Source organism: Nycticebus coucang, chromosome 7 (genome assembly GCF_027406575.1).
Source record: "Nycticebus coucang isolate mNycCou1 chromosome 7, mNycCou1.pri, whole genome shotgun sequence".
Classification (NCBI taxonomy): Eukaryota; Metazoa; Chordata; class Mammalia; order Primates; family Lorisidae; genus Nycticebus; species Nycticebus coucang.
This window is the reverse complement of record NC_069786.1, coordinates 70144133-70288311: the sequence shown is the minus strand read 5'-3', so window position 1 is coordinate 70288311 and position 144179 is coordinate 70144133. Positions and strand designations below refer to the sequence as shown.

At 40.6% G+C, this 144179-nt stretch overlaps 1 protein-coding gene and 1 pseudogene across 3 annotated transcripts; one reads left to right on the top strand and one right to left on the bottom strand.

Annotated features, from left to right (window-relative positions):
• Positions 1 to 54630: 54630 nt before the first annotated feature.
• On the top strand, positions 54631 to 131229 carry SP3 (Sp3 transcription factor). 3 transcript variants are annotated; one of them, XM_053597184.1, is made up of 7 exons: positions 54631 to 54766; positions 55379 to 55521; positions 56011 to 56133; positions 67067 to 68426; positions 119368 to 119560; positions 125892 to 126088; positions 129492 to 131229. In XM_053597184.1, exons 1-7 carry the CDS (start codon positions 54760 to 54762, stop codon positions 129806 to 129808), a joined length of 2340 nt encoding a protein of 779 aa, XP_053453159.1. In that variant the 5' UTR covers positions 54631 to 54759; the 3' UTR covers positions 129809 to 131229. The 3 variants fall into 3 exon arrangements, with proteins under 3 accessions (XP_053453159.1, XP_053453160.1, XP_053453161.1); XM_053597185.1 differs by lacking the exon at positions 56011 to 56133; XM_053597186.1 differs by lacking the exons at positions 125892 to 126088; positions 129492 to 131229 and adding an exon at positions 124181 to 124395.
• Positions 109191 to 110383, bottom strand: LOC128590077 (dnaJ homolog subfamily A member 1-like; annotated as a pseudogene).
• Positions 131230 to 144179: the final 12950 nt, after the last annotated feature.

Sequence of the window (144179 nt, the reverse complement as noted above, 5' to 3'; positions counted from 1 at the left end):
GATTTATGATTTCCAGCTTTTGTTTTTCGATAGTGAAGAGAAAGCGTAAAGATACTTGTAAAACATTATCAGTGTAGACTTCTTTTAGGGTTTATAAGTTATTTTCCTAGTCTTTTACAGTTTTCTAGTTCATAACTAATTTGACAAGATTTTCTGTTGTTTTTGTTTTAGTAATTAGCCTTATAGAGTTTTGAAAGAAACATTCGGCTTCATTTTCATAATTTGGTTTGTGTTTCATGGTCATCTTTTTTTGCACTCATATTTCATTGCACTGTATAATAGGCATAAAGAAATTTTAGAATTGGGCGGCGCCTGTGGCTCAGTGAGTAGGGCACCGGCCCCATATACCGAGGGTGGTGGGTTCAAGCCCTGCCCCGGCCAAACTGCAACAAAAAAATAGCCAGGTGTTGTGGCGGGCGCCTGTAGTCCTAGCTGCTTGGGAGGCTGAGGCAGGAGAATCGCCTAAGCCCAGGAGTTGGAGGTTGCTGTGAGCTGTGTGACGCCTACCGAGGGCAGTAAAGTTAGACTCTGTCTCTACAAAAAAAAAAAGAAAGAAAGAAATTTTAGAATAAATAATTGATTCTAAACATACAACTCAATTGTACCGTCTCATTTAAAAAATGCTGGTTGTGACCCAATGGATTTATTTCATCCCAGTAAATTGGTATGAAAACCTGAAGTTTGCAAAATACTATGTCAAAGAGTAGTCCCCTAGTTCTGTGCCCATGGGCCTCAGTGGCTGTGAGAGCTGGACAGAGAGTCAGTTAATCCGGTGAGTTGGTTAAGCAGTGTTCCATTAAGAGAGCTTTTACAGTATTAAAATTTTCATGGATTGGGTGGCACCTGTGGCTCAGTGAGTAGGGCGCTGGCCACATATACCGAGGGTGGCGGGTTCGAACCCAGCCCCGGCCAAACTGCAACAAAAAAGTAGCCGGGTGTTGTGGCAGGCACCTGTAGTCCCAGCTACTCGGGAGGCTGAGGCCAGAAAATTGCCTAAGCCCAAGAGTGGAGGTTGCTGTGAGCTGTCGGTACTTAACGGCACTCTACCGAGGGTGACAAAATGAGACTCTGTCTCTAAAAAAAAAAAAAAAAAATTTTCTTGGATTAAAATTCTGAACCAACAGGGCGGCCTGTGGCTCAAAGGAATAGGGCACTGGCCCCATATGCTGGAGGTGATGGTTTCAAACCCAGCCCTGGCCAAAAACTGCAAAAAAAATTCTGGACCAACCACTAGGGTTTGGAAATCTCATTGTATTCAAGTTTTGGCTGTTATGGTTTGAGTTTTAAAGATACCTAGCCTGGATCAAGAGTTAATCTTAAGGGTAGAGTCAATGCTAATTGCCCACTAAGTTTACATTACTTACATATATACATATATACTGTACCTATTATATTGCATATATACGTATATATTTTTTTTTAGGCAGAGTCTCACTTTGTCACCCTCAGTAGAGTACTATGGCATCACAGCTCACAGCAACCTTAAATTCTCGGGCTCAAGTGATTTTCTTTCCTCAGCCTCCTGAGTAGCTAGGACTACAGGTACCTGCCACAACACCTGGCTATTTTTAGAGATGTGGTCTTGCTCTTGCTCAGGCTGGTCTCGAACTCCTGAGCTTAAGCAATGTGCCCACCTTGGCCTCCCAGAGTACAAGGATTATAGGCATGAGCCACCACGCCTGGCCATATTACGTATTTAACTAACCATTGCTGAGTGAAGACTCATGAGTGAACAGAATGCCAGTTTACAGTGGGGACATTCATTTCTAGTGGTCAAAAGACTCATATATGTTTTCTAGGACCCTCACTGCTAAGTCCTGAGTACCTGGGGAACCATACTAGTAAGCGGAAAGTTGTTCCTTTAACTTAAAATCACAAAGGAGAAATGGATGCTGTTTTGGGCTAAATTACATCTTTCCCAATTTTGTATGTCAAAGTCCTAACCCTTAGTAACTCAGACTACAACCTTGTTTGGAAATAAAGTCATTGCAGCTATAATTACAGTTGACCCTTAAACAATGCGAGGGTTTGGGTGCCGAACCTGAGAACTTGAAAATCTTCATACACATACAGATACCTATATAACTTTTTTTTAAATTTATTTATTTTTATTGTTAAGTCATAGCTGTGTACATTAGTGCAATCAAGGGGTACAATGTGCAGGTTTCATATACAATCTGAAATATTCTCATCAAACTGTTCAACGTAGCCTTCATGGCATTTTCTTAGTTACTGTATGTAGACATTTGTATTCTGCATTTAGTAAGTTTCACCTGTACCCATTCTAAACTCCTCCAAAATTTAGCTATCGTTAACTGGAAGCCTTATTGATAGCGTAGTCAATTAACATATTCTGTATGTTTTGTGTATTATACATTGTGATCTTAAAGTAAGCAAGAGAAAAGAAAGAGACCATGTTATTAAAATCATAAGGAAAATATATTTACAGTACTGTATTGTTGTTACTGTAGGTTTACAACATCTATCTACAAGATCAGTTGTCTGAATGGTGGGCAGCTGCTTTTTCTAATAATGTCATGATTTTTCTTTGCTTCTTGGGAGCACTTCCAGCATTGGTTAGAATCAGTGCTGTATTTGGCAGAGCAGAATGACAGAAAGAAACTGGTCCTGAGGACAGTGCTTAGCCACTAGAGGAATGCCTGAAGCCTGTTCTACCTCTGCACTTTCCGCTATGTGAACCCACCCATGCATTCCCTTTGTTATTTTCTGTTACGTGTATCCAAAAGCATGCTTACTGCTTCTCTGATCCAGACTCTGCAAAGTCTCTCATCTAAGATGCACTGTTTGCCTAAAGAAACTTTGTTACAAGGCTTAACTTTTTTTTTTTTTTTTTTTTGTAGAGACAGAGTCTCACTTTATGGCCCTCGGTAGAGTGCTGTGGCCTCACACAGCTCACAGCAACCTCCAACTCCTGGGCTTAAGCGATTCTCTTGCCTCAGCCTCCCGAGTAGCTGGGACTACAGGTGCCCGCCACAATGCCCGGCTATTTTTTGGTTGCAGTTTGGCCGGGGCCGGGTTTGAACCCGCCCCCCTCGGTATATGGGGCCGGCGCCTTACCGACTGAGCCACAGGCGCCGCCCTACAAAGCTTAACTTTTTAGAGCATTTTTAGGTTTGCAGCAAAATTAAGAGATTTTTCCATATATTGCCTTTCCCACACATCATAACCTCCTCCAGTATCAACATCCCCCATCAGCGTGGTACCTTCATACAATTCATAAACCTATGTTGACATATCATTATCACCCGAAGTGCATAGTTTACATTATAGTACATTCTAGCAGTCTGGACAAATCCTCCCACCTCAGACTCCCAAAGTGCTAGGATTATAGGCTCCAGCCACTGTACCAACTTTCTTTAACTTATTAATATGCATTTAAAGTTCCTACATGTCTTAATAGCTCATTTCTTTTTAGTGCTGAATAATATCCCATTGTCTAAATGTACCATAGTTTATTATATTTATATTTTTATCTTTTTGAGACAGAATCTCACTATGTTGCCCTTGGTAGAATGCTGTGATGTCACAGCTAACAGTAACCTCAAACTCTTGTGCTTAAGCGATCCTCTTGCCTCAGCCTCCTAAGTATCAAAGACTACAGGTGCCTGCCACAACACCTGGCTATTTTTTTGTTATACTTGTTACATTGTTGTTTAGCAGGCCCTGGAGGGATTTGAACACACTAGCCTAGGTGTATGTGGCTGGCGCTCTAACCACTGAGCTATGGGTGCCAAGCCACCATAGTTTATTTATCCATTTAAGATGTCTTCACCTATTGAAGATGACATCTTTGGTCACTTCCAAGTTTTGGCAGGCAGTATGAATAAGGCTGCTATAAAAATCTGTGTAAAGCCTGTAATCCCAGCACTCTGGGAGGCTGAGCTGGGTAGATTGCTTGAGCTCATGGAGTGAGACCCCATGCATTGTGACCCGCACCTGTAGTTCAAGCTACTCAGGAGGCTGAGACAAGAGAATCTCTTAAGCCCAAGAGTTTGAGGTTGCTGTGAGCTATGACGCCACAGCACTTTACCGAGGACAATAAAGTGAGACTCTGTTTAAAAAAAAAAAAAAATCTATGCAAAGGTTTTTGTGTGGACATGAGTTGCCAATTCCCTTGGATGGATACGAAGAAGTGCATTTCCTGGATCATATAAAAATATGTTTATTTTTGTAAGAAACCGCCAAACTGTCTTTTAAAATAGCCGTACCACTTTGCACTTCTTCCAGAAAGCAATGTGTGAGAATTCCTGTTGCTCCAAATCCTTACTAGGATTTGATATTTTCTTTCTTTTTTTTTTTTTAAGAATAAACATTTTATTTTTATTTTTATTTTATTTTATTTATTTATTTATTTTTTTTGTAGAGACAGAGTCTCACTTTATGGCCCTCTGTAGAGTGCTGTGGCATCACACAGCTCACAGCAACCTCCAACTCCTGGGCTTAACCGATTCTCTTGCCTCAGCCTCCCGAGCAGCTGGGACTACAGGCGCCCGCCACAACGCCTGGCTATTTTTTGGTTGCAGTTTGGCCGGGGCCGGGTTTGAACCCGCCACCCTCGGTATATGGGGCCGGTGCCCTACCAACTGAGCCACAGGCGCCGCCCGGATTTGATATTTTCAGTGTTCTGGGTTTTGGCCATTCAAGTAGGTATATAGCGATATCTCTATTGCTTTAATTTGTATTTCCCTGATGACATATGTGGAACATATTTTCTTTCTTTCTTTCTTTCCTTTTTTTTTTTTTTTTTTTTTTGAGATAGAGCCTCAAGCTATTGCCCTAGGTAGAGTGCCCTGACATCACAGCTCACAGTAACCTCCAACTCCTGGGCTCAAGTGACTCTCCTGCCTCTGCCTCCCAAGTAGCTGGGACTACAGGTGCCTGCCACAATGCCCAGCTATGTGTTTTGGTTGCAGCCGTCATTGTTGTTTGGTGGGCCTGGGCTGGATTCAAACCTGTTAGCTCAAGTGTATGTGGCTGGTGCCTTAGCCGCTTGAGCCCCAGGCACTGAGCCTGGAACATATTTTCATGTGCTTATTTGCCATCTGTGTGTTCTTTGGTGGGTGTCTGTTAAGGTCCAGGCTAGAGTACAGTGGCCATTTATAGGTGCATTTCTATTACGGGTCAGCACAGGAGTTTTGATTTGCTCTACTTCTCACCTGAGCTGGTGGTGGTTCTCCATTCCCAGGAGGTCACCATATATGGATGCCAGACTTAGAGCAGACACTTGATTGGCATAGCACACTATAGCCGGAAACTCCAGCAATCCTCCTACTGGGACTACAAGGTTGTTTTCTTCTTGTTGAATTTTAAGACCTCTTTATATATTTTAGATAACAGTCCTTTTACAGATACGTCTTTTGTAGATATTTCTCTTCTAGCCCATGGGTTATTTTCTCATTCTTTTGATAGTAGCTTTCATAGAGGTTTTCTCCTATATGATCTTCTAGGAATTCTATAGGTTTGCATTTTACATTTATGTGTATGATGAATATTAAATTAATTTTGAGGAATATAAGGTCAATGTCTAGATTCATTTTTTTGCATGTAAATGTACAGTTGATTCCAGAACCATCCAGCACCAAACTCGTCACAGTTCCACTAGAGCTAGACTATAGACCCCAGGGACAACTTTCCCCAAACATTCTTTCTCATGCCTCTCCCATCTCATTGAATTGGTCTCTTGGCAAATTGTAAACTCCTTAGAACACTGTGTTAGGAGCAGAGCCAGGCCAGTTCAGTGTGGCAGAAAGCCTGAAATTATTAGCATTAACATCCCATGTGATAGGTATAGTTTATTGCCTGTAGTCAACAAAGTTGAGAGTAGAGATTAAGGGACTTACCCACTTACCAGAATCAGAAAAGTCTTCTGTTTCAAATCTAAGATTAGTCTGTCGGGTTAATTACAATCCATTTGTCACATGGAAGAGAGTAGGACTTTTTAGGAGGATACTGGCTGGCTGAATACTTCACTGATTGTTAATGTGTTGGTACAGATACCACAGATCTGTTGGTCAGCTTTACAAATCCAGTAACTACTGGGCCCTTTACTCAAGGTGATTAAGAAGAAAAGGATCAGTTTATGCAGTTTTGGTCAGGGCCGGGCTTGAACCCACCACCCCCGGTATATGGGGCCGGCGCCCTACTCCTTGAGCCACAGGCACCACCCAGTATCAATTTATGATAGCCGAATTTATAAGAGAATGATGTGTAATTCAGTTTGTCAGAGTATTATTATAGGAATCATTTCTCACAATTAAGAACCTATAGACTCTTGAATATACCCCAGTTTGAGAAACCAAACTTCTATAATTAGACATTTTGGAGATCACTTGATCAAAACAGTCATAAATCCAAATCTGGTCTGGGCATTGGCATCCTGAGTCAGTACTCTGTAGAAAGGTACTGAGCAAGGTTATGCTTGTTAAAAAATTTTAATATAGGGTGGCACCTGTGGCTCAGTCGGTAAGGCGCCAGCCCCATATGCCGAGGGTGGCGGGTTCAAACCTGGCCTTGGCCAAACTGCAACAAAAAAAATAGCCGCGTGTTGTGGCGGGCGCCTGCAGTCCCAGCTACTCGGGAGGCTGAGGCAAGAGAATCGCTTAAGCCCAGGAGTTGGAGGTTGCTGTGAGCTGTGTGATGCCACGGCACTCTACCGAGGGCCATAAAGTGAAACTCTGTCTCTACAAAAAAAAAAAAAATTTAATATAATCTATTTTTTTTTTTTTGAGACAAAGTCTTAAGCTGTCGCTCTGGGTAGAGTGCTGTGGCATTGTAGCTCATAGCAACCTCCAACTCAGGCTCAAGTGATCCTCTTGCGTCAGTTTTTCTATTTTTAGTAGAGATGGGTTTCACTTTTGCCCAGGCTGGTCTGGAACTTCTGAGCTCAAGCAATCCATCCACCTCAGCCCCCCAGAGTGCTAGGATTACAGGCATGAGCCACCACACCCGGCCTAAAATTTTTATATAATCTTTAAAACAAAAATACAAAGTTTAAAAATTCTTCTAAAGAATTTATGACAAACTAAAACCACTTTGAAATCATCTAACTCCAGTAGGATTAAGCCCACATAACAAAATCTCCAAACTACAGATGTTGGTGTGGATGCAGACAGAAGGGAACACTTCTACACTCCTGGTGGGATTGCAAGCTAATACCACCTTTTTGGAAAGAAGTTTGGAGACTATTCAAGGAACTAAAAGTAGACCTACCATTCTATCCTGCAATTCCTCTACTAGGTATATACCCAGGTAATCAAAAATCATTTTGCAACAGAGACATTTGTACCAGAACATTTATTGCAGCCCAATTCATAATTGCCAAGACACGGAAACAGCCCAAGTGCCCATTGACCAACAAATGGACTAACAAATCGTGGTATATGTACATGATGGAATACTATAAAACGATAAATAGATGGAGACTTCATATCTTTTTTGTTTACCTGGATGGGGCTGGAACATATTATTCTTAGTAAAGTATCTCAAGAATGGGTGGCGCCTGTGGCTCAGTGAGTAGGGCGCCGGCCCCATATACCGAGGGTGGCGGGTTCCAACCTGGCCTTGGCCGAACTGCAACCAAAAAATAGCCCGGTGTTGTGGCAGGCGCCTGTAGTCCCAGCTGCTCGGGAAAGAGAATCGCATAAGCCCAAAAGCTGGAGGTTGCTGTGAGCCATGTGACGTCATGGCACTCTACGCGCGGCAAAGTGAGACTCTGTCTCTACAAAAAAAATAAAGAATGGAAAAAAGTATCCAATGACTCAATACTGCTATGAAATCAATATATAATCACCAACACATTCATATGAACGGCAACACATAACTATAGTCCAGAAAATAGAAGGGAAGAGGAGAGAGGCGAGGTTGGGAGGAGGCAGGGCATTTGGGGCAACCTCTCCTAATGTGCATAACGCAATGATACATTTCAAAACTATTAAGAAAAGAGTATAATTGTCTTACCACGAATAAGTAAGCGAGGTGATGGATGTGTGAATCAGTTCAATGTAAGCATTTCACATGGTATATCAAATCAGTACACTGACCCCCATAAATGCATCAGTGTATAGTTATGATTTAATAGAAAAAATTAAAGTAAAAGTGTTTATGGGGCGGCGCCTGTGGCTCAGTCGGTGGGGCACTGGCCCCATATACCGAGGGTGGCAGGTTCAAACCCGGCCCCGAACAAACTGCAATCAAAAAATAGCCGGGCGTTGTGGCAGGCGCCTGTAGTCCCAGCTACTCGGGAGGCTGAGGCAAGAGAATCGCTTAAGCCCAGGAGTTGGAGGTTGCTGTGAGCTGTGTGACGCCATGGCACTCTACTGAGGGCCATAAAGTGAGGCTCTGTCTCTACAAAAAAAAAAAAGAAAAAGTGTTTATGGACTTCTAAAAATATGATTTCAGAGTTCAATCTGAAAAACAATGAAATAGGAGAAAGGTTTTGTTTGAAAATTGGGGCCTTTTATGTATACAGGATACTCTATAGCAAGTCTGCTCAGCAAGTTGTATTGCAGATTAGAAGGCAGATTGCTGAGTGTAGAAAAAGAACAGAGGAAGGTGGTTATTCTCTGGGAATATGGCACTCAGCTAGTTATCTTGTCTGTATTTGCTCCCCAAATATTTCTGTTTATGACTGTACCAGTCATGGAGAACAGAGAACCATCTTGCTCGGATTGTGGTAGAGAAGCAGGGACAAATTACTACTCACTAACTTCCCTTTTCCCAGACTTCATTTTGAAGCCATGAACCCTCCTTGCCAATGCAACATTTCTAGATAAATAGGATGTACTTTCTACTTGACAAGAGAATGGGACCCGACTGGGAGAACTCCAGAGCCCCTTGCAAGTTTCTCTCATTGAACTAAAATTATGAGGGGCCCATATATTCTATCGGAGATGGTAAAAGCAACCAATTATTTCTTTCCGAATTTTGTCTACAGCAGTCTGAGAATCACTTATTCTTCTCAAATGACTGTTCCCAATGTTCTTTACTAACCCCCTTTTAACATCTGCCTTTGACCAACGCGCCCCTTCTCCCACCTCCAGCCTCCACTGATTCAGTGCTAGGAGCTGGGGAGCACTGACCTACCACCACCATGTACTCCCTCCTGGACTAAAGCCAGACTTTGTGCTGGGCGCCCTCCAAGCAGCCTGAAAAAAAGCCTGCTGTTCCCAGGCAGCGATTCCGGCCAGCATTCAATCGCCAATTCTTCCCTGGCCCCTCAGAGCCCGGAAAGGGCATGTAATCCCTTGCAGCGCTTGGCAAATGCCTGCTTGCTCCCCAGCACAGTCAGAGCCGGGGAGAAGGGTACCTGCCAGTCCTAGAAGTGACAGGGCTCCCAGAGAGCGCGCCCTGAACCCCAGGGAGAGCTAGTGGAGGGTTGTGGTCGGCGGTGACCCCCCTCGCCTTCCTCCGTCGCCTCCCCCACAGCCACGCCCCTGCCCCTTCACTCGTCTGCAGCACCTACTGAGTGCTGACGCCTGCGCATGCGCCACCAGTGACCTTCGGCACCTTCAGGCCCGCCCGGCAGGCAGGGCCGCTGCAGTCGCCCTCATTTTCCTTCCTGTTTCCTACCTCTGCGCACAGTGTATTTTCTTCCCGCAGCCCAGACTGCTCCTCCCTTAAAGCGCCTCCCCAACCTTCCAGAACCACAGCTGCAGTGAGCCCCCCAGGAAGGCTTCTATGATCCACAACTGGAAAACCCCCCTCCTTTTTCTCTTTTCTTCTAACTGCTATTCCCCCTTTCCTGGATTTGTCTTCAAATACAAACAATTCCACAACTTTCTGGCTTCGATAACAGCAGTTGAAACATTTCTTATCTATTCTTCCAGGTAATAAAGTAGGACATACGGGTGTGTCTGATTGACTTTGTTTTTCCTATAAGGTTCTGTACATTGTAGGTACTTAATATTTGTTGGATGACTCTTAAATCAGAAATATTCTATTTTTTTTTTTTTTTGTAGAGACAGAGTCTCACTTTATGGCCCTCGGTAGAGTGCTGTGGCCTCACACAGCTCACAGCAACCTCCAACTCCTGGGCTTAAGCAATTCTCTTGTTTCAGCCTCCCAAGTACCTGGGACTACAGGCGCCCGCCACAACGCCCAGCTATTTTTTTTTTTGGTTGCAGTTTGGCCGGGGCTGGGTTTGAACCCGCCACCCTCGGTATATGGGGCCCGAGCCTTACAGACTGAGCCACAGGCGCTGCCCTTTTTTTTTTTTTTTTTTTTTTTTGAGACAGAGCCTCAAGCTGTGGCCCTAGGTAGAGTGCATCACAGCTCACAGCAACCTCAAACTCTTGGGCTTAAGCGATTCTCTTGCTTCAGCCTCTCGAGTAGCTGGGACTAATGAGCTCAGCTATTTTTTGGTTGTAGTTGTCCTTGTTTGGCAGCCGGGGCTGGATTTGAATCCAGCCAGCTCTGGTGTATGTGGCTGGCGCCTTAGCCGCTTGAGCTATAGGCATCAAGCCTTACAGGCACCGAGCCTAAATCAGAAATATCCTATACAGAGTACACAAATTAAAGAAGACTGGACCCTTCACAGCTTCCCTGACACCCACGCTGGCTACCAACATACCTGCAGCGGCGGCCTATGGGGAAAGGGAGCCTTCAGCTCCTTGTTCCAGTGGTAATCCAGGTAAGCCAGCACCCCTTCCAACTGGGCCTAGTCTGGGCCACTCCAGTTATGAAATACTGTGACCAGATGACACAGGAGAGACACTGGATACAAATGCCTGCCATAGCAGTACGACGTTCTGATTGAAGAGAGCAAGGGAAGTCGGGGAATCTGGATGTTGTCAGAAGCTGAAAAGCAAGGGAAATCATTTCACCTTTTGTTAATTATTTGTATAATTTTGGGCAAAAGAGCACTTGCGTGGAGTCAGGAGATCTGAGTTCTAGTTCTGGTACTTTGGACTGCTGGCAAGTTACTTCATGACTTGTCATAGTTTTTTTTTTTTCAGTTTTTGGCCGGGGCTGGGTTTGAACCCACCATCTTTAACATATGGGGCCAGCGCCCTACTCCTTAGAGCCACAAGGCGCCGCCTTTTTTTTTTTTTTTTTTTAAGAAAGAGTTTCACTTTGTAGACCTTGGTAAAGTGCCATGCTGTCACAGCTCATAGCAACCTCAAATTCTTGGGCTTAAGCAATTCTCATGCCTCAGCCTCCTAAGTAGCTGTGACTATAGGCATGCACCACAATGCCCAGATTTTTTTTTGTAGAGACAGAGTCTCACTTTATGGCCCTGGGTAGAGTGCCGTGGCATCACACAGCTCACAGCAACCTCCAACTCCTGGGCTTAGGCGATTCTCCTGCCTCAGCCTCCCGAGTAGCTGGGACTACAGGCACCCGCCACGACGCCCGGCTATTTTTTTGTTGCAGTTTGGCCGGGTCTGGGTTTGAACCCGCCACCCTCGGCATATGGGGCCGGCGCCCTACTCACTGAGCCACAGGCGCTGCCCCCCAGATTTTTTTTAGAGAGGAGGTCTTACTCCAGCTCAGGCTGGTCTTGGACCTGTTAGCTCAGACAATCTACCCACCTCCGCCTCCCAGAGTGCTAGGATGACAGGTGTGAGCCACCTTACCCAGCTTTGTCACATTTAATTTATCTACACACAGTTGGTTCAGCGCCCGTCACTCAGTGGTTAGGGCCCCAGCCACCTATACTGGGGCTGGAGGGTTTGAACCCAGCCTGAGGCTGCTAAACAATTACAACAACAAAAAAATAGGCAGGCATTGTGCCAGGCGCCTGTAGCTACTTAGGAGTCTGAGGCAAGAGAATCGCTTAAATCCAAGAGTTTGAGGTTGCTGTGAGCTGTGACGCCACAGCACTCTACCGAGAGTGAGACTCTGTCAAAAAAAAAAGTATCTACACAATAAGGGGGGGATGGTCAAAGTTATAGTGAGATACAGTGGATACTTCTCATTGGATCTAGACAGTCATGAATGAAGCCTTGAGAATAGATAGGTCAAAGGAAATGTGTTTATATGTTGAGCCTTTCTGTAAAACAAAGTATCCTTTTTTTTTTTTTTTTGAGACAGAGTCTTACTTTGTTGCCCTTGGTAGAGTGCCGTGGGGTCACAGTGCCACAGGGTCATAGCTCACAGCAACTGCAAACTCTTGGGCTCAAGTGATCCTCTTGCCTCAGCCTCCCAAGTAGCTGGGACTACAGATGTTGCCACAATACCTGGCTATTTTTAGTGACAGGGTCTTGCTCTGGCTCAGGCTGGTCTTGAACCTGTGAGCTCAGGTGATCCACCTGCCTAGACCTCCTAGAGTGCTAGGATGGCAGGCATGAGCCATAGCACCTGACCCGGTTTTTTTTTTTTCTTTTGCTGTGTTTCAACACAATATATTGGCTCTAGACCAGGCATCCTCAAACTGCGGCCTGCAGCCCACATGAAGCTGTGTGAATTGTATTTGTTCCTGTTTTGTTTTTTACTTCAGAATAAGATATGTGCAGTGTGCATAAGAATTTGTTCATAGTTTTTTTTTATAGTCCGGCCCTCCAACGGTCTGAGAGATGGTGAATTGGCCCCCTGTTGAAAAAGTTTGAGGACACCTGCTCTAGACTAAGCCTTGAAATTGAGCTTATGGCAAAAGATGGAGAAACTAAACAGTATGTAACATTAGCTTGATATTTCAATATATAATATGCCCAGTGGTCCAAAGTATAGTAGAACATCTGTAAGTTGACCACCCAAGGGTTATTTGACTGTAACAAACTGATCAACATATGGAGGTGCCCAGCAGAAGGAACTAGGCCTACTGTCCTGATATGTACAGATGATCCATGTCTGATCTATAAAAATTAGGTCAACTTAAGAAGATAGTCAATGTAGGGAGGTGGTCAACTATGGAGGTTCTACTGTATATTTGCTTGAAACAGGAAGTATTTCTCATCAGTTCAAATCACAATTAAACCACGCAATTTTTCTTTGTGAAGACAGCTTCTTTTTTTTCTTTTGAGACAGAGTCTCAAGCTGTCACCCTGGGTAGAGTGCTGTGGCGTCACAGCTCACAGCAACCTCATACTCTTGGGCTTAAGCGATTCTCTTGCCTCAGCCTCCTAAATAGCTGGGACTACAGGTACCCACCACAACATCCGGCTATTTATTGATTGTAGTTGTCATTGTTATTTGGCAGGCCCAGGCTGGATTCAAACCTGCCAGCTCTTGTGTATGTGGCTGGCGCCCTAGCTGCTTGAGCTACAAGCCCCAAGCCAAAGACAGCTTTTAAACATTTAAGTTTTTTATTATTTCTCCTCTTAAAGGGCTCACAATACCTTGCCAAATATACCCAGTGACCACAGAGTGGGTTATGTAAAAGGCTGACATAATTTAGTTTATTGTCATTAGCTTTTACCATATGGTTAAAAAAAAATCACTTGTTGACTATATTTTGTGCAAATAGAATTGCTTGACAGAAGAGAAGGAAATAAAGCAACTGTCAGTAAGTTACCCAAAAGCAGAAGTTGAGTTCCTTTCACATGCATATTCAAGTGTGTCTGGCAGCTTGTGACTGGGGAAGGCCAGAGCTGTGCAGAGCAAAGCTGGTATGAGCAGCCAGAGGGCTGCAGGCAGGAGGGAGACTGGGGAGGGGTGCTGGGGATGGCTCTTTGAGCAAAGCCACTTAGTAGCAATGAATACCAACCCCTCTAAACCCGCCTATAATCCGTGCAATAGAATCTCACTGTGGACTTTCCAATTTCTCAGACACGTGTTGTATATATTTCAGGAATCCTGAAACCTCTCTATGGGAACTTTCTCAACATTGGTTCTGTTCAAGATCAAATCCTTGACCCTTAAGATAATTTTCTATGGGGGCAGCGCTTGTGGCTCAGTGAGTAGGGCGCCGGCCCCATATGCCGAGGGTGGCGGGTTCAAACCCAGCCCCGGTCAAACTGCAACAAAAAAATAGCCGGGCGTTGTGGCGGGCGCCTGTAGTCCCAGCTGCTCGGGAGGCTGAGGCAAGAGAATCGCTTAAGCCCGGGAGTTGGAGGTTGCTGTGAGCTGTGTGATGCCATGGCACTCTACCCAGGGCCATAAAGTGAGACTCTGTCTCTACAAAAAAAAAAAAAAAAGATAATTTTCTACATTTGAGAGACATTTGAAATATGAAAGTCCTAAAAATAGGTATATCATACTAGCTTAGAATCTGGAACAGAGGTTTTTAGTTTTTTTTTTTGAAGACAGAGTCTCACTCAGTTGCCTTGGGTAGAGTGCTGTGGCATCATCGTAGCTCTTAGCAACCTCAAACTCTTGGGCTTAAGCAATCGTCTTGCCTCAGCCACTTGAGTAGTTGGGATTACAGGTGTAAGCCACAACCCCCAGATAATTTTTCTATTTTTAGTAGAAACAGGGTCTCACTCTTGCTCAGGTTGGTCTCTTAACTCCTAAGCTCAAGTAATCTACCTACCTCGGCTTCACAGAGTACTATGATTACAGGCATGAGCCATCATGCCTGGCCTGGAGGTTTACAATTTTAATAAGCACTGAAACTTGAATTGTTATCATTGGATAGACATACCAAATTTATCCCAGTCATAATTCCCAGCCTCTTTTTTCTTTTTTTTTTTAATTTTTTTTTTTTTTGTAGAGACAGAGTCTCACTTTACCACCCTCGGTAGAGTGCCATGATGTCATAGGACTCACAGCAACCTCTAGCTCTTGGGCTTCCGCGATTCTCCTGCCTCAGCCTCCCGAGTAGCTGGGACTACAGGCGCCCGCCACAACGCCTGGCTATTTTTTGGTTGCAGTTCAGCCGGGGCTGAATTTTGAACCCACCACCCTCGGTATATGGGGCCGGCGCCCTACTCACTGAGCCACAGGCGCCACCCCCCAGCCTCTTCTTTCTATTTAGAAGCCATAAATCCAGTACCAAGGTGGGAAACAAAGCTAACAGGTAAGCAGTGGACAGCTGATTGTTTTTCCAGCAAAGGGAATTTTTATAATTTGTTCATATACCATTGGATTAATGCTAAGACTGGCTATTGGCTAGTAATTACCTTCTAACAAAAATTTGGTTTCGGTGGTGCCTGTGGCTCAAAGGAGTAAGGCGCCAGCCCCATATGCTGGAGGTGGTGGGTTCAAACCTAGCCCCTGCCAAAAACTGCAAAAAAAAAAAAAAAATTTTGGTTTCTGGACTCCGCGCCTGTAGCACAGTGGTTATGGCGCCAGCCACATACACGGAGGGTGGCAAGTTTGAACCTGGCCCTGGCCAGCTAAAAAAAAAAGAATGTAGTTATTGCGGTCTTCAGAGTACCTGAAAGAGCGTGGCACCAATAGGTAGGAGAAGAGTTGTTTTTTTTTTTGAGACAGAGTCTTACTATGTCGCCTTCAGTAGAGTGCCATGGCATCATAGCTCATAGCAACCTCTGACTCTTGGACTTAAGCGATTCTCTTGCCTCAACCTCCCGAGTAGCTGGAACTACAGGCACCCACCATAACGCCCGGCTATTTTTTATTGCAGTTTGGCCAGGGCCAGGTGTGAACCTGCCACCCTTGGTATATGGGGCCAGCACCCTACTCACTGAGCCACAGGCGCCGCCTAGCTAATGTTTTTTATTTTTAGCAGAAATAGGGTCTTGGCTCGGTGCCCATAGCTTAGTGAGTAGGGCACCAGCCACATACACCGAGGCTGGCAGATTTGAACCCGGCCGGGGCCTGCTAAAACAACAATGACAACTGCAACCAAAAAATAGCCAGGTGTTGTGGCGGGCACCTATAGTCCCAGTTATTTAGGAGGCTGAGGCAAGAGAATTGGGCTTGAGCCCAAGATTTGGAGGTTGCTGGAGCTGTGATGCCACTACACTGTACTGAGGGCAACATAATGAGACTTGGTCTCAAAAAAAAAAGAAAAAGAAAGAAAAGAAAAGAAAAGAAAAAGGAAATAGGGTCTTGCACTTGCTCAGCTGACCTCAGGCAATCCTCCTCCCTTGGCCTCCCAGACAGTTAGGATTATAGATGTGAGCCACCCCTCTTGGCCTCATAGATCTATTTTTAGTTCCATGAACAGTACCTTGTTATGGTGGTTACACAGTAAATATATATATATTTTTTATTAATTAATTTATTTTTATTGTTAAATCATAGCTGTGTACATTAGTGCAATCAAGGGGTACAATGTGCTGGTTTCATATACAATCTGAAATATTCTCATCAAACTGTTCAATGTAGCCTTCATGGCATGTCTTAGTTACTGTATGTAGGCATTTGTATTCTGCATTTAGTAAGTTTCGCCTGTACCCATTCAAAGATGCACCGTAGGTGTGGCCCCACCCATCACCCTCCCTTCACCATTACCTCCCCCCTCCCTCCCCTTTCCCCATAGTCTTGTGCTATAGTTGGGTTATAGCCTTCATGTGAAAGCTATAATTTAGCTTCATAGTAGAGCTTGAGTACATTGGATACTTTTTCTTCCATTCCTGAGATACTTTGCTAAGAAGAATATGTTCCATGTAAACATGAAAGAGGTAAAGTCTCCATCTTTCTTTAAGGCTGCATAATATTCCATGGTATACATATGCCACAATCTGCTAGCAAATATTTGTTGAATAATTGAATAGACATGTACATCTGTTCTTTCAAATCCTCTTCTGTCCTTTTTTTTGGTCAGGCCAATGAAGAATAGAATACTATCAACATTGGGCTCCTTGCCTGTAGCTCGGCAGCTAGGGCGCCAGCCACATACACTGGAGCTGGTGAGTTTGAATCCAGCCCAGGCCTGCCAAACAACAATGACAACTACAACCAAAAAATAGCTGGGCGTTATGGTGGGCACCTGTAGTTCCAGCTACTTGGGAGGCTGAGGCAAGAGAATCACTTAAGCCCAAGAGTCGGAGGTTGCTCTGAGCTGTAAAATAGGCTCAGCGTCTGTAGCTCAAGTGGCTAAGGCACCAGCCATGTACACCAGAGCTAGCAGGTTTGAATCCAGCCCAGGCCTGACAAACAGCAATGAAAACTACAACAAAAAAATACCGGGCATTGTGGCAGGCGCCTGTAGTCCCAGCTACTTGGGAGGCTGAGTCAAGAGAATCACTTAAGCCCGAGAGTTAGAGGTTGCTGTGACTGTAATACCATGGCACTCTACTGAGGGTGACATAGTGAGACTCTGTCTCAAAAAAAAGGTGGGGGAGGCGCCTGTAGCTCAAGGGGTAGGGTGCCAGCCCCATATACCAGAGGTGGCGGGTTCAAAACCGGCCCCGGCCAAAAACTGCAACAAAAAAAAGAATACTATTAACATCAAACAACCTAAGGCACATTTCTTTTTTCTTTCTTTCTTTTTTTTTTTTCAGAGACAGAGTCTCACTTTATCACCCTCAGTAGAGTGCCATGACATCATAGCTCATAGCAACCTCCAACTCCTGGGTTTAGGTGATTCTCTTGCCTCAGCCTCTGGAGTAGCTGGGACTACAGGTGCCCGCCACAACGCCCGGCTATTTTTTTTTGTTGCAGTTTGGCTGGGGCTGGGTTTGAACCCACCACCCTTGGTATATGGGGCCGGCGCCCTACTTACTGAGCGACAGGAGCTGCCCCTACAGCACATTTCTTAAAGGCAAAACCCCTGTGGGTCTGTATCAGTGTTTTTCAACCTTTTTTTATCCCACAGTACACTTAAATTATGTTGATCCAAAAAAAGAGGGGGAAAAAAAAGAATTTATTTACTGTGCTTTGAAGTTTTTTTTTTTTTTTTTGAGACAGATCTCATTTTGTTGCCCCCGTTAGAGTGCCTTGAGTGTCACAGCTCACAGCAACCTCCAACTCCTGGGCTTAAGCGGTTCTCTTGCCTCAGCCTCCCAAGTAGCTGGGACCATAGGCGCCCACCACAATACCCTGCCAGTTTTTTGGTTGCAGTTGTCATTGTTGTTTGGTGGACTGGGGCTGGATTAAAACCTGCTTGCCAGCTCCAGTGTATGTGGCTGGCGCCCTAGCCGCTTGAGCAACAGGCACTGAACCTTGAACTTCTTTCAAAAAAATTTAACGATCTTTGAAAATTTTCATGTCACACCTAAGATCCTCTCCTAGCAACCCACACTGGTCTATATGATCAAAGGATAGTCAGAAAACTGATGTTTGGAGTTCCAGTCATTCTTTGAACACTTATTAGAAGCATCACATTGCCAATTTTGTTTAAGACATAATGAGAAAGTTGTCTCCGTTAGTAGTAGGTAAAGTCAGCACTCATTTCTGTGTGCCTAGTGCTGAACCCAATGTGGGACTCCCCCAAAAGGAAAAGGCCATCTGGTGGGGAAGTTTCTTTCTTTCCCTTTTTTTTTGAGACAGAGTCTCAAGCTGCCACCCTCAAGTGATTCTCTTGCCTCAGCCTCCCAAGTAGTGGGGACTATAGTCGCCCACCACAATGCCTGGCTATTTTTTGTTGCAGTTGTCATTGTTGCTTAGCTGGCCCAGGCCCAGTTCAAACTTGCCAACTTTGGTGTATGTGGCTGTGTATGTGTGTGTGTGTGTGGCACCACTGTGCTACGGGTGCCGAGCCTGGCGGGGAAGTTTCTATAGGAATAGCAGCCTTATGCATCCTGACTTTTTTTTTTTTTTGTAGAGACAGAGTCTCACTGTACCGCCCTCCGTAGAGTGCCACGATGTCACACAGCTCACAGCAACCTCCAGCTCTTGGGCTTCAGCGATTCTCCTCCATCATTCATTCATCAACTGGATATTGAGCTTCTACCATGTACTAGGCAGTGTTTTGGGCCACCAGGATATAAACTCAGCAATTTGGATTATACACTCTCCCCTTCTCCCTTAGCCCCAGGCAATCCCCAAGATATGACTGCCCTTGAGAGCCAATCAAACCTCATCTTCCCAATGGTTCCCCAACTCTGGAAGGCAGCCAAGTTTAGAGCAAAGACTAAAGAATCAGGTAAATCTGGCTTAGAATTTTGCTTTGAATAATACCTATTGAATAATATTGGGCAAGTTACTCAATCTTTCTAAATCTCCCATTACCTCATCCATAATATGGGGATCATAAGTACCTCATGGGTTTATGGTGAGAATAAAAAGAGGTAATAATCAATAGTGATGTTGTTGTGATTATCTTTTACTTCTCTGAAAACTTCCAGCAGCATAAACAATGCTGGTTCACTTAAGAATTACTTGTAATGGTTTGGCACCTGTGGCTCAAGCGGCTAAGGAGCCAGCCACATACACCTGAGCTAGTGGGTTCGAATCCAGCCCAGGCTGCCAAACAACAATGATGACTGCAACCAAAAAATAGCCGGGCATTGTGGCAGGCACCTGTAGTCCCAGCTACTAGGGAGGCAGAGGCAGGAGAATTGCTTGAGCCCAGGAGTTGGAGGTTGCTGTGAGATGTGATGCCACAGCACTCTACCTGGGGCAACAGCTTGAGGCTCTGTCTCAAAAAAAAAAAAAGGAATTTCTTGTAATGTGTCTGTGTGTCTCACGAAATCCTTCCCTGCTCAGCAGTATGTAGCAGGTGCATGGTGAGTGTGTGCACAGAAACAGGGCACTTGACCGTCCCATCTCTTTCCCTGGGATGCCACCCTCTGCTTTCCTTTCTATACCCTCTCCTGGTCAAGACGAGCCCTTTCTGTGGATTGAAAGCCCTCGAGATAGAACTGGAGATGCCTCTATCTGATCTGATGTTAATAGAAGAGGAAAATTTATACGAACTGGAGGGTGCCTAAATTTCCAGCTAGTCTTAAGTGGCCATAGCAAACCCATGGCTTCAATTTGGTCTGTCAAAGATGGAATTAAAAGTAAATTTGAAGTTTCACAACATAGTTCTCTCTATTATGGGCACTGCTGTGCATTGACGTCGTCTGTGTGAGGCTCATTGGGATGGACAGAGATTCAATCATCCTACAAATAGCTTAAGGAAATGGGGTGGTGAAAATTAGGGTCATCTCTCCCAATTGGGGCACGAAGAAGCACTCAGAAATGTGTTTTTCAGGCTTGACGTCTTGCCAGCTGGAGCTGGAGGGCAATGTTTTCTGAACTCATTGAGCAGTCTACTCACATCATAGAGATAGCTGCATTCTAGATGAGACTAGATGTGATTTTTATACAGTCTGGTTAAAGAATTGCATCACCCACTTGGAGTTGTGTAGAGTACTCCTTAGGGACTTTTGAAACTATAGCACATGGCTAGGTAGAAGTCCACCTTAGCAAACACCTTGGCAACTGGTCCTATATGCAATGAAGCTATTTGTAGATCCCCATTTACAGTCTGGAATAGTACGAGGGCAGTATGATATGGCAGGCACAGCTACCAAACCCTGCATCATGAGTCATCAGTCGATAACTGAGATATTGTCTACTGGGTGTAATATTTCCTTGTAGCATCTGTTTCAGAATTTGGTGTTAAGGAGTCTTAATAAGAATGAATAGTCTGTAGCTGGGCGTTGTGGTGGGCGCCTGTAGTCCCAGCTACTCGGGAGGCTGAGGCAAGAGAATCGCTTAAGCCCAAGAGTTGGAGGTTGCTGTGAGCTGTGTGAGGCCACGGCACTCTACCAAGGGCCATAAAGTGAGACTCTGTCTCTACAAAAAAAAAAAAAAAAAAAAGAATGAATATTCTGGGTGGCGCCTGTGGCTCAGTGAGTAGGGCGCTGGCCCCATATACCGAGGGTGGCGGGTTCAAACCCAGCCCCCAGCTGAACTGCAACTAAAAAATAGCCGGGCGTTGTGGCGGGCACCTGTAGTCCCAGCTGCTCGGGAGGCTGAGGCAAGAGAATCACAGAAGCCCAAGAGCTGGAGGTTGCTGTGAGTCCTGTGACATCATGGCACTCTACCGAGGGCGGTAAAGTGAGACTCTGTTTCTACAAAAAAAAGAATGAATACTCTAAATAAGTTACAGATCAACTTTATATTTTCAAAAGAACTTTTATATGGTCTCTTTTGTATGATCTCTGATTCTTTTATTTTAAAGAGTGTCTCACTGTGTCACGCAGGCTGGAGTCCAGTGGCATTATCATTGCTCACTGAAACCTCAAATTTCTGGGCTCAAGTGAGCCTCTTGCCTCAGCTAAGACTACAGGTGCACACCACCAAACTTGGCTCATTTTTTCATTTTTTCAAGCCCAGACTATGTTGCCCAGGCTGGTTTCCAGCTCCTGTGCCCATGCCACACTGGCCTCGTGATGATCGTTACGTTGACTCCATGACATAACTTCTCTGATGTTCCTGCCCTGCTACTTCAGCCTACCCTGGGCTGAGAAGGAGGGTGTCTCTGACTAGGTGCTTGGCTTTTGCAAGGGCAGGTAGGGGCTAGAAGCCTGGCCTGGGCCTCCTGGTTTATTTTCTAGATTTTCTTGGAACCAGGCCTGAGGGGATGTTTAGAACTGGAGCCCTGGGCCAGGCATGGGGGCTCACACCTGTAATCTTAGCACTCTGGGAGCCCGAGGTGGGTGGATTGCTTGGGCTCAGGAGTTCAAGACCAGCCTGAGCAAAAGTGAGACTCTGTCTCTACTAAAAATAGAAAAACTGAAGCAAGAAGATAGCTTGAGCCCAAGAGTTGGAGGTTGCTGTGAGTTATGATGTCACAGCACTCTACCCAGAGCAACAGCTTGAGACTCGAAAATGGCAAAAAAAAAAAAACCCTTGTAGCAGGAGTATTTGTTCCAGGCACGGTGTTTCCTGCCAGTCTCCTCCACTAGAAGGATCTGCCTTTTGCTCAGACACCTTTTAAAGTTGTATCAGATTTAGCATTTCAGGCGTGTCCTGGTCTGACTAATGGGTTAGAGTGCAATGGATCCATTTCATTAAAACAACAACAACAACAAACTATTCTTAAACTAAGGAGGTGCACATGCTTGCCAATTTTATGCTAAAGCTTTAAGAAGGGCCCTTCCCAGCCCTAGAGGGTTGGGCTGGCTGGCTTGAGTACAGGAAGGAGCAGTGGTGACCAGCACAGGCTGACACATGCTGGTTTGGAGGTGGGGAAGCATCTGGCAGGAGCCCTGGCAGTTCATTATCTGAGATCACTCACCCATATTTGGTCTTTGCTTGGATTTCTTCTGGAAAATAAAAGGAGAAACACACCCTAAATTCCAGGTAACGGCACTTCATTAAGTTGAAGATGCCAAGTTTGCATGAATGAAGAAGATTTTCATTGCTCAAGAAAATACCCTCTTCCTCCATAGCTGGAACTCATCCATATTGCACATCTGCAAGAATCCTGCTGCTAATGGTTGTTCTGAGGGCCAGGACCTGAGTTTTGGGTGCTCTCAAATCAGAGCACGGTGCCAGGGGAAATCCAGAGCCATTTAGAAACTCTGCCCAGAGAACACAAAATAGCTACGTCCTTGGGTCAGCCCCTTTACACGCTGCCTAGACATGGTAGACTCCAGAGGCTGCAGGGGAGGCATGCCTTGGAAAGCCTGTAACAGACTGTTACAGAACACGCTTTCCCACATAAACTCTATGATATCCGAGGAGAAAGAGGGATGATCGAAGGAGAAGGGGTGGAGGCAGGGAGACTTTCTCTGGATAGGAAGAGCCAAGAGCGCAACAGCAGCTGTGAACGTGCCAGAGGCAGGCAGGCAGGTAGCCAAGAATCTCTAGCAAAAGCTGAGAAGCAGGGCAGCCCCTTCTCCCAGCAGAGTTGCTGGCCTGGAAGTGTTGGATGGAGCCCACCAGTTGCCTAAGCAACCAGGAGGAGTTTAGAGTCCCCAGCGGTTCCTTTCTGCTCTGGTCTGGACTCCCAAGTGGGGGCTTCCTTATCCTTTCCTAACTTCATGGAGAGCATGTGAAAGGTCTGAGGGGCATCATGGTGGTTTGGGGCTTTCCCTGGCCAGCAGAGTCCCTGACCCTTCTGGACTGTGTCACAGCGGCAGCTGTGTGCCTCTCAAGCTGAGATCTGCATATAAAATTTATTTGTTACTGTATCCTAACCCTTTCTGGCATGGATGTGACTTAATTCTTAAATTGACCTTTGCTGGCTGGGGATCGTGTTCTTCTCCCTAGAGTCTCTGCATCATAATTCTGGAGCCTCCACCATCCTCCAGCACTTATGTTTTCTCCTCTCCCGCCCCAGCAGGAAAGAAACTGAGCATCAGGAAATTTAAAGTATCTCAGCCCCAATCCTGGGAGGCTCAGCCCTCAGGAGAGGAGGTGGCCTCATGCACACCAGCTGTGTGCAGCCCACATCCAGGGAGGAGTGTAGGGAGAGCCACCCCGGGGCCTCACTGGGTGCCTCTTTTTTCAGCCCTCTTCCTTTCTGAGCCTAACTGCATTGCCTAAGCCGCCTTACTTATTTCCTGGCTCCCAGAAATCTTTAGTGTGAGAACAGGCAGAGGAATCTCCTGGGGTGTATTTGGAAGGAAGGGAGTAAGCTTGGGGTTGGATAACTTCCATGAGCAGAATCTAAAGCAGTGGTTCTTTAGCCCTGCTGCATAATAGAATCATCTGGGAGCTGTTAAAAAAATTGCAACACCCAGGCGCAGAGATTCAGTTCAGTGGGTCTAAATAAAGATTTTTGTTTGGTTAAAAAAATTTTTTTTAGAAAATATTTTTATAAACAATTCCCAGTTGACTCTGAGATGAGAACCACTGATCTGAAGGTGAGTAGCCTGGGCACTAGCACAGAAAAGGTTCTTGTGAGTTACAAAATGGTTCTGAGGCTTAAGTATCTGCCGGAAGCCTCTTGGTTTGAGCCAGCCAAACAGGTGTGCTTTTTGGCAGAGACAGCTTTCTTCTTCTCTTTATCTATCAGATACACCCTCTAACTTGGTCTAAACTTGAAGGAGGTGGTCTTGGGTAAAAAGTTCTGTGGACCATTGCAGGAAAGAAGCCATGGGGCAGTGGCCAGAGGAGAAATACAGCCTCAGAGCACTGAGGAGGTGGGAAGGGGATAGTGGACTTGTTTTGATACATCTAAAATAAAACCCAGAGGAGTCTCGAGACAAAGACAAAGGGAGGAGCGAAACAGTAAGTGAAACAGCAGATAGAATCATGAACGAAAATGAGAGCAGCCAGAAAGATGAAAAACTCTCGCACACCTGTTCTTTGAACATCTCAGAAAGTCGATCTTTTGACTCGAACAATTAAAATTACAAGCGGCCTTCCTTGGAAATCTGTCTCCAATCTCTGAATAGCTATAGCTCTGGCAGCTGCATTGGGACAGTTATTTCAGTGTCCCAGAGGAAAGATATTTTGGGGTTTAGTCCTTGCCAGAAATAAGAAGCCAAGAGAAAAGGAGAAACATTACAGAATTTCCAAAAATATTTTGATAGCAATGCAAAACTTTGTAGAGGCTTAACGAAAAATTAGAGTACATTCTTATTTTAAGGAAGCTTAGTGGACCGACTCTGTATTTTGGCCAGGAGATAAATTATGTTTCCCTGTGTTATCAGATCTGCGGAAGGGCCTGTAAGTTCATGGAATACATGTGTGAGTGTATGTGTATACTTGTGTATGTGTCTGTATGTATGTGTGCAAGTGTTTGTAATACATTTTTCAGTTACTTTTCTTATTTGAGAAAATGAGGGCAATTCAGGGGAAGGCTTCAGCTGGGCGAGATGGCTTACAGTGCTGTAATCCTAGCACTCTGGGAGGCCGAGGCAGGTGGATTGCTGCAGCTCATGAGTTTGAGACCAGCTTGAGCAAGAGACCCTGTCTCTACTAAAAATACAAAAACTGAGGCAAGAGGATTGCTTGAGAACAAAAGCTAGAGGTTGCTGTGAACTATGATGGCGCCATAGCACTCTACCAAGGGGCGACAGCTTGTCTCAAAAAACAACAAAAACCAAACAAACAAAGAAAAAAAAAAAAACAGGGGAGGCTTCAGTTAGCAATTTAATGTTGGACTATACAACTTAAGAATCAAATATGACCTCACCCATCTGTGGTCATCAAGGCAGTATTGGCTCATTTACCATATTCAGGAACTTTCTGTGGAGCCAGCTGGGAAATAATTTGCTCCTAATAAAGCTTGCTCTTTTCTTCCAGACCTTCTCTTTACCAACTCCTGTGTCATCCCTTGAACTGCTTAGGAAAAGCCTTTCTTTCTTTTTTAGTTTTTTAGAGACGAGGTCTTTCTGAGTTGCTTAGGCTGGAGTGCAGTGGCCACTCACAGGTGCAATTACAGGGCACTACAGTTGCTAACTTCTGGGCTCAAAGATCTTCCTGCCTCAGCCTCCCAGTGCTCACAACACACTGACTTGGAAAACACTCTTGCTAATGTGTCCTAACCCTAGTGGTTAAAGGACTTCGCTCCTCCCCAGAAGAAGCAATAAGACTATCTTATGGGTTCTTATTCTTAATTGGCGTTAACTATTAGTCCCTGCTCTATAATATTTTGTTTATTATAATGTCCTCATTTTCTCTATGAACAACCAATGACAGAATTGCACAGGTTATAATTTTTAAAATGAAATAAAAATGTGGATTGTGTCCTAGAGTTTGGCAGATGTGAGTCTAAGAAGTGTTTCACTATAAGGGTGTCTCTCAGTCCTGTGCATGTTAGCAAACATCTGCCTATCAGTCAACTTGTCTGGGCAGCCAAATCTGTAAAATCAGTTTAGGGTCAAAACTATCAAAAGTGGCAAAGCTTTGCTTATCTCAGCAAAGAAGGTTTTCATGCAGTTTGAGATGGAAGAATAGATATTTCCATGGTTGAAAATAAAAGTACAGGAGCTGAAGGAACAGATTTTCCCCATCATCAAAGTGTGAGCCCTTCTGAAATATGGGCAGTTAGCACAGAGCAGAATTCAGACTGGAGTTCTGCTCTAGGGCTCAGCCACTGAGTAAATAAGATGTTATCTGTTCCATAAAAAGTATAAAGAAAAACTCAACCCAATGCCTTTTTTTTTTTTTTAACTTTCTCTGTGATGATGAGAGAAAGAAATTGTATGTTTATTAAAGGCAGAAAAGGAGGGCTGGGCATGGTGGCTCTTGCCTAGCACTCTGGGAGGCAGAGGCGGGTGGATTGCTTGAGCTCAGGAGTTCAGACCAGCCTGCACAAAATCGAGACCCCATTACTATAAAAACATAGCCAGGTGGCTCAGCACCTGTAGTATAGTGGTTACAGCGTCAGCCACATACACTGAGGCTGGTGGGTTCGAACCCAGCCAGAGCCAGCTAAATAACAATGACAACAGCAACAAAAAATAGCCAGGCGTTGTGGTGGGCGCCTGTAGTCCCATCTACTAGGGGAACTGAGGCAAGAGAATCGCTTAAGCCCAGGAGTTGGAGGTTGCTGTGAGCTGCAACGCCACAGCACACTACTGAAGGGGACATAGTGAGACTCTGTCTTTAAAAAAAAAAAAATAATAGGGGTGGCGCCTGTGGCTCAGAGGAGTAGGCGCCAGCCCCGGCCAAAAACTACAAAAAAAAATAATAATAATAAATTACAAAAAAATATATATATATAGCCAGGTTTTGTGGCGGGCGCCTGTAGTCCCAGATACTTGGGAGGCTGAGGCAAGAGAATCACTTGAGCCCAAGAGTATGAGGTTGCTTTGAGTTATGATACCATAGCACTCTACTTAGGGCACCAAAGTGAGACTCTGTCTCAAAATAAATAAATGAAAGGAAGGAAGGGAGGGAGAAAAGGAGGGGGAGAAAGAAAAGGAGAAAGATAAAAGACTCCTGTTATTCACATGATTATACACAAATTTGTTTTGTTTTCTTGAATTTTAAAACATAGACATTGGTAACATGTAAACCCCCCAAAGCAGAGTTTTAAGTTCATATTGTTATTGAATTTAAGATTGTGCTCAATTAAGAAAGTTTTAAAGTGGAATGCTAATTGATAATGATAATTAAAATTTTACAGTGCATTACAGTTTATAAAAAGTGTTCATATGCTTGCTCATTTAATTTTCACAATCTAGAGAGGGAGATCAGGGAGGTTTCATTATCTCCACTTTATGTGTAGAGAACCCAAGTCTCAGGGAAGTTAAGGAGCTTGCCCCAAGACATAAAACTGGTGCTTGAAAAAATTAAATCTGACACCAAACCCACACTATTGTTTAACTGCTAATTGATTAGTTGGTAAGGACTGTTAAAAGCTAATGAATTATGTATAGGGTGTCCTGGATCATATGGTTTCTTATTAAAGTTCTGAGTTTTGTTAGAGTTCTTTAAGAGAAAAATCTCAGATGGAAAGCAAGAGCAAGCTTCCCATGGTTTCACTTCTCTCTGTTTCCTAGTACTGTTGGCTCAGGCAGCTACTTTCCTGGTCCCAATATTGAATGAGATCTAGAAAAATTCTTTCCTTGCGGCACCCGTAGCTCAGCGCCGGTAATCCCAGTGGCTTCTGGAGGCCTGAGTCTGAGGTTGCAGTAAGCTACCATGCACTGCACTCTGCTCAGGGGCATAGCGTGGGACTCTGTCTCAACAACAACAACAAAAAAAATTGGCTTATCTGGGTGGTGCCTGTGGCTCAGTGGGTAGGGTGTTGGCCCCATACACCAAGGGTGGCCTGTTTGAACCCAGCCCAGGCCAAAATGCAACAAAAAATAGCCAGGCATTGTGGCGGGTGCCTGTAGTCACAGCTACTCAGGAGGCTGAGGCAAGAGAATCACCTAAGCCCAGGAGTTGGCGGTTGCTGTGAGCTGTGACGCCACAGCACTCTACTGAGGGCGACAAAGTGAGACTCTGTCTCTTTAAAAAAAAAAAATTGCCTTATCAAGCCAGACACAGTGGCTCACGCCTGTAATCCTAGCTCTCTGGGAGGCCTAAGAGGGTGGATCACCTGAGCTCAGGAGTTGGAGACCAGCCTGAGCAAGAGCGAGACCCATTCTCTAAAAATAGTCAGGTGCTGTGGCAGGCATCTGCAGTCCCAGCTACTTGGGAGACTGAGGCAAGAGAATCACTTGAGCCCAAGCGTTTGAGGTTGCTGTGAGCTATGATGTCACAGCACTCTACCGAGGGTGACAAAGTAAGACTAAGACTTTGTCTCAAAAAATAAAGCAAGACAAAATTGTCTTATCCTATTAAACTGAGAAAACAATTATAAAGACCTATAAATGTATTAGTTTATGGAACACAAATTTTATTCTAAATTAACTACAGCCTGGCCACGGAAACTTTCGGGATGCCATACACCTCCTATGCCTCACTTTAATCCTGTTTTGGTGATACAGAAGATGTGATACCAAGGTACTCAAGATTTCCAGTCTAATACGAGATTAGTCCTCTCAACATGAGCTCTCTCTAACCATGTGCCCTGCTATACCTCTGATCTGTAGGGTCTAACAGGCCAAAAGAGCCTGGGAGGAAGGGACCATGGGTCAGGGACACATTCGAGTCTCTCTTTGTGACACTGGCAAGTCGCTTTGCTTTTGTCTTCAGTTTTGTCATTTGGGAAGTAAATGGATTCAACTGTTCCCACATCTTTTTTCTTAGCCCCTGTCCTAGAAGTCTGTCTGGGTAGGCAGAGATTTTCAGGGCCTAAGAAATCCCCAGCTGAGGTGGTCAGAAAACTAGAAAAATGTCCTCTTTAGCCATTGCATACATGGGAGAGAATGGGGTTGAACCTGGGACCCAGAAATGCAGAGACCTTACTTCTCTAAAGACCCACACTGCTGAAAACAAGCCCATCTTGGGCCCAGAGATGTGAATACTAGGGACAAACAAGGTCATAACCTCTAGGAATGGAGACCTAGAGAAAATGCCACACTACCACAAGGATTGAGAGGTGATATCCAGGCGGAACTCATTTCTGTTATTACAGAATGGGAACTTCATTCTAACCAGGATTTTTGTTCTGTTTAATGACAGATCCCACACATAGGCATTCAATATATGCTTGTTGATGACAAATGCTTTAAACTTGTGATAAGCTCAAAGAGCAATGTGAGATTATCTAATTTATCTAACAGCGTTCACCCCAAAACACCCTTGGGTCTTAGGGCTGGGCTCTGGGTAGTAGCAGTGTATTTAGAATCACTAGCTAAGCTACTGTCCAAGTAGCCACCAAATGGTGTGTCCTTTCTTTCCAACTTGCATTGACTCTTGTCTGTGGAATGTTGGTTTAATTTATGACTCTGCCCATTCTCAGTTAATCGATATCCTCAGAATAGTCATACTGTAACACAATTCAGTCACTAAGTGGAAATGGTCAGTAAAGTCCCACTGTTCCTTGGGGATTCTGACTGTCTGGAACTGAGGGTACACTGACACGTGGATGGATATGAAAGTAAATAGTAAACTGAGACAAAAAGCAGAAAAAGAGGAGAAAGCCACCAGATCTTTGTGCCTCCATTGTTCGGAACGTGCTCATATCAGTTTAAAAATACTCTGCCTGAGTGCTACTTTGTAAACGGGCTACGTAAAATGATTTTATTAACACCATTTTACATATTATAACTTACATATTGGGTTTTTCACCACAAGAAAAGCCTGACACAAAAATGGAACATACCAAATAGAGTAATATGGTTAAAAAGAACCTGGCAGGTCTTGGGAAACCTGCACGGGGCCAATTCCAAAGCTACCCTGCTGAGGCCAGGCCACTGCTTGTTGGCTCTCTCTAGACAGGTTCAGGCTTCTCTCTCTCCAGTTTATCTCCTCTTTAGAATTCAATTCCATAATGTGATGATGGTTTCTTTTGCTTAATTCCTAGATTAATAGTAGTTGCTTTTTTCCCCCCTACTAACCTCTGTTCTGTGTGTCATATGGAACAATTCCTCTGGCGTATCTGTGCTGTGCCCTGTGTGTTCTTCCCAAGAAGCATTTAGGCTTTCAGAGTTTGGGTTATATGTCATCCTTGCCCTCCAAGCAGGTTACAGCCAAGCAAACAGAAAAGGCAGGCAATTATTGGATGACATGTAAATAAGGACAATATAAGTTACAAAGAATATATATATAATGCATAATTTATAAAGAAATAAGTTTAGCTGGGCAGCGCCTGTGGCTCAGTGAGTAGGGCGCCGGCCCCATATACTGAGGGTGGCGGGTTCAAACCCAGCCCCGGCCAAACTGCAACCAAAAAATAGCCGGACATTGTGGCGGGCACCTGTAGTCCCAGCTGCTCGGGAGGCCGAGGCAGGAGAATCACGGAAGCCCAAGAGTTAGAGGTTGCTGTGAGCTGTGTGACGTCATGGCACTCTACCCGAGGGCGGTACAGTGAGACTCTGTCTCTACAAAAAAAAAAAAGAAAAGAAATAGTTCGTTGTTTTTAGTAGAGAGAGTGAAAAATTCTGGCATGTAGGATAGATTTACGATTTGTTCATTTCCTCACCCAGGGCAGTAGTTCTTAATCTTTTGAGGATTACACTTTTTTTCTTAGACAGAGTCTCACTTTGTTGCCCTCAGCAGAGTGCTGTGGCATCACAGCTCACAGCAACCTCAAACTCTCTGGGCTCAAGAGATTCTCTTGCCTCAACCTCCCAAGTAGCTGGACTACAGGCACCGCCACACCAGGCTATTTTTTGTTGCAGTTGTGATTGTTGTTTAGCTGGCCCGGGCTTGGTTCAAACCCGCCAGCCTCAGTGTATGTGGCCAATGCCATAACCACTGTGCTACGGGCGCTGAACAGATTACACTGAAAATTTGATAAAACTTTGATAGAACCTCTTTCTAGCAAAATAAACATACACCTACTCAGTGGCATGCAGTTTTCAGGAGTTCCTGGACCCCTGCAGCCCACTCTTGGACTCCAGGGTTGGTGGTTTCTAGTTTAAGAATTCCTGCTGCAGGCAGTACCTGAAGTGCTGTAGCTATTGGTGTTCAGAGCAGCATAGCAGGGTCACACTGCCAGAGCCTTGGGAACTCTTATGTACAGAAGCAACATTGTTTTCTCTGAAACTTTCAGTGCCTTGGGTGCAGGCTGATCAGCATAATTTTGAGGGCCAATTTTGGTGCTAAGGCAGGGCCCAGTGTGAGTGTGCACCCACATGCACGCACACACACACACACACACAAATCAAAGTGAAAGATGTGTTTGTTCAGGGAATGCTTTTTTAAAGCTTTCCCAGTGATCCCAACATCTGTGGTGTGTCCCCCTACACCTACTGCCTCGAGATGTTATTTGCTGTGAGCTCCTCAATCCCTTGTGCTGGAGACTCCTGGCAAACCCATCAGACATGCCCAAACGAATCTGCGTCCTGGCTCGGAGCCCAGCTTCAGCTCAGACCAGGACATCCCTCCCACTCCCCTTCCACGCTGCATTAACATTGAAACTGGATGGCAAAATAAGGTCACTGACAAGGAAACTCTAGAATAAAGGCAGTTTACAAGTGTTAAAAAAATATGTTTCTATAACACAGCTCCATTGAACAAGACACGGGTTGGAGCCTTTTGGAATCAGGGATGTGACCTGGGGTTGCTGGCTGAATGTTGAGTTGCTCTGATTTGTAGCTTTAGAATTGGGCCAGCTTCTTCCAGGAGTGAGTAGACTGGGCTGTAAACCATGTCCTTTTTACTATTTTAATATCAGCTTGGTAGCTCCCTGAGGGCCAAAGCTGGATTACCCAGCAGGCAGGGTAAGCACACACTTGAGGCACCAGCAGCACCCCCAGGGGCTGTTCCCCCTTAATCAGGGCCCTTTGAGCTCTTTTCTCCATCAAGACCCCCTTTCTCAAGTGGCAAAGAGCAAGCAGGGCCAAACTACAGGCACCCCTTTGTTTCTAGAGGGCAATCTGCATCTCTGAAGACTCAAGGACCTGGTTCATAGACCTCAGCCGTCTCAAGATTCTTACATTTCTATATATATATATATTTTTTTTTTTTTGAGTTTTACATTTCTTTTTTTTTTTTTTTGCAGTTTTTGACCAGGGCTGGGTTTGAACCCGCCACCTCTGGCATATGGGGCGCCCTACTCCTTTGAGCCACAGGAGCTGCCCTTACATTTCTAACAGTTCCTCAAACATACTCTACTCTATCTAGGTGTTAGGTCAGACACTTCAGAAACAAACCACTTACAGAGAGTTTATGGCAGGGAGATATTTTTGGGAACATATGAGGAAGAGAACTTCTTGAGGTTCCTTGATTCTCAACAGAAACCATGCTCATACCTGTCAGAATGGCTATTATCAAAAAGATGAGGCAGGTACAATGGCTCACACCTGTCAATCTAGCACTTTGGGAGGTTGAGGTGGGAGAATCACTTGAGATCAGGAGTTTGAGACCAGCCTGGGCAACATAGCAACACCCTGTCTCTAAAATAATTTAAAAAAATTAGCTAGGTATGACGGCACATGCCTGTAGTCCCAATTACTCGGAAGGCTGAGATGGGAGCATCACTTGAGCCTAGGAGTTGGAGGCCATAGTGAGCTGCGATTGTGCCACTGCACTCCAGCCCAGACGACATAGTGAGACCCTAGCTCCGAAATTAAATAAATAATTAATAACCAGAGATAACTAGTGTTGATGAGCATATGGAGAAAAGAGAACCCTCGTACACTATTAGTGGAAATAGAAATTAATGCAGCCATTATGGAAAACGGTATAGAAGTTCTGCAAAAAAATTAAAAATAGGACTACCATGTGATCCAGCAATTCCACTACTGACTACATAGCTAGTGGAGATAAAAATTAGTAGGCCGAGGGGTGGCACCTGTGGCTCAAAGGAGTAGGGCGCCGGCCCCATATGCTGGAGGTGGCGGGTTCAAACCCAGCCCCGGCCAAAAACTGCAACAACAACAAAAAATTAGTATGCCGAGAGATATCTGCACTGCCACATTTATTGCAGCACTGTTCACAAGAGCCAAGGTATGAAATCCAGTAAGTGTTTATCAACAGATGAGCGGGGAAAGAAAATGTGGTATATTCTGTGCAATAGATTACTATTTAGCCTTAAAAAGAAGGAAATCCTGCCTATTCACCTTCTACAGTCAACATATCTAGCTCTGTAAGCCTATAACTTGCTCTTCCTCTGTAAACCTACCTTTCTCTTCCTCAATAAATTTCATTTCATGCTTGCCTTAAAAAAATAAAACAAAAAAGAAGGAAATCCTGTTGTTTGCGACAAAATGGGTGAATGTGCAAGACATTAAGTGAAATAAGCCGGATACAGAAGGATAATTACTGCATAAAACTGCATGGTCTCACGTGCGGAATCTAACAAAGTCTATCTTGTAGATCTAGAGTAAAATGGTGGTTACCAGGGGATTGAGTTGGGGAGATGTTAAATAGTACGAAATTTGAGTTAGACTGGAGAAATGAGTTCAAGATATCTATTTCTATATATTATATGTATATGTAACACATATATCTAGATATGATCCATTGGTGACTATATATATATATTTTTTTTTTTTTGTAGAGACAGAGTCTCACTTTATGGCCCTCGGTAGAGTGCCGTGGCCTCACACAGCTCACAGCAACCTCCAACTCCTGGGCTTAAGCGATTCTCTTGCCTCAGCCTCCCGAGTAGCTGGGACTACAGGCGCCCGCCACAACGCCCGGCCATTCATTGGTGACTATATTTAATAACAATGTATGGTATACTTGTACGTTGCTAAGAGAATAGATTTTAAGAGTACTTACTACAAAAAAAAAAGATAAGTATGGGAAGTAGTGCCTATGATAATTAGTTTGATTTAGCCATTCCACAATGTATACATATTTCAAAACATCATGTTTTGTACTTCAAAATAAATAAATAAATAAAACAAAACTGTGTTTACCATCTATGAACTAATCCTTCTTGTCTTGTTTTTTGTTTGTTTGTTTTTATTTTTGTTTTGAGACAGTCTCAAGCTGTCACCCTGGGTAGAGTGCTGTGGTGTCACAGCTCACAGCAACCTTCAGCTTTGGGGCTTAAGCGATTCTCTTGCCTCAGCCTCCCAAGTAGCTGGGACTATAGGCGCCCACCACAGCTCGGGGCTATCTTTTTGTTGCAGTTGTTTAGCTGGCCTGGGCTGGGTTTGAACCCACCACTCTTGGTGTATGTGGCTGGCGCCATAACCACTGTGCTACGGGCACCGAGCCACCTTGTTTTTCTTATTTATTTATTTATTTATTTATTTATTTATTGTAGAGACAGAGTCTCACTTCATGGCCCTTGGTAGAGTGCCGTGTTGTCACACAGCTCACAGCAACCTCTAACTCTTGGGCTTACGCGATTCTCTTGCCTCAGCCTCCCGAGCAGCTGGGACTACAGGCGCCCGCCACAACACCCGGCTATTTTTTGGTTGCAGTTTGGCTATTTTTTGGTTGCAGTTTGGCCGGGGCTGGGTTCGAACCCGCCGCCCTCGGTATATGGGGCCGGCGCCCTACTCACTGAGCCACAGGCGCCACCCTATTTATTTTTTCTTTAATGTAAAGCTTTTTCTGTCTTAAGAGTTTATATGTTAAAAAAAAAAAAAAGGAGGAAGACTTTTTATTTATTTTTTATTTTTATTTTTTTTGTAGAGACAGAGTCTCACTTTATGGCCCTCATTAGAGTGCCGTGGCCTCACACAGCTCACAGCAACCTCCAACTCCTGGGCTTAAGCGATTCTCTTGCCTCAGCCTCCGGAGTAGCTGGGACCACAGGCGCCCGCCACAACGCCCGGCTATTTTTTGGTTGCAGTTTGGCCGAGGCCGGGTTTGAACCCGCCACCCTCAGTATATAGGGCTGGCGCCCTACCGACTGAGCCACAGGCGCCGCCCAGGAGGAAGACTTTTTAATCTTTCTGGTTCTTTCTAATAACTATCAGCCCTGACATTGTGGTAAATTGTCATGGCTTTAAAAATTCTAAAATAGGGCTCCGCATCCATAGCACAGTGGTGAAGGTGCCAGCCACATACACCGGGGCTGGTGGTTTTAATGAGGCCCAGGCCAGCTAAACAACAAGGACAACTGCAACAAAAAAATAGCCGGGCGTTGTGGCGGGCGCCTATAGTCCCAGCTACTCGGGAGGCTGAGGCAAGAGAATCGCGTAAGCCCAAGAGTTTGAGGTTGCTGTGAGCTGTGACCCCACAGCACTCTACCAAGGGTGACATAGTGAGATTCTGTGTCAAGGAAAAAAAAATCCTGGAATACAGTCAAGGAGAAGGAGAAATGAGAAGAGAAATCCCAGCCTCCCAGCTTCTCTGAGCGGGACAAGAAAGGCCAAGCTCCTGCTCCTTGTTCAGAGGCAGCTGAGAGCTGCCGGGGAGGACGTGATGGTGAGCAGGCCCACACACAGTGCACTGGGAACCCTGCTCCTGCTGCACTACAACCACTAACAGACTGTTGTGAGGTTCGGGGGCTGAATTGCGTTAAAAGACGAGCTTTTGTTTTTTCCTGAACGTTATCCTTACCTTTGTAATTTATTTCTTCAGAGGATGATGGTAGCCTTGATTTGACAGCTTTTAGGGCAGTGTGCTTTTGAATTTGTTTTCACTTTTTTTTTTTTTTAATCTCCTGAAGCTTGGGACTGTGAGGAAGCCAGGAGAATTGCCTCACTGGAAAGGACTGCACTGTAATCTGTGAGGGTATTGCCTCACTGTCAGCCGTGCCACAGGCTTGAAGACTCACAGACACGTGAGCTGCCCCGGGACAACCAGGATTAAGAACTGAGCTCCACATTAAAACCGAATCAACACAAAACCAAAAAACAAAAGCAGCTTCCAGAGGCAGAAAACAAGTGAGAATGGTTCACACCGCTTAGGATCAAGACATCATTACGGGTGCAATAGCGCACACCTGTAGTCCTAGCACTCTGGGAGGCCGAGGCGGGTGGATTGCTTAAGCTCAAGAGTTTCAGACCAGCTTGAGCAAGAGCAAGAACAAGAGCAGTCTCTTCTAAAAATAGAAAAACTAGCTGGGTGTTGTGGCCAGCTCTTGTAGTCCCAGCTACTGAGGAGCCTGAGGCAGGAAGATCACTTGACCCCCAAGAGTTTGAGGTTGCTGTGAGTTATGTTGCCACAGCACTCTACCAAGGGCAACAAAGTGAAACTTTGCCTCAAGCAAACAAACAAAAAGACATCATTAAAAGGCGAATGAAAAACTGGAAAAAAAATATTTGAAACACTGAGAGAAAAAGCTTAGTGGCATTGCTACGCATTTTCAAATTGGTAAGAAAATGAGTGCCTTAATAGAAAATGGATAGAAGATATAAACGAGAAATTCATAGTACAATGTAAATGGCTCTGACCATATAAAAATGCTTGCTTTTACTAGTAATCAAAGAACTTAAAACAAAAGAGTCAGGTTTTTGATGATCAATTTGGCAAGGATTAAAAATATAATAGCCGGGCGTTGTGGCGGGCGCCTGTAGTCCCAGATACTCGGGAGGCTGAGGCAAGAGAATTGCTGAAGCCCAGGAGTTGGAGGTTGCTGTGAGCTGTGTGATGCCACAGCACTCTACCGAGGGCTATAAAGTGAGACTCTGTCTCTACCAAAAAAAAAAAAATATATATATATATATGTATATATATAAACAGTGTTGGGGCAGCTCCTGTGGCTCAGTGAGTAGGACGCAGCCCCATGTACTGAGAGTGGCGGGTTCAAACCTGGACCCGGCCAAATTGCAACAAAAAAATAGCCGGGCATTGTGGCGAGCACCTGTAGTCCCAGCTACTCAGGAGGCTGAGGCAGGAGAATCACGTAAGCTCAAGAGCAGGAGGTTGCCGTGAGCTGTGACGCCATGGCATTGTACTGAGGGCGACAAGGTGAGACCCTGTCTCTTAAAAAAAAAAGAAAATAATATATAAACAGTGTGTGGAGAAACAGTACTTTTATACATTGCTTGTGAGCAGATAAATTGGTAAATTTATACACTTTGGAGGATAATTTGGCAGGGCCTATCAAAAGCCTTAAAATTGTGCATACCTTTGATACAGCAAGTCCACTTACAGGAATTCAACCATAGGAAATTATCATGAATCTATGCAAATGTTTAGCTACAAGGAAGTTATGGAATGTGTCCATACTTAGAAATATCATACAGGCATTAAAAACGATACCAGAGGTGTTTAATTTACATAAAAAGATATTCATGATGTATTAAAATGCTTAAAGTTAATTAAAATTAGCATATAACAACATAATCCAATTTTTACAACTGAAAATTTGTATGAATAGAAAAAAGATGAAAAAGATATAAAAACAGTTAACAGTTGGCCAGGCGCAATGGCTCATGCCTATAATTCTAGCACTCTGGGAGGTGAAGACCGGTGGAATGCTTTGAGTTCACTAGTTGAAGACCAGCCTGAGCAAAAGCAAGACCCAACACCCTGTCTTCACTAAAAATAGAAAAACCGAGTGGAGCAGCGCTTGTGGCTCAATGGGTAGGGCACCAGCCTCATGTACTGAGGGTGGTGGGTTCGAACCCAGCCTCAGCCAAACTGCAACAAAAAATAGCTGGGCATTGTGGCAGGTGCCTGTAGTCCCGGCTACTTGGGAGGCTGAGGCAAGAGAATCGCCTAAGCCCGGGAGTTGGAGGTTGCTATGAGCTGTGATGCTACGGACGGCGACAAAGTGAGACTCTGTCTCTAAAAAAAAAAAAAATAGAAAAACTGAGGCAAGAGGATCATCTGAGCCCAAGTTGGGGGTTGCTGGGAGCTATGACGCCATGGCACTGTACCCAGGGCAACAGCTTGAGACTCTGTCTCAAACAAACAAACAGTTAACAGTTATAACCAGTACTTTTTCTAGAGTAGTAGTAGAATTATTGTTCCCTTTAGTTATTTCTTTTTTTTTTTTTTTTTTTGTAGTGTACCGCCCTCGGGTAGAGTGCTGTGGCGTCACACAGCTCACAGCAGCCTCTAACTCTTGGGCTTATGCGATTCTCTTGCCTCAGCCTCCCGAGTAGCTGGGACTACAGGCGCCCGCCACAACGCCCGGCTATTTTTTTGTTGCAGTTTGGCCGGGGCTGGGTTTGAACCCACCACCCTTGGCATATGGGGCCAGCGCCCTACTCACTGAGCCACAGGCGCCGCCCCTTTTAGTTATTTCTTCAAACAATACATTTTCCTTTCATAATTAGAAAAATAAACATTTATAGCTTTGTTTATTAGCCAAATGGTAGTATATTTTTATTCTCTGAGAGTGATACCAGTAAAGAAGTCTCAAAAGTTTAAATAAAAAAAAAAATTTTTTTTTTTTTGAGACGGAGTCTTACTTTGTCATCCTTGGTATACTACCTTGGCGTCATACTGATAGCAACCTCAAACTCTTGGGCTCAAGTAATCCTCTTGCCTCAGTCTCCTGAGTAGCTGTGACTACAGGTGCCCACCACAACGCCCGGCTATTTTTACAGACAGGGTCTCACTCTTGCTCAGGTTGGTCTTGAACTCCTGAGCTCAAGCTGTCTTGAGCTCCCAGAGTGTTAGGATTACAGGCATGAGCCACACCTAGCCTTAAATAAAAAATGTTTTAAAATTTGAAGCAATTTTGGGCCGGGTGCTCACACCTGTACTCCTAGCTCTCTGAGAGGATGAGGTGGGTAGATCACCTGAGCTCATGGGTTCAAGACCAGCCTGAGCCAGAGCGAGACCCTGGCTCTAAAAATAGACAGGTGTTGTGGCAAGTGCCTGTAGATCCAGCTACTGGGAGGCCAAGACAAGAGAATCACTTGAGTCCAAGAGTTTGAAGTTGCTGTGAGCTATGACACTACATCACTTTACTGAGGACAATAAAGTGAGACTCTGTCTCAAAAATATTGAAGCAATTTTGATTTTGCCTTTCGTGGAACAATAATTTGAGAACTACATCTAGAATCAGAAAATTCAGTCTGAATTATTGTATGATCTTGGACAAGTGATTTAATCCCTTTAAATTGTAATCATGTTCTATGGAACTTAAAGTCCACAATAATTAATGTAAACATGAAAAGAAGCACTGACTTTGTAGAGTTGAAAAACAAATTAGGGCTGAACACAATGGTGGGTGGCTGTAGTCCTAGCTACCCAGGAGACTGAGGCAAGAGGATTGCTTCAGGCTGAGAATTTGAGTTTGTTGTGAGCTATGATTGACCCTGTGAATAGCTACTGTACTCTGACCTCGGCAACATAGTGAGACCCCATCTCTATACATACATACATATATACATATCAGGACCTCAACCTCATTAGATACTGGTCTAAACATGAAGAAAACATCAGATAAACCCACATAGAGAGACTTTTCTACAAAATCATTCCCAGTGCCGTAGTCCTTCTTATCCACAGGTTTGCTTTGTGTAGTTTTAGTTACCTGAAGTAAGCCAAGGTCCGGAAATATTAAATGGAGAATTCCATATACGGTTTACATTGTGTGCTGGTCTGAGTATTGTGATGAAATCTTGGGCCATCTCACTCCATTCCACCTTGGATGTGAATTGTCTCTTTTTTCCAGTGTATCCCCACAATCTTTGCTATCTACCTGTTAGTCACCCAGTAGTCCTCTCAGTGATCAAGACGGACGGTCACAGGATCACAGTGCTTGTGTTCAAGTAGCCTTTATTTCACTTAGTCATGGCTCCAAAGCGCAAGACTAGTGATGCTGGCAATTCACATGTGCCAAAGAGAATTTTTTACATATGTAAAAAGGTAAAAGTTCTTAACTTTAATAAGGAAAGAAAAAAATTATATGTTGAAGTTGCTTAGATTTATAGTAAGAATGGATTTTCTAACTATGAAATTGTGATGGAGAAAGACACTTGTGCTAGTTTTGCAGTTGTACCTCAGAAGACAACAGTTATGGCCATAGTATGTGATAAGTGCTTGGTTAAGGCAGAAAGGCAGTAAGTTTGTGGGTGGAAGACATGAACAGAAATGTGTTCCAATTGATGGCAGTTGGGCTCTGTACTATCTGTGGTTCCAGGCAACCAATGGGGGGTCTTGGAACATATCCCTATGGATAAATAGGAATTACTGTACTCCTCAAAAAAGTCAAGGTCATGAGAAGTGAGGAAATACCGAGAAACTGTCACAGGCCAGAGGCCACTAAAACATGATGACTAAATATCCTGAATGAGATCCTGTAATAGAAAAAGGACATTAATGGAAAAACCTGTGAAATCCAAATGAAGTCTGGAGTTAGTGTTAATACACTTGTGTAGGTTTCTGAGTTTTGACAAATGTACCGTGGTAATGCAAGATGTTAATGTTTTAGGGTGATTAACCTTCCCAGTTTGACTGGGAGAGGGGTTTCTTGGGATGGGAATTTCCATTGCTAAAACCAGGACAGTCTAGGCAAACTGGGACAATTGGTCAATCCACATTGGGGGAAACTAGGTTAGAGGTATATGGGAATTCTGTGTTATCTTTGTAATTTTTTAAATGAATCTAAAAGTATTCTAAAATAAAAAAAATTAAAAAATATGGGTGGCACCTGTGCCTCAAAGGAGTAGGGCACCGGCCCCATATGCTGGAGGTGGCGGGTTCAAACCCAGCCCCTGCCAAAAAAAAAAACTGCAAAAAAAAAATAAATAAATAAATAAATGAGATAAATTAAAAAGGAAACCAGTTAGGGACAGCTAATTAATAATGGGACAAGAAGGTTTAAATATCCATCTATTCAAAAAATTGGTTGAAGTTCTGCTATGTGCAGAGATTTCTCTTAGTCTCACTTTCAAGTGCCCAAAACAGGTAAGTGCAAATATAAAACTGCTTTTCTTTCTAGTATCTTGCTGTTTTATTTTCTAGAGATAAATGTGTTTGTGAATAACTCTGGGTTTATTTATTTGTTCTTTCCATGCATTTATTTTAGCATACATTAAATAAACTTTGATTCATACCCTCAAATAAGCCTGAAACAATAGAAAAAAAAAAACTTTGAAAAGTTTCTACTTCTTTCCATTACACTGCATTATCCATAGATTTTACCTACTTCTGAAATATTAATTTCTAAGCCTTTATTCATATACTTTTATCTCCTTCTTAAAAAGGTTTCCACAATTAAATAGTTTATACCCCTCTGGGTATAGTGGCCTGTACCATCCACTATGCTATTCTCATAATTCACTTTCAGTATTCTACTAAGTTGTTTTTTCTTTTCTTTCTTTCTTTTTTTTTTTTTTTTTTTTTAGAGAGAGAGTCTCACTTTGTTGCCCTTGGTAGAGTGCCGTGGGTCACAGCTCACAGCAACCTCCAGCTCTTGGGCTTAGGCGATTCTCTTGCCTCAGCCTCCCGAGTAGCTGGGACTACTGGCGCCCGCCACAATGCCCGGCTATTTTTTTTTGTTGCAGTTTTGCTGGGGCTGGGTTTGAACCCGCCACCCTCGGTATATGGAGCTGGCGCCCTACCCACTGAGCCACAGGCGCTGCCCATAAGTTTTTTTTTTTTTTTTAAGTAAAGGTTCTATTTTTTTCTCACATTAAAAAAAAATTAAAGTCTAATAAAAGTCATGCTTTTTAAGTACACAGTTCTATGAATTCTGGCTATTCTAATAGATTTTTACTATTGTAATTCAAATATTTTTGTCTTGATTGTTAACAGATGCTTGAATTAATAAAGAGAAAGTGACTTGAAATACTTTCTCTCTTTTTTTTCTGGGCTAGAGTGCCATGGCCTCAGCCTAGCTCAAAGTAACCTCAAACTCCTGGGCTCAAGCAATACTCCTGCCTTGGGTTCCTGAGCTGGGCTCACTATTGCTCAGGCTGGTCTCGAACTCCTGATCTTAAGCAATCTTCTTGATTCAGCCTCCCAGGGTGCTGGGATTATAGGTGTGAGCCAACTGCTCATTTTTTTTTTTTTTAAAGACCAGTCAAATTCAGTAGTGGCAAGTGGGGAAGAGTAAAGCAAGTAGTTTGCTCTGTTAATGAGTATGAATGATCAACTAAGATAACTCACTATGTTAAAATTAGCCAAAACACTTTATCTATGACTATGTCTCTGTCAGTTATAAGAAGTAAAACTCTTGGGCGGCACCTATGGCTCAGCAGAGTAAGGCGTCAGCCCCATATGCTGGAGGTGGTGGGTTCAAACCCAGCCCCGGCCAAAAACTGCAAAAAAGGGCGGCGCCTGTGGCTCAGTCCATAGGATGCCAGCCCCATATACCGAGGGTGGCAGGTTCAAACCCGGCCCCGGCCAAACTGCAACCAAAAAATAGCCGGGCGTTGTGGCGGGCGCCTGTAGTCCCAGCTACTGGGGAGGCTGAGGCAAGAGAATCGCTTAAGCCCAGGAGTTGGAGGTTGCTGTGAGCTGTGTGAGGCCACGGCACTCTACCAAGGGCCATAAAATGAGACTCTGTCTCTACAAAAAAAAAAAAAAAAAACTGCAAAAAAAAAAAAAGAAGTAAAACTCTCATTAAATCATTGTTCATTCACCAAATATACCTTTTCTTCTGAGCATGAGATTCAGAAGTATTATATTTAATATATTGAGAAGGCATTGGTAAATTTCAGCACGAATTCACATCTTATCTGCCTCAGTGATGTAAAACAACTTCTCGTTCTAATAACAAATATCAGCCAAAGGAAGCCATGAACCAATTACTTGGAATTTAGGATAAAGTACCATGAAAAGAATACTACACAAATACCTAGTCTAGAATTCAGGTGAGTGTGGTATAGGGATGAGCTACTTAAGTAGATTAAACATTGACTTTGATATCAAAGTGTTGGAATAGTTTGGAATGGATGGATTACAAAGCTTTGGGGATCAACATTAGGACCAATTTCATTCATTTTATATCAATGACTTGGAAGAAGGAGCATGCTGTAAGCTTGTCGTATAAAACTAGAGGGAGGGTCAGTCAATACAAAGAAGGGATGAAATGACTTGAGTAGACTAGGAACATAAGCAGATGAGTGGTTTATTCAATTCAGTGTGCAGAAATATGAAGTAGAAAGATTATCTCACAGTAAAGTGAGATCAGAATGTTCAAAATAGAGTAAAAAAGTCAAAACTCAGGAGATGAGTAAATAAGCATGCTAGAAACAAATTAAATTCCAACACGATGAATAAGACAGGAATGTTGACTATAGAATTTAAAGAAATAACATTTTTGATATATTAGACAAGAAAATAACTTACTGAAATACATATAGTTAGAACAAAAATGAAGTTATTTGTTGTAAAGGGTGATGAAAACTTTAAATTATGGGTATCTATTAGTTCCAGAAATCTCTTAAATTAGGTGACTTCATTTTTCAGTTATTATGTTTTATAATTTACATATACATTGCGTGTATGTGTATATATATATATATATTTTATATATATTTTTTGAAACAGAGTTTCACTTCGTTGTGCTTGGTAGAGTGCCCTGGCATTACAGCTCACAGCAATCTTAAACTCCGGACTCAAGCCATCCTCTTGCTTCAGCCTCCCAAGTACCTGGAACTACAGGTGCCTGCCACAACCCCAGCTATTTTTAGAGACATGGTCTCGCTCTGGCTCAGGCTGGTCTGGGAATTCATGAGCTCAGACGATCCACATACCTCGGACTCCCTGAGTGCTAGAATTTCAGGCGTGAGCCACTGCACCTGGCCTTATAGAACTGTTCCTTGACGTTTTTTCATGAAACAACATGCCTCTTTTGATAAACTATAAAAATCTCACATTTTCCTTTCATATTCTCACTTCAAATAGGTTAAATGTCATAACTTAAAAAAAAAAGTCCCCATGGGATAAAGAGCTATTTTGTTTATAAACTATACCTCTCCCTTTCCTTGAAAATCACTACTTAACCACAGAAGAGTAAGATATGCTTGCGCACAAAGTGCTTATGTTTTAAATTGTGGTGACAATGCCAGATCATGAATTAAGCATAGTAAAGGGTTACATTCTAAGGGATACATTCTAAGGTTAATGGAAAGTTAAAGGTGAAGGAATGATCAAAGCTGGAAAAAATGGCTTTATGGAAAGAGGTTAAGACAAGAACTGAGAATCAAGGTTAGGGCCCAGTGGCTCATACCTGTAATCCCAGCACTCTGCAGGGCCAAGGCTGGTGGATTGCTTGAGCTCAGGAGTTCCAGACCAGCCTGAGCAAGAGAGCAAGACCCCGTCTCTAAAAAATAGCTGGGTGTTGTGGCAGGTGCCTGTAGTCCCAGATACTCAGGTGGCTGAGGCATGCGAATGGCTGGAACCCAGGAGTTTGAGGTCTCTGTGAGTTATGACGGTACCACACTCTACCCAGGGCGACAAAGTGAAACTCAAAAAACAACCGACAATCAAAACTTGAAGTCTTGTTAGAATTTGCACAAGCACAGAGGATGAGGAAGGAAAATCCTTTTGGCAGAGAGTGAGTGAATTCTCAGGGGTAAGAATTACTACTTAAGTGACCATGAAGAGTTAGGAGGGATACATTTGGGACTCACCAAAAATTTTTGAGCCAGGTAAAGGAAGCTTAATGTATATGTAGAGCAGAAAGGAGCAGGGAAGTCTGGAGTCCTGTCTATGGCTGCAGAAGTTGGCCAGGGCAAAGCACGTCTGTTCCTTTCCAGAAGGAGCTAACTGCCCCACCCCAGGGGTTTCTGAATTCAGAGGGCAGTCCTTTCAAGCGCTTCTGGTGTACTTTAAACTTTGTATCTTTTGTCTGTTATTTGAAGCTTTTGCTTCTTCAGTGGATTATCTGCTTCTGGAGAGGAGGAAAACTAGGCAGCCTCTTGCAGATGAGGGTTCATTTTGTGATTTCAGCAGACAGGTAGCTGAGAGAGACTGCAGGAAAACTTGTCAGCACCTGGTAAGTGGCTACCTAAGGGAGAGGAAGGGAGGAAATGTGTCAGAGGCTTCTGAGGAAGTGATGGCATTGCTGTCACACAGAAGCTTCAGAGGGAGGTGGAGCTGGTTCTGTACAAAAAGTTATGACTTCAGCTTTGAACATGCTGAGTTTGAGGTGAAAGTGAGACATTCAAGAGGAATTTACAGTGCTTAAGGGTATGGAACAGGAACTCGGGTGACAGGAGATAACTAAAGATACGATTTGGGATTGAGTTTACAGGCGAGGGCTGAAGTTGCAGAATGTTAAGTTTCTAGGCAGGCATGAGCTTCTAAAGTAAAGCTCAAGGAATCAAAAACCTAGCTGGAGTAATGTTCAAATTTAGGGGCTGGAAGGAGGAAAAAAACCTCTAAAGTTGCACTGTCCAATATGACAGCCACTTGCTACCTCTGGCCAAATTTAAGTTTACACTAATTAAAATTAAATAAAATTTAAAATTTCAGGGTGGCTCCTGTGGTTCAAAGGAGTAGGGCGCTGGCCCCATATGCCGGAGGTGGCGGGTTCAAACCTAGCCCCGGCCAAAAAAAAAAGAAAAAACCACACACATAAAAAAAATAAGTAGAGATTCTCAAAAAAAATTAAAATTTCAGTTCCTCAGTCACATTAACCATATTTCAAGTTCCTAATGACCACATGTGGTTAATAGCTACTATAAGGGACAGTACAAACAGACACACAGAACATTTCCATCAGCACAGGTTTTTTTATGGGACAGCATGCAAAGATACAGAGAAATATTCATTTGAGAGAAAACCAAAAACCCGATAATGTATTAAGGGAGTGGAGAGTTTTAAGGAGGAAATGTTTACCGTATCCAGTGCTGCTATTGTGTGTAGACTTCAGTTAGGAAGGCAGTAGGAAGAGAGTGAGTTATTGGGATCTTAGACAGGAATGGAAGGAAAGAAAGAAGACAATGGCTAGAGATAATAGAAGGCAATACATGGAGGCTTTTCCTTTTGGTTTTTGTTTGTTTTTGGTTTGGTTGTTTGAGGCAGAAACTCCCTTTGTCACCTAGGCTAGAGGTCAGAGGCATCATTATAGCTCATACTCCTGGACTCCACCAATCCTCCTACCTTAGCCTGCCCAGCAGCTGGGACTACAGGTGCTGACCACGATGCCTGGCAAATCTGTCTACTTTTTATACAGACGGGTATCTCATTCTTGCTCAGGCTAATCTCAAACAATCCTCCTACCTTGACCTCCCAAAGTGGTAAGATAACAAGCATGAACCACAGCGCTTGGCCACATGGAGGGTTTTTAAAGCTGGAGAGACTTGTTCATGTTTGAAGACAAATGGATGGAGGTAAGAGCCTCAAAATCCATGCCTGCCTTTGCTTCTCTTTGCAGCTCTGGATTCAAACTGAGGATAGTCTGTTGGCTACATGCCTCAGAGATGTGCTGCTAGCTCCTCTGACTCAGCACATCTGAGACCAACTCATGATCACCCATCACGTACTCATTCTATCTTTCTTTTAATCTCTTATTTCATTTTGTCAGTTACTTAGTTATATTTGAATCATTCTCTTCCTCAAATCCACCTCTTTGGTCAATCAGTTGCCTAGCAACTTTTTTATTACAGTACTTCTGTCATGTACCAATTTGTTAATTTTATTTTATTTTTTAGTTTAAAATAATTATTATGTAGTATTTTAGGCAAACAGAGCAGTATAGAGTACATAATAATAGTACACTCAGCCTCACTTCAGGTTGGATATAGTGACTTACACCTGTAATCCTAGCACTCTGAGAGACTGAGGTGGGTGGATTGCTTGAGCTCATGAGTTTGAGACCAGCCTGAGCCAGAGCAGGACCCTCGTCTCTAAAAAAAATAGCTAGGCATTGTGGCAGGTGCCTGTAGCCCTAGCTACTTGGGAGGCGGAGGCAAGAGAATCATGTGAGCCCAACGGTTTGAGGTTGCTGTGAGCTAATGATAGCACAGTACTCTACCAAAAGCAATAAAGCGAGACTCTGTCAAAAAAAAGAACAGAAAAGAAAAACTTGCAAATATAAACAAAGCCTATAGGAAACTCATTCAAATCTCATTTTTTTCATACTAAAGGTAATCACCATTTTAAATTTAGCATCTATCATTCCCTTGCAAGATATTATAGTTTACTACACATGTATGTATCCATATATAGTATAGAATATATATAACTTGGTACATTTTCAAACTTTATAGAAATATCATAGCTTTTGACTGTTTATCTTCCTAGCTTTTTTCACTCAGTTTGTTTTTGAGATTTATCCATGACAATCATGTTTCTCTTCATTCATTTGAAATTTCAGATAATAAATATCCACAACTTATTATTTTATTTTTTTCTTCAAGACAGAGTTTTACTATGTCATCCTCGGTAGAGGGCCGTGGCGTACAGCTCACAGCAACCTCAAACTGTTGGGCTTAAGTGATTCTCTTGCCTCAGCCTCCCAAGTAGCTGGAACTACAGGCACCCGCCACAACATCTGGCTATTTTTTTGCTGTAGTTGGTTACCTGGCCTGGCGCCAGTTCAAACCTGCCACCCTTGGTGTATGTGGCTGACACTGTAACCCTATGCTATGGGCGCCAAGCCATTCACAATTTATTAATTCATTGTTTATATACATATATATCTTTTATACATATATGTGTGTTTGTATGTATAAAATTGCATTTAGTTTTTACATTTACTTCAGCTCTTGGGTTAAAATGAATTGATTATATGATGCAGCATTTCAGCCATTTTAGGGGAAATTGGAAAGATTTTATTACTTAAAACAGGTAAGAAGTGTCTTCAATATTTCCTAGTTTTATCCAGTCTTCTCCCAGCATTGTCTTTTTTTTTTTTTTTTTTTGAGACAGAGTCTCACTTTGTCACCCTTGGTAGAGTGCTGTCGCATCACAGCTCACAGCAACCTCCAACTGTTGGGCTTAAGCGATTCTCTTGCCTCAGTCTCCCAGGTAGCTGGGACTACAGTCGCCCACCACAACGCCCAGCTATTTTTGTTGTTGGAGTTTGTCCGGGGCCGGGTTTGAACCTGCCAACCTTGGTATATGGGGCCAGCACCCTACTCACTGAGGCACAGGCGCCACCCAGCATTGTCATTTTTTATTTTTTCCCCTTCATTTAACCTTCTCTAGCTAGGCTTTGGGTCTGGTTGGCTCTTCTGGGATCAGTTGAAATATATAAGTCTGGTTTATATGATTAAAGGGAACAAATTCTAGTATAAGATAAAGGCTGAATCATGAAATACAATATGAATAAAATCTGGGATAAAGGTTGTTACTCATTTAAGTATGTCACACGTTAATGGTTATTAGTTATTAATTTTTTTTTTTTTGCAGTTTTTTGGCTGAGGCTGGTTTGAACCCGCCACCTCCGGCATACGAGGCCTGTGCCCCACGCCTTTGAGCCACAGGTTCCGCCCCAGTTATTAGTCATTTTAAAAAATATATATATTTTTTAGATTAAGAAATAACTTTATTTTTTGTCTGTCAATCTCATGATTGAAAAGACATGTTGCTCCCAGATAGACAAGAGGCATAATCTGAAACAAAATTCTTTCTGAAAATTTAGTTTATGAACTTACTACACTGGAAATCAGAGAAGGATCATAAAAAGCCGCAGTCAACATTTAAAACTGGTAAAACACTCTATCCCAGGCTTAGTAGCAGAAATTTTAAAGCTTTATCAAAACCACATAAGCCACAGAATAGCAACAATAGAGGCATTAACTGCTGTGCCTTCAACTATATATATATTTTTTGAGACACAGTTTCACTTTGTCACCCTCGGTAGAGTGCTGTGGTGTAATAGCTCACAACAACCTCAAACTCTTGGGCTAAAGCAATTCACTTGCCTCAACCTCCTAAGTAGCTAGGACTACAGGAGCCCGCCACAACACCCAGATATCTTTAGAGACTTAGAGGTGGGGCTCACTCTTGCTCAGGCTGGTCTTGAACACCTAAGCTGAGCCAATCCACCTGCCTCAGCCTTCCAGAGTGCTAGGATTACAGGCATGAGCCACTGTGCCCGGCACTATTCATTAGTTATTTGTTATGGCTGGGTTATTTATTATTATTACTTTTTTATTATTATTGGGGATTCATTGAGGGTACAAAGAACCAGGTTACACTGATTGCATTTGTTATATAAAGTCCCTCTTATAATTGTATCCCACTCCGAGGTTACTTAATTTACTATTTAAGTAAAGCCACCTCTTAAGTTTGCTAGTTTATAATCAAGAGAATTTCTTTCTTTCTTTCTTTTTTTGAGACAGAGCCTCAAGCTGTCACCCTGGGTAGAGTGCTATGGCATCATGGCTCACAGCAATCTCTAACTCCTGGGCTTAAGCGATTTCCTGGCCTCTGCTTCCCAAGTAGCTGGGACTACAGGGGCCTGCCCACAATGCCCAGCTATTTTTTGGTTGCAGCCGTCATTGTTGTTTGGCAGGCCTGGGCTGGATTCGAACCTGCCAGCTCAGGTGTATGTGGCTGGCACCTTAGCCGTTTGAGCCACAGGCGCCGAGCCTCTTTTTTTTTTGTAGAGACAGAGTCTCACTTCATCGCACCCAAGGCCATGGTGTCACACAGCTTACAGCACAGCAACCTCCAGCTCTTGGGCTTGGGCGATTCTCTTGCCTCAGCCTCCAGAGTAGCTGGGATTACAGATGCCCACCACAACACCCGCTTATTTTTTTGTTGTTGTTTTGCAGTTTGGCCAGGGACAGGTTTGAACCCACCACCCTCGGTATATGTGGCCGGCTCCCTACTTGCTGAGCCACAGGCGCCGCCCAGTCAAGAGAATTCTTTTTCTAAGACAGGTTATTAACAAGGTCAAAATAAATAAACAATTTTTTCTTGGTAAATTGCCACAACTCAGAAATCTGTCAGTGGACTAAGCTTCTTGTATTGACATGAAGATAACTTCATGACATTAGAAAATTTTAGAATACCAAGGAATGTCAATGTCCTAGATAAAGGGAATGAGATTCCTTATATTATAAAGATATTGGGCCTTTTGTACAACGTAATATGACTGGTGTGGGGTTTGAATGAAAATCATGGTCCAAGCCAGGTGCTGTAGTTCACGCCTGTAAGTCCCAGTTACTCGGGAGGCTGAGGTGGGAGGACGGCTTGAGGCTAGGCCTGGGGGAAGAGCCTATACACCATAAGAAGACCCCTGTCCCGGGTGGCGCCTGTGGCTCAGTGAGTAGGGCTCCAGCCCCACATGCCGAGGGTGGCAGGTTCAAACCCAGCCCCGGCCAAACTGCAACAAAGAAATAGCCAGGTGTTGTGGTGGGCCCCTGTAGTCTCAGCTGCTCCCGAGGCTGAGGCAGGAGAATCGCGTAAGCCCAGAAGTTGGAGGTTGCTGTGAGCCGTGTGACCTGATGGTACTATACCAAGGGCAGTACAGTGAGACTCTGTCTCTACAAAAAAAAAAAAAAGAAGACCCCTGTCCCCTCCAAAATAAAAACAGAACAGAAAAGAAGGGTTTGGGGAAGGTGACTTTGACAGAGACGAACTAAGGTCAAATAAATTTTACCATACAGTATTTATCATAATAATCAAATTTTACCATACAGTATTTATCATAATAATCATTTATTATTACCTTTAATTTTTTTATCATCATTCATTTTCCCACAAAATGATTGCCTTGCTAATCTTTCTGCTTACTACGTGTATTAAACATATGTAACCTGTCGGTATTGGGTAGAGTATTCAAAGTACAGGGTCCCTGACACGAGGAGTCAAAGGACTTTAACACAAGGAGCTCGACTTGCTTTAAAAATGATCTTCCAGGTGGTGCCTGTGGCTCAAAGAGGTAGGGTGCTGGTTCCATATGCTGGAGGTGGCAGGTTCAAACCCAGCCCCAGCCAGAAAACTGCAAAAATAAATAAATAAAAATAAAGATGATCTTCCTGGGCGGCACCTGTGGCTCAAAGGAGTAGGGCACTGGCCCCATATACCGGAGGTGGCAGGTTGAAACCCAGCCCTGGCCAAAAACTGCAAAAAAAAAAAAAAAAAACTTCCTTATAAATCTGTATCAATATTATTTACTTTGTTTCATTTATTTTTTATGTTCTTTTATTTTTCACACAATGGGCAGCTGAATCTTTTAAACTGATCATTTAAAAGACTTGATAGGTTGATTGGCAAGACTGAAAAATGCGAGTTAGAATCCTGTTACTTATTTCAAAGTGACACAGAGCAAGTTCCATAATCTTTACAGTTTTCTCATCTGTAAAATGATAAATCTGTAACACTTACCTCATAGGGCTATGAGGATTAAATAAAGATGTGAAGGACTTGGCACCTAGACAAAGCTCAAAAATGTTACTTTCTCCTTTTGTTAGATTAAGACAAAATAAGATTTTTGAGGTAAATGTTAGAGAAAGTAGGGAAGACATGAACTATGAAGAGAGTTAAGTATACCTAGTTAACGTAAACTAGAATGTTTCTGAAGGGTGATAGTGATTATGTAAATAGAACAAATTCAGATTCTTAGCTCTAGGGCAGGTAAAAGCAGGGTCATAATTATGGCAATAAAGATTATATTCGTGAGATACTGATTTATATCTCAACATATAGTTATGTGTCATATGTGGCTGGTGTCCTGGATAGAGTTGCCACCTTTTTAGATAAAAATAAGTTGAATATTGGCAGTTTCATATGGCCCACTTGATAAATATTCAGGAGGGAAGAAACGCACAAGTAGGGAGTGTGAACAAAAGGGCATAGTCTCTCAGTCCCACAGTGCAGTTAGCCAGGGCGGTCACTGTTTTTAATACAGAATGGCTAGGCTCTTGCAGATGAACATCAAACGATATTTAGGGGCCTCTTTTCTTTGTAGGGAAGAAAGGAGTTGAAGATGAGTGAAAGATTTCATGTCAGTAGGTGTATAGAACCTTGGAGACTTTTGACCTTCATCACATTTCCAAAGGATTTAAGAAAACATATAAAAACAAATACAATATTTTTGTAAAGAGGGAGGAAATAGAAGATAAGGAAAAACAAGGTGACATCCAGATCTACTGTGAACAGTGGCCAGCACTCAAAGCACTTTGGAAAGGAGAAAGTGTAAATAATATCCACCATGAATAAGCAACTGTAATTTTGGGTTCCTATGTAAATGTAGCAATAGGTGCCATTCAGGTGCCTTCTAATAAGGAAATAAATGTCTTCTAATTAAACTGTTTTTCAAGCTTTGACTACAGTACCAATAGCTAAGCAAGGGTGTTCTCTCAAGAGACTATCGTCATTTCCAGCCATCTTTGTAAGATGTTCCACAACAATAACTCTTTCAAGCATGGTCCAAGAGGGTTTTCTGAATGTGACCATAGCAGTGAATGGTATTTTTGGTTTGTGTATTTTTTTGTTACATTTTTTTGTTGATACATAATAGTTTTACATATTTGTAGGGTACATGTGGTATTCTGATACATGCATACTTGTAATGATCAAATCAGCATATTTAGGTTATCGTTTTGAACATTTATCATTTGTTTGAAACATTACAAATCTTGAAAGATTTGTAAAGATTTGTAGTTATTTTGAAATATACAAGATATTAAGTATAGTCAACCTTTTGTGCTATCAAACACTAGCACTCCTTCTGTGTCCACCAATCTTTCTTTACTATCCCCTACTACTTCCCCCACATGTATCTCTTAAAAAGCAGAACAGGGGCGGCGCCTGTGGCTCAGTCGGTAAGGCGCCGGCCCCATATACCGAGGGTGGCGGGTTCAAGCCCGGACCCGGCCAAACTGCAACCAAAAAATAACCGGGCGTTGTGGCGGGCGCCTGTAGTCCCAGCTACTCGGGAGGCTGAGGCAAGAGAATCGCTTAAGCCCAGGAGTTGGAGGTTGCTGTGAGCTGTGTGAGGCCATGGCACTCTACTGAGGGCCATAAAGTGAGACTCTGTCTCTACAAAAAAAAAAAAAAAAGCAGAACAGTTAGTTCAGGTGGATTATTTTCTCTTTTACAGAAAGATTACAAGTGCTTTTTGAATGTCAGAGTAGTCTGGACCAAAAAAAAAAAAAAAAAAAAAATCGATGATTTCTTCATGTCATTTGTCAATTGGCATCATTGAAGACATGAATTTAATTCTTGTGGCCAAGGACTTTGCTTTCAATGGGAGTCCAACTAACGCTTTGCAAAAGGGGCATAGAGATAGTGTACTTAGCCGAATGAAACACATTCCCCATTAAATACCTGAAAATGCCTGAAATACCCTTTCTAGGGAAAGAACTAGTCTCTAGCTAACATATCCAGGTAAGAACAAAAAATGGTAATAGTGAGTTCCCTTTCACCTGTTCCGCTCTTCAAGCCACCTTTCCCTTTTTCTATCCCCACCAACTTATTCTTTTATTTTCTTTTCAAAAATCAAGTGTACAATAGCATACCAGTTATACTGTTCAACTTTTATTTTTTGCAGTTTTTGGCTAGGGCTGGGTTTGAACCCGCCACCTCCAGCATATGGGGCTGGCACCCTACTTCTTTGAGCCACAGGCGCCACCCATACTGTTCAACTTTTAAAGCGATTCTTCTAGTTAAATATGAGACCAAAAGGATTTCCTATTAGAAGAGATCAACCTTATTTTTGGATGAGAATTTTGGGACTTGTTTTTGCTTGTTTGTGGTTTTTTTTAGGTCAGTTCCCTGGAAATTTGATCTAAGAGCCAAGTAACCATGCAGTATTTCTGGTCCTGTGAGCATAGGGGGCAAGTAAGTGTGCTTTGGAACTGGGATGCAAACCTGCTATCTCACAAATGGATTAAGAATTTTTTACTTAGTGTACACGAAATCTAGTTTAAGTGCTTGGACTGTCCAATGTCATCCCCCGGCAAAACTTCATTTATCACACAAAATATAATAATCACAGCAGTCTAAGCACTGGTTCTTGCTAGAGTCAGATTATTTAATGAGAGGTTCGTAGACAGTGTTCCCGTCTTAAATTTAACCTCTTTCTTGGCAACTACACGTAAAGGTAATAGGCAGAGATGTCTCTTAGTTGGCAACACGCACACACACAACCTAAGCATTTTCTTTCAGGATGACAGCAAGATATCAAGGATGCCAAAGAGGGGAAAGGAGTGTTAATCCAATCTAATAAATAAGACTTTAAAGTACAACAAAAATGTTCCAAGATAAAAAGCTACTTCACTGAGATTCACTACTTTAAGAATGTTGCCAATTGTTCACCGGCTTTTTCAGATCTGACTTGGTACCAAGATCAAGAAGCGGGTTTGTGCAACAAAACTGATTTTTTTTTTTTAAAGGTCTGATCCATTGAATACTTATGCACACCACGGTGAAATGAAATATATTTAAAGAGCCTGTTTTGGTGCCACTGGCCAGAATTAAAGCTCTCTTCCCGTGAGTGAGACGACCTGAGATTTGTTGCCTCCAGAGTACGTGAATGTGAGACCTTTTGGAAACGCGAGGCTAAGGGGGATGGGAACGACATGGCTCCGACCGTGAATCTGAGAGCTGAATGAGTGTGAGAGAAAATCCTCCTCCAGCCTCGGAGGAGGGTGTCTCCCCCAATACCAGCTCCCTCCCCCCGGGCTCGTGGGGCGGGTCTGGTTTGCTCAGCAGCAGCAGCGGCCGCAGCAGCAGCCCCAGGGCTGAGCGGCGCGGCCTCCCGGCAGCGTGGAGAAGCAGCGGTTCTGAGAGCGCGAGGCCCTGGGGAGATTCAGCCGAGGCAGCCGCTGGGATGGAGGAAGCGTCGAGTGGAGCCGGAGTCACCGGGGATGGATTTCCTCCCCAGCTCAGCTCCCATACAGCATGGCGAGGCCTGCTCCTAGCGCCTGCGAAGTGGAGGAGGCCTGCGCCTCGGGCCTGGCAGCGGCAATCGCCGAGCGAGGCGGGCACAGCAGGATAACCGGCTAGCCGTAGCAGCTCTCGGGAACCTACGCCGCCACGGCCGCTCATTGTCTCTCCCCTTCCACCCGGGGGGCAAACAGGAAGCGCGCCGCCTGGCCAAGCGACAGACGGGCGCCTGGACCAATGAGCACAGGCTATGGAAAGTGTGGCGGCGAATGAGCGCAAAGAAGAGGGGCGGGAGTTCCGGGCGGGCTGTCACCCTCTTCCCCCCTTTTGGGCTGGAGGCTCCACCTTTTGTGTTTCCCGCACAGTCAATCAAAATAGGAAAAAAAAATCCCCGGACCGCTCCGGCCGTGTCCGCCGCCGCTTCCCGCATCCTCTCCCGCGGCCGCCGCCTTCGCTCCTCACCATGTGTAAGGCGGCGGGGAGCCCCGCCTGAGGTGCCCTAAACACACTATGACCGGTACGTAAAGCCGAGAGAGAGCAACCCTTGCTGCTGCCGCCGCCGCTGTTGCCGCCGACCACAGCCAGCCTGGGGCCACCGCCGCCGCCGGTCCCGGTCCCAGCCCCGTGTGTGCGACCGAGTGTCTGTGAGAGGCAGAAAGCCGCACTCCCCTCCGCCTTCCTTCCCTCCAGCCACCGTCCACCCCCGAAGCCCCAGCAATGCCGTCTCCCCGTCGGGCCCTGGGGCGGGCGGCCCGGTCCGCCGGGAGCGCATCCCCCTGTGTGCGGGCGCGGGCGGGCGTGTGTGAGTGACTGACGGTGCGAGAGGAGCGAGCGCGAGTGAGAGCGAGCGGCGCGAAGGGAAAGGGGAGGAGAGGAGAGGAGAGGGGGCAGGGGCAGCGCGGGGAGGAGGAGGAGGGAAAGAGGAGGAGGAGGAGGGTTACAGGCAGCGGCGGGCGGGGGCAGCAGCAGGAGGGGAGGAGGGAGCCGCCGCCGGAGGGCGGGTGGGGGAGGGGAAGGGGCCTGGGTCCGGGCTTTCGGAGTAATTTGGACTCGGCCCGCGGGCCCCCTCCCTCTCCTCCACCCGCCTTCCTCCCCGCCCCCACCCCTACCCCCCGCGCTCTGCCTGCAGCTCCCGAAAAGCCCGTGAAACAAGAGGAAATGGCTGCCTTGGACGTGGACAGCGGTGGCGGCGGCGGCGGCGGCCACGGCGAGTATCTGCAGCAGCAACAGCAGCAGCAGCAGCACGGAAACGGCGCGGTGGCGGCGGCCCAGGTGAGGAGCGGCTGTGCCCCGGCCCGGCTCCCCCCTCGCGCCGGTTTCTCCTCCCCTCGCCTCTCCCCACCCTCTCTCCTCGCCTCTCCCCTCCCCTCCCCCCGCCCCGGGAGCTGCCCGCCCGAGGCGCCAACGCTCCGACCCCGCCCGCGCTCCCCCGCCCGCCGCCTTTCCGTGCGCGCGTGTGTGTGTATGTGTGTGTGTATGTGTGTGCGCGCGCGCCTTGCCAGGGGTGGGTTCTGGGCGGAAGGTGGAGGCCCGACGCGCGGCCTGACGCCCGCCTACCCGCGGACCGGGGTGCCGGGACGCGAGCGGGAGGACTCGAGGCCGAGGCCGGGGCAGGAGGAGGAGAAGGAGGAGAGCGCGGGCTGGCGCTTGCCCGGGCGCAGCCTGCGAGGATCCAGTCGCACTTCCTGTGCGAGCGGCGGCCCGGCCCTAACCGCCACCCCTCCCCCTGTCTCCCTCTCTGAACCCGCCCATCGGGGGTAGGACACTCAGCCGTCACCGCTCGCTCTGCTGGCCGCTACCTGCAGCAAGATAGGGCCGCCATCGCCGGGCGACGACGAGGAGGAGGCGGCCGCCGCAGCCGGGGCCCCCGCCGCCGCCGGAGCGGTAAGTCCCGCGCGGCCCGTCCCTGCCGAGGCCCGGCGCCCGCCATCCCCGGCCTGCGGCGCGTCCGCCCAAAAGGCCTCCCCGGCGCCCGCGCTGGCCCCGAAACCGACGGGGCGCCTAGCCCCGGGGCGCCCTTTCCTGCTCTTTGGCATCCCACTTTGGGTCGGGAGCCAGCCCAGGCTTTCTCGAAATCGTCACTGCGGCACCTCGCTCAAAATTTTCTACAAAATGAAGTCTGAGAGGGCGAGGGTAAAGGACTCCAAAATGGATGTTTGAGCAATTCGTATCAGTGCTGAAAACTCCTTTGCTGGAACACTACAAAATTTTCAAGCACAGCTTGTCGGCCATAGATAGTATCAACTACCGTGGCCGTGTCTAGTATTTTTGAACCTGGAGCTTTTTCTGCTGGGAGTTACTAGAGCTTACTGAATTAAATTGTAGATTATAACATAAAAATAAGAGTTCATTCTTTGAATTACTTTGTGTACGAAGACGTGAACATTCTTTTGAGTGCTTTTTTAGTGTCCGTTGAAAATTGGTGAATTTTAGTTTTTGCAGACTACTAAAATTAGCTGTAAGTTTCTGAAGTGGGGTAAGTGAAATGTTTATGACCGTTGAAATTAACAAAGTTACTTTGCTCTTTTGAAATTGAATATGAATATCAGTGTTAGAAACAAAAGTATGTCTAAGGAACTGTATTTACAGGCATATTACATACTTAGAGTTGAATTTAACAGGCAAACTATTTTTATTTTATTATGACTAGTGTGAAGTGTGATAGGATTCGGTGGGATTCCTTTTGTAATGTTTTTAGTGTCTGATGTCAGGGGAGGAGCTGGTCGGTGTTATATGAAGACTTAATACAAATAAGCTAGGAACAGTTTTTAGCTTGTTGTGAATTTTACATTTGTTTGGGTTTTTGCTGTTGTGTTAGTTCAACGTGTAGTTGTGTTCACTTATTAAAATTGAAACCTGTCTTCTTGCATTGGTTATGGATTATAAGAGTTGATTTGTGTAGTGTTATAGTGGTAAAGTTTGGTATACTTTGCAGTAAATAGTTTGCGTAAGCATTAAAAGTTAAGATAATGCTAAACTATTCGTGAATATATTTGTAATTGTAGTGCTTCATATTATACTATTGGAATGTGAATAGTTTTACTGTCTTAGTTGTGCTTTCATAAACAGATTAAAACGGAAAAGCGTAAGATTATGTTGTGAGAGATATAATTGTTATTTTTAAACAAATTTAAAACTTGGTAGACCTATTTTATGTAATGTATCTCTCTGGTCCCAAAGTCCCAAAACAAATTGTTTATCTTACCACTGCATAAGTAAAATTGAAAAGCAGATTGCTTCTACTTACGTTTTTATATTGCAAATAGAAGAAAAAATTTCTTGTAACTGTAGTTTATGAAGTTCAGACATCATCTTACAGATGGGAGGAGGGAAGTGAAGAAGGAAGTTATGACTGAGAAATACAAATATGTACGTATGCATGTGTGACTCTCAGGCCTAGGGAACAGGGAACGAATACTGTCTCCAGGCTTAGCCAGCTGTGGCCATATACTTACAGGGAAGTTGTTACCATGTCTCTTCAGAACCTTCTCTGAAATGCCAAATCACTATTGACAACACATTTCCCACCAGCTGAATATGAGTTAGGATCAGTCTAATAAATCTAAGATTTGTTAGTCAAATACATCGTAATTTGTCAATCACAATAAGATTAAAATATAGTTTTGCCAAAAACCTCTCAAAACACATATTTCTTTGTATGTTTGCTACCTGTGCCTAGGTTTTTTCACTTTGAGTAAAATTGGTAAGCATTTACCAGCTTGCTTCTAGATCCTTTAGCAAATAGAAAAATATTTTTTTTCAATTCAAAAATGAACTTAAGACATTTTTCCAGTACATAATTAGAACATGAAAACTTCATGTGAGTTCTTGGGCATTTTTTTCCCTTTAATATGTGCTTAGACCTTATTTACTCAAATTACTGGGAATTAGAGGTTACAGCTAAGTTTTTTTAAAAAATTATATTTTGGGGCGGCACCTGTGGCTCAAGGAGTAGGACGCTGGTCCCATATGCCGGAGGTGGCGGGTTCAAACCTAGCCCCGGCCAAAAAAATAAAAAAATATATAAAAAAAATAAAAAAAGAAATGAATCCTGTATAAAAAAAAAGAAAAAAAATTATATTTTGGAATGATTTTATATTTACAGAAAAGTTGGAAATACAGAAGTGAAAGTCATGCCCATCATCCCCCTTCCTCTAATGTTAACACAACTGGTACATTTGTCTAAACTAGGAAATTAACAGTGATATATTATTAACTACAGACTTTATTCTCATTTCACCAGTTTTTCCACTAATGACCATTTTCTGTTTTGGGATCTAATCCAGGATATCACATTGCAGATAACACTGTTGTTCTTAAAATTAAATGAAAAAATATATATATTGTTCAGCTTTATGTCAGGTTAGCTTGGTATTTTAAGATAAAAAGGGCCTTGAGGGCAGTGCCTGGGGCTCAAGGAGTAGGGCACCGGCCCCATATACTGGAGGTGGTGGGTTCAAACCCAGCCCTGGCCAAAAACTGCAAAAAAAGAAAGAATGCCTTGAAAAGCCAATCACCTTCACTGAAGATCTGCTTTGAATATTTGGGTTTTGAATTTGGAATTTTTTATAAAAGGGGATCCTGACCCAGGATGTTTAGTACGCTCAGTATAATGCTGAGCAGGTTTAATTGCAAAGTAATCTCATCTGTAATGTTACACAATGTGGACTCCCAAAAAACGGTTCTATAGCAAGTCTCCTTTGTACTTTTGTACTTTTTTTTTTTTTTTTGGAGATGGGATCTTGCCATAGAGCACAGTGGCATTGACCATCATAGCTCACTGTAACCTCAAACTCCTGGGCTCTAGCAGATCCTTGTGCTTCAGCCTCCCAGGTAATTGGGACTATGGGACGTGGGCTAGTTTTTAATTTTTTTTTGCAGTTTTTGGCTGGGGCTGGGTTTGAACCTGCCACCTCCGGCAAATGGGGCTGGTGCCCTACCCCTTTGAGCCACAGGCGCCACCCTAGTTTTTTAATATTTGTAGAGACGGAGGTCTTGTTACTGCCCAAGCTGATGGTGAGCTCCTGGCCTCAGGTGATCCTCCTGCCTTGGCCTCCCAAAGTGCTAGGATTATAGGCCTATGCTAACAGCACCTGGCCTTCCTTTGTGCTTTATTAGTAAAGGTTGTGTGGTTAATTTTAGTAATAAGCTAGGAAATAGAATAAAATAAGCAACTATTAACTTGTACACTTTGCATTTGTGTAAATTTGTGGATTATTAATTTACTTCATTTGTACTTCAGTGAAATGAACTGAACAAGTAAATATTATGAAAGCCATTGCTTGATCTTTGATTTAGATTGTAAATTTAGTGTTCATTAATTTAGCACAAAAATATTGGTGAGCTAAGAAATAGTAATAGCTTAAAGAAAAGGTCGTTCTTGCCATTACTTGAAATAAGCCTTACAGTGTCATTCCTTGGGTAGGATAATTGCTTTTATTTGGTATGTTTGAGTTCTATTAGTATTCCTTAAACATTTTAAGAAACTTGACTATTTGTTTAAAAATGTTTCTTAGTTTCTTTCCACTTTAGCTTAACATTTACTCTTATTTCTAGTTGTTCCCTTCGTTGCCTATTTCTGGCTTTTATAAAAACCATTTGTAGGGTGGCGCCTGTGGCTGGGTAGGGTGCCAGCCCCATATACCAAGGGTGGCGGGTTCAAACCCGGCCCTGGCCAAACTTCAACAAAAAATAGCTGGGTGTTGTGGTGGGCGCCTGTAGTCCCAGCTACTAAGGAGGCTGAGGAAAGAGAATTGCCTAAGCCCAGGAGATGGAGGTTGCTGCGAGCTGCGATGCTACATCACTCTTATCGAGGGCAATAAAGTGAGACGCTGTCTCTCGAAAGCAAAAAAAAATTCATGGAAACTGAGAAGTTAGTAATCCTTTCCAAATGCTATATAATGAGTGGTGTATTTTTTTTTTTCCTTTTCCACAGGTATCATCTAAGAAGGTAGACCCTCTTTTTCTTCTCCATCCCCTCAACCTCCTATTTTTATGCCCAGTTGTGTTGGAGAATGCCCTTGTAATGATTTGCTATAGTAGTGTCACTGCTGGTGCCACTTGTTTCACCCCCAGGGGTACAGTAGATTGTGGTCCTTTTCTTGGTGTGGTTATGTGTTTATGTATAGAGAGAAAGAGACTTAGGGTGCCTAAGGTCTTTTTATAATGCTAATGCCAGCAACCATATTAGGTAGTGTTTAATTGTCCAAAAAGAATATTAGAGTTACCGAGAGAAACATTGGTGGGTTTTTTATTTAGTAAAGCTTATGTAGTGGATTATCTTGTTCCTAAACCAAATACTAGTTTTTGCCTGGAATGTGTATTTTATGTTTCTTTCTTCTTTTGTTTCTATAGTGTTCCAGTAGCGTAACATCAAATATTTTTATAATTCTTTTTTGGTTTCAGATAATTTTCTTTTTCTTTTTTTTTGTAGAGACAGGGTCTCACTTTATGGCCCTCGGTAGAGTGCCGTGGCCTCACACAGCTCACAGCAACCTCCAACTCCTGGGCTTAAGCGATTCTCTTGCCTCAGCCTCCCGAATAGCTGGGACTACAGGCGCCCGCCACAACGCCCGGCTATTTTTTTTGTTGCAGTTTGGCCGGGGCTGGGTTTGAACCCGCCACCCTCGGCATATGGGGCCGGCACCCCACCCGCTGAGCCACAGGCGCTGCCCTCAGATGATTTTCTTATTTATCCCTTTCCTATTTGGTATTTAGCATGCTTTATCTCTTTTAGTGGTGTGTTACTGATGAAATTTCTTTTATAAATGAATGGGCTTAGAGAGCTCTGTAGTTTTGACATATTTGGGGCTTATTGTGTAATTATAGAGATAGGTTTAAAATTGATTTAACTTTCATAGAATAATATAGCAAAGTTAGTTTTATTGATCTGTTCTTTTTGTCATTTTGTTCGCAGTGATTTCAAAGTAAAATACCTTTACCTGTTCATTCAGTAATACTATATTGATCTTACTTTGTGCCAGGAATTGTGCTAGGCATCTAATGGATGTTTTCCAAATCTGTTGTCATAATCGTGATGATACCTTGGGATTGCAGTGTTTTATAGTTTATAAAGCTTAACATTTTCTTGACCCCACACAATACTATTTTTATTTTCCTGGTGTTAACATGAGGAAATTGAGTCTTGCTCTAAATCACATACATTTCCACAATTCCAGGCAGGATGAGAACTCAGTTCTGAGTTTCTTTCTTTTTTTTGAGACAGAGTTGTCGCCCTGGGTGGCATCACAGCTCACAGGAACCTCCAACTCCTGGGCTTAAGCAATTCTCTTGCCTCAGCCTCCCAAATAGCTGGGATTACAAGTGACCACCACAATGCCTGGCCATTTTTTGGTTGTAGTTGTCATTGTTGTTTGGCAGGCCCAGGCTGGATTCAAACCCGCCAGCTCTGGTGTATGTGGCTGGCACCTTAGCCCCTGCAACTACAGGCTCCGCACCCTGATTTTCTTTCTTTTTTTTTTTTTTTTTTGTAGAGACAGAGTCTCACTTTTATGGCCCTCAGTAGAGTGCCGTGGCCTCACACAGCTCACAGCAACCTCCAACTCCTGGGCTTAAGCGATTCTCTTGCCTCAGCCTCCCGAGTAGCTGGGACTACAGGTGCCCGCCACAACGCTGGGCTACTGAGTTTCTTTCTTATATATAATATATTCCTGTTCTCAAGCAGAGTTTCAGCTTAAATCATCAAAGTCTTAAAATTTTCTGATTCTGTATGTTTTTTCTATTCCATTAAAAAATTGTATTTAGTATATTTTTTTAAAACTGCAAATATATGTATATATATAGCGAGAGAGAGAGAGAGAGAAGCTGTCACCTTTCGTAGAGTGCTGTGGTGTCACAGCTCACAGCAACCTCAAACTCTTGGGCTTAAGCTATTCTCTTGCCTCTGCTTCCCAGGTAGCTTGGCCTAGTGCCCACCACAATGCCCAGCTATTTTTTGTTGTTGTTGTAGTTGTCATTGTTGCTTTAGCTGGTCCAGGCCGGGTTTGAACCCACCAGTCTTGGTGTATGTGGCCGGTGCCCTACCCGCTGAGCTATGGGCGCACTGCCAAAATTTTTTGTAGTTTTTGGCCAGGGCTGGGTTTGAACCCACTACCTCAGGCATATGGGGCCGGCGCCCTAGTCCTTTGAGCCACAGGCACTGCCCAAAGATTCTTTTTCTTGCCTTATTCTTGTGTTTAAATTTTTTTTTCATCTTTATGCTTCACAGGTATTTATATATGGTTTTCATCCTAGATTTATTTTTAAAAAGTTAAGAATACATCATTTTGTTCCAGGTTTGGAGATTTTCCTTCAATTAATGGCCTATATTACAGGGAAAAATGGTATTATAGTTTATTTTTATTTTGCTTCTGGAGAGGAGTGACTTGGCAATATTTGCTCAGACTTGCCATTTGAGTAGTTATATTTATTTTCAAGGAATTTCTTGACTAGAAAGCTATTCCGTGGTGGCATAGTATTTGCCTATTATTAATATTTTGTAAGAAAAAGTACTTACAGATGCCTTAAGTTTGGCTTTCTTTTAAGAAAGGAAAAGGTACAAAATGTCAATATTGTAAAATTAGTTTGTGTCTGAGATAGTATATTTGATAAATGTTGAATATTTGTAAATGCTGATCATAAGAAATTTAATCTTTAGTGGTTCTCAATTGTATTAAAGGTCTATGGCATTAGGAAGGTTGAGAACCACTGCTTTAGATGAACAATAAACTTAAGATAAGGATTGGTTTTAGACATACAAAAGCACAGATTTTAGTATAGATTTAGGTATTTTTAGTTCACTTAACATGCCAAAAGACTGAAAGGAGACATGATTTGTTACTGCAATGTTGGGAAACGTGACTTAAGCTTGTAACTTCCATATGGGATTGAAGTTGAAGAAAAATATATGACTTTTCTGATGTTTCATTTTGAAATTTAAGTTTAGTAAGTTTAAATTTTTGTATTTAAAAGATTACTGTTTTAGTTCAGGTCTAAGACAGATGTGTATTAGGGCCTACAGTTTCTTGGCTTTTACTTTCTTCCTCCTTTCAGTCTCCTTCATTGGGCTTAGTTTATCTTTATAAAACACAGATGTGATTGCACCACTCACTTGCTTTTATAGCTTTCCTTCACTTCTACAGGATAAAGTCCAAATAGTTTAGTGGGATCCACAAAGCCATTTACAGGCCTTGATAAAAATGTTTAGTCCTATCCTATTCCCCATTTCTCTTCTCTGAATGTGAGCCTTTTCTTTATCCTCTCTTGAACTCCAATCTGTGAATTATTATTTAGGGCATCCTTTTGTCTGCGATTTTATTATTTCTATACTTTTATTAGTGGCTTTATTTTTTTTTTGAGACAGAGTCTCACTTTGTTGCCTTCTGTAGAGCACTGTGCTGCTCACAGCAACCTCAAACTCTTGGGCTTAAGCGATTCTCTTGCCTCAGCCTCCCAAGTAGCTGGGACTATAGGTGTTTGGCCACAATTCCTGGCTGTTTTTAGAGATGGGGTCTCGCTCTGTCTCAGGCTGGTCCGGAGCCTGTGAGCTCAGGGAATCCACCCGCCTTGGCCCCCTAGAGTCGCTAGGATTACAGACGTAAGCCACTGCGCCTGGCCAATGGCTGTATTTTCTAACTGACCATGTGAAATCTTATAATTAATTCTAATATTCCTTCAAATAATTTCTTTGTGAAATCTTCCTTTCTAGTCTTCTGTGTTTTTACATAGTACAGGGAGGACATAAAGTTCATGTGCAATTTTACTATGTTAAACTATTTTATTTTTTATTTATTTATTTTTTTGAGACAGAGCCTCAAGCTGTTGCCCTGGGTAGAGTGCTGTGGCATCACAGCTCACAGTAAGCTCCAACTCCTGGGCTCAAGCGATTCTCTTGCCTCCGCCTCCCAAGTAGCTGGGACTACAGGTGCCCGCCACAAGGCCTGGCTATTTTTTTGGTTGCAGCCGTCATTGTTGTTTGGTGGGCCCCGGCTGGATTCGAACCCGCCAGCTCAGGTACATGTGGCTGGCACCTTAGCTGCTTGAGCCACAGGCGCTGAGCCTGTTAAACTATTTTAGATTGCACCCGAACTTTGTGTCCACCCTGTATTTTGATCATGTGGCTAGTATATGCTGCTTTTCACATTGTATTAGCATGTATGTATATGTTTGCTTGGATAGATTGTGAACCATTTGAAGATAGGAATTATATATAGCTCATGGGCTTACTCACATATGCTTACTTTATCTTGCCAGGCATGTTCTCAATGTTTGAATGAGTCATTAAACTATGACTCAAACTATGGTTTATCCATTGAAATACTGTATACAGTTAAACTATGGTTTATTCTTTGAAATATTGTATATAGTTCTCAGCTATATGTGTACATGAAAATTAGTGAGTTTCTTTAAGAAACTTAAAGATGTTTTGGTTCTGTAATATTTGCATTAAATTTTATGGTATGGTTTATGTTGGGAGAAGTGTGTTTATCTTAATCTTATTTTATGGTCACAGATTTCCATTGAGATTATGATGATATTGTGAAACCCCAGATTACCCTTCCCTCCCCGATGGCACTTTCTTTTTTTTTTTTTTTTTTTTATTGTTGGGGATTCATTGAGGGTACAATAAGCCAGGTTACACTGATTGCAATTGTTAGGTAAAGACCCTCTTGCAATCATGTCTTGCCCCCATAAAGTGTGACACACACCAAGGCCCCACCCCCTTCCCAGATGGCACTTTCTTAAACAGCTGGTATGCTGTTTTAGAGGATTCAAAGATTCCTTGAAGCCCCATCATGGATCCTGGGTTGACAGGACTGGGCCAGATATGCTTATATTCTCATTGTCTAGTCATATCTAGAGTTACATAGAAAATCAGAGAGAGATCTAGAAGTAAATAAATTAGGGATGGCTTTATTTTGATGGTGAACAGATCGTATAAGGTCTGTTGTCTGTCTTTACCCGCCTGGTCTTAGGAACAAATACTGTTTAAGGGCCTGGGTCTTAAAACTGGCTTAGCCTAGTTTTAAATCCTGTCTTGGCTAATTGATAGCTATGTGATCTTGTCCCTCAATTTTTTCATCTGTGAAAATAGGGATAATATTAACATCTATCTCATAGGATTCTTTTAAGGAGTGAATGACATAATCTTATAAACCCTTCTCATAATACTTGTCATGTAAAAGAAAAACTTGTTAGACATAAATGTTATTCCTTTAGAAAAGAATTTACCCTTGGACACTGACATGTAAAAGACTGTTGCTTTCTGCTTTTCCAGTCTTGCTTATTGGAATGATCCCTGAGATTTTGGTAGGTCACAGAATGCAAAATGTGTATGCTTGGCATTCTATTGCAGAATCACAGTAGAATAGTAGGTAAAGCCACAGTTTATATCTTCTAGCTTTTAGATTCTTGAAAAACCTTTTAGATGGGGCTACTTTACCATGTGGTCACAGAGCAATAACCTTTTTTCATTAAGTTTTCTTTTTTTTTAGAGACAGAGTCTCAGTTTATCGCCCTCGGTAGAGTGCCGTGGCGTCACACAGCTCACAGCAACCTCCAACTCCTGGGCTTAGGCGATTCTCTTGCCTCAGCTTCCCGAGTAGCTGGGACTACAGGTGCCCGCCACAACGCCCGGCTATTTTTTTGTTACAATTTGGCCAGGGCTGGGTTTGAACCCACTACCCTTGGTATATGGGGCCAGTACCCTACCCAATGAGCCATAGGTGCTGCCCTTCATTAAGTTTTTCAAAGGTCTCATATTTTCTTTCTTTCTTTTTTTTTTTTTTCAGTGATGATAAATGTATTTCATTATTTATTTAGATGTTTAAGCTCTTGCACTAAGTTTTTATAAGCTGGTGAACACTGACAAATTATTTCTCCCACAGAACTATAACCACATACTCCCAGACAGTATAAATAGATGGTTGAACTAGCATTAATACACATCACCATTTTAGCAATTACATAATAAAACAAATTACCAAGTATCCAAATACTAAGTTACACAGCTCAAAAGGCATATATAAAATATTTACTCGATGTCTGCTCAATTCATTAGCAGAAACCCACTTTTTTTTTTTTTTTGCAAGAGGTTGGGAAGAAAAGGAAAAAAAAATCACACTTTAAACAAAAATAAGTTGGTAAACAACTTCTGATAAAAGGTCTCATATTTTCTGGTAGTTCATAGGAAAAGTAGAGTTTGATAGTTTACTAATGGAATAGCCCTAGCCCTGAGTTTACTCTAGAGTGCATTAATACCTGCCATAAAATAGTAGTTTTAATTGTTTGATTTCAGGTTTATAGCAATACTATACAAATCTTTTCTAACTTCGTAGATGACTTAATACACTACATTAATGCTTTTAATATACAGATATAATGTACCTGATATAGTTATATATTTTTAGTGGGTTGTATACTTTTGAACTTGCCAGCAGTTGAGGTATGTTTGGTTTGAACTATTCATGACCTTTTGTAGCCACCTCTACCTTTCTTTGTCTTTAACTGTGTAGCATTAGAGATCATAGATGTAGGGTCAAATGATCAGTTTGTGATTATAAAGTGAAGAACATTCCGATTGAGGTTTTCTCCCCCTGCTCAAATAGGATGAGCTATTATTGCAATAACTGATAAAACTGGAAATCGATATATATTGTCATTCATATAGTAATGCTTCTGTTTTTAAACTCCATTGTGTTACTAAAATAACATGCATCTTTAGGGAGTAGGATTTATACCAATTTTTAGTTTTTTTTTTTTTTTTTGAGGGTTGCTTTAAAATACCACAAATATATCACAACATTTTTGTTTTCTTCAGACAGGTGATTTGGCTTCTGCACAGTTAGGAGGAGCACCAAACCGATGGGAGGTTTTGTCAGCCACACCTACAACTATAAAAGATGAAGCTGGTAATCTAGTACAGATTCCAAGTTCTGCTACTTCAAGTGGGCAGTATGTTCTTCCCCTTCAGAATTTGCAAAATCAACAAATATTTTCAGTTGCACCAGGATCAGATTCTTCAAATGGTACAGTGTCCAATGTTCAATATCAAGTAATACCACAGATTCAGTCAACAGATGGTCAGCAGGTTCAGATTGGTTTCACAGGCTCTTCAGATAATGGGGGTATAAATCAAGAAAACAGTCAAATTCAGATCATTCCTGGCTCTAATCAAACCTTACTTGCTTCTGGAACACCTCCTGCTAATATCCAGAATCTTATACCACCGACTGGTCAAGTCCAGGTTCAGGGAGTTGCAATTGGTGGCTCATCTTTTCCTGGCCAAACCCAAGTAGTTGCTAATGTGCCTCTTGGTCTGCCAGGAAATATTACCTTTGTACCAATCAATAGTGTCGATCTAGATTCTTTGGGACTCTCGGGCAGTTCTCAGACAATGACTGCAGGCATTAATGCCGATGGACATTTGATAAACACAGGACAAGCTATGGATAGTTCAGACAATTCAGAAAGGACTGGTGAGCGGGTTTCTCCTGATATTAATGAAACTAATACTGATACAGATTTATTTGTGCCAACATCCTCTTCATCACAGTTGCCTGTTACGATAGATAGTACAGGTATATTACAACAAAATACAAATAGCTTGACTACGTCTAGTGGGCAAGTTCATTCTTCAGATCTTCAGGGAAATTATATCCAATCGCCTGTTTCTGAAGAGACACAGGCTCAGAATATTCAGGTTTCTACAGCACAGCCTGTTGTACAACATCTACAACTTCAAGAGTCTCAGCAGCCAACCAGTCAAGCCCAAATTGTGCAAGGTATTACACCACAGACAATCCATGGTGTACAAGCCAGTGGTCAGAATATATCACAACAGGCTTTGCAAAATCTTCAGTTGCAGCTGAATCCTGGAACCTTTTTAATTCAGGCACAGACAGTGACCCCTTCTGGACAAATAACTTGGCAAACATTTCAAGTGCAAGGGGTCCAGAACTTGCAGAATTTGCAAATACAGAATACTGCTGCCCAACAAATAACTTTGACGCCTGTTCAGACACTCACACTTGGTCAGATTGCAGCAGGTGGAGCCTTGACTTCAACGCCAGTTAGTCTAAGCACTGGTCACTTGCCAAATCTACAGACAGTTACAGTAAACTCTATAGATTCTACTGGTATTCAGCTACATCCAGGAGAGAATGCTGACAGTCCTGCAGGTGAGTCTTAAGCTTAAGTTCAGTAATAATACATAGAGAAATTTTTTTGTTTTAGGTGTTTATAGGCATCTAGCTCTTGTTAAAGGTGATGATCCATTTCCTATATTTTCTATGAAAGTAGACATAAAAATATCTTGCAAATTGTTTTTTAAAGTTTGTAGTTTTTGATGTTAAGGATTTATTTTTCTACTATACCAATTACATTTGTAGGTTTTCTTTAACTATTTTGTATTTGTCTTGATATCTGATAGGTGGTATTGTCTTGATACCTGATAGGTGGTATTGTTAAGCATATAAAAGTATTTCACAGGTAGGGTGTCTTGGTTGGCCTTGGTGTAATGTGAATTAAACATTTTTTTACATTATACTTGGTTAGGGAATGAGGTTGGCATAGTGAAAACATGGTAGTGAGAGCAAAACTGCTTATGCTGCCTGAGCCATTAGCTAAGGTGTGATTTGGGTGAAGTAATTTTTCTTTTATAAACTCAGTTTCCTCATTGTGTAAAGTGGAGATGTTAAAACTAGGTGGCTATAACTAGGGCACCTTCCTGACCTAAACTTATTTGTGATTATGGACACTGAACTGTGCTAGATATAGTTACTAAGAGTATGGGTAGAAATTTCAGAAGTTACTCTTTGAATATTATACAAAAATTAAATAATAAAGTTGAAAAGGAGATAGTATTATTGTTACCCTATTAATGTTATTGTCTACATAACGTTTTATGAATGTTTAGTTGTACACTAAATCCTGAACTTCATTACTTTAATTCTTCTACTTTGTATTTGGGTTTCTGTGGAGATGGTACTGTTACAGCCTTTCATTGGGTCAGTGATTGCAAACTCTTAAGGTGGGGTACTCAAATTGAACTTACTGGAATACCCCCATCATTCATTCAGTGTCTCACTTTGTTGCTTCTAGTAGAGTGCCTTGGCGTCATCGCTCACAGCAACCTCAGACTCCTAGGCTCAAGTGATTCTCTTGCCTCAGCCTCTTGAGTAGCCTGGGACTACAGGTGCCCACCACAGCACCTGGCTATTTTTAGAGATGGGGGTCTTGCTTTTTCCCAGGCTGATCTGAATTCCTGAGCTCACCCTATCCGCCTGCCTGGGTCTCCCAGAGTGCTGGGATAACAGGCGTGAGCCACTGCGTTACTTAAAGTCCCCATTATTGCTTAAAGATGACCTTTTTTTTTCTGAGAAATTTGTAATATATACTTTAAAAATTGGAACTGTCTTGGAGCCTCAGATTTGTATTTGGAAATGCTTTAATTGCATTAGAATCTTCTGATGCTGTGGTTTAGAACCGTAGTTCTTTTTTTTTTTTTTTTTTTTTTGTAGAGACAGAGTCTCACTGTACTGCCCTCGGGTAGAGTGCCGTGGCGTCACAGGGCTCACAGCAACCTCTAACTCTTGGGCTTACGTGATTCTCTTGCCTCAGCCTCCCGAGCAGCTGGGACTACAGGCACCCGCCACAAGGCCCGGCTATTTTTCTGTTGCAGTTTGGCCGGGGCTGGGTTTGAACCCGCCACCCTCGGCATATGGGCCGGCGCCTTACTCACTGAGCCACAGGTGCCGCCCAGAACAGTAGTTCTTAAAGTGTGCTTTGTGGACCCCTAGGGAACGCCGAGACCCTTTTAGAAATTCTTCATGTCAAACTACTTTTCATAATGATACTAAGAAGTTATTTACCTTTTTCTTTGTATTGATACTTTAACTGATGGTGGGTAAAACTGCTTGTATGTCAGCCCCAATCAAGGCAGTAGCATCGGACTGTTAGTAGTTGCTGTATTCTTCCTGACCATGGACTTGAAGCTAAAGAAAATTCCAGTTTCACTCAAGAATGACCTTGATAAACCAGTAAAAATTGTTAATTTTTACTAAATCTGGGCTGTTGAGTGCTTCCTATCTTCTAAAAAAAATAGTACATTTATCGGGGCGGCACCCATAGGTCAGTGAGTACACATACACCCAGGCTGATGGGTTCGAATCTGGCCAAGGCCAGCTAAAACAATGACAACTGAAACAAAAAATAACCGGGCATTGTGGCGGGCGCCTGTAATCCCAGCTACTTTGGGAGGCTGAGACGGGAATCGCTTGAGCCCAAGAGTTTGAGGTTGCTTGCTGTGAGCTGTGACGGCACTCTACTGAGGGCAACATAGTGAGACTCTGTCTCAAAAAAAAAAAAATAGCTTTATTGGGATCTAATTCACATATTAAACAATTCACTCTTTTCAGTGGATTTTAATATAGTCATAGACTTCCAACAGCCATCTTCACTAATTTTAGAACATTTTGAACACCCCCCAAAAGAGACTATATCCATTAGCAGTCACTCCTCATTTGCTCGCACTCCTCAGCCCCAGGTTACTACTATTCTACCCTCCTTCTCCCTTGGATTTGTGTATTATTTTGTATCAGTGTAATTATACATGGCCTTTGGCATCTGGCTCCTTTAATTTAGCATGATGTTTTTAAGGTTCATCTGTGTTTTAAGATATAGTGGTACTCCATTCCTTTTTAGGGCTAAACAGATTTTATTTATCTGTTGATGGACGTTTGGGTTGTTTTTACTTTTTTTGGCTTATTATGAATAATGCTATGAACATTTGTGTAAGTAGTTTTTTGTTTGGACATGTTTTCTTTTGAATGAATTACTTGGTTTTATGGTAACTCTTGTGTTGAACTTCTTGAGGAATCGACAGTTTTCTAAAAGACTATACCATTTTACATTCTCACCAGCAATATATTGAAGATTCTAATTTTGCTGTAGCCCCAACATTTGTTTTTATTTATTTATTTATTTTTTTTTTTTGGGGAGACAGAGTCTAAGCAATGCAGTTTATGAATTTAAGTTGAACTAGATTGTGTTTTCATGAAACTTCCTTTACTTGAAAGAATGACCAACAAAATATGGTTTTTGAGATTAATACATTTAAGTGAAAAATACTTTCTCAAAAAAATGAAGTGAGCATGCCACTTAAAGGAAAAAGCCCTGCTACCAGTAATGAAGTTTGAGCTTTCCAGTGAAAATTAGATTTTGGAAAACTTAAAGTCTACTCCCATTAACTTGATAGCTTTTTTTTTCTTAAATTTATTTTCACTTTTTAACTTTGACTTGCTGTTCTATGAAGCTTCTTAATATTTATATTTTTCTGTTGAGATAAATAGGATATTTTGGCTACTATAATGACATATGCCAACACTTGGAAAATATGGTAGCTCAGCGAACCAATAGTTTTCAGTTGATGAACTCATTATGCAACAAAATCATTCATGGGTAAAAGATCCATTCAAAGTCCATGATAGGCCAGTAACAGAATAGGAAATATACTGATGTTTCAGATTCCATATTCATACTGACCTTTAAGAAATTGCCACTTGTCAATTTTGGTATAGTAGTAAAGTAGAATACCCAAAGTTGACTGAAAGGCTATTAAATTATTCCTCTCTTTAGCTGTTTAGATATTCTTCATAGGCTTCAGGCCAAACCAGGTAGTGCAAGAGATTGAATACCAAAGCTTATTTGAGATTCTAAATGTCTTTTAACCTAGATATTACAGAGATTTGCAAAAATGCAAAACATGGTTTCTCTTCTCATTACCCTTTTTTTTGTTTTGGAAATTTTTTTTTTTTAAGATTTTTCACTGTCACCTTCAGTAGAAGGCTGTGGCATCATAGCTCACAGCAACCTCAAACTCTTGGGCTCTAGCGATTCTCTTGCCTCACTCAGCCTTCCAAGTAGCTGGGACTGCAGGCACCTGCCACAATGCCTGGCCATTTTTAGAGACAAGGTTTCGCTCTGGCTCAGGTTGGTCTTGAACCTGTGAGCTCAGGCAATCCACCTGCCTGGGCCTCCCTGCGCCCAGCCTGGAAAATAGTTTTTTTAATAACATATTAATTTATGTTAACATGCAATAGATTTTTTAAAATGAATTTAAAAATTTCAAATTTCTGTTGATATAACTATATCTTTTAGCTTTTAATACATAAATATTGAGAGATATACATGTATATCTTCCATGAGCAAAAGATTTTTTGTGGACCTTAGTAATATTTAAGAGTTTAAAAAGAATTCTGAGCCTGGGCGTGGTGGCTTATACCTGTTATCCTAGTACTATGGGAGGCTAAGGTGGGCAGATCTTTTAAACTCAGGAGTTCAATCAAGACCAGCCTGAGGGCGGTGCTTATGGCTCAAAGGGGTAGGGTGCCATCCCCATATGCTGGAGGTGGCATGTTCAAACCCAGCCCTGGCCAAAAAAAAAAAAAACCCAGCCTGAGTGAGAGCGAGACCCTGTCTCCACTAAAAATAAAAAAATTAGCCAGGCATCCCAGCCAGAGCCACTGGCCTAGTCCCAACTAGGTGCCCAACTACTTGTGACGCTGAGGCAGGAGAATTGCTTGGGGATGCTGTGAGCTAGGGTGATGCCCTGCAACTCAACATGGGGCAACAAGAGTGAGACTCTGTCTCAAAAAAAAAAAAAAAAAAAGAAACAAAAACCCAACAAAACAAAAACGGAGTTCTGAGGACAAAAAGTTTGAGAACTACCAGTAAGGTGACTGATTTTTGAAGATATAGTAGGTAGTATGTTTCTGTCCCTCCCCTTCCTCCCTCTGTCTATGAGACGAAAGTCTCACTCTGTCTCTTGGGGTGGAGTGCTATCACATCATGTCATAGCTAACATCATGACATAACTCCAGTAAACTGAAACTCTTGGGCTCAGGTGATCCTTCTGCCTTAGCCTCTGGAGTAGCTGAGACTTGCACGTGAGTGCCACCATGCCTGCCTAATTTTCCTGTTTTTATTAGAGATGGAGTCTTATCTTGACTCCTGAGATCAAGTAATCCACCTACCTTAGCTCCCTAGAATGCTAAAATTACAGGCATGATGCACTGGGCTTGGCCTCAGCAGATTGTTTTTGCAAACCAGTTTTTAACATTTTATGCAAAGCCTAATGTTACAACATTCTGTACATGTTAGAGACAGCATCTCTAGAATATTTGTGATTTTTGTGGATTTACGTTGGTCATGAAACTAGGTTGGTATAAAACACCAGATGCTTCTTCAGTAAAGTAATTTATTTTTAAATGTTACCCAATAGAAACATTTATGAATAAATATGAATTTTTAAAGTGATAATATAGTTTATTGGGTGGTGGCCAGGAAGAGTAAAATAAAAGTATTATAGAAGACCATAAAATTTGAATTTTAACCCACTTTTAAAGGAATGGGAAAAGATTTGAGAAAGTAGAAATTAAAGCAAATAAGACTAAAAGTGCTAGATGGTACATAGCATATTTAGTAACAAAAATTAGAAAATTTTTACTTTGGAGTATTAGGAAAACTTTTGGTGCACTTTTTCATGGGCAAGTGAATTTCTATATACTGTGCAAAAAGGGAGAAAAATTATTTCATTTTTTTCTCAACAGAAAATAAGAATAAATTTTTTTTTGTGTGGGGTGAGACAGAGTCTCTATCTTTTGCCCTGGCTGGAGTGCTGTGCTGTCAACCTAGGTCACAGTAACTTCAAACTCCTGGGCCCAGGTGATCCCTCCATTCACCCCCCCCCTCCCTTTCCCCCCATAGCTGGGACTACAGGCCCTAGCCATAAAGCTAGGCTAATTTTTCTGTTTTTAATAGAGACAGGGTCTCGCTTTTGCTCAGTCTGGTCTCTGCCTCCTGATCTCAAGGGGTTCCCCTCCTCCCCAGAGTGGTAAGATTTGTCCACTGCACCCAATCTGGACAAAAAACTTTTTATTAGGTGTATTGGGTTGGTGGAAAAGTGACTTGGGGCTTTGGACCATGAATTTTAATTTTAAATAATTATAATGAGGCTCAGATATATCTTTATTAACAAAGTAGGAACCATTACAATCAGCACATTCCCTGTGTGTAAAAATCCATGCTTTGGGATTCATTGAACTCTTAGAAGCATTTTTTTGCATCCTGCTGGTTATGGAAACATTTTCCCTCCAAAAAGTTGTGGGGATTCTTGAAGAGGTGGTAGTCGGTTGGCAAAAGGTCAGGTGAATTTGGTAGATGAGGCAAAAAACAAAAAAGCTTTTGTAGCCCCCAATTCATTCAAGTTTTCAAGTGTTGTGAAGAATTGGGCCCTTTCTATTGACCAGTGCCAGCTACAGGTGGTGTAGTTATCAGTGCATCTCATGGGTTTGCTGAGCATTAATTATTCTTGGATGTAACAGTTTTGCTGGTATTCAGAAAGCTGTAGTGGACCACCCAACAGTGACTGTAGCCTTTTTTTTGGTGCAAGTTTGGCTTTGGGAAGTGCTTTGGAAGTTCCCCTTGGTCCAGCCACTGAGCTGGTTATTGGTGGTTGTCATGTGAAGTCTACTTTTCGTTGCACATGACAATCTGATCAAGAAGTGGTTTGTTGTGTGTAGGGTATGAGATGTGGCACTTGAAAACAGTTGCTCTGATTTTCAGTCAATTCATGAGGTATCTTCTTACTGAGCTTTTCCACCTTTTCAATTTGCTTCAAATGCCAGATGACTGTATAATGGTTGGCATTGAGTTCTTTGGCAACTGTTTAGTTGTCAGAGGATCAGCTTCAGTGATGGCTCTTAGTCGGCTGTTGTCAACTTCTGATGGCCAGCCACAAAGCTCCTTATCTTCAAGGCTGTTTCTTGTCTCCTTTGCAAACTTTTTGAACCACCACTGCACTATACATTTGTTAGTGGTTCTTGGGCCAAATGCTTCATTGGTGTTGGTAGTTGTCTCTGCTGCTTTATATAACCCATTTTGAATTTGAATAAGAAAATTGCTCAGATTTGCTTTTTGTCCAACATTATTTCCATAGTCCAAAATAAATATAAAATAAACAGTAAATTAGTCATTAGCAAAAAAAATAAGGTGAGAAATGTGCATTAAAATGATGTACAGTGTAACTACATTTATTTAACAATGTATTTCACTATCAAATGGCAATTTCAGCAATGCAAAAACTGCAATTACTTTTGCACCAAACTGTTAGTATGCCCAGATGAAAATGATTAAAACTTTGACATCCTTCCTTGGTTTGCATTTTTGTTTTTGTTAAGTATGAAATTAATGTAATAATTTTCCAAAATAAAAGAGAAGGTACTTTTTTTTTTCTTTTTAAACCAGGGCTCACCCTAAACAAAAATGACTTCTACTCTAGCTGTTTTTTTGGGGGTGGAGGCGGTGTTGAGGATCCTGCTCTGTTGCCCTGGCTAGCCCGCATTGGCAGGTGGTATCATCTTAACTCAATGCGACCTCAGACTTGAGCAATCCTCTTGCTTCACCCTCCCCAGTAGCTGAGACTATAGGTGTGCCCCACCACAACCACCCAGTTATTTCTTTCTTTTCTTTTCTTTTCTTTTCTTTTCTTTTTTTTCTTTCTTTTCTTTCTTTTCTCTTTCTCAGTGTGGGGGATGATGGAGGGGAATCTTAGTCTTGACCTCAAGTGATCCTTCTGCTTCAACTTCCCAGAGTGCTGGGATTATAGGCATAAACAATTGCATTTGGCCTTACTCCATCCTTTTCAAACCAGTAAATCTGACTCTGGGCCCCTTTTCCTGTGGAGTGCTTTTTTTACACCTTATCCTTTAGGAGCTAAACTTCTATCTTCCTTGTATTATAGAGCCCATTAGGCCCCAACCTGCAACCCCACTCACCCTTATATTTCTATTTATTTCTGGCCCACTGAAAAATGCATGCTGCTTTAGAGAATGTCTTTTATTTTTACTGTGCTATTGTTGGTGTGTATTTGAAAATGGATGGGAGCAAGCAAAGTATGCCTTTATGTGTCTTTCCAGCATATTTTATAGCCAAAAAATTTTCTCTAAATGTAAGCCAAGATTTATTCAATCTTCCAAATTTTAGTCCTCTACTAGAGTTTGTTTTATCCAAATACAGTTTTATCCTTTAAGACTGGGCATGTTTAAAATGTGGTAAGATGGGGCGGCGCCTGTGGCTCAGTCGGTAGGGCGCTGGCCCCATATACCGAGGGTGGCGGGTTCAAACCCGGCCCCGGCCAAACTGCAACCAAAAAATAGCCGGGCGTTGTGGCGGGCGCCTGTAGTCCCAGCTGCTCGGGAGGCTGAGGCAAGAGAATCGCTTAAGCCCAGGAGTTGGTGGTTGCTGTGAGCTGTGTGAGGCCATGGCACTCTACAGAGGGCCATAAAGTGAGACTCTGTCTCTACAAAAACAAAACAAAAAAAAAAAGTGGTAAGATGTTTGAAGTAGGAACAAGAGTTTCTAGAAGTCATAACTATTTATTTTGAGACAGGATCTTGCTATGCTGTATTTCTTTTTTCTTTTCTTTTTTTGAGACGGAGTGTCACTATATTGTCCTAGGTAGAGTGCTGTGATGTCACAGCTCACAGCAATCTCAAACTCTGGGCTTAAGCGATTCTCTTGCCTCAGCCTCCCAAGTAGCTGGAACTACAGGTGCCCACCACAATGCCCAGCTACTTTCTTTGTTGTAGTTGTCGTTGTTTGGCAGGCCCGGGCTGGGTTCAAACCCACCAGCTCTGGTGTATAAGGCTGGCATCCTAGCTGCTGAGCTATAGGAGCTGAGCTAGTATTTCTTTTTTATTAGCAGAAAAAATAGAAGTGCTACAAAAAGTTGGATTTTTTTTTTTCTTTTTACTCTATTTACTGATGGATAAAAGGTAGAGATCTCTTGTGGGTTCCTCCTGTGTCAGGTACTGTTATGGTATCTTTAGATATATTATCTCATATAATTTTGTCTGATATTAATCTTATTATTCTGACAATTGGCTAGGAAACAAAATGGCCTGAGGCTTTACAACTAAGCTTTGTTCTTTGCACTGTATTTTGCAGTGTATAATGAACACTTTCTTGCCCAAATTTTTGAGGGAAAAATAAGGATGCACATTATACACGGATAGTATGGCCTGGGAGCTGATGGGTCTCTTGGGCATTTGCTACTCTTTGATTTGACCTGCTGGGCCCTCAGGGTTTCCAGCTGGGAAGAGCCAGGATCTGGTGGGAGGGGCCTCCCCTATGCACAACAATCAGGGGAGGGAGCAGTGTTGGGTCTGGTGAGGTGGGTCACAGCTGTGCAGGACAAGGGCTGAGGCCTGGTCACATAGAGGGAACTTGTGTAGGCCCCAAGGACCCACCTGACTGCGCCCAGGCGGAGAGGCTTCAGAAGTTCCTGCCCTACAGCCACTCAGGTGGCCATCTCCGTGGCTCCTGACGTGGCTAGGAGGGAAGGGTTCTTGGAGAGAGAGGTAAGAGGCAGCCTACACTTGAGGGATGGCTACAGAACGGTAGTGCAGTCTGCATGTTTACCAGGGGAGTGGTAGCTCTCAGAGTCGGCCACTTTTCTTTTAAGATTTCTTTTCCTTTCTTGGGTAAAGATACTAGCCTTCTCCAGTGAAGTTTTTTTGTTTTAATGGTATGTATAGGAAATGTCATTCTAAACGTTTTTATTGGTGGTTCTAACAAGGTAAAAGATAAATCTCTATTGTTTTTTACCTAAGGGATCATATGTCAGAATTGGCTGATTACAAAACTATACCTCAGATAGTACTAAACCCCTGTGTATACACTGTTTTTCCTATACAGGAGTGGGTGGGTAGCATATATAGTGTGGGTGTGCTGGACAAAGGGATGATTCATGTTCTAGGCAGGATTGAGTGAGATGGCATGAGATTCCATCATACCAAGAATGGTGAGCAACTTAAAACTTATGAATTGTTTATTTCTGGAATTTTTTTATTTAATATTTTTGGGCGTTAGTTTAACTGTAGATCACTGAAACCACCATGGAAAGCAAAACCTTAGATAAGAAGGGACTTAAAACTTACGAATTGTTTATTTCTGGAATTTTTTTATTTAATATTTTTGGGCGTTAGTTTAACTGTAGATCACTGAAACCACCATGGAAAGCAAAACCTTAGATAAGAAGGGGCTGCTAGACTTGATAAGTATTTACGTCAGGAATTATATCCTGTTTGATTATTAGTGTAGATAAAAGCACCCCCCCACCCCCCCCAAGGGGAGCTCAGAGGTAGATTCACCACTTAAAACCAAGGGGATGGAGTGAGGCTTCTTTTTGTTAAAGTGGGGAAAATGTTGCTTTTTATTGTCCCAGAGTATGGCTTAAATGAGATTTACGGAGATTAGAAGAGAATACAGTAGAAAAGGAGGATATCAGAACAGTCTTGTGACAAGTGTCTGAACCATTCATCAGTTATTTCAGTGTTTGGATTTCTGGTAGTATCATTACTGCTAAATGTAAGATAAGAGTTCTGGGATTTGCAAAAATGCTAGATACAGAATTATAACACAGAGAAAGAGAAGAGCCTGAAAACCTACATTCCAAAATGCACAAAGGCAAAAATCTCTGAAAGACAGCTAGAAGATGAATTTATGTCAGATTAAAGAAAGCTAAACCAGCTGGGCTCAGTGGCTCATGCCTGTAATCTTAGCACTCTGGAAGGCTGAGGTGGGTGGATGGCTTCAGCTCACACAAGTTTGAGACCAGCCTAGCAAAAGTGAGACTCTTATCTCTACTAAAAGTAGAAAAACTGAGGCAAGAGGATCTCTTGAGCCCAAGAATTAAGAGTTTACTGTGAGCTATCACGCCACAGCACTCTACCCAGGGTGACAGTTTGAAACTCTGTCTCAAAACAAAACAAAATAAAAATTAAAAAAAAAAGAAAGCTAAAACAATGTGTTAAAATCAATATAATTGTCAGATAAAATAAGTGATAGCTTCTGTAGGTAAGTGAAACAAAAAAAAATGAAAAAGTTAAATCAAGGAAGTGAGAGACATATTGATTCTAAGACACATTTCTGAAACGTGTATCTTTAGGGTACATCTTTCAATCCAAGGCATGTCAATACTTAATTGGGAATGCCCTCCCTTCCCTCCCCTCCCTCCCCTCCCTCCCCTCCCTCCTCTTACTCCTCTTCCTTCCTTCCTTCCTTCCTTTCTCCCTCCCTCCCTCCCTCCCTCCCTCTCTTTCTCTCTTTCTTCTTTTTTTTACTAATAATAATGTGTCTTAGAGGAAATGTAATTGGGGGGGATATGGGGAGGAAATCCAGGACAATCTCTGGAATTGATTTACGAAAATAATGGGCAACTAGTAGTTGTACTGAGAAATTTACTTAGAATATTGCACAGAGATGATGTGTAGTTAAGAGACATGGAATAATATATAGATTGACAGCCACCAGCATGGGAATTTTAGGAAAAGAACAGAGTGAATGGCAAGGGAACCAATATTTGATGAGATGATGCCTGATAATTTTCTTGTGTTGAAGAAATACAGTATAGGTCAAAATTTTACTATTTTGGTAAGTAAAAATAAGTCCATCTGACACATAAACTAAAATGGCAGAGACATTGCAGAGATGTTAAATTAACATCTTAGATGTTAATAGAAAGAAAAGATAAATCAATAACAAATAAATGACAGAGCTACAACTTTTCAGCCACACAGATGTCAGAAGATTGTGGAGTAACGTCTTCAGAGTGCTGAGAAAAAATAACCAGCAGCCCAGAATTCTATACGCAATTAAACCACTAAAGAGTTAGGGGCCAGGTGCAGCGGCTATCGCCTGTATTCCTAGCACTCTGGGAAGTGGAGGCTGGAAGATCCCTTGAGGTAAGGAGTTTGAGACTAGCCTGAGCAAGACTGAGATCTCATCTCTATTAAAAATAGAAAAAGTTAGCCAAGTGTCAGTGGTGAATGCCTGTAGTCCCAGCTACTCGGAGCCTGATGCAGCAGGATCATCTGATCCCAATACCGATAGTTTGAGGTCTACTCAAACTACTAAATAAATGCACTACTGCATTTATCCAAGACAGTCTCCAGACCAGGCACGGTGGCTCACATCTGTAAGCCTAGCACCCTGGCAGGCAGGTGTGGGTGGATTGCTTGAGCTTAGGAGTTTAAGACCAGTCTGAGCAAGAGGGAGGCTCCATCTCTTCCTAAACAGAGGAAAACTAGATGGGCATGGTGGAGCATGCTTGTAGTCCCAGCTGTTTGGGAGACTGAGGCAAGAGGATTGCTTAAGCCCAAGAGTTTGAGGTTGCTGTGAGCGAAGATGCCACAACAGTCTACACAGGGTGGCAGAGACTCTTTGTCTCCAAAAAAAGGAGTTTTGTAAAGGCATATGAAATGTCATTACTTACAAAGACTCATACTGGACTAACTATACTGAGGAATGAAGTAGAAAAGAATGGATCCTGGGGAAATGAGGAAATAGTGCATTCATAGAAATGGATAAAAAATTGATAACTAGACACTAGAGTACAGGTAAGTAAGAAAAAGATATAGAAAATTTCAAAAATAACATAAAAGCGGAATGGGTAACTACCCGCCTCATAGTTTTAGCAGTTACCAATATCCTGCTATTCTTGCTTTCTCTATTCCAACCACTGGGGTTATTTTAAAGCACATCCCAGACATTGTATACTGTTACCCTCAAATACTACTGATGGAGTGATTTTCAATGTGTGGTCTGAGATCCCTTGTGGGGAAGTTCCTGAGACCCTCTCACGGAGGACTGTGAAGTCAAAGCTGTTTTCATAATGATGTTAAGATGTTATTTGCCTCTTTCACTTTACCTCACAAGTAGTAGAGTTTGTTTATTGGTTATTTGTGTTTCTTTGGTAAGTTGCTTTTTGTTTTTTCTTGTTTTCCTTCGCTACTAATTTGTAAAGCATCTTTATATACTAAGACTATTAATCTTTTGTAATGTACCACAAATATTTTTACTATTTTGTTAGCTGTTTTGTCATGTTGAGTTGTGGTACACATGAATTTTTACTAGATTTTTTTGAGTAAAGTAATTCAGAATCTTTGAAGTTTAGTTTTTGAGTTTAGTTTATATTGATTTACAAGTCTTCTGATGCAGTGGCAACTGTTTGTGGAAGAAGTTGGGAATTTAAATTATATTTTCTTTCACTAGAAGATCTAGAATGCATTTGATCACACTTGTTCTTAGTATTCTGCAGAAAAGTAGTGTTCACAGAGTCATGAAATTTGTCCATGATGATGATACTTTCAAGCAATATGAAATACCTATTTAACATTGGTAAATACTGTAACTGCTTATTTGTTCTGGTAGTTAACATGGTTTAATCCGTGGAATCTAAGATCAACTAATTCTCTACTCAATAAATGCATCTTCAGCAAATGGTTACACAGTGTTTATTTTTAAATACTTTCTGTTTTCTGGAATAATATATTCCATTTATACTTAACCAAATTTACCCTGTAGTATAGTCAGTAACAATAATGCAAATTAGCATTCTGGATGGACAGAACAGAATGGAAATCACCTGATGACGTTCTGTTGTGCCCTCTTTTAATCTAATAGGAGACCTTTATTTACAAGTTTGTTCTCTGAAATTGTCCTTTTAATGGTTCTTTGGAAGTTTTTGTATCCAGCTTTATTTTATGAGGGTACTTAATGTGATACTGTTTTATAGATTTCATAAATTCTGCTTTGTACCATCATCTTCCTAGCAACCTGTCTAGAAACCTAGATTAGTCAGTCAGTTTTCTTTCAGTCAACAAATGTTTGAGTATGGTCATGCACTGAATAATGAAGTTTGGATCAACAGTAAACCGTGTATATACATGAGATATATAATGAAGTTGGGGTGAACAGTAAACCATGTATATATATGAGTTAGGACAATTAAGTTCATGAACTCACTCTAGAAAAAGTGCTACATACCTCATAGCTGAATATCACTATGGTCACTTTCAAAGTACTCCCTTTGGGAAGCTATGCACCAATGCCAGTGCCTAGTCTACCTTTCAAAGCAATTTGGAACTTTCTCTGGAATGGCCATCAGAGTTGTTGTATGAGGTCTGACATTTAAGTCCATGAACTCATCCTAGAATAAGTTGTATATACCTCATTGCCAAATATCACTGTGGTCATCTTCACGGCAGTACCCCTGGGAAACTATGTACTGATGCCAGTGCCTAGTTCATCCTTCAAAGCACTTTTTTTAGGATGAGGTTTCAAACTTAATTAGCATACCTTGTATGATGACAGCTCTGGTCATTCCAGAAAAAGTTCTAAAATTGCTTTGAAGGGTGTACTAGGTGCTGGCATTGGTGCATAGTTTCCCAAGGGAAGTACTTTGAAGGTGACCATAGTGATGTTCAACAGTGAGGTATGTAGTACTTTATCTAGGATGAATTCACAAACTTAATTGACCTTCATTAAGTGGTGGTTTTACTGTATTTAAAAAATTATATTGCTAGCTTTTTTATTTTTGAATATTTTTGATCTGTTGGTTGAATCTGCAGATACTGAACTGTGGATATGGAGGGCTGGTTTTGTAGGGAAAAGAGGATAATGAATTTGGCTAGGCTTGTGATTATGAAAATCTGGGGAGGATGGAATAAAGAGGGAATTGGAAATTTTGTTTTGGGTTTGTTTAGTTTGAAATGCCTGTTAGTTGTCCAAGTGATGGTTCACATAAATGGTTGGAGATAAGAATTTGGAGGTCAAGTTGGGCTACAGATGAAATTTAAGGTGTCATTAATATAAATAAATGTGACCAGATGAAATCATTCAGATCAATAGTTCTCAATCTTCCTAATGCCATGACCCTTTAATACAGTTACTCATGTTGTGGTAACCCCCAACCATAAAATTATTTTCGTTGCTACTTCATAACAGTAATTTTGCTACTGTTATAAATCGTAATGTAAATATCTGATATGCAGGATGGTCTTAGGTGACCCCTGTGATGGTCTTAGTTCGACCCCCAAAGGGGTTGTGACCTACAGTTGAGAACCGCTGATTCAGATCATAGTTTCTTAACTTTTGCAGAATGTTACAAGAACTTTTAAAAAATTCCAACAACTTGTGTTTATCCTCTTAATTCTAATTTAATTGCTCTGCATGAGGCCTAGGAAAGTTGTATATTATAAAGTCTCAAAGTGATTTTGACATGCAGCTAATTTGAGAATTACTTAGTAGGGAAAGAGTGTAGATGGAGATTGAAAAATAGTATTCTGAGCCTTAGATTATTTCTCCAAACTTTTCAAATGGAATGTTTTAGTGCAGAATCAAAGGTAATGACCAGGCATATGAGGAGATGCGACACCATGAGTGAGAACCAGCAGAAATGACAGAAACAGACCATGGGGACTTCACATAGTAGAATTACCTAACACAGATAAAAACAACTGTTTCCTGTAGTCAAGGACTGTGGTCTGCACCCATTCCCCATCCTCCACCAGCAGAACAGGAGGTTGGGGGGGCGGTTAGCCAGATAAGCTTCATCTATATTTATAGCTGCTCCCCATTGCTGGCATCACTGCAGTCATCGTCACCCACCCACCCACCCTGGGTCTGTGGAAGAATTGGTCTTCCATAAATCTGGTCCCTGGTGTCAAAAAGGTTGGGGACTACTGGTCTAATAGATAATAACAAACTTGGAAGATTGTTAATAGAGTTGGAAACTATAACAAAGTGACGACAGATTTGTAAAAGAAACAAATAGAAACTGAAACTCAAAATGTTCAAAACTGAAAAAAAGCCTAAGGGGGGGTTCAGCGCTTGTTGTAGCTCAGCGGTTATGGCGCCAACCACATACACCAGGGCTGGCGGGTTCAAACTCAGCCTGGGCCTGCCAAAGAACCATGACAACTACAACCAAAAAATACCTGGGCATTGTGTCAGGCTCCTATAATCCCAGCTACCTGGGAGGCTGAGGCAAGAGAATTGCTTAAGCCCAAGAGTTTGAGGTTGCTGTGAGTTGTGACATCATGGCACTCTATCAAGCTGTGACACAGTGAGACTCTCCAAAAAAAAGGAAAAGCCTAAGGGCTGAGTCCTAGAACATTTCCAACAGTGAGAGGTTGTGGAGAGCAAAAGAAAACAGAAAGCACTACACAGGAGCCAAGTATACCCTGGAAGCCAGTGGAATAAACTAAGTTAAAGGAAGAGAGAGGATTTATCTTTTCATATATTATTGTAGAAGAGAATACATAAGAGAATGGTATTGATTTAGCAAGATAGTGGTTGGTGACCATTAACAAGTAGTGTCACTAGATTATGAAAGGGGAAAGCTTGAGTAGATGAGTTAAAGGAGAAAAGAAGAGGAAGTATTGACTAATTACAGATAAATATTTTAAGTTTTTGTTTTTTTCCTGTTAAGAGAGACATTGAAATAGGAGATGGTAGCTGGAGGTGTCTAATTTTTTACTAGAACAAATATGAATATCTGAAGTATATACATGTAATGCAAAATTCCTGAATTAGAGAACATATGCATTTTTAATTTTAGAAGACACTGGAAATTGTTGTGGGCAACATAGATCGTGTTGTTGCCCTTCTTTAAATCTATGCTGGCAGCTCAGCATAGCATGGCTCGTGTCTGTGATCCCAGCACTTTGGGAGGTGGAGGTGAGATTGCCGGAGATCAGCTTGGGCTACATAGTACGAAGACATCTCTATGAAAAATTAAAAAAAATTGGGTGGGTTTGGTGGTGCACGCCTGTAGTCCTAGCTACCTGTTAGTCTGAACCAGGTGGGTCACTGGAACCTAGGATTGGAGGTTGCAGTGAGCTGTGATCACACCACTTCCTCCTAGGTGATACAGCAAGACATCATATCACCAAAACAAAAGAAAAAAGATCTTTACTGGCTTTTTCATTGCCTTTGTATTGACGTCTGTTGAATTTATAAATATGTAGCAGCAGCCCTGACATACCAGAAGTTGGTATCACCCTCTTCAGCCCCCCACCCCCAATCCAGTTGTGACAAAAATGGCTTCAGGCATTGCCATGTCCCCTGGAAGACAAAAATCTCCCTTCTGCCCCTTGAGAACCATTAGGTTAGGCAGACATGCAGATTATTCTGCTAACATGTGGTAAATGGCATATTAACAGTGAAGCACAGCGCTTTAGAAACAGGAAAGAGGAATTGGGTTGACATCTTTCAAGGCTTAGCTCAGAGTCCTGAATCTTATGCTTTATGCCTCTTTTAAATTGCTGCTTGTTTAATAGCACTTGTTTCCTTTCTTTTGTATCATAGTGAACATGTTTTTCCCCCTTTGGAATTCAGCAATCCTTTCTTTTTTTTTTTTAATGGATAAACTATTACAGATATCAGTAATAGATACAGAATAAACATAGATTTGTATGGTAATGTAAATTTTACCTGCTTACTTTGAAATAATTTACTTTTGTCATGTGTGAGATGCGTGGTTGGTTTTTTTTTTTGTCATTCTTCATAGAGTGCCCTGGTGTTGTAGCTCACAGCAGCCTCCAACTCTTGGGCTTAAAGGATTCTCTTGCCTCAGCTTCCCAAGTAGCTGGGACTACAGGCGCCAGCGCCTGGCTATTTTTTGTTGCAGTTGTCATTGTTGTTTGCTGGCCCTGGGCCGGGTTCGAACGCACCACACTTGGTTTATGTGGCTGGCGCCATAACCACTGTGCTGTGGGCACCGAGCCAAGGGATGCGTGGTTTTTACATTATTATTTTATCTCTTACAACCACCAATTGTGTAATCGTGTCAGATTTGTAGTTTTTTAAAGAGCCTCGACAGTTTAGAATTATGTTTCAAAAACCAACCCGTGGGGAAGAAAAAGGAAGAGAAATGAGAGGAACTTTAGATTTAGTCTTGCCTACATGCAAGGGAATTGAGAAGTAAATGACTTGCTCCAAAGTCTTTTTTAACACCCTAGATTTCATATATTTGTTTTAAGAATAGCATGGTGAGAGTTTTTTAAAATGTTAAGTTCTTTTTATATTTTGAGCAGTATTTGAAATATTTGTGGATGAAATGTTACTATCTGGATTTGTTTTAAAATATGTATGTAGGTAGTTTGGTTTATATATGAAACAGAATTGTCCCAGAGTTGTTTAAGTTGGGTGATGAGTACATTGGTGTTTTTATATTGTTCTACTTTGTTATATACATTAGAAGTTCCATAGTTCAGCACTACATTGACCACCTCTTTAAGTTGACCTAATTTTCATAGACCAGACATGTACCACATGTATTGATATAATAGGCCTAGTGACTTATGTTGCTGTTTGTTACAGTCCCATGGGTGGCCAGTTTACAGAGGATCTACTGTATTTGAGATTCTATGATAAAAAGTTTTCGAAAATGTGAGTTTTGGGAAGCACCTGTGGCTCAGTGAGTAGGGTGCCGGCCCCATATACCAAGGGTGGTGGGTTCAAATCCAGCCCTGGCCAAACTGCAAAAAAAGAGTTTAAAATAAAAGGGCAATTAAATAAAAAATTAAAAAAAAAAAAGAAAATGTGAGTTTTATTCTCATGTTTTTGGTGAGTGGATGCTTTGATTTAATAAAAATAATTTTTTTTTTAAAGTTTAACAGACAAATAAAATTGGACTTTAAATTTGGTTCCAAAATCCTCTGTTGTTTGGGTTTGTAAAACCTTGTTTACAGTAACAGCTTGGGCAGGGGTGAATACTTGGTTCACAAATGGAGGAAGATTTTACAGTTCTGGGAAAGTGTTGGGGATGGATTTTGACTGTTTGGACTATTTTTCCCTGTGTTATCTTCTGTGTTATGGTGAAGGTAGTTGATAAGTTTCAGGGGATAGCCAGTCACACTAAACTGGAATGGAAATTTTCTTGGTTTTTCTAGTATATGAAGTGGGGGGAAGCCACATAGATTTTTTTATAAATGCTTTTGGTGCTTACATTTTGGCAGGCTTGTTTGGGCAAAGGGAAGTAAAAGCTTAAGAACTTGAGAGAAGAGAGGAGGTGAACAAATTTCTTAGAGTGGAACTGTATTTAGTCAAATAAGTAGTACTTTTATCACGTGTGATCTGTCAGATACATAATCTCAGGAAGTTTACAGATTTGTTGGGGTGTTTAATACAGACACAGAGCAATAGTAATCAACAGTGTAAATCATTGTATAATCTATGATATAAATCAGTGTCATAAGTCACTCAATTGCATGATACAGAAAATTGTTTAAAAGTTAACAGGAGTAGAATATCAAAGAGGACTCTGTCACGGGAGAGACAAAAGGAAGGGAAAACTTCAATAGGAAATCTGGATTTGTATAGGGAGAGAGATGAAGGGAAGATGTTTACTAACAAGGCAAAAAGCAATATAAGAATAGAAGCAGCCTGTCCAGGAGTCAGTTTAATAGCTCATCATTTCCCCAAAATGGTTTGTAAGATATAAGTAGATACTAAGTTAATGAAAAACGCTAGTTAACTGTGTTAAAGTTTCTGAGAAATCCTGTGGAAAATAAATCTGTTTAAGGAAAGGAAGCAGCATCTTTTTTCTTTTTTAGATTATATATCTATAGATCAGTTTTTATTAATTATGAAGGGAGCTACTTTGGAAAAAATGTAATAGCATGAATGGAAATCTAGGCTGCTTGGTGACTACACTTAAGTGTAATAATAGAGTGGAGAACACAGAATGCTATTTATTGGTGTGAATTTTAACACTTTTGACATAGAGGGTGTCCTTAAACTTTTTTTTTCTTTTTTTTGAGACAGAGTCCCACTATGTCACCCTCGATAGAGTACTATGGCATCACAGCTCACAGCAACCTCAAACTCTTGGGCTTACATGATTCTCTTGCCTCAGCCTCCCAAGTACCTGGGACTACAGGCACCCATCACAATGCCTGGCTATTTTTTGTTGTTGTAGTTCGTTTAGCTGGCCTGGGTCAGGTTTGAACCTGCCACCCTCAGTGTATGTGGCTGGCACCGAAACCCCTTAAACTTTTGAATGGAAGAATAAAATGAATAAATCAATGCTTGGAAAACATTTCAGGAACAAATTGGATGGGGAAGAAACTATCACCAAAGAAAACAGGAGGGGCTACGTCAGTTATACAGGGATAAGTTTATGAAAGTAAAGGAAGAAAGAATGCTAGACTCTAGTTCCAAAGGATGAATTTATAGGATTGCTGACTAGCTAGTAGGAATAAAAGAGGTGAATTCACTTTTTTTTTTTTTTTTTCTGAGACAAAGTCTCAAAGTGCTGGGGTAGAGTGCTGTGAATTATAGCTCACAGCAACCTCCAAATTCAGGCTTAAGCGATCCTCTTGCTTCAGTTTTTCTATTTTTAGTAGAGATGGGGGGTGAGGGGGGTGTCTCGCTTTTTTGCTCAGGCTGGTCTCGAACTCATGAGCTCAAGCAATACACCTGCTTTGGCCTGCCAGAGTGCTAGGATTACAGGTGTGAGCCACCGCACCCGGCCTAAATTCACTTTTTCATGAAAGGTTATATCATTGGCAAAGTTGTGAGGGGAAATCTGATAGGGGACCGCAGGGTGGTACAGTGATACCATGGAATCCGAACTTAATTTGTTCCAGAACCCCATTCGAGTTTCAAGACAGTTTTTCCCTTTAAAATGATAGAAACTGGGGGTGGTGCCTATGGCTCAGTGAGTTAGGGTGCCAGCCCCATATACCGAGGGTGGTGAGTTCAAACCTGGCCCCGCCCAAACCGCAACAACAAAAAAATAAAAACTTAATAAAGAAAAATAATAGAAACTGGATGAATCTGTTTCTGGGTTCCACAAATTTGAATTTTCAAAATGATTATTTTAACAGCAAATATACTGGATTTTAAGGTAATATTTGAATAAAAACGTAAATTAATAAAGTTAAAAATACAAAAACCTAAAAATATAAAGGCCTGTTTCATCACAGTTGAACATTTGAAACATACCCCTCACTATTCGCAAACTCCTTAAACTCTTTTACAAACTTTGCTGCTACTTCAGAATTAGAACCAGCACCCTCTGTGTGCATAACCCTGTGGATCCCAGGCCTTTTCTTAAAGTTCTTGAACCACCCCCTATTGGCTTTAGACTTCTTTTGAGCACTAGTGTCAGGCATGCCCTTTGCTAAATCATCGTGAAGGACTTTGGCTTTCTCACAAATTATCTCAGAAATTACATCACCAGCCAGCTGTTTTTCATTAATCCAAACTAAGAGGAGTTTTTCCATCTCTTCCATACTTTTTGATCTTCTAGAGGTCAGCGTTATAACCTGTTTCACCACATCAGTTGCTTTGATAACTTGTTTATTTTTCAAAATTTTACAATATAGGCATCCCAAGCATAGTAGTGGGTACAGCTTTCATACTTAGGGATAAGATCTTTCTTAAATTCAATTGTAGCTCTAATAGCTTTCCTCTTACTCTTTATTTTCCTAACTGCACTTTTTAGGACTGTGGCAAACATACTTAGTTGTTAATGTATTTTAAAAGGCACAAAATCATAAAATTAGCAGCAAAAATCACATAAGATGCTTTCACTACAGCTTCCAACAACGAACTGAATGACAAAGTGCCTGGATGGCCTGAGTGCCAAGAACAACATGCTGGGCAAATATTTAAATTCCAAAACAGCATTCGGATTTTGGACAAAATTTGTTCGAATTTTTTGTTCAGATTCCAAGTTGTTCGAGTTCTAGGGCATTTGGATTCTGGGGGCAACACTGTGTTAGTTTAAGTGGTTTGAATTTTTGGTGCTGTGATGTTGAAAGGACTGTTGGTAGGAGATGGAAGACTGAGCTCAGGACAAAAGAATGAAGTTTTGTAGGATAGAGCTCATGGGAGTAGATAAAACTGGGCAGAGGAATTATAAAGATGTTTTGGGAAATTTGGGGGGTAGAGAAAATGTATACTTTTTTTTTGCCATTTCTAACATACTCTTAGGATGGTAAAGTTTTAGTGGATATTATATTTCTTTGGGTAATAGGAAAACAATTTCTTTTTCCACTGACATTTGCCATTGGAAAGTTTAGTTTGGACTCAGTGGATAGTTTTGGTTGTTTCGTGGTTGGGTTTTGATTGATTGTATTTATAGTTTTCCCTCAGAAAAGCATCTACATGGATTACTTGTCAATTGAAGATATTATCACCTCTGCTTTATTTAAAAGAGCTTATTTTATCCTAGACTGATTGTTAATTAGAATACACAACTTTTTTTTTTTTTTTTTTTTGGAGACAGAGCCTCTTTCTGTCTCATGAGTAGAGTGCCATAGTGTCATTATAGCTTGTAGCAACCTCAAACTTTTGGGGTTAAGTGATGGTCCTGCCTTGGGCTCCCCAGTAGCTGGGACTACAGGTGCCTCCCACAACACCCAGCTAATTTTTTTAGTGGAGATAGGATCTCGCTCTTGCTCAGGTTGGTTTTGAACTCCTGAGGCTCGAATGGTCCTTCTGCATCATCTTCCCAGAAGGTTGGGATTAATAGGCATGAGCCCCATGCCCAGCCAGAATACCCAACTTTTAAATTAAAAGTTTTGTGAGGAGTATTAACTAGTACGTGAAACCATTCTCTAAGCAAAACTTGCCCGTATATTTATGTAAGCCTCTTCTCATAATGCTTTTTTATTACCTAACACTTAATAAGTATGTAATTCTCAGTACTTAATGTAATTTAGCCATTTGTTAACCTTCAGTCCTTCCATGTACCAAAATTCTTTCTTAAATGCTTAAGTTGAAAATGGAGTAGAGCTTTAGGATTTATTTTTAGGAGAAAGGGTTTTTAGCCTTAGAACTGTGAGGACTTTGAAACAATACTTTATATATAGGTAATTAGGCATTTGATTCCTGTGTTACAGTGTCAAATGGCAGAAAGTTAAAGACTGTAAGGAGATCTTTTTAAAAAAATTGATAAAAAACTAGATGTGATTGCAAGAGGGACTTTACCTAACAATTGCAATCAGTGTAACTGGCTTATTGTACCCTCAATGAATCCCCAACAATAAAAAAAAAAAAAATTGATAAAAAACATATTTAGTTACTATTTCTGTCATTTTTTTCATTCACCACACTTGAGGAATAAATGTAGGTTTTTGTCTTCCCATTTAATGTTCCTCCATCCTGCTCTTGTTTCAATAGCAGTAATCACTCAGAAAGGCTTGGTAAGAAAATTTTAAAGAGAATTCGAAAAACTTTTTTGCTAAAATGAATGAAAAGGAATAGTATTTGAGCCTGTTCCTTTTTTTTTTTTTTTCCTTTGAGACTGTCTCCAAAAGGAGACTCTGTCACCCTCAGTAGAGCGCTATGGCATCATAGCTCACAGCAACCTCCAACTCTTGGGCTAAGTGATTCTCTTGCCTCAGGGTCCTCAGTAGCTGGGACTGCAGGCGCCTACCCCAAAGTCCGGCTATTTTTAGAGGCTGGTCTTATACCTGTGAACTCAGGCAATCCATTGGTCTTGACTTCCCAGAGTGGTAGGATTACAGGCATGAACCACTGCGCTGGGCCTTGTCCCTATCTTTTCAGTTGCTTTTTCCAAATCTTGAGAAACTTTGTTTAAGGGAAAATTATGTTGCATGGTAAAGAGATTTTATTTGTCCTAGATCTACTATTTTATCTAGCTAGTAGTAGTTTATTCAGTATATTTAAGGAGGCTCTATTGCTGTCATTTTGTTTGCTTTTTGAGGCAGGCTTATCTTGGAAAAAAGTTTGAGAATTAGAATTATTTTCAAATTATTTCAAATAATTTTAAGTTATTTTTAAAATGAGTAAGTTAGTCATCAGTGCTATACTTTATATTTCCTTTATATTCTTCCTTGGCAAACCCAAGTTGGGAGTAGCCGTGTAGCTTGCTTTGACCAATGAAATATGCCATAGTAACTGCTACATTATTAGCATTGATCTGAAAGTGAGAAAAGCATACAGTACACCCTCAACTGACTTATGGATGTGAATAAAAAATAAACCTTTAAGTTGCTGTGATTTCAGGGGTTGTTACTACAACTTCATTTTGCCCTGCACTGTCTTATGTGGTAGCCATTAGCTCCACGATCCTGTTAAATTTGAAATGTGGCTAGACTGAATTGAAATATGCTTAAGTGCTGTAAAAGGACAAACTGAAATTTAGAGATTTAGTGTTAAAAAATTAGAATGTAAAATGTCTCAATTTTCATGTTGATTCATGTTAATATGTAATTACTTCAAACATACTGGTATGCCTTAGTTTATTGCACTTCAGATGCTGTGTTTTAAAAGTTGGAAAGTTTGTGACAACTTTGCATCAAGCAAGTCTATAGGTGTCATTTTTCCAACAACATGTGCCCACTTTGGGTCTCTAGGTCACATTTTGGTAATTCTCACAATATTTTAAACCTCTTTGTTGCTATTTTATCTGTTATGGTAGTCTGTGATCACTGATCTTTCATGTTACTATTGTAATTTTAGGGGATACAATGAATCTCATGCCCATAGACATAGTAAATATAGGTATTCTGATTGTTCCACTGTTTCCCCATATCCTTGGGCCTACCTGTTCCCTGGGACAGGATATATTAAAATTAGGCCAGTTTATCACCCTACAGTGGCTTCTAACTGTTGAAGTAGAAGGAAGAGTCACATCTCTCGTACTTTAAATCAAAAGCTAGAAATGATTAGGCTTCATGAGGAAGGAATGTCCAAAGCTAAGATAGGGCAAAAGCTAGGTCTCATGTGCCAAATAGTTGGCCAAGTTGTATATGCAAAAGAAAAGTTCTTGAAGGAAATTAAAAGTGATTCCCCAGTGAACACAAATGATATGAAAGTGAAACAGCTTTAATATTGATATAGAGAAAGTTTCAGTGGTCTGGATAGAACAGACCATCCTCAACAGTCCCTTTGTGGGGACAATTAATCCAGAGTAATGCCATAGCTCTTCAATGCTAGAGTTGAAAGGCTGAGAAAGGCTGTGCATGGTGGTTCACACCTGTGATCCTAGCACTCTGGGAGGCCATGGAGGGAGGATCTGTTAAGAGTAGGAGTTTGAAACTAGCCTGAGCAAGAGCGAGACTCTTATCTCTATAAACAATAGAAAAGTTAGCCGCATGTAGTGGCATGTACCTGTAGTCCTAACTTCTCAGGAGGCTAAGGCAGGAGGATTGTTTGAGCCCCAGTATAGTTTGAGATTACAGTGGGCTATTATGATGCCACTACTCTCTAGCTGGGGTGACAGTGTAAGGCTCTGCCTAAAAAAAAAAAGTTAATAAAGCTGAGGAAGGCAAGGAAGCTGCAGGAGAAAAGTTTGAAGGTAGCAGAGTTGTTGGTTCATGTTGTCTTAAGGAAAGAAGCTTTCTTCATAACATACATAAAAGTGCATGTGAAGCAGGAAGTGCTAATGTAGACACTACAGCCATTTATCCAGAAGATCTAGCTAAGATTTTTGAAGAAGGGGGCTGCACAAAACAACAGATTTCAGTGTAGATGACACAGCCTTATATCAGAAGAAGATGTCATCTAGAAATTTCATGGCTAGAGAGGAAAAATCAGTGCCTGGCTTCAAAGCTTCAGTGAACAGGCTGAGTTCTTGTTAATGGCTAATGTAGAAGGTAACTTTAAACTGAAGCAAATGCTCATCTACCATTCTGAGAATCCTAGGGCCCTTAGGAATTGTGCTAAATCTTTTCTGCCTGTGCTCTATAGCTGAACAGCAAAGCCTGGATGATAGCACAGCTGATGAAAGCATGGTTTATTGAGTATTTAAGCCCCCTCCTCTTGAGACCTCAGAAAAAAAGATTTCTTTCAAAGTATCACTGCTCACTTATAACCTGGACACTCGAGAGCTGCCATGGACATATACAAGGCGATTAATGTTTTCATGGCTGCTAATACAACATCCTCTAGCCCATGGATCAAGCAGTAATTCTGACTTCAAGTCTTATTTTTAAGAAATAATAGCTATGGCTGATCTAGATATTGATTCCTCTAATGGACGTGGGCAAAGCAAATAATCTTCTGGAAAGGATTCACCATTATAGGTGCCATCACGATCATTTGTTATTTGTTGGAGGTCAAAATATCAACATTAAGAGGAATTTAGAAGTTGATTCTAGCCCTCATGGAAAACTTTGAGGGTTTCCAGACCTTAGTGGAAATAACTGCAGATGTGGTAGAAATAGCAAGAGAACTAGAAATAGAAGTGGAGCCTGAGGATGTGACTGAATTGCTGTAATCTCATGATAAAACTTGGACAAATGATGAGTTGCTTCTTAGGGCTGAGTGAAGGAAGTGATTGCCTGAGATGGAGTCTACCCCTGGTGAAGATTCTGTGAATATTGCTAAAGTGACAACAAAGGGTTTAGAATATTATATAAACCTAGTCAACAAAGCAGCAACAGGATTTGAGAGGATTGACTTTAGTTTTGAAGTTCAATGTGGGTTAAATGTTATCAAACAGCATTACATGCTGCAGAGAAATCTTAACATGTAAAGTCAATCAATATGGCACATCACATTGTTATTTTAAGAAATTGCCACAGCCTACTCAGCCTTCAGCAACCACCACCCAGATCAGATCATCAGCAGCCATCAACACTGAGGCAAGATGCTACACCAGCAGAAAGATTATGACTCACTGAAGGCTTAGATGATTGCTAGCATATTTTTTAGCAATCAAATATTTAAAAATTAAGGTATGTATTTTGATTTTTAGATGTTATGTTATTGTACATTTAATAAACTACACTATAGTGTAAACATAACTTAATGCCCTGGGAAACAAAACCTGTTAGTGATCTGTTATATTGTAGTAATTGCTTTATTCAGTGGTCTGCAACCAAACCCACAAGTTAAATGAAATATAATATTAGAATTAATTTCAGTTTATTTTTACCCTGGTGTGGCTATTAGAAAATTTGAAATTACATATGTGATTTGCATTATATTAATAATTATGTTTGATAGTATCTATGTTGTAGGTCATCCTAATACCAAAGTTCAGGCAAGGAGTAGTGTATTCTAACAGAAAACCCCAAGTATGTCCTTGGCTCAAAGGTCAGGTAGCAAGGGAAACTGATAGTAGAGACAGAAAAGATGACAATGCTGAGAAGTTGCAATAACTTGGAAGGCAGGTATAGGCAGTCCCTGAGTTACGAATGGGATAAATTTGTTCTTAAGTTGAATTTGTATGTAAGTTGGAAAAGGTACATTTACCTATTACCTGTAATAGCCTCTATTTGTAAGTGCAAGTTGTGCATAAATTGATATTTGTAACTCGGGGACCGCCTGTAATGTTTGTAATGGATTTGTAGCTTTTAGGGGATGAGGTTGGAAGACACTGTAGTTTGGCTACCCTGGATTTTATTTGGCAAGGTCTCATAAAGATGAGTTAGAAAATACTTTGTTTGGTTTGCAAGTAGGAATGAGAAGCAGTAAAAGTCTAGAAATTAGGGGTTTTGTAAGAATAGAAGAAGAAATTGCTTCTCACAGTTAGTAAGAGATGAAACAGAAGACTTTTGAGCAAATAATTAAAACTCAAGTCTTTTGTCAAGGATCCAATCAAGATTATGACCATAACTTGCATTGTAAAAACTTCTGAGTAGGGGCGGCGCCTGTGGCTCAGTCGGTAAGGTGCCGGCCCTATATACCAAGGGTGGCGGGTTCAAACCTGACCCCGGCCAAACTGCAACCAAAAAATAGCCGGGCGTTGTGGTGGGCGCCTGTAGTCCCAGCTACTCGGGAGACTGAGGCAGAGAATCGCTTAAGCCCAGGAGTTGGAGGTTGCTGTGAGCTGTGTGAGGCCACGGCACTCTACCGAGGGCCATAAAGTGAGACTCTGTCTCTATTAAAAAAACAAACAAACAAACAAAAAAAAACTTCTGAGTAGTGTAGGTCTGGCAAGGAAGTGGTTGATGCCTTTCAGTTGGGTTATAGGAAGAGGCCTAAAGGCGTGGATTCCCAGCTAACGCCACGTAAGCTCAAGGTACCCACAGTCAAATAGAAATAGACTATAGTGTCATGGGGCAAGAAAGTGAAAAAAATACAGTAAATCTGAGAAGTATATTTTAGGAAAAAAGTGGTGGTTCTAGACATTGGCACTTGGAACTGGGTAAGGTCAAATAGATAAACCTCTTGGAGTTGGATAGCCGGAGAAACCACAGTGAGACTTAACGATTCTGTTCCTCTCTCCATGCCTCCCTAACCTTCTACCTGCCTGGTGCGAATTTTGCTCAGATTTCATAAGGCACTCCCTCCAAAGTCCATGCACTTGATAGTAGAAGATACCAGACCATCAGAAATCTCCCAGAGGGCAGAAGCTAAGGGCATGGAGAACAGTGGACTGAGAAACTCCTCCCAAGAATCTACCACAGAATTGCGGGGGGCTCTCTGTCCTGGAAAATATAATAGGAAATACTTACCTGTTCAGCTGGGTTTTGAACCAATGGTTCTGGGGGGGGGGTGGAGTGTCCTCCTTTCTTTCTTTCCTTTTTTGGGGAGGAGGGGACAGAGTCACATTTTGTCACCCTCAGTAGAGTGCTGTGGCGTCATAGTTCACAGCAACTTTATACTCTTGGGGCACACAAGTGATCCTCTTGCCCCAGTCTAGTAAGTAGCTGGGACTATAGGTGCCCTCCACAACGCCTGGCTATCCATAGAGATGGGGATCTTGCTCTTGCTCAGACTGGTCTCAAACTCCCGAGCTCAGGCAATCCACCCGCCTCAGCCTCCTGAAATACTAGGATTATAGTCTTGAGCCACTGCGCCCAGCCTCCCTTTTCTTCCTTTTTTGAATAGGAATACTTTTTATGATTATGCTTTTCTTGTACTATCATTGTATATTGTGCATGTTAGTAACTATGAAGAGGGCCACATCACCCACAACTTCTCTTATGAGCTTGATGCTGTGACTAAACTGGATATTTGGATTACCTTCTGCAGGGAGGGCTTGGTATATTGCATGTGGAAAGAAGAGTAAATTGGATATTTGACCAGCAGGGGGACTAGGGAGTCACGATACTTCACAAAAGGCCTACTTTTCTTCCAAGAGTATAATAGGATTGCCTTTTCCTTCAAATACTAAAGTCATGCATGGCCCTGTACCCTTTTGTAACATTACAGCAGGAATGGAAGTTTAGGAGCAGGATGTGATTTGCCACATTCCAGTTGACCTTCCTTGGCAAGGCAACCTTGGAAGCATGGATCAAATGGAGTCTAGATTCCTAAGGGACTGTTAAGGGAGCAATCTCCCTGCCAACCTGAATTGGACATGTAAAATTTATAAGAAATAAACTTTTGTCGTATCAAGCCATTGAGATTTTGTGATTGTTACTGTAGCACAGCTTTACCAGTTCTGATTAATGTGTTATAATTTTGGTTACAGTAGTTTAATAAATGTTTGAATTAAATATATGGAAACGGCGAATGAAAGAAGAATGTACAGATTCTGAAACTGCCAACATTCAGCCTGTTAGCTTATATTCCTTGTAATAGCCAGCTTAAGTGTTGACCAAGTGTTCTTTCTCTTTTATAGGGAATATGGCAAAATGATTCTTAGGTAGAAGGCAGGAACAAATAGAAAACAAGGAAGCTTATAGTGTTGTAACTAGAAATAATTGTTCAGAGCAATACATAGGTGTGGCTTAGTGGATCATTTAAAGCTATTTGCTATTTCTAGTAATAACCCAAATTAAGATTATTTATAATTTGCAAAGGGTGTTTAAATAAGTCTTAGAAAGAACAATGTTCTTGATACAGTATTGAGTAAAAGGAATCTTTTTGTTTTGTTTAAAAGCAATATTTTTTTAAGGGAGGGAACCTGAAACCATGATTTTTTTCTCCCCTAGCCATAGCAGCAGTTGGGAGCACCATCAGTTTTAGTCTAGTGCCAATGTAGAAAACTAATTTCAGTGAGACTTCTCTGGTTTTTCATGAGGGCCAAAGATCTTATATATTCCTCTTCTCTGCTGGCATGGAAGTATCCTTTAAGGGAACAGCTTGCAAGTCCCTATGCTGGAGCAGGTGTATCCACTGTGGCCACCTTTGTTTGGGAGGTTTGGGTTCTCAAAAATAGCCTCAGATCCTTTCTTTAGTCCTAACTTATCTGATGATTATATATATACTTTCAATAACCTTAACTAAACTCCAGGTTTAAAACTGGCTTGAGGGCGGCGCCTGTGGCTCAGTCGGTAAGGCGCCAGCCCCATATACCGAGGGTGGCGGGTTCAAACCCGGCCCCGGCCAAACTGCAACCAAAAAATAGCCGGGCATTGTGGCGGGCGCCTGTAGTCCCAGCTACTCGGGAAGCTGAGGCAGGAGGATCACTTAAGCCCAGGAGTTGGAGGTTGCTGTGAGCTGTTTGATGCCAAGGCACTCTAATGAGGGCCATAAAGTAGTGAGACTCTGTCTCTACAAAAAAAAAAAAAACTGGCTTGAAAATGTACATTAGAAGGGATGGTGAGTATGATGACCTAGGAGGTGGACGATGGAGAGAAGAAGAAGGTAGAAAAATAAGTAGATATAAAATAGAATTCTGGAAATTTTCAATTCCGTGGTCTGGGATTTATTTAATACCATAAATTACTTTTAATAACAAATTAGAGTCATTGGACAAAAGTTAATGTTCTGAGCTTCCTGCCAACGAAAGTAGGTTTATGTTTAATTGATTGTGAAGGGATTTTTCAAAATATGGTTACCTGTCGTTAGCTGGTAGCTATCCTAAACAACTCATGCCCTGAAGGGTTTGAATTTTAAAAGCTTTTGCTGTATTTTTAAGGTGATAATTAAACATTGAAATAGTAAATAATACTCTTATTGAAAAGAAGCTTAGGTTATTTAGATTTTAGGAAATGAATTTATATTATACCATTACCATTGTACAGGGTGCCATAAAGTTCATGTGCAACACAAACTTTATGGACACCCTGTATTTTAGCAAATTACAAGAAAAGCAAAACTGAACTCTATTCTGTGTTAGCTATTTTTAGAATCTTTTCAGAGATATCTATAAGCCGAAAGTCACTCAATTTGAAAGAGTTTTTTTGCTACATACAATTAGGATAAATTAGTAATATAATTATATGGAAGCCATTTTTGCATTCTTGACGAGTGACATAAGCAAATACATATATATGAACCTGAAAGAAGATGTGTATCTACTAGGTAGAAAGTAAGAAATTTGAGAATAGTATTCTTAGAGGTAACCTGTTAAATACCAAGATGTGAGGTTATTCTTATAGGTAACCTATTAAATACCAAAAGGTGAGGTTAAAAAATCATGTATAATTTATTGTTGGTTTTGTGTATTTTCTCCCTTGGTCTTACTAAAAAGAGGGAGGTTTAAAAAAAACAAATATACCTGTCCTTCAGTACTTTCACTAAGAAAGCATTCGCTTATTTTAGTGATACAGCGTTGATTAGAAGCCTAGGCGATTGCAGGTGAAAAGGGAAGCAAACTATATTATGATCCGTTTTCTGTTACAGATGTACTTAATTTTGAATCAAGAGCAATATGGTATCTTCCAGTTTGAATACTTAACCTCCTTATTCATAATATGCAGCTTCACATAATTTTTGATTGTCCCTAAAAATTAAATCTACTGGCTGGGTATGGTTGCTCACACCTGTAACCCTAGCGCTTTGGGAGGCTGAGGCAGGTCGATTACCTCAGCTCAGAAGTTCAAGACCAGCCTGAGCAAGAGTGAGAGCTCATCTCTGAAAAAAAAAAAAATAGCTGGGCATTGTGGTGGGTGCATATATACTTGGGAGGCTGAGTCAAGAGGATCACTTAAGCCCAAGAGTTTGCGGTTGCTGTGAGCTATGACGCCATGGCACTCTTCTACTTAGGGTAACAAAGTGAGATTCTGTCTCAAAAAAAATTAAATCTACTCTTAGGATGAATGTTTGGTACTCTGAGGATTCAAATAGTGAGAGATGTGACTTATGATAGTTGGTTTTTTTTTTAATTGTTTTGGATTCATTGAGGGTACAATAGACCAGATTACATTGATTGCATTTGTTAGGCAAAGTCCCTCTTGCAATCCTGTCTTGCCCCCAAAAGGTGTGGCACACACCAAGGCCCCACCCCTCTTCCTCCATCCCTCTTTCTCCATCCCTCCCTCTTTTTTTTTTTTTTAGAGACAGAGTCTCACTTTACTGCCTTCAGTAGAGTGCCATGATGTCACAGGACTCACAGCAACCTCTAGCTCTTGGGCTTCCTCGATTCTCCTGCCTCAGCCTCCCGAGCAGCTGGGATTACAGGTGCCTGCCACAACGCCTGGCTATTTTTTGGTTGCAGTTCAGCCGAGGCCGGGTTTGAACCCGCCACCCTCGGTATATGGGGCCGGCGTCTTACCAACTGAGCCACAGGTGCCGCCCCCCTCCCTCTTTTTTTCTCTGAGCTCTCCCCTTCCCCCACCCCCACCGAGACCTTAATTGTCATTAATTGTCCTCATATCAAAATTGAGTACATAGGATTCATGCTTCTCCATTCTTGTGATGCTTTACTAAGAATAATGTCTTCCACGTCCATCCAGGTTAATACAAAGGATTAAAAGTCTTCATTTTTTTTTTAATGGCCGAATAGTATTCCATGGTGTACATATACCACAGCTTGTTAATTCATTCCTGGGCTGGTGGGCATTTAGGCTGTTTCCACATTTTGGCGATTGTAAATTGAGCTGCAGTAAACAGTCAAGTGCAAGTGTCCTTACGATAAAAGGATTTTTTTCCTTCTGGGTAGATGCCCAGTAATGAGATTGCAGGATCAAATGGGAGGTCTAGCTTGAGTGCTTTGAGGTTTCTCCATACTTCCTTCCAAAAAGGTTGTACTATTTTCCAGTCCCACCAGCAGTGTAAAAGTGTTCCCTTCTCTCCACATCCAACCAGCGTCTGTAGTTTTGAGATTTTGTGATGTGGGCCATTCTCGCTGGGGTTAGATGGTATCTCAGGGTGGTTTTCATTTGCATTTTTCTAATAAATAGGGATGATGAACATTTTTTCATGTTAGTCATTTGTCTTCTTTAGAGAAGGTTCTATTCATGTCTCTTGCCCATTGATATATGGGATTGTTGGTTTTTTTCAAGTGGATTAATTTGAGTTCTCTGTAGATCCTAGTTATCAAGCTTTTGTCTGATTCAAAATATGCAAATATCTTTTCCCATTGTGTAGGTTGTCTATTTGCTTTGGTTGTTGTCTCTGTACAGAAGCTTTTCAGTTTAATGAAGTCCCATTTGTTTATTTTTGTTGTTGTTGCAATTGCCATGGCAGTCTTCTTCATGAAGTCTTTCCCCAGGCCAATATCTTCCAGTGTTTTTCCTATGCTTTCTTGGAGGATTTTTATTGTTTCATGCCTTAAATTTAAGTCCTTTATCCATATTGAATCAATTTTTGTGAGCGGGGAAAGGTGTGGGTCCAGTTTCAGTCTTTTACATGTAGACATCCAGTTCTCCCAGCACATTATTGAATAGGGAGTCTTTTCCTCCAAGGTATGTTCTTGTTTGGTTTATCAAAGATTAGGTGGTTGTAAGGTGTTAGTTTCATTTCCTGGTTTTCTACTTGATTCCAAGTGTCTATGTCTCTATTTTTGTGCCAGTACCATGCTGTCTTGACCACTATGGCTTTGTATTGTAGTACAGCCTAAAATCTGGTATGGTGATGCCCCCAGCTTTATTTTTATTACTAAGCACTTCCTTAGCTATATGGGTTTTTTTCTGGTTTCATACAGAACACAGAATCATTTTTTCCAAATCCTGAAAGTACGATGTTGGTATTTTGATAGGAATGGCATTGAATAGGTAGATTGCTTTGGGAAGTATAGACATTTTAACAATGTTGATTCTTCCCATCCATGAGCATGGCATGTTCTTCCATTTGTTAATATCCTCTGCTATTTCCTTTCTGAGGATTTCATAATTTTCTTTATAGAGGTTTTTCACCTCCTTTGTTAGGTATATTCCATTTCTAGGTATTTCATTTTCTTTGAAACTATGTGCCCTTAATTAGCTTCTTATCTTGACTGTTATTGGTGTATACAAAGGCTGGTGACTTGTGGACATTGATTTTATATACTGAGACATTACTCTATTTTTTGATGACTTCCAGGAGTCTTGTGGTTGAGTCTTTGGTTGAATAGTAAAGGGGACAGAGGACAACCTTGTCTGGTTCCAGTTCTAAGAGGAAAAGCTTTGAGTTTTACTCCATTCAGTAAATATTAGCTGTGGGTTTGTCACCGATAGCTTCTGTCAGTTTCAGAAATGTGCCACCTATGCCTATACTCTTCAGTGTTCTAATTAGAAAAGGATGCCGGATTTCATCAAATGCTTTTTCTGCATCTATTGAGAGGATCATATGGTCTTTATTTTTGCTTCTGTTAACATGGTGGGTAATGGACTTGGTTATGTTAAACCAGCCTTGCATCCCTGGGATGAAACCTACTTGATCATGATGTATGAGTTTTTTGATGATAAGCTGTAATCTATTGGCTAGGATTTTGTTGGGAATTTTCGCATCTGCATTCATGAGTGAATTTGGTCTGAAATTCTCCTTTTTTAGATGGGTCTTTTCCTGGTTTTGGTATCAAGGTGACGTTTACTTCGTAGAACGTGTTGGGGAAGATTCCTCCCTCCTCAATTTTTTGTAATAATTTCTGCAGGACAGGAGTAAGTTTTTCCTTGAAGGTTTGATAGAATTCTGGTGTGAAGCCATCTGGACCAGGGCATTTTTTGGTTGGAAGCTTTTTTATTATTTCTTTAATCTCAGTGCTTGAAATTGGTCTGTTCAGGAGTTCTGTTTCTTCCTGGCTAAGTCTAGGGAAAGGGGTGATTCCAAATATCGATCCATTTCCTTCACATTGTCAAATTTCTGGACATAGATTTTCTGGTAGTATTCAGAGATGATCTCTTGTATCTCTGTGGGATCAGTTGTTATTTCCTCTTTATCCTTTCTGAGCAAGGTTACTAGAGATTTTACTTTTCTATTTCTAGTTATTCTGGCCAAAGGTTTATCTATTTAATTTATTTTTTCAAAAAACCAACTCCTTGTTTTGTTAATTTTCTGAATGATTCTTTTGTTTTCAGTTTCATTGATCTCTGATTTGATTTTGGATGTTTCTTTTCTTCTACTGGGTTTAGACTTAGATTGTTCTTCTTTTTCTAATTCCATAAGATGCCTTGTGAGTTTTTTGATGCGCTCTCTTTCTGCTTTTTGAATGTAGGCATCTAAAGCCATAAATTTTCCTCTCAAACCTGCTTTTGCAGTATCCCACAGGTTTTGGTAACTTGTGTCTTCATTGTTATGCTCAAGGAAGTTAATGATTTCCTGTTTTATTTCTTCCTGCACCCATCTGTCATTCAACAGAAGGTTGTTTAATTTCCGTGCTTTTGTGTGGGGTTGAACATTTTTGTTAGAGTTGAGTTCCACCGTTAGTGCCTTATGGTCTGAGAAAACTTCTATTCTTTTGATTCTGTTGAAGTTTGTTTTTTTGCCTAGGATACAGTCAATTTTGGAGAATGTTCCTTGGGGTGATGAGAAGAATGTATGTTCTTTATCTTTGGGATGGAGTATTCTATATGCGTTTGTCAAGCACAGTTGTTCTAGGGTCTTATTTAAATCTCTTATATCTTTGTTTAATTTCTGTTTAGAGGATCTGTCCAGCTCTGTAAGAGGAATGTTAAAGTGCCCTGTTATTATGGTATTATCAGATATCATATTGCTCAGACTGAGTAAGGTCTGTTTCAAGAATCTGGGAGCATTTTAATTGGGTGCATAAATATTTAGAATCGAAACGTCTTCTTGTTGTATTTTTCCCTTGACCGATATAAAGTGACCATCTTTGCCTTTTTTGACTTTAGTTGCTTTAAATCCACATGTATCTGAAAATAAGATTGCAACTCCTCTTTTCTTCTGAATTCCATTTGCCTGAAAAATTGTCTTCCAACCCTTGACTTGGAGTTTTAATTTGTCTTTTGAAGCCCACATGTATTTCCTGCAGATAGCAAATGGATGGTTTGTGTTTTTTAATCCAGTCAGCCAATCTGTGCCTCTTCAGTGGGGAATTCAAGCCATTAACATTCATTGAGATAATTGATAAGTGTGGTAGTGTTCCATTCATCTTATTTGGTGAGAGTCCATTGCTTAGTTTTATCTTTTGCATCAGTGTGAAAGTTAGGTTCTGCCCTTTAATTTCTGAGTTCTTACTTTGCTGCTGATCCATTGTGATGGTCAGTGTGTAGAACAGGTTGAAGTATCTCTTGTAGAGCTGGTCTTGTGACGAATTTCCTCAGTGTTTGTATATCAATAAATGATTTGATTTCTCCGTCAATTTTAAAGCTTACCTTAGTAGGATATAAAATTCTGGGCTGGAAATTGTTCCGTTTAAGTAGATCAAAGATAGATGACCATTGTCTTCTTGCTTGGAAAGTTTCATTAGAGAAGTCTGCAGTCACCCTGATGGATTTGCCCCTGTAGGTCAACTGGCGCTTACCTCTGGCAGCTTGAAGAATGTTTTCTTTTGTTTTGACTTTGGACAGGTTCATCACAATGTGTCTTGGAGAAGCTCGGTTAGAGTTGAGGCGACCTGGGGTCCGATAGCCCTCTGAAAGCAGTGTGTGAGAATCTTTGGCAATATTTGGGAAATTTTCATTTATAATATTCTCTAGTATGGCTTCCATTCCCCTGGGGCATTCATCTTCCACTTCTGAGATTCCTATAACTTGTATGTTGGAACGCTTCATAAAGTCCCATAATTCTGTCAGTGACTATGTTCTGCTTTCTCTTTCTTCTTTTCTGCGTCTTTAACTATCTGAGTTATCTCAAGAACTTTGTCTTCTCCCTCCGAAATTCTTTCTTCTGCATGATCTAAACTGTTGCTTATACTTTCTATTGCATCTTTTAAGTTCCCTAATTGACTGCTTCAGTTCCTTCAGCTCTGCTATATTTTTTCTATGTTCTTCATATCATTCATCTAGTATTTGGTTCTGTTTTTGGATTTCCTTTTGGTTATTTTTCACTTTATCAGCAGTTTCCTTCATTGTTTCCATTATTTCCTTCATTGTTTTCATCACGTGTATTCTTAATCCCCTTTCTGTATTTTCTAACATTTCTTTATAGGTGGAATTCTCTGCAGTAGCTACCTTACGGTCCCTTGGAGGCATTGCTCTGGACTGGTTCTTCATGTTGCCAGGAGTTTTCTGCTGATTCTTCCTCATGAGTGATTTTTAAAATCTGTTTCGTTGCCCTAGTTTTCCTTTCACCACTTCTTGCTCTTTAAGTTGCCATGCCTGTGGACTAGGATTTCGATGAGTCCTTTTGGTACAGGACCAGAATGATGAAATGGTTGAAGAGCAAGAAGGGATCAAAGAAAGTAAAAAAGAAAGAAAGAGAAGAAAAAAGAGATAGGAGAGGTGGTGGGTAAAAGGGAATATTGACAAAAAGAAGAGGGGCACAGAAAGAGGGAAACAGAGCATATAGGTGTACAGGTTTTTAAGTGTACAACCTTAAAAACCCTCCCCCTGCTGGGGATGCCGGGGGTGGTTCCCTTGAGGTCAGCACCTATTTGCTAGCCTGTTCGGACACAGTACTCCACCTCCACCAAGTAGAGAGGAAAGACAAAAATGCTATAAATCAAACCAAAATAAGCAAACAGAAAACTTTATGGGATAAAATTGGGGGAAAACCAAATAATAGGGGTAGAAACACTAGCCAAAATGAAGTTCTAATTATTGAAAAAGGCAACAATGGAAAATTGTATTTAAACTAGAAAAATGGAGGGAAAAAAAAGAGAAGGTTGAAATTAAAAAGCAAAATAACAACAAAACCCAAACAAAACCAAAAACAAAGCGGTTTATGTATCTCGTTGAATATTGTTTGGGCAATAGGCGATCTTCTGGGGTAAGAGATGTTAATCACAATGCTGATACAACTGCAGGCCTCTGCTGATTTCTCAAACCCCCTAGGGTGGAGACCCTAAATCTCTCTTCAGCCCTCTTGAAAGGCACTTTAAATTTCTAAACTTGGCTAAGCAGAAGCTTTCCCAGGAAAGTGCTTGTTGCTGGGATCACTGCTGAAGTGGCTATCCACTTACCCAGTGTGCCAAAACCAGTCTCACTCTGCCCCTGAGGGTTAAGGCTGTAAGGCGGCTCAGTCCCCACCTTTAGGCTGCTCAGTCACTAGATTACTAGCTCCCACCTGATCCTTGCTCTGCTACCCTGAGGGCGGAGCTTGATGGTGCAGTTCTCTCACAATGGCTCTGCGCAGCCCACAGCTGAACACTATTAGCTCCGTCAGGTTCAGCGGCTCAGTCTGGGGCCCTAGATAATGCCCAAAGTTCTCTGCACTCCTGCCCAAGCTCTCCCAAGGCAGTTCAACTGAGTACTAAGTCTAAAACCACCAAAACAGCTCACAGGTAAGGCCTTTCCAGTTTTCAGTCTCACTGCTGCTGTACTTACCCCTGCCGGCGGGATTAGACCAAACAAACACACGCAACCACTTGTTGGTTTTCTACTGCTTTTGTCCTCCTCCTGGGGTCCAGAAGTCTCTCGCTGATTCCCAGTGTCCTCAAAGGGATTTTATAGGCAGATCCCACCAGCCAGAGATGCCTGGAGTCTTATCTCCCTGGACTCACCCTTGCCCAGTTGCAAGGAAGCTGTTACTTGGCCGCCATCTTGGAACAGGAGCCTATGATAGTTGCTTTTAAGACATCACTTTCTTGCTATTTCTTTGATAGCAATTAGGAAATATTGGTACTATGGGTTTTTTTTGCTATTATTTTAATCTGGTGTGGGAGGTAAGGCTATAGTAGCTTTAAAGCAGTCTTTTTTGTTTGTTTGTTTATCTGAAGGAGAGAGGGAAACTGCTCCCTAAAGTTTATGGGGAAACCAAAGAGCCATAATGGGAAAGAGGACTGTATGAAGTAGTAACTTAGAAACGTACTGATATATATCTTTCATAGTTTCTAAATTTCTTACCTGTGGTATTGAAGATTTTATTTGTGAAGTTCCTAAAGTAATTCCTCTATGGGAGTGGGAAGCAACAGGGAGACTTCACCAGATTTTTTAAATTATAGTAAAAAAAAAAAAACAGGTAACGTTGAATTCACTGTCTTAACCCTTTTTAAGTGTACAGTTCAGTATGCTTTTTAAGTATACTTTGTATTCATATATTATTATGCAGGAGAGTTCTAGAAATTTTTCATTTTGGAAAACTGAAATTCTGTATCAGTTAAATGTTACCTATTTACTTTTTGTTTCTGTGATTTTGACTACATTAGATACTTCATATTCATGAAATCATAGTATTTGTCTTATTTGCCTTCGCATAATGTCCTAGAGCTTCACCTGTGTTGTAGCATGCCATGAGATTGCCTGTTTCAGTACTGCACAATATTTCATTGTGTGTACATACACTAACTTTCCCAGATTTTAAACTCATGTTAATTTCATTTGATCAGTTAATATCACATATATTTATATGTAAGGGAAGCTAACTTAAAGCAGCCATTCCTGTGAACTTGCCCGTCACTGATCTTTAGGAATGTCTGCAGTATGGTTTTGCACAATTTTTTTCTTATGTTCTAACTCTATATCCATTTTCAATTATGTTTCTTTGTTTTCTCATCTAGAAAATAGATGGAAAAAATAATAATAACTTTAGAGTAGTTGGGAGCATGAAATGAATGTTAAGTGTTTACAGCAGTGCCTGACAAGTAGTAGATCTTACATGCTATCTATCATCATTGTTACCATCTGAGGGAGTAGAATACTGTCCCCTTAACAGGGGTGGGACTATCTAGTATTTGAGATTAAATAAGGTAAACCTAGTATTATAATATTCAAAGTATATTAATTGCACATCAGTCTTTTTGTCACATATTTATGGTAACACTACAAAATGAGATTAAGACATGTTAGAAAGTCATTTCCGTTTATGTGTATGTGTAATCTATAAAAGTTTACGTTGTCTAGATTTAATAGGAATAATCTCATTAATGTATAATGAGTAGAAAAGCTTTGAAGATAATTTGGAAGACTGCTATAAAATATAGAGGATTAATAAAAGATTAATTTTAAGTACGGAGGGAGAGGACTAGTTATAGAAAAGTAATGATCCAGGGCGGCACCTGTGGCTCAGTGAGTAGGGCGCCGGCCCCATATGCCGAGGGTGGCGGGTTCAAACCCAGCCCCGGTCAAACTGCAACAAAAACAATAGCCAGGTGTTGTGGCGGGCACCTGTAGTCTCAGCTGCTTGGCAGGCTGAGGCAAGAGAATCGCGTAAGCCCAAGAGTTAGAGGTTGCTGTGAGCCGTGTGACGCCACGGCACTCTACTGAGGGCGGTACAGTGAGACTGTCTCTACAAAAAAAAAAAAAAGAAAAGAAAAGTAATGATCCAAATTTAAGGAGATGGGAATTTGGGGGGAAGAGATTGCTTAATGTTAAAGCATAGATAATATGCATGTTATATTTGACAACGGGATAAAAATTTAGAGACAGAGTTTCATGTTAGTGCCCAGGTTGGAATGCAGCAGTGCAATTATACGGCTCCAAGGTTTCCTCCAAGGTTTCTTTTTGCCCCCTGTTCTTCCTCTTGAGTAGCTGGGCCTACCGGAATGTACCATAGTTCCCAGCTGGTTTAAAAATTTATTTTGTAGAGTTGGACTCTCCCTATGTTGCCCAGGCTAGTCTTGAACTCCTAGCATCTTACAGGTGTGAGCCACCAGCTTGGCCAAAATAACAGTTTTAAAACTGGATCCCTACTTTTAGGAATCCATTTCTACAATTTAGAACTATCCCCTTAAAAGAAAAGTTTTTAAAAAGTCTTTAAGTAGCTTTGAAACTCCCATAGAAATCTAAATAATTATAAAATATAATTAAAATAATGAAATTTTTGTAGGATTATCTTGTTCTGTTTGTTTTTTTTTTTTCAGAGCTTTTATATTTGCATTTATTCTTCATTTAACCTTTAAAACACTACTATAGTTGAATATTAAAACAGAAACAATAGCAAGTAGTGAGCATAATAGATTACAGTCCCTCACTCATTCGTTACTGCACAAAATGCCAGCATGAGTGTCATCACTGGCCTCGTTAAGAAGTTTGACACTGAACACCACCTCTGGGATGATGTTCATCATCCTCATATGCTTCTCCGTTGTCATGGCGCTGTCTTCACTGATTTGGATCAAAGTCCACCAGTTCTACTTGATCCCTTTCATCAGTCTCTTCTACTTCCTTCCTCTGGTAGAAGTTTTTCCAGCAATGAGAGTTTATCAGGAGAAAGAAAGCCATTTTCAGGAAAGTTTACCTTAAATTCGATGATTAGGCAACTCTTTTCATATGGTCTACAATAAGTTGGCATGCCTTCATTTAGCACACACTTGATGTCTCCATGCTTGACAATCTGACCTGGATGAGAGCTGATGACTATGGTTCAGTTGTCAAGAGTAGATATTGGCTTTTGGAAGCCACACAATGCTTCAACCAGCTGTGTATGCATACACATGCACAGGTCTTCTCCTCGTCAAGTAAAAACAGCATGGTCTTTCTGATCTAACACAATGATAATATCTCCTGGCTCCAAACCTGGTTCTTGGCCTCCTTCACCATGGAATGTTATCTTCTGGCCATCTTTCATGCCTTTTGTCAATATGAACTTCCAGAATCATCTTCACTCGAACTATCTTCCTTCCATTGCAGCTTTTACATCTATCTTTAGGACTGATCCGTTCTCCATGGCCCTGGCACTCCATGCACACAGACTGAATTTGCTGAACCATTCCAGGTCCTATCTGATGAATTCTTATTTACATTCTAGTACCCTGGCAATTGGGACAGCACTCTATTGCTCCTTTTTTGCCACCTTGGCCTTCACATTTGTCGCAAATTACATTCTTTTGCAGAGCCAGTTTTCTTGTGGCACCATTATATAAATCTTCTAAGGTAACTGAGAGCTGATGTACCACATTTTTACCTCTCCTTTCTCTCTGCATCCTTCCTCCTCCTCCAAAAAACATATCAAAGATATCCATGGGGGAACCAAAACCACCACCTGCTTCACCCTCTTTAATTGCCTGTTCTCCTCCTTTGTCATATAATTCCCTTTTCTTCGCATCAGAGAGCACTTCATAAGCTTGAGAAATCTGTTTAAACGTCTCGCCTTCATTTGGATTCTTATCAGGGTGGTACTTCAAGGCCAGTTTTCTATATGCCTTCTTTAGTTCTTCGTGAGTGACATTGGGTTTGACTCCCAAAACATCATAGTAAGTGGTTTCTTTCACCATTTTCTACAGCTGGTGAGAGGGCAGAGGCCCACTCAGTGTAGCGGAAAGGAACGCTTAGTTGTATGCTGCCCTGCACTCCTCTGCCTCCCACCGAGCGTTCTAGAAAGTTCCGCCCTGTTAGGGTTTTTAGTGGCAGGTGAAACTGATTAAAGGGCAACTGTAAATAAAATTAACTTAGATTCAAATGAAGTAATTTTATCAGTGCTTTAAAAAGTTGAAGGCAAAGAATTTGAAAGACTTTGATAAGAACAACACAATCCTAATGATATGCTATTGATAAAAGAAAAGGTCTCATTTTATCAATCACTCTAATTCATATTTATCTAGTGTTATTTATTTAAATTAAATATGCATGTTACAGACTTGAAAAACCAGTTGAGAATTTAGCTTAAATATTCTATTAGCGCTGATGATAAGTAATTAGCAGTTACTTTTAGGAAGAAGTATTTAGGATTTTCTTCTGGTAATTTTGTTTTTTTTTTTTAGAGATAAGAGTCTCATTATGTCTTCTTGGTAGAGTGCTATGGTGTCACAGCTCACAGCAACCTCCAACTCTTGGGCTTGAGTGATTCTCTTGCCTCAGACTCCCAAGTAGCTGGGACTACAGGTGCTCACCACAAAGCCCAGTTATTTTTTGTTGCTGTTGTCATTGTTGTTTAGCTGGCCCCGCCGGGTTCGAACTCACCAGCCCCGGTGTATGTGGCTGGTGCTGGAATCATTGTGCTACAGGTGCTGAGCCATCTTCTGGTAATATTTTTAATAGAAGTCTAGGCATGCCCTGATTTATTACTGCTTACCTAATATTGGTAATCAGTGTTACCTTTGTAGTGATATTGTGTGTGCCTCTGTGTATGTATATATTTCATCATTTAAGTTTTCTGCTTTCCTCTGTATTTCAACTCTTGAATAGGTGTTCAGGTTTTTTCTTAAATATATTTCCCCTTCAGAAGCTTGGTGTTTTGTTTTGTTTTCCTTGAGACAGAGTCTCACTTTGTCACCTTTGGTAGAGTGCAGTGGTATCACAGTTCTTAACCTCTTGGGCTTAAGAAATCCTTTTGCCTTAGCCTCCCAAGTAGCTGGGACTACAGGTGCCCCCCACAACATCTTGCTGTTTTTAGAGAGAGGGGGTCTCTTGCTCAGGCTGTCTTGAACTCCTGAGCTCAGGCAATGCGCCCACATGGGCCTCCCAGAGTGCTAGGATTAGAGGCATGAGCCGTTGCGTCCTGCCCATCACAAGCTTGTTTTATTGGTAGGCCTTGATAAAAACCATACTCATGGGTCACAAATGCTGTCAGGGCTTTAATTGGCCAAATGAAACAGAAATTTAAACATTTTGAGGTAGGGAATAGACATACTACAAAAAAACCCAGGACAATTTATAAAGTTCTTTAGTGTGTTATGCAGATATCCTTGAATGTGTTTTTGTTCCTTATATTTTTTGTGTTCGACTAGTGTGTTATGCAGATATCCTTGAATGTGTTTTTGTTCCTTATATTTTTTGTGTTCGACTTAGTTTTTTCCTTAAACATAAAAGTCAGATTTAAACGAGCATATTCATTTTTTATGCTACTAGTGTTTATGAAATATTGCTACTAAATATAAAAGCTGGTTTACAGTATTTCAGGTACTCTTAGGTATTAAATCTACATTTGTGAGCTAACCTACGAACTTCACTGCCAATTTATAATGCTTGCTCTTAACAGCAGAATTCTTAAGAGTTATCTATACTTGTCTCCAATTCATCTTTCTAGTCTCAAGTCTACTTTAGGCAGGGTTTTATCCTTCCTTTACTGAAAACAGCTCTTGTCAAGATCACCAGTGATTACTCCAATGTTATATCAAAGGAGCATTTCTTAGTTCTCATTGTAAGGAGTTTTCAAGCATTTGACATAGTTGATTATATTTTTCTTGAAAGGATTTCTTCATTTGGCTTCTGGATACCAGTTTCCTCCTATCTCACTGGCTACTTTCAATCTCCTTTGCTGGTTCTTTTTAATCTCTTCTTATTAATTTGGAGTGCCCTGGTATTTTATCCAGTTATTTCTGTATTTCACATGACTCTATACCAACTGTATATTCTTCTTTTGGCAGGCAGACTTCTCTCTAAACTCCAGACCCATTCACTGCCTGACCAGCATCTTTTGCATATTCAGTAGGTTATTTCCAAACTTTCGTGTCCAAGAATGGGCCACAGATTGGCACCCCCTTCCCCGTAATCTTTCTACCTTCATTCTACTTATCTTATGTAATGGCAATTCCATTTTCCTATTTTCTCAGGATAAAAATATTAGAAGTGTCTTTAGTTCTTTCTGTTCTCACACCTCACAGAGTAATGTGTTATCAGTCTGTTAGCAAATGTCTTTGACTCTACCTTCAAAACATTTTCTGACTGGCCAGTTCTGCCATCTCATCAGTTTTTGGCCACCATCATCTTTTGCTTTCATAATTATAGTAGCCTCCTAGTTGAATTAGTCTATTTCTGCCCTTTGCCTCCCAACAGTCTCTTTAATACATCCAGAGTGATCCTAGATTTACTTTAATAAAATGCGATTCAAATTATATCACCCCTCTTAATTCCAGAGTAATGAATTTTTTATCACTCAGAATAAACTGTGAAGTTCTTATAATAGTCTACAAGGTTGTACACAGTGGACTGTAACATCACATATGATTTTAATCTCCCTACCAACACTCACTATTTCTACCTTTGTGATTTTATCACTTAGTCCTCTTCCTCCACATTCATTCCACTCCATCAACAACAGGCCTCGTTGCTTTTCCCTGAACACACCAAGCTTTCCTTGCTTCTTGGAGTACTCCCCCCATTCTCTTGCTCTCTTGTCTCCTTCAGGGTTGTCAAATGTCTCTATATAGGGAAAGCCTTCAGCCACTCTATTTAAAACGGCAACCACTCCTCTCCTTTTGTTTCTTCCCTGCTTTTCCCCCAGAGCCTTTAACCACCACCTATAATACCATGTATTTACTTATTTTTGTTCTATCTTGCAACTAAAATGTAAGCTTGACAAAGGCATGAACTTAACTCTTGTTAACTACTTTATCTTTAGAACCTAGACAAGTGACTGGCATATTGTAGCTACTCACATATTTGTTGAATAAATACATTTATATTCTATACTTAAAATTAGGGATTAATTATCTTTAATAATTCCTAAGTAATCTTCTATACAGGGTGGCCATAAAGTTGGTGTGCAATTTAATTTTAATTGCACATGAATTTTATGGCCACCCTGTATATTACTTTCCGTTATCTCATTTAGAATAATCTTTATATTGAAGTATTAATATACATCCAGAAAATATACAGAGCATTTATATATAACTTGATGAAATTTTACAAATGGAGCATGTAGGAGAAACCACCACTTAGATCATGAAATAGAATATTATCGGCAACCTGTACCCAGATATCTCCCTGTACCCAGTCATTATCCCTGTCAAAAGTAGGTGATCACCATTTTTCTATGACCAAATAGCAGCCCTTACTCTTTCTTAGAGACTTAATTAGTTTTAGGTTCTCAGTGAAATTGAAGGCACAGAGATATACCATCTACCCCGTACTCCTACATACATAGCCTTCCTCCTTGTCAGCATACCCCACCAGGGTGGTACACTTGATACAGTTGATGAACCTGTACTGACACACCATTATCACCCAGAGTTCATACTGTACATTAGGGTTCCCTCTTGGTGGTGTAGATCCTGTGGGTTTGGACAAATGTATGTCATGTATCCGCCTATATTATACAGAGTATTTTAACTGCTCTGAAATTCTCTATGTTCTGCTTATTCATCTGTTTCTTCCCTTAACCCACAGGAACCATATCTTTTTTATTGTCTCAGTAGTTTTGCTTTTTTCCAAAGTGTCATATAGTTGGTATAATCATTGCCCGTTTTGAGTTTTATATAAATGGAATTTTTATTTATATTAAAATGTCACATATGATCCTATTCTCTGACCTTTTTTTCCCCCCAGTTTTTGGCCGGGGCTGGGTTTGAACCCTCCACCTCTGGTATATGGGGCCAGCACCCCACTCCTTTGAGCCACAGGCACCGCCCTTCCCTGATTTTTTTTTTGGAGACAGAGTCCCAAGCCGTTGCCCTGGGTAGAGTGCTATGGTGTCATATTTAACAGCAACCTCCAAGTCCAGCTCAAGCGATTCTCTTGTCTCAGTTTTTCTATTTTTAGTAGAGATGGGATCTCACTTTTGCTCAGGCTGGTATTGAACTTGGTGAGCTAAAGCGGTACACCTGCCTCGGCCTCCCAGAGTGTTGAGATTACAGGCGTGAGCTACCGCGCCCAGCCTCTATTCCCTGATTATCTAGAGAATACATGTAAATAAAGGGAAGTATGTTTACTTCTTTCATTTAAAATTAAGCTTATGAGATTCTTGTCATTGCATATAAATTGTTAATTTTTCTTGTTTTGATATTAGATCATGTATTAGATCATGAAATAGGATATTATTATACATGACATCTACAAATGTATTATTTTTCCATTCCAATACTACTAGATATATAGATCTTTTTCTAGTTTAGAATAATTACAAATAATGTGGCTGTGAATTTTGTACATGTTGTTTGGTGTCACATATACACATTTCTATAGAGTATACACCTGAGTATGAAATTGTTGGGCCATGGTGTATACATAGTTTCAGTTTTAGAAGATATGGATGAAAAGTTACCCAAAGTGGTTGTACTGATTTACACACTCACTATTATTGTGGGAGTTTTAGTTCCAGTTCTTTACCAACAGTTTGCTTAGTCTGTTCTAAAATACTTAGTCATTCTGTGGGTGTATAGTAATCATTATACATTTCATTGTGAGTTAAATTTTTATTTTCCTGGTATTTTTTAATGCTGAGTACCTTAGCATACTTCTGCGTGCCATTTTGATAGGTTATTACTTCACCTTCTCTTAAGGTACCTAGAATAATAGCATTATAGGTATCTAGAATAGCTATTGTTACCATGTAGGACACCAATACATCATGGTAAAAAAAAAAAAAAAATGTTTTTCGGCGGCGCCTGTGGCTCAGTCAGTAAGGCGCCGGCCCCATATACCGAGGATGGCGGGTTCAAACCCGGCCCCAGCCGAACTGCAACTAAAAAAAAAATAGCTGGGCGTTGTGGCGGGCGCCTGTAGTCCCAGCTACTCGGGAGGCTGAGGCAAGAGAATCGCTTAAGCCCAGGAGTTGGAGGTTGCTGTGAGCTGTGTGAGGCCATGGCACTCTACCGAGGGCCATAAAGTGAGACTCTGTCTCTACAAAAAAAAAAAAAATGTTTTTCTATCAGCTACGTGAAGATGTCAAGAAAAGATTTTAATTTGACTGCCTGGTTTTGATGACTTATTTTTAAGCTAGCTGTATTCAATTGTTACGTATTTGGCAAAGGGGAATTATTTAGAATTTACCAGATTAATTTTATAATGAGCATTCTAAAATATACACAGATTTGTATGAGTAAATTCAGTGGTTAAAAATGGGTATAACACTGTTGGGCAATTTGTCTTTAGTGATCACCTTTTGGTCATGTCTGTGACTTAATTTTACAAAAAAAACTTTATGTATTTTTTGTACATAGATGGAACATAGAAAAATAGAGGTTGAAATTTTTTCTAGGTATATTATTCATATGTTGGAAGTTTTTTTTTTTTTTTTTTTGTAGAGACAGAGTCTCACTGTACCGCCCTCGGTAGAGTGCCATGGCATCACACAGCTCACAGCAACCTCCAACTCCTGGGCTTAAGCGATTCTCTTGCCTCAGCCTCCCAAGTAGCTGGGACTACAGGCACCCACCACAGCGCCTAGCTATTTTTTGGTTGCAGTTTAGCTGAGGCCGGGTTTGAACCCGCCACCCTCGGTATATGGGGCCGGCACCTTACCGACTGAGCCACAGGCACCGCCTGTTGGAAGTTCTTTTAAAGAAAGTTTATTCATTTAGTTAGATTGCATTTTCTGAGCACTTCTGAATAAAGCATTTGTTATCTAAAGGTGCGAGCCCCAATTCCTGGCTATTCATTCTTGATATTAGTATGAGCTAATAAAGCTAAATCTACCATAAAGCATACGCGAAGGGGTTGACTTTTGAACTAGTTTTGAAGGATAGATAGAGGTTAGGTGAAGAACGAAAGAATTAGAAAATAGTCAAGGCAAGAGAAGTAGCATTTGCAAAGGTGTGACATTGGGAGAGGACATGTTTTGACAATGATGAAAATTTTAGTGTTTTAATGCTGAAGATGGAGCAGGTTGAGGCTAGATTGAGAACATTCTTGAATACCAGATAAATGAATTTGGGCTTAATCTGTATAAAATAGAGAATTGATGTGTTGAATTAGGAAAATGATGTACAATTAGATTTTTACTCATGAAGAAAATTTGGGAAGCTGGGTAGAAGATGAATTAGAGAAAGAGATTGAGAGGCTGGGAATGGACTGGCAGGACTCACCTGAAGTTGACAGAGCATTAGGTTGACTATAACTATTTCTTGGCCTCAGTGGTCTTTTCCATCTCAGTCTCCCAAAGTGCTGGGCTTGCAGGTATGAACCTCCATGCCCAGCCATTCATTCTTGATATTAGTATCACACACACACACACACACACACACACACACACACACACACACACACACACACACACCCCATTTTCCTACTGTTCTGTCACCAATAATGTTAAATACTCAAAAGATTGAAAAACTGTAAAATGAACAGCTTTAAAGAATCTGATAAAAATTACATGTTATAGATTCAGAATTTTCTAATTTGTATAGATATCCATATGCTTTCTTTCATTCAACTTATAAACGCTATTTTGAGCAATATTTGTGCATTATTTTGACGATACAGGTGGGTACCTGATTATAAAGGAATAGAGGTTAAGACTTACTGTGTAGCTGGAACAGTTTTATACACATCTTGAGTCTTACTTCACTTCTTCACTGAGAATATAGAAGCAAAAGATTGAATCCCCTTAATTTCCAGTTATCAAATCAAATTCACTCTGCATTCTGGCACCAGAATGGATAATTATGAATATTTATTGTATAAAAGAATGTGCTCTTAACTTTCCTTTCTCAGTGTAATAGGAAAGGATGGCTGTGTTCTATCAGCTAAACCTTCAAGGGATTGTCATCTCCTGGCTTTATCCTATGTTTTTTAGCATCTTCCTTTGTGGTGGGTCTTTCTCCTAAGCATTGAAACATTGTTTATTATCTTTTCTATCTTTCCATACAACTACCTGTCCCCCTTGCCTTTGTATGTTCTTTAGCTTCTACAATCTTGTTTCTTTCTATATCTTTATCATCCAGTCTTTTTGAAAAAGTTGTCTGTATTTGTTATCAGTGCTTTCTCACTTCTCATTCATTTTTTAGTTAGTTTCTTAATTCATCTGCATTTGATGTTCTCTACTTCCTTTCTTGAAACACATTTTTTTCCTTTTCTTTTACGGTGGCACATTTTCCTAGCTGCTCTCATCTCACCTTAAATGTTTTTGGTCTTCCTAGGTCACCTTCTCATCTCTGAGTAATGTAATTTACTTCTTTGGCTGGGCTTCTTCCTATATCTTCAGGGTGGTCATAAAGTTTGTTTGGAATTTAAAATGGTGTGCAATTTTAAATTGCCCACGAACTTTATGACTGTACATTGATAACTCTCACCTCTCTGTGTCTAGCGCACATTTCTCTCTGGGCACCAAACCTGTAAGTCCAGCCTTTTTATTTGTATGTCTCACAAACAGTTAAAACTCAGTGACTTTAAACCTTGAACTTACTAACTGTCCTTTTCCATCTAGAACTTTTCCAGTACTTCTCTCTCAATAAATGGCACTACCATCTACCCTGTTGTTCCAGTTTTTCCCTTGATTCTTGATGTGGTTGTTCTGGTAAACTAGTTTTAAGCTGTTTGAGGCAGTTTTTTTGATTGTTGGTTATACATTCTAGTTTTTATTAGTATAAATTTAGGAGTTATTAGTCATATTTGATTTTCAAGGTTAATTTTGTCCTGAGTATTAGTGACTAATATAGGTCTGAAATAATATTTTTAGTTAATGTCTGTTAAATCAAGATTTGTGGGAATTTCTGTTTTACCAAAGATAGTTATAGAGTCATTATTCTGCATCATTTATTGTTCCTAAAAAAAAAAAATTTAGTTTTCTGAAATTAAAATAACCTCAATCGATTTCTTAGTTTCACTTGGACAATTATATTGACAAATAAGGATGTTTGGCTCTGCAAAAAAAATGACACAACTTCCTGCCATATTCACTTTTTTCACCATTGCATGCTCATTTTGTTTCCCAGTCTGGTTTATGATAAAACTCCTTGAAAATAAAAACTATTCCATACTTCTATACCGCCTTCTACAGCAGTGGTTCTCAACCTTCCTAATGCCGCAGCCCTTTAATACAGTTCCTGTGGGTCACAACCCACAGACTGAGAACTGCTGTTATACAGTACTGTTTTGGCTATTACAGATATTTTAATAATGATTGGCTTTAAAGCTTAAGTTTGCAATAGTTTCAAGTGAATTCTACCTTTATTTGCATTCATATAGTGCCTGTAGATAGGCATAATACATGGAAATTGTGAAGTAGAGATTAAAAGCATTAGCATTTGTTCTAGTCTGAATTGATCATTGGATTTATTAACTAATTGAACAACTATAATTGAAGTTCTAGGCTGTGACTCAGCTTGGTCAGAAAATATTACCTGCTTTTCTTATTGAATCCTTAAAAAAGTAAGCTTTCATGTTGGCTTTATTCCCTTTTTGGCTTAATCTCTGATATTTAGAATAAAATAGCCTGTTTTGAAAGGAATGAGACACGGTGAAGAGCAGTGATTAAGCTCCACTAGCAGATGACTTTTGATTTCCACATAATATTCACTTTATCTTAGAGAGTTTCAGATCTCTTGTCTTTTTGGGCCAGTGGACTGCTTCTCATCTGTATTTGTTTTTTTTCCTTCAGATATTAGGATTAAGGAAGAAGAACCTGATCCTGAAGAGTGGCAGCTCAGTGGTGATTCTACATTGAATACCAATGATCTAACACACTTAAGAGTACAGGTGGTGGATGAAGAAGGGGACCAACAACATCAAGAAGGAAAAAGACTGCGGAGGGTAGCTTGCACCTGTCCCAACTGTAAAGAAGGTGGTGGGAGGTATGCACACATGAAACATACCTTTTTTTTTAAGAGCGCTAATATTATCACCCTTATTTTTGAAATACTGCATGCCATGTTAATTATGAGATATTATTCATTACATGATCATTTTGGATGTGTGTCTGTGTGAGTGTGGCTGAAGTTAGAGAACAAAATACATGAAATTCAATTTTCAGATTTAAATGCCATTTAAACTAAACTTACTAGTTTACTTTTTTTGAACAAGTGTAATAGATACCATTTGATAGGCCCATAACAGAAATAAGCCTATTTGCAAACTAACAGCAGTGAAATTTGCCTTAATACATATAAAAAGTTGATTCTTAGGTTGAGAATAGCAGTTATGTAAAAATAAGAGGTTCAAGAAGAGTTGATAAACACTTCCATTTTTCAACAGAAGTACAAAATAAGCCTGAATAGATAAAATGTTTTAAAAAATGGGATTGTAATATTTCACTGTTTTAAAAAAATACATTTAGACAGAATAATAAAGGATGTTCAGTAGTTAGATGTAGATAAATTCAGCTTAATAAGAGATTAAGGCTCAGATTGTATTTTTTAAAAACATAAAATCCATCTGATGTTGATTATAAAAAACATCTCAAATAATTGTTACAGGAATGTTGAAGCTGAGGAATGGAAAAAGACTTACTAGGCAAATATTAAATAAAAGAAAACATGGATAGCAATGTTAGCATCAAACAAGGTAGGATTAAAGTGAAGAGCCTTAGTTGGAGAGGATATATGTGTATTTTTTTAGTATGAAGTTTCCACCAAGAGATTTGTTTGTTTGTTTCTTTATTTTTTGAGACAGAGTCTCACTCTGTCGCCCTACTTGGGTAGACTGCCATTATCATAGCTCACAGCAACCTCAAACTCTTTCTTTGGACTTAAAGGATCCTCTTTCCTCAGTTTCCGGAGTATTTGCTGGGACTACAGGCACCTGCCGCAATGCCTGGCTTTTTTTTTTTAAAGTAAAGATGGGGTCTTGCTCTTGCTCAGGCTGGTCTCAAACTCTTAAGCTCAAGCAGTCCACCTACCTCAGCCTCCTAGAGTGCTAGGATTACAGGCATGAACTCTTGGCCTCCACTAAGAAGATTTAATAGTCATGGTACCTTTATATGTGGCTTAGAAATACATAGAGCAAAACTTGATAGAATTCTAAAGCCATACTAAAACAAACCCTAGCTCATGGTAAAAGGTCTCAATATAACTACCTACGCTAAGAAATGTCCTGTTGAAGTAGACAAAGTACACTATTAACACAATTAACAAACTTGCTCTCATAGAATCTATCTGCCTTTGGTTTTATTAGCTAATTTGCACATTGGCCAGGCCTTTTGCAATGACGATGATAGTGATGATGGCTAATAAATGCTAACATTGAGAGCTTACTGTGCTCTAGACAGTCTTGTAAATGTAACAGAGAGAGGTTAAAAGAGCACAGACATCTGAGATTTGGACCTAGTTTCTTACTCCAGAGCCTTAACAATTAACTTATATTTATTCCTAAATGGATCTGTATCTGATGCCTGTTTTTGTATTTATTGTAATTATTGAATTATTTAAAATTTTACTTGTTCTTTGACATATTTTGGTCAATTAAAATTGAAATTCTGTCTAGGCAATAACTTTTCTGAAAGTTATTCTCAATCTAGAGGATCTTTAAAATAAATTATTTATGGAAGTCAAATTGATGTAGACATTGAGGTCTAGTCCATGCTTCACTTACTCTTTTAAAATGAACATCTTTTAATTTATTAAACTAACACATGTGCTCATAAAAATTTGGAAACATGGAGGTGTTTAAAGACATCCAAATCCTATCCTGCTTCAGGATAAACACAGTAACTTTTTTTTTTTACATATCCTTCCAGATGTTATGTCTATTTGAAAGTGGAGTCATCTTATTCTCAGTGTTTTTCATGTCTATTCTTGTTTTGAGAATTTTTGTGATCATATTTCCAAGTCTATGTAGTCTGTATCATTTTTTCATGGCTATATAATATAGTTTTCTATTGTATGAATGTATAACAATTTAACATCTTTTGTTGGGAGTTTATTATCATAATCTTTACACATGTGTCTGAACATTTGTCTGGTTATTAGTATAAATTGGCAGAAGTAGAATTGCTGGGTCAAAGGGAATTGTCTGCTAGAAAGGGCAGTGTCTATTCTGACCAGCAGAGTGTGAGGGTATCTGGTTTCCTGCACCCTTGTCAACAATGGATTTTATCATTTTCTTAAATCTTTTAAAGTCTGACAGGTGAAAAATAATACCTCAATATTATCTTAGTATTTTTTTTTATTGCTTGGTGAGGTAGAACATTTTTTGGTATGGTATTTTGCCATTAAAAACAATTTTTTTTTTTTTTTTGAGATAGTCTCACTTTGTGCCATGGCATCATAACTCACAGCAACCTCAACCTCTTAGGCTTAAGTTATTCTCTTGCCTTACCCTCCAGAGTAGCTGGGACTACAGGTGCCCACCGCAACAGCTTGCTAGTTTTAGAGACTGGGTCTCTTGTTCAGGCTGGTCTCGAACTCCTGAGCTCAAGCCATCCACCTCCCTCGGCCTTTCAGAGTGCTAGGATTACAGGTGTGAGCCAACATGCTGGGCTTAAAAATTTCTTCAGTGAACTGTTGATGTCTTGTGAATCCGTTCATTTATGTAACTGTCATATGTTCACATTTTTTCCCCCAGTTCACATTGCCTTGAGATTTATGTCATTGGTTTGCAGAATATACTAATAATATACAAGTAAAGAAAAAAATTCCTTCACCTATAACTTGCACTTTATTTAAGCACAGAAAGAAAGAAGCTATATAGGCAATGCCTGTAGCTCAGTTGGCAGGGTGCTGCCACATACACCTCAGGTGGTGGGTTCGGACCTGGCCCAAGCCTGCTAAGCAGCAATGACAACTGCAACCAAAAAATAGCCGGGCGTTGTGGCGGGCGCCTGTAGTCCCAGCTACTTGGGAGGCTGAGGCAAGAGAATCGCTTAAGCCCAGGAGTTGGAGGTTGCTGTGAGCTGTGACTCCACATTACTCTACTCAGGGCAACAGCTTGAGACTCTGTCTCCAAAAAAAAAAATAATAATAATAAATAAATAAAAGAAAGAAGCTATATTGTTTCTTAGAGCTTGTTTGAACAAAATTCAAATAGTATATGCATGATAGGTGCACTTGTATAAATGACAAAGAAGCATAACGTGTTGTAAATTCAAAATACTCTAAAGTGTTCTGCAAAGATGAGGGAAAAGTGATACTTAAAATTTTGTTTAGAATGTTGGCCTTTTTCCCTCACCATTTCTTTAATAAAAAAGATATAGGCAAGTTGGCATTTTTAGAGAACTAACTTCATTTATATTTAGAGAAATTTATTTGCTTATGTTTTGAATAAGGTTAACTAACCAATATTTATTGAGCAAAAACAGCCTTCTGAGACTCTTTCATGGAGTGAAAGCAGCAAATAATTGTAATGAAGTAAATTCTAGAGGCACTGTTGATATATAGATTTTGTTTCAATTATGCCTAAAGTGTATTTTTAAAATTATTATGCAAAATCTATTTTCTTTGTCAGCATTTCAATTTGTGTCCACTTTTTCCTACCTGAGCAAAAGAGACTGGACTTAAACTTCTTTTAGTTTTTTTGCCTACAGTTTAGCTTTATTTATAGTCATTCTACCATGGCATTATAAAATTGTTTGGGAACAAGTTTAGGTACTCAAGAATAGAAACTTGAAAGTGTTAGTTTTTCCAGGTATTAGTATAATAGGGTATTAGTGGTATAGTTACGTTAATCAGGAAGAAAATTTATAACTAAATTTTTTCTTACCTGAAGTTCGTTGAAAAATTCACTTGATTTCTTTCCCTTAAGATGATATGCTATAAAATATGTATTGAGTGTATCTATATTTTATCTTGAATCGGATTTCCTTTTTAAATAGAAACTTGGACTAGAGCCTTAAGTTTTTCCCTTAAGTTATATAGTTGTATGTGACCCTACTCCCTGTTTTTCTTTCTTTACTTTTTTCAAATAAGGAATATTTCTCCTGTTTCCTTATAATTCAATTAAAAATAACTTTCCCTAGCTGCGTATATTTTTGAGAAGCCAGATTTATTGCCATTAGTTACGGTCTTGTGCTTTGTGAAATAGCACTTTTGAGTATATAAAAGTGCATTGTTGGCCTGAGCGGTAGACCCTAGAGGAGAGGCAAGAAGTCATAGGAACACAAGTGAACTGAATGGATTCTCTGTGAAATTGCTATGGTGAACACAATATGTAAAATTGGTTTTTACACCAATAGCCACAAACATTGCTGATTTTCTTAGGGCTATTGAAGAATAAGTTCAAAAATCTAAATTTTGGCTTTGGTTAATAAGACTTTGGCATTGCAAGTGTGCCAGAAAAACCTGTTTCACTCAACTCAGCTCTTTGAAGAGAGTTGTAGAAATTGGGGGTGGAGTGGAGCAGAAACTAGAATTGTGTTAGATTATGACATCCTTGCCCTTGAGACAACAGCATGACTCCTCCTTGTCTTTACTTATGCTATTCCTCTGCCTGGAATGCCTTCCCTCCTTTCTATCTAAATCCTATCCACCTCCTCCACGAAGCCTTCTCTAACTACTGGAGCCCACATTGATGTCTCCCTGTTCAGAACACCTATGGCATCTAACAGCCAGCACTGCACCGTTTAGCACTGTTTGTCCTATGGCAATTTCACATGCTACTGAGTGTGAGTACATTAAAATATAAATGTGGGGAAATATGCATTTTTCCAGTAAAATTTGAAAAATGATAGGTGTGTTGTATACAGAGGATTTATAAAGGCTGTAGAAGGTTTACAGGCTACCACCTAGACTGTGAGATTGGGGGGGAAGGGGAGTTGGGGAGGGGGTTAAATGTGCTTTTTTCTTTTTTAATTTCAGAGAAACATTGTAAAGTTTATATAATATTTAGATAATTGTTGTGTCTCAAAGTGTCATGTCTTTAAAAAAACTTATTTTTATTTAGTAACTAGCCCTGGGTTCTTTGTTTTAAAAGCTTGAGAAAAAGACATTTTCTGTAACATTTAATACTATTTGAATGTCAGTTCTGGAATCAGAAAATTTTTCTTCTTGCTTAGGCTAAGTTGCCTGTGTTCACCCATCTAATCACATATTTTCCAAACTCTTCTTGGTAGCAAATACTGAAATGTAAAAAATATCAAATTTTGCACTGTAGAGAAAACTGTATTTTAATATATCTCTTGTGTGTGATTTTGGATAGCTATTACATGGTTAATATGAAAGAAATTTGTATATGATCTGGGGTGTCTTTTGCATGGTTAATATAAGGGAAATTTTTTTTTTTTTTTATTGTTGGGGATTCATTGAGGGTACAATAAAATATAAGGGAAATTTTAACTGTAAAGGTAATTTTGATTTGTAAATGATGATGGAGTTAAACTCATAGATAGCTTGATTAAAAATCTTTGTCCAGGCTTGGCGCCTGTCGCTCAAGTGGCTAAGGCACCAGCCACGTACACCTGAGCTGGCGGGTTCGAATCCAGCTCGGGCCTGCCAAACAACAATGATGGCTGCAACCAAAGAATAGCCGGGCATTGTGACAGGCGCCTGTAAGTCCCAGATACTTGGGAGGTGGAGGCAAGAGAATCACTTAAGCCCAAGAGTTTGAGGTTGCTGTGAGCTGTGATGCCACGGCCCTCTACCCAGGCAACAGCTTGAGGCTCTGTCTCCAAAAAAAAAAAAAAAAAAAAAAAATCTTTATCTAAGTTGTTACATATTTAGGGTGTGGCCATACAAATATGTGAGTAAATATGTCTAAATCCTTTTAATTTAAAGTCTCCTTAGCTACCTATCTACCTTTTTTAGTTGTACCTGTGATCAGTTTTGCATTTATTCTTTGGTTTAAATATATTTTTAATTATCTGACATGACTTTTGAATAAAGACAGTTTAGTTACCCATACAGTTAAACTTAAATGGATTAATTAGGCTTATGCATATAATTTGTGAATGGTTCTGACAGAATAATAAAGTAGTTTTATTGTACATTTTTTAATGTATGAAATGTCCTTTTAATTACATATTTCTTGAGCATATTTACATTTGAATAGCAGTCATTAATTCTAGAGTAAAATTAATATGTAAAACATATACACTTGGTATACATTTTCGTTTAAATAGATATTAAATGGTTTTGGTTTCTGTTTGACCTCATGGTGGTAATATTTTCTGTTTGAAACTCAACGTGGAGATATAAAAGTGCTAATATCCAGTTGAATATTTTCATGTAAGTATATATTATTCTGTGTGTTTTTTAGAGGTACCAATCTTGGGAAAAAGAAGCAACACATTTGTCATATACCAGGATGTGGTAAAGTCTATGGGAAGACTTCACATTTGAGAGCTCATCTGCGTTGGCATTCTGGAGAGCGCCCTTTTATTTGTAACTGGATGTTCTGTGGTAAAAGATTTACTCGAAGTGATGAATTACAGAGGCACAGAAGAACACATACAGGTTACTACAATTTACTTTTAACAGACAAAAATGAATTATAGGGCTACCTAACTACCATTTTTTTTTAGCATACCTTACTGAACTGAATATTTAAAATACAGTGAATTACATCACATTTTTTACCTTTAGTAATACAAATTTAAAATAACACTAATCCCAACGAACAAGTCACTATGGCTTGTAGACATTGAAAATCTTTATTTTTATTTTTTTTTTGATACAGAGTTTCACTTCGTTGCCCTTGGTAGAGCGCTATAGCATCATAGCTCACAGCAACTTCAAACTCTTGGGCTCAAGTGATTCTCTTGCCTCAGCCTTCTAAGTCTCTGGGACTACAGGTGCCCTCCACAATGCCTGGCTATTTTCTATTTCTTTTTTATTTTTTTTATTTTTTTTATTTTTGGCCGGGGCTGGGCTTGAACCCGCCACCTCCGGCATATGGGACCGGCGCCCTACCCGTTGAGCCACAGGCGCCGCCCTATTTTCTATTTCTTTTTTTTTTTTTTTTTTTTGTCTTTTTTTTGTAGAGACAGAGTCTCACTGTACCACCCTCGGGTAGAGTGCCGTGGCGTCACACGGCTCACAGCAACCTCCAACTCCTGGGCTTAAGCGATTCTCTTGCCTCAGCCTCCCGAGTAGCTGGGACTACAGGCGCCCGCCACAACGCCCGGCTATTTTTTGGTTGCAGTTTGGCCGGGGCTGGGTTTGAACCCGCCACCCTCGGCATATGGGGCCGGCGCCCCACTCACTGAGCCACAGGCGCCGCCCCTATTTTCTATTTCTAATGCCCGGCAGGCTCTCTCTCTCTGGCTCAGGCTGGTCTCAAACTCCTGAGCTCAAGCATTCTACCCACCTCAGCCTCCCAAAGTGCTAGGATTACAGGAGTGAGGCAACATGCCCAGCCTATGACACTGTAAATCTGAAGTCACAGTTATAGTATTGTTTACTTGTTAACATTTTTCTTCTTCCTTAACATTGTAACAGAGAATAATCCCTTTTTTCTGATAAATTTGGGCATTTCACTTTTTCTATTATTTTACTATCAGTGAGGTAAGAGAAAGAGTTTGTGCTGAGGGATGACCAAGGCATTGTTGATATTAAGACTCTTCCATTGTATTAGTTGTACATAGTGTTGTGAGGTTGTTTTATGAAATGGTCCTAGGACTGATCCGAACTAAAGCCTAAGTTAATATAACTTAGAGATAGTTTTCTTCTGTTACCATGTAAGCAATAAAAAGTATTTATCAGTCTAAATACTAGAGAATTGAAAAACATATATTTGCAATCTCCAGAGAGCTTACAAGAAATATGGTGAAATGGATTTTGGAGGATGGATTTTGAAGTCATCTGGCTTCCAGTCTAAGTTCGTTATTAGATTAAGCACATATACTGTCTCTGATGCTATTTAACTCCCATTTTGTTTTTAAATATTATATGGAATAACCTGTGAGATATGTAGCAGTACACAGATGCTCTACTTGTTTTAGTTCCTTTCTGTTTCATTGGGTAGCTAAACAGATGAGATGAACTTGCATGAAACTGCAACAATTCAGTAGATAATGAAATAAAACAAGTTGTGTTGTAGTTGTGGTGCTGAATATGCTGACAATTAGAGATAATTTTTTTTTTTTTTTTTAGAGACAGTCTCACTTTTGTTGCCCTCAGTAGAGTGCTGTGGTATCACAGCTCACAGCAACCTCTAGTTCTTGGGCTTAGACGATTCTCTTGCCTCAGCCTCCTGAGTAGCTGGGACTCCAGGCGCCTGCCACAACACCCGGCTATTTTTTTTTTTGTTGTTGTTGTTGTTGTAGTTTGGCCGGGGCTGGGTTTGAACCCTCCATCCTTGGTATATGGGGCCGGCGCCCTACTCACTGAGCCACAGGCACCGCCCTAGAGATAATCATTTAAGCAGTTAAGTTAGTTTGGGGATAGTAGATCTCAAGATGACCCTATAACAGAATTTTCCTCAGTGGAATTTGATCAGGTTATAGAAAGAAATAATATAAAAAGGAAAAAAAGGTCTGTGATCAAGTAAGTATGAGAGACAGTGGGTTAAAGGAGGGTACAAGTACTTTCAAGGCAGTACCTCTTCGACCTTTAAATTGAATGCTAGATGAAAATCCTGCATCTGTAAGTGGGAGATGTAAGGTGTATAGCAGCATTTCCCAATCTTGTGTGATTATTGTGCTGCTTGCCATGGAACATCTCTCAGGACTGATGTTCTAGGAGAAACTAGAAAATATAATACTTCCATAGAAATATGGTGATATGTTAATAGAAGAGGTGAAAAAACATTTTGTGATGGTATAAATGGGTGAGATTTTATGTAACCCATTTCTGTTAAGTAGAATTGAGGCCCTTTATAGAGGTCCTTGTAAATTAGGTAGTAGAGCATCTAAACTGTTCAGTTACCTGCAGGCTACCCATGCATTCTCTGATCACTTAGTACAATGGTAAGGTTTTATACAGCAATAAAATGGTGTTCAGGAAGAAGTATTTGGAATCGATTTGTTGGAATGAGATGATGAGACTGGGATGTCATTTGCCATGTGGTCCCACATGAGATCTGGTAAGGACCAACCTACAGTATTAGGGTGCTGGAATAAGAAAGAGATAGGGTAAGACATGTTTGAAGAAAAAACTAAGAAAATATTATCTAGATTATTGATTTTCTCTCTGAATTCCTTTTAGGTTGGCCTTTTATCTTCCAGTAATCCTCTTACATAGTAGGTCTTCAACATGATAGAAGTTCAGTCTGTTTTTTTGTATATAAAATTGTTTTATTCATGCCGGCAAAGAAAATTTAGGTATTAGGGTCTTTAAAACTTCAACATCTTGATATATTACACTGGCTCTTGATTATTCCAACTGAAATCCAGTTAGCTGGCTATCTTTGTTATGCTTCTTGGGATTACTTAACGCTTAGTGGACCTGAAGCTGGTGTGTTTAAGTACTCTGCTATTACTTGAATTCATATGTAAGAGTTAAAAGTTTAATATCCTAGACATGACGTATTAATTAATTGTAGCTTGAAAGGATGTACTTTTATTTAGGCTTTAAAGCAGTGTGTAACAGATGATCATTTTTTAGCTGGTGTCTTAACACAGGTGTTTGAAAACAAACTCTTGGCATAGTTGAGTTATTAAAGTCTTATTTGAGTATCAGTCTGTCCTGTAATACATGTTTGAAGATTGCATTTTGTCAAAAAGTAAAGATGACATTTATTTTGAGCAGAAATATTGAATAAGAAAAATCTTGCAGGGGCATTTCATAAAACTTTTTTTAATAGAATCCTACTTATTCTCAGCCTTCAGTGTTGGCTTACTTTCTGTTTTTGAGGGATATGATTGATTCATTAAAGTTGAATTTTAAACAGTAAGTGAATTAATTTTTTTCTTAACAGGTGAGAAGAAATTTGTTTGTCCAGAATGTTCAAAACGCTTTATGAGAAGTGACCACCTTGCCAAACATATTAAAACACATCAGAATAAAAAAGGTATTCATTCTAGCAGTGCAGTGCTGGCATCTGTGGAAGCTGCGCGAGATGATACTTTGATTACTGCAGGAGGAACAACACTTATCCTTGCAAACATTCAACAAGGTTCTGTTTCAGGGATAGGAACTGTTAATACTTCCGCCACCAGCAATCAAGATATCCTTACCAACACTGAAATACCTTTACAGCTTGTCACAGTTTCTGGAAATGAGACAATGGAGTAAATATTACACAAATACTTATTCATTGTGGTTATTTTTATACAGTAGTGAGAAGAATATTGTTCCTAAGTTCTTAGATATCTTTTTATTGATGTGCAAAAATTTTTGGATTGACAGTAACTTGGTTATACATGACACTGAAATGCCTTACTTTGTATGATATTCCATAGTATATTAAAAAATGGTAAAATTGCATGGGTTTTGTAGGTACTTTGGGAATCTAGAAGAAATGAAATTTTACCAAGTTATATAAGAGAAAATTGAATTTAACAATGCGAATGGTAGTCTAACCAAATGCATCAATCCTGTGTGGTTTAGTGTAAAAATGAGAACATGTTGGTATTTATCTATTGTAAGATAAAAAAGTTGGTGGGTGAAAGAAATCATGTTATGATAAAAAAAAATTTTTGTAATTTTCTTGATGACTGGAATTTTTATTATGCATAACTGACAAATCAAGTTTCCAAGCAAATGTTACATAGTGTAGGCTTTACTTAGCTTATCAATTTGTCATTTTGAAGCTAATTATTTTAATTAGGTTAACTATGTACAATATTTTAAGCATTACTCTTGTAAGATTTTGAAAACTACATTTTAACATGGAACTCTAGGGATAGTCACCTTTTAAATCCTCTTGAAAAGCCATGTTTAAGATTTAATTTGCCAAAATAATGTCTTGTTAATATTCTTTCAATAATGAAGTTGGGCAATATAACCAATGTTTAAAAAAGTTTAAAATGTATAGGTTGAGGCATTTGGGTGGTAAGAAAATGTTATAGTGAATTACCCCTTTTTTGATTATTGGAGGACCAAAAAAATAAGCTGTATTGCGTCTTAGCAGTGATTTTTATCCAATCTTGTTTCCAAAAACCATGTCTGCCAGGGCCTTAAAAGCCATCATGTAAATTACCAGTAAAGTATAACATATGCAAACATAACAAAATCACTTCCATAGTGACGATACTCCAACCATATGGATATTAGTCATAGAAAACTAGAGGTTTTATGATATTTTTTTTAAGTCTTTTATTTTTTTTTTTTTTTTGTCTAGGTAGTCAATCTGCACTTAAATATCAATCATTTTCCTTTCTTGCTTCTTCCCTTAAAATTTATATGTATCCATTACATTTAATTGAGAAACGTATGTTTTTTATTACGCTGTATTTTCTTTTTATTTTTTAATTAATGTTTATATTTTCAATTTAAAGAAATGTACAAAATAAAGTTACATTGCTCGTCTTGTAAGCGCTATACAATTTTCATAAATGTATACACCTATAACTGCAGCAGTTCACCTATTGCAAAAATTTGGAATTCTGTTCATTATTCTTAAGACCACCTCAAATTTAAAGGCTACCTTATTGTACGTTTAAAGTGTATTATAACAGTGTGGTAGTTAATAAAACACTATTTTTTTTTCCTTTTGAGTTTGTTGTATTCCTGTGCATTTAAAATATTGCAGTGGTATGGGGTAAAAATCTGTGTTTTATTTTTCTTCACCTTAGCCTTTTATTTTCAGAACCTTGATTTCAGATATTAAAATGTAAACAGGTATATTTATTTTAAAAGAGATATATAGAGGCACTGGCAGTTTACTAAGAATGAGCTTATAATTTTAATAATAAATGTAATATTAAATACTATTTTTGAAAAAAACCTTAGCCCACATTGATTCATACCAATTTTATCAATGCTATTTTGCAAAACTTTGTATTTCACCTTTGAAAGCAACACAGAGTGTTTTGATTTATCAAAGACCTGAGTCTAGAAAATGATAACATAAAACAAATTTTGGTAACTGTGTCAGGAGTTAATAAAAAGGTCCTGTTTTGAGTTTGTGTGTCTAATTACGATAAAGGTGGGATAGAAGGAAAGAAAAGAACAGCAGAATATTAAGAATACTATTGTATTAGATATTTCAAAGTAAAAATCAAATTCCTTTTCACATGCATTACAGTGGGGGTAAATATTTCTGTTGTCCAGTTTTCAAGCTTAATCTGACATTGTTAGTAATATCTTTGAATACATTGGATAAATATAGACACATGTATAAACATGGGCATTTTTCTGATTGTGAAACGTAAGCTTTTGATGTGAAATAGGAAATATCACTTGGAATTATAGAATGAATTGATAGAATTTATGATCATTTTAAAGTTACAAGGACTAGATTTTGAATTTTAAAACTCCTTTAGAAAATTTATAGAATTTTTTATTATTCAAGATTGTGTGAAAAGAATTAGGTGAGAAGGTTACTCACTTGAGCATAATGCCCATTAAGTCAGGAGAGTAAGCCATTTTAGCATGTTAGTAGAGATGTTTTTAAGTAATCTTGAATTTTTTTTTTTTTTTTTTTGAGACGGAGCCTCAAGAGCTGTCCTACTGGGTAGAGTGCCGTGGCATCACAGCTCACAGCAGCTTCCAACTCCTGGGCTCAAGCGATTCTCCTGCCTCCACCTCCCAAGTAGCTGGGACTACAGGCGCCTGCCACAACACTTGGCTATTTTTTGTTGCAGCTGTCTTTGTTGTTTGGCGGGCCCAGGCTAGATTCGAACACGCCAGCTCAGGTGTATGTGGCTGGCGCCTGAGCTGCTTGAGCCACAGGCGCTGAGCCAGTAATTTTGAATTTTTACATAAGTTTTTAGAGCATTTTTGATCCGTAAGCTTGCAAGCATATTTTATCAGTTTTTATAGAATGAGTGCAATGAAGGAAGTAGTCTTGAAGACAATTTAAGTTTTTAGATTTTTTGAGTGCCCTTTAGGAATATGCGTGTATTAGTGCACTTTATTAATCTCAATGTAGGTGATTTTAAATATTTCCATTTTTACATTTAACATGTTGAATCCTCTGGAAACTTAATATTTGAATATTTACTCTTAAAATATTTTATAGTTAAGAAACCTATTATATATGAATATAATCTTTCTCAGCGTAAGTATACTTTTTAAGGTGATTTGTCTATTTTTGTAAAGGCTAGAGTCATTGTATATTCAGTGTATTTATATACAAATCATATTGTAACATACTCACACAGACTGGATTGTCTGTATGCTGTGCCTCAAATTAAAGAAAATATTACAGAAAAGCATCTCATTTTCGTAGATGGAGACTTAATAATTTAACTAAAAATAACCCTTTAAAGGAGCTACGCCTATTGACAAAAGTCAAGTGCCCATAAATACTTAGATTTTTCAAAGTAATAAAAATGCTTGAGACAGATGTATATATACATAGTTAAGTTGAAAGCATGTCAAATATACAAAATAGTTCTTAACTAGTATTGTTCATCAAAAAATACTGGGGAGCATTTTTAAAAATCCATAGGCCTGGTCTTATCCTAGACCCACTAAAGATCTCTGGGTATGGAGTACATGTATGTTTTGAAACAGCTCCTCAAGTAGCTTTGATAAATGCTTCTGTGTTAGAATCTGTTAAAATGGAGAAACATCCTCCTAGGTCAGTGGTTCTCAACTTTACTAATGCCTTGGCCCTTTAATACAGTCCCGTAAGTCCAGACCCACAGGTTGAGAACTGCTATCCTAGTCTGTAGTAAAACCTTGTACTGCCTACTCAGGATCCCAAAGTTTTTGTCTTACTAAAGATTTTTATTCAATAGTGTTTGAGATTAAATAATTATGGAATACACTTAGTTTTGAAATATGTAAGTTGACAAGTTAGTCGTCAAGTTAGTCGTGCTGCCTATTAGTAAATTTGGTTTTCAGTTTTAATTACATGATAAGAATTTAATGTTTGTAAGTTTTTAATTAAAAGAATCATTTGTTGCACTAAATAGTATGTATAAACCTTGCTGCTATGAATGAGCACGTAAGTTTTCTCTTGTCTGACAAGGACCACAAGACACATAAGTTGATTAATACTTTGGGAACAAATTTGGCATTTTAGTGACATCATTTTTTAGTGTTTAGTGTTGGAGACAAAAATGTATTATTTGCCCCCTTAGATAGATTGGCTTATAATCAAATATAATGTGGCAGATATAAAGAGTTGTAGAAACCTAGAAGAGGGTGAATACTGTATGGTGTATTATGGGCATTAGGGGAATTTATGAGGGGTGGAAGGGAAGAGTTTTCAAAGGGGGATGTTAAATTGCAAAGGAGTTGAGAATTTTATTTTTATCAGTGATTTCTAATCTTTCTTGTATTTACAGGCCTTTTCCCCCAGAAAAAGTAAAAAGAAATGAGTGACAGTTGAGGGTTTTCAGACTATGGGAATCTGAGCTAATGACTGAACCTTGGGAAAAGAACAGTGGAAGAAGAGTAGCTGTCAAGGAGGTTAAGTTGATAAATATTGAGAAAATAAGATCACAGAAGATTGAACATGATGTCTGAGCTGCCCAGAGATAACCAGATAACCATTGTTTAAATTTTCTTTTAAAATCTATAACAAAATTGGACTTTAGAGTATATATACTTTTTTTCCCTGTGACTTCCGTTTAATGTTATAAGGTTTCCTTTATGATGTGAATATATATGTGTGTAATGTGTGTATGTACGTACGTTATGTATGTTTGGGCAGGGTCTTGTTCTGTAGCCCCAACTGAAGTGCGGTGGTGCAGTCATTAGCTCACTGCAGACTTGAAGGCCTTTCCTCAAGTGTTCCACCTCCTGAGTAACTGGATCTAGAGGCACAGGTTAGCATGCCTAGCTAATTTTTTAAAAAGTTTTTATTGGGGGTGGGGGGCATCTGTGTTGCCTACACTGGTCTTAAACTCCAGGCCTCAAGCCATCCTCCCACCTTGGTCTCCCAAAATGCTAGGATTACAGGTGTGAGCCACCACACCTGGCCAATATGTCTTTTTAAAGGAGTTTTTTTAAAGCATCATGGTATGCTGTCATGTAACATCATACCATTTCATTATTGTATGTTTAAAATAACAATTTTTGGTATTGAAAAAGATGGCTTAGGGCCAGGCACAGTGGCTCATACGTGTAATCCTAGCACTGTGGGAGCCCAAGGCGGGTGGATTGTCCTGCGCTCACAGCTTCGAGACCAGCCTGAGCAAGAGCAAGACCCTATTTCTAAAAATAGCCAGGCATTATGGTGTGTTCTTGTAGTCCCAGGTAATTGGGAGGCTAAGGCAAGAGAATCACTTGAGCCCAAGAGTTGGAGGTTGCTGTGAGCTGACACCACAATACTTTACCAAAGGTGACAAAGTGAGACTCTAGTTTCCAAAAAAAAAGAAAAAAACAAAAACAAAAAAGATGGGTTAGAAAAAGGACTATTTCCTTTAGCCCTTCTCCCCATCTTCTACCTTTTAACTTCCTGCATCTAAGTTCATGCTGAGGTATGTAGCTGATGTGTGATACTGGATAGTTGCCTTCTTAAAACCTAATTTTAATCATCCGTAGAAAGAGGGTAACAGTAGAACAGCATAGGATTGTTGTGAAGGTTAAATTGTAAGCATCTAGTGTAGTGCCTGGCTTAATGGTAAGAACTCAGTAGATGTTCTCTCCCCTACCCATTTCTTAAACTCTGGAGTTTTCATTTTTCAGTAGTAAAGGATCTAGTGTTTTGGCATTTTCAAAATTTGGTTATGGTTCATACATTGATTTTCTCTTTCAAGATGAGGGGAAGTCTTGTTTTCAATGCCAATAATTGAAAGAATATTTAGAATCTGAATCGACAGGGAATAAAAGATGAGAATTCAACCTCACAAGAAAATGAAGAGAATGCATGGCTGCCTTGATTCCTGAAGACTTTACTGTTTTTCTTCCAGTGTTTTCTGCCTATCTGCATTTCCTGCTCCTGGGCTTTCATAAGATAGCCTTAAAACCATACAGAGAGGTCCCCCTACTTTAGTCTCCTCCCCTCCTTTCCCCTCCCAGTTCCCCTCTTTTCTCTCTCTTTTCCCTTCTCTTCTCCCCTCTCTTCTTTCCCCTTTCCTCTCCTCCCTTCCTTTCCCCTCCCCTCCTCCTTTCCTGTCCCTGCCTCTCTTCTCTCTTCCTCTCCCCCTCCTCTCCCTTTCTCCCCTCCTCTTTTCTCTCCCCTCCCTCTGCCTCCTTGTCTTTTCCCCTCCTCTCCCCTCCCCCTCATTTCCCCTCCTTTCCCCATCCCTTATCCCTCTCCTCCCTTCTCCCCTTTCCTGTCTCCACCCCTTCTCTCCCCTCCCCTCTGTCCTCCTACCCTCTCCCAGGCATCCATGAGATAGCCTGAAAACCTTACAGATAGATTCCCCCACTTAGGCTTCTCTTCTCTTCTCTCCCCTTCTCCCCTCTCTGCTCTCTCTTTTCTTTTTTGACATAGAATCTCACTTTGTTGCTCTTGGTAGAGTGCTGTAGTGTCATAGCTCACAGCAACCTCAAATTCCTGGGCTGAAGCCATCCACTTGCCTCAGCCTCCCAGGTGGCTGGTTCTACAGGCCCCTGCCACAACGCCCTGCTATTTTTACAGATGGGTCTCTTGCTCAGGCTGGTCTCGAACCTGTGAGCTCAAGCAATCCACCCACCTCAGCATCACAGAGTGTTGAGTGACCCACCGTGGCAGCCCTGCATTGACTTAATTGGTTTTTTTTTTGCAGTTTTTGGCCAGGGTCGGGTTTGAACCTGCCACCTCTGGCATATGGAGCCAGCACCCTACTCCTTGAGCCACAAGCGCTGCCCTTGACTTTTAATTGTTAACAAATCCCAGGTACATGTATTTTAGGGATACATGTGTGATAATATCTTTTTTCAGTCTGAGACTTACCTTTTATTAACTTTATGGGGTTTTTGTGTGTGTGTGTGTGTGTGTGTGTGTGTTGTGTTTTCTGGTTCGAACGGGAATGTGTTTTACAGAAGTTTTATTGTATCTATAATTGTGGCGTTTCTTTCTTTCTGAAGAAATCCTTTACCTGCTGTCATAAAAATATTTTCCTCTGAAAGTCTTACATTTGTTTATTAATTCACTTTGAAATTATTTTTATGGTTGGTGTGAAGTAGTGTTAGTACAGTTTGTTGAATAGTCTATCCCATCCACCCCTGTCACTTACCTAGTTTTCATTTGTATGCAGATCTATCCCTTGACTCTGTAGTTTTTTTTGTTGTTGTTGTTTTCTTTTTTTTTTTTTGCAGTTTTTGGCAGGGGCTGGGCTTGAACCCGCCATCCCCGGTGTATGGGGCCGGCGTCCTACTCCTTGAGCCACAGGCACCGCCTTGACTCTGTAGTTTTAATGATGTCTCCTCTGCCCACACATCTTCGTCTTTCAAATTGTTTTGACTGTTCTTGAGCCCTGGCTCTTCCTGTGGATTTTAGGATTAGATTATCAAGTTCCATTAAACAATCATGTTAAGAGTTTTGTTGGACTTACACTGAATTTGTGGATTAATTTTAATTTGGAAGAAGGATATTACCTTCCTATCTCTGGTCATTCTGTACCTCTACATCTGTTCAAGGCTGTTTTAATGATTTCTTTATAAATTATTTTCTCTTTGTTACATTTCTTCCTATGTAGCTTATGTTTTTGTTATTGCTAAGGAAAACAGGCTTTTTAGAATTGTTTGAATTGATTATGCTGGTGATTTTTATAAGTTGATGTTATTAATAATTTTACATAATTCTCTTGCTAGTTCTAATAGTTTGCCTATAGATTCTATGAGACTTTTAAAGGGAGACAGTCATATTGTCCTCAAATAAGAAAAGATTTGTCTCTTCATTTCCCTTTCCTATACCTCTACTTTAAAAATATCTTACAGTATTAGCACCTTAATATTAAACAGAAGTGTTGGTGACAGACATCTCTGTTCTGTTTTTGACTGCAATTTTTTTTTCCTACAATAATCTTATGTAATCCTCGTAACATCATGAGATAGGTAGACATTGTCTACATTTCTAGTTCAGGCTTAGGTAAAGTATCAAAGTCACATAGGTAGGAAATGTCAAAATGCAAACTCTAGATTTTTTATTTTAAATCTTTGTGACTATCTCCAGTACAACAGTTGACTTCACAGAACTTACTGGATTGATGGCATTTATTTCTCCTTCAACAAACATTTGAGTGCATGTTTTATGCTCGACACTTGGGATAAAATAATGACTATCTCATAATTTCTGTTCTGAAGATTATATGATAGGCTGATGATGTTCTGACTATAAAATCACCTTTCTGACTTTTAAAATATTTTCTCTGGTTTCTCTAGTTTTACGTACTTTTTCCATTGTAACAACATATTCCCTTTATTTCAAACTTAGAGAAGAACTAGTTATTTTTTCTTAAACACGATCCTCTAAGAGCTACGATATTACTCTGCTAAATGTCCACAGATGTGCCATCTGGAATGTTGTGCCCCCAAGCATGGGAGAGCCTGCGTGTAGGCCCTTTGCTTGGCATGGTTATAGTCATGAGGGCACATAATAGATGTTTTATGACATTGAAAGAAAGTACATGGGCCTTACATGTTTTATGACATTGAAAGAAAGTACATGGGCCTTACTTGTTCAGGCACTGGTGTTAAGTGTGAGGCTGTTAGCCCCTTGTGCAAACAGTCTGTTCCATTGGCATCTACCTGTGATCCAGTTTGGGTTTCCATCTTCTTCTTTCCACTCTTCTCTCCTTGGCTAGCTTTTCTTCTTGTACTTGACACTTTAATGTTGAGTTTTCTCAAGGCTTTATCCTGAGCTGATTTCTATCTCACTCTGCACTGTTTTACTAGATAATCTCGCTCATTCTGAAAATTTCTTTTTACTCCAAATAGGGGCAGCTCTAATTTTTCCAACTCAACTGAGTTGCAGGCAAGATGATGAATAACCTCCTTGGTTATTGGAAGTTTCAAGGGTACCTCAAACTTTGTTCAAAACTCAGGGTTTTTTTGTTGTTGTTTGTTTGTTTTGTAGACACAGAGTCACACTTTATACCCTCGGTAGAGTGCTGTGGCATCACACAGCTCACAGCAACCTCCAACTCCTGGGCTTAAGCGATTCTCTTGCCTCAGCCTCCCGAGTAGCTGGGACTACAGGTGCCCCCCCACAATGCCCGGCTATTTTTTGTTGCAGTTTGGCTGGGGCCGGGGAACCTGCCACCCTTGGTATATAGGGCTGGCACCCTACTCACTGAGCCACAGGCACTGCCCAAAGCAGAATGTATTTTTTTTTTTTTTTTTGAGACATAGTCTCACTATGGGTAGTGACTACCCAGTCATCCTGGGTAGAGTGCTGTGGCGTCACAGTTCACAGCAACCTCAAACTCTTAAGATTAAGCAACACCCGGCTATTTTTTGTTGCAGTTGTCATTGTTTAGCTGGCCCAGGCTGGGTTTGAACCCGCCAGCCTAGGTGTATGTGGCTGACACCATAACCACTGTGCTACGGGTGCTGAGCCCAAAACTGTTTCTGAATGTCTGCCCGTAGACCTAGTGCTTCAGTATTTTTCTCAGTGAACATCAATATCGTGTGCATTTGGGTGCTCATGCCAGAGATGTGCAAGCTGACCTTGACTTTGCTGTCCTTCCTGTCTCCATGCTGACCCTGCTGGTGGTCCACATGACTCAAAGCTATGCATTCCACATCTCTGCCACCATCCTAGCCAACGGCCCTCATTTGTTCCTTAGATTACAGCAATATCCTCTAATTTGGGGTCCTGACGGCCATTCTTCTTGACCCTTCCTTGCTAGTCCACTCCAATTAGCAGCCCACAGTGATCTTTGAAAAGATCAGTATCCTTAAAACTATTTTATTTATTTAGAGGGAGAGCCTTGCTCTCCTACTCAACTGTATTGCAGTGGTGTCTTCATAGCTTACTGCACTCTCAAACTGAGTATAAGCAGTCCTCCTGCCTTAACCTCCCGAGTGGCTGGATTACAGGCATGCCCTGTCTATCCTTAAAACTTCATTGGCATTTCATATGGCATCCCGAGTCTTTGTCAGGGCCTGGCTGGGCCTCTGCCAACTTCCTCAGCTTCTTAGATGAGTCCCTCACCTGCTGTGTGGCAGCCAGCTGTCCTGTCTCCCTCCTCAGATGGCTTATGTTCCTTCCCAGATGCCTCTGTGCTCTGTGGATCTGGTCAGGGATGCCTCCCGACTCCCACAGGCTTTAGACACTTTGGCCTTATGGACCCCTTTGTAAACATTTTAAAATATATATATTTTGTTTTTTATGTAATTAGTTTTTGAGATAAGGTCTTGCTCTGTTGCCTGGCCTGGAGTGTAATAGCATTACCACAGCACAGTATATCCTCAAGTGATCCTCCTGCCTCAGCCTCCCAAGTAGCTGGGAGTACAGGTACATGCCACCATGTCCAGCTAAGTTTTCTGTTTTTTTATAGAGCCTGGGTCTCACTCTTGCTCAGGCTTAAAAAAATTACATTTTGATTTTATTAGTACCAATGAACAGAATCTAGGTTGGATTCTTTTCTTTTTTAATTGAAATAAAATTCACTTGACAAAATTAACAATTACCATTAAAATTTTTTGACAAAAATTGTATGTACTTATGGTGTACAACATGTTTTACATTGTGGATTGGCTAAATCAAGCCAATTAACATACACATTACCCCATTTTTATTCTCTTAGCAATTCTCAAGTAGACAATACATTGTGTTTCTAACTACAGTCACCATGTTGTAACATTAACCGTTTTTTTTGTTGTTTGTTTTTTGTAGAGACAGAGTCTCACTAAATTGTCCTTGGTAGAATGCTGTGGCATCACAGCTCACAGCAACCTCCAACTCCTGGACTTAGGCGATTCTCTTGCCTCAGCCTCCCAAGTAGCTGGGACTACAGGCGCCCGCCACAACACCCGGCTATTTTTGTTGTTGCAGTTTGGCCGGGGCCAGTTTGAACCCGCCACCCTCCGTATATGGGGCTGGCGCCCTACTCACTGAGCCACAGGCTCCGCCCAACATTAACCATTTTTTAAAGTATGCAATTAGGTTGCATTTAATACTGCAGAACGTACTGGTCCCTGGCCTGTGAGGAATGAGGCTGCACAGCAGGAGGTGAGTTGCCTGGATGCTTCACCTGTATTTAACAGCCATCCCCGTCACCTGCACCACTGCCTGAGCCTGGCCTCCTGTCAGAGAAGTGGCGGCCTTGGATTCTCACAGGAGCGTGGGCGCACGTGAACTGCACATGCATGCGAGGGATCTAGGGTGCCCACTTCTTATGAGAATATAATGATAATGTAATGTAATGATAATAGAAATAAAGTGCACGATAAATATAACGTGCTTTTGAATCATTCCCAAACTGCCACCGCCATCCCTCCCATCTGTGGAAAAATTTTGTTCCATGAAACTGGTGCCAAAAAGGCAGGGGACTGCTGATGTGATACATTCACATTGCTGTGCAACCACTACCTCTATATTGTACTGAAACATCACCCCAAAAGGAAACCCCATATCCATAAGCAGATACTCCCCATAATCCCTTCCAGCCCCTGAGGACCACTAATCTGCTTTCTGTCTCTATTGATTTACCTATTCTGGATGGGGAATAATACAGTATTTTCTTTTGTATAGGATTTCTTTTACTTAGCATGTTTTCAAGGTTCATACACAGGGCAGTTAAGTATTGGTGCTTTTTTTTAATGATTGAATGATGCTCCCTTATATGCATATGCCACAGTTGGTTTATCCATTCATCAGTTGGTGGACATTTGGGTTGTCGCCACATTTTTTGCTATTGTGAATAGTGCCGCAATGAACATTGATGTACAAATATTTATCTGAATGCCTGTTTTCAATTCTTTTGGGTATATACCTAGGAATAGAATTGCTAGACTCACAACTCTCCTGATTTTAAAGGATTAAAATCTCCTGATTAAAAACATTTTCATCTGGCTGCGTGCCCATAGCACAGTGGTTTATGATGCCAGCCACATACACTGAGGCTGGTGGGTTCGAACCCACCCAGGCCAGCTAAACGACAATGACAACTGCAACAAAAAATAGCCAAGCCTGTAGTCCCAGCTACTTGGGAGGCTGAGGCAAGAGAATCATTTAAGCCTAAGAGTTTGAGGTTGCTGTGAGCTGTGATGTCACGGCACTCTACCAAGGGTGACATAGTGAGACACTGTCTCAAAAAAGAAAAAACATTTTCATCAGCCCCTAAATACATGTTTGGTAAGCCTAAGCACCATGCCTACTGTGCCCGATGGTTACATTGACCGTGCATTCTCTTTCTCTGCCTGAACCGTTTCAATTGCACCTTTGCTGCACTGGGAGAGGGGCGTTCCCAGCTAGCCAAATGTCCATTGGGAACCTACTGTGCCTTCTAGAACAGAAAGGGCCCACCAATGCGATAGTGGAGGTGGAGCTATTCTCAATTCCCATCCCAGAAGAAACATGAATTGATTGCAATGATTGGTATAGTCAGTCTGAGTTCAAGGCAGAGAGCTCTTCTGCACCTTTGCATAATTAGCTCACTGTCCAGCTCTCTCAGCTGCAACACGGACATGCAGTCTGCCCCAGGCCTCCAGCTCCTGGCTGGCATATAGGCAGACAGGGTTCTTGTTGTTGTTTAGGGCCTCACTGTGTTGCCCAGGTTGTCCTTGAACTCTTAGGCTCAAGGGATCTTCCAACCTCAGCCTCCTGAGTAGCTGGGACTACAGGCATACCATGGTGCCTAGCTAGCCAGGATCTTCTTGTTTTCCACCTCACATTAGCCCGCTTCCCTTGAGGAGCCTGATTTTAGTAAAAGAAAAATAACTGATTTCCCCCAACCCCTGGCCTGGAGTACTGGGTGTTAGATAGTAGAATATAACCAAGTTATATTGACCTAATTATTTTTTCAAGATCTTAGAATTATATTCTTGTGTTAACTGGAAAGTCTCAAGTAAAATTTTAACTTCATGAAGAAAGAAATTCCAAGTAGAGTAAGCTATGGAAGAAGGTATGAGGATTTCCCTGGCACTCTGTGATGTAGCTCCTCGGGTATTTTTGTAGTAACCCAGTGGTAGCTGAAAAGGAAGAGAACATACTTTGTTTGAATACTACTTCTCTTTTTATGTTAACCCCAAGAGCATTTTTCTCTTGTTCTTTCTTTCTCTTACATGGTAATTCAGCCAGCCTAGTATAGGGTTTTAACAAAAGAGGTGAAATATCTAAGTTTATCAGCCTTATATATTCTAGATTTATCTTGGTATGTTTCATTATTTGTCTCATACCAAGTGGTTAAAGGTAGCGTCTGGACAGGTCTCCCTATGCTGATGTTTATAACAAGAGAAGATTATAATCAGGAAAAATTCCTAGCCAGTTTTTTCAATCAAGCCCACAATATTTTCCATTCTCCCTTTTAATTACATTTGCTCTGTGGTTTGGTTAAGTAGACCATATTGCTTGCTGCCTAAATTATTTTCCAACTACCAAATTACTATGTCCCTGAAGATGTCCCACATCATTTCCTACATGTTTCTAAGCAAGCTGTCTTTCAGGACATTAAATTATGTTCTTTATTATGATATATAATTATAGCATCAATGTCTATACACCTTTTGTTACAAATATATGCTAATTATTTTTTCTTGTTTTAAGACTATTAGAGCAGTTCTGAGGCATGAAAAGGTACTGTCAACTGAGTAAATATTGAAAAGAAGAGTAGAAGGAAAATCCAGAAAGCAAGTTTTACATATTAACCTACAAACTTTACACTTGCCATGATGTCTCTCAATATTTTTGACAGTTTTTAATTGGTGAGTTTACCTACCTTCCTTCAAATTATTTTATGAAATCAAATGGATCATTATGAAGCCTAGATACTCAGTAATCTTTTTTTATCCTGTCAAAATTAGCTCCATTTGGAGATGTGCAAATGATATTTGTCATTACTTAGCAAATGTTTCACTGTGTTGGAAAAGTGCCTCTTAACTTTTGTCATGAGCTCACGATGTGAATAAATTCCCAGGCGGTACAGAATGGCTAATGGGTCTGGGAAACCTGAGTGCACAGGCCACGACTGTCAGAGTTTTAAAAAGTAAGGAGCAGAAAGAGTAAAAAGATTTTGTGAATCCAAGATGCTGTGATTTTCCCTAAGGCTTCATATTTTATGGGAGAAACTAGACATGAAAGGATTTTTTTTATCCTGTTTGGTAATTTCTCTTCCCTCTACTTTAGTTTCATGTTGGTTTTACATCTTTTACTGTGATTTATAGGTCTGGTTTTAATTTAAAATTTTGAACACGGGACTGAAGGAGGGAGGGGGCGGGGCCTTGCTGTGTGCCACACCTTCTGGGGGCAAGACATGTTTGCAAGAGGGACTCTACCTACCAAACGCAATCGGTGTAACCTGGCTTATTGTACCCTCAATGAATCCTCAATAATAAACAAACAAACAAACAATTAAAAAAACAACAGTCTTAATTCTCAATGATGGGATCTGCTTACTGAAACCATGCTATGCAGAAGCCGAGAAATGGGCAGGGAGTCATAAGAAGGCACATTGTG

What these genes read in the sequence shown, in the direction of transcription:
- SP3 (XM_053597184.1), top strand. An exon ending in GCGCGGTGGCGGCGGCCCAG is followed by an intron (nt 55,522 to 56,010) that starts GTGAGGAGCGGC and finishes CATCGGGGGTAG; the next exon opens with GACACTCAGCCGTCACCGCT. An exon ending in GCACAGAAGAACACATACAG is followed by an intron (nt 126,089 to 129,491) that starts GTTACTACAATT and finishes TTTTCTTAACAG; the next exon opens with GTGAGAAGAAATTTGTTTGT.